At 46.9% G+C, this 144,179-nt stretch overlaps 2 protein-coding genes across 4 annotated transcripts in view; one reads left to right on the forward strand and one right to left on the reverse strand.

Moving 5' to 3' along the window:
- Positions 1-4,095: 4,095 nt before the first annotated feature.
- LOC144142309 (uncharacterized) lies at positions 4,096-95,781 on the reverse strand. The gene is given in 21 exon segments (XM_077673711.1): positions 4,096-4,395; positions 10,524-10,805; positions 21,023-21,172; positions 24,509-24,580; positions 24,641-24,697; positions 24,752-24,916; positions 35,969-36,187; positions 36,251-36,466; positions 36,536-36,666; positions 36,669-36,850; positions 38,563-38,679; positions 51,567-51,652; positions 60,917-61,084; positions 75,922-76,071; positions 76,134-76,205; positions 76,260-76,316; positions 84,382-84,546; positions 84,603-84,824; positions 85,944-86,153; positions 86,211-86,538; positions 95,564-95,781. Coding segments are annotated over 21 exon segments (3,363 nt in total). The 5' UTR covers positions 95,761-95,781; the 3' UTR covers positions 4,096-4,278.
- Positions 95,782-97,990: 2,209 nt separating this feature from the next.
- LOC144142310 (uncharacterized) overlaps positions 97,991-144,179 on the forward strand; it is a 58,505-nt gene continuing 12,316 nt past the window's right edge. The window contains exons 1-16 of one of the 3 annotated variants that reach the window (XM_077673712.1): positions 97,991-98,254; positions 113,801-114,131; positions 114,188-114,397; positions 114,465-114,686; positions 114,743-114,907; positions 119,324-119,380; positions 119,436-119,507; positions 120,083-120,232; positions 125,926-126,204; positions 135,927-136,009; positions 138,951-139,278; positions 139,342-139,554; positions 139,636-139,854; positions 141,482-141,646; positions 141,705-141,761; positions 141,823-141,894. In XM_077673712.1, the coding sequence (XP_077529838.1) occupies positions 98,199-98,254; positions 113,801-114,131; positions 114,188-114,397; positions 114,465-114,686; positions 114,743-114,907; positions 119,324-119,380; positions 119,436-119,507; positions 120,083-120,232; positions 125,926-126,204; positions 135,927-136,009; positions 138,951-139,278; positions 139,342-139,554; positions 139,636-139,854; positions 141,482-141,646; positions 141,705-141,761; positions 141,823-141,894 (2,679 nt within the window). In that variant the 5' untranslated portion in view covers positions 97,991-98,198. The remainder of the gene's footprint in view (positions 98,255-113,800; positions 114,132-114,187; positions 114,398-114,464; positions 114,687-114,742; positions 114,908-119,323; positions 119,381-119,435; positions 119,508-120,082; positions 120,233-125,925; positions 126,205-135,926; positions 136,010-138,950; positions 139,279-139,341; positions 139,555-139,635; positions 139,855-141,481; positions 141,647-141,704; positions 141,762-141,822; positions 141,895-144,179) is intronic. The other 2 variants (XM_077673714.1, XM_077673713.1) reach the window with 2 other exon arrangements.

The raw sequence follows: 144,179 nt of genomic DNA on the forward strand, positions 1-144,179 counted from the left end.
TATCCCAGAAAGTAGTTCCATGTAACAATGAACCTGCGTGATAATCTGTAATTTGTTAAAACACGTTTTTACCCTTTTCACTTTTACGTTTGATTACAACACATCCCACATTGTGTAGGACCTTCGCCAAGACAGGAATGTTCAACCAAAATTTCAAAAGGTCAGCAGTTTTGGAAAGGCGTTGAAGCGTCAGTCATTGCGTCAATCGGCCATTGGAGTATAGAAATATGGGTCCTTTAGCCGCGCTATTTACCAAACCTACAAAGCTCTGCTGACTGCTTACCACTTCGGACTTTTTTGCCACGGACATGCGTAATTTATGAGACCACTACGCGCACACAACTGGGCTATACCAAAGAGTCGTGTGGAGAAACCACGCCAGTCACGCCAATCCTTTCCCCTGTGAAACCCACTTGCCCACGCAGCCCCTTCCCCGTCTTCATCCTTCGTCTCAGCATTGTTGCGTATCCAATTTCATGCGCACGGTAACAAAAAACGCCGGGAAGTTGTATCCTGACGGCGCTTCTCAGTGTAAACCTTACTACAGAAATTAATACGTGCTGATGGAAGTAAATATGCATGGTTATGCGTTTTGTCGAAAAAGAATTTACAGTTCTTTTTTCCAGTGCATGCTTCAAGCGGATGGTATAAGAGCGGGCAAAAGACGCGGCACTGAAACACAATCAAATAATTCGGTACACCTCAAGGAAGAAATTCCCAAGCTGCTGAACTACAGCCATAACGAGAGAACTAGTCTTACCCTGCCATTCCACGCCCCGACGAGCTTTCGTTCATGTTCCCAGCTCTCCTCTGCGTACAAGAAGGAGAGCTCACAGCACTGCATTACGTTGACTGTGAAAAAGAGTGGCTGAGCTCAGGCGGTTTTGTGATATCAACCGAAGGGTGATATTAATAGCACCGTGGCTGTGGGGGTGAAGGGGGACACTACCGCCGGCTTTTGTAACACCGCGACTGGGGCGGTATCTAAACTTTGATAACAGCAATCAGGAAAGGTTGTCAGGTTGTGACAGGAACGCAAGCAAGGGAAAAAGGAGTTGTTGAGTTCGAGTGAAATGGAGGGAGGAAGAGGGTTCTGTATCATTACAATTCTGACTTCGCAGAACGGGTCTGCACGGCCCTTCCTATGTGTTCAGTTTCCCCAAATCGGTCTTCACACCGAGAAAATCTAGAACCGCCATCTAAACAGAGACGTCGCTTTTCTCTTCTCTATTCGGCGCACCATGAGGGACACCTCACCCGCTCTTGAGCGCTTTTCCGATCGGCTGCCTTATCGGCCCGTAGCTGGCGGATATCGACTTATCAATTTACGGTATCTTCAGCGCCGCGCGAAGATCAAAACGTAACGTAGGCTGCCGTGCTGCCATTGTGTCTGCACGCTGCCCTCGCGGTGCTTGTCGACGCTAATGAATTTCCGTTGCAAGGTTTTTATCCGGCGTGATACGGAGTGCAGAGACTCGGAGCCAGAGCACTCCTGCGTGGGCTGTTAAGCGGCGCCTTGACGACAGTTCGCGTGCCACTTTGTTTCGGAGCAAATGGGCAGAGAAAAAACGCAAAGAAAGAACATTTCGGATTGCCCACGATATGCGAAGGTTTGCGTATTAAGACCGGTGGTGTCACCTACAGAAACAACAATAAGCCATAGTTTCTGGCTGCGTCGCCGTGGAACATCTCATCAGTAATCTGATGTCACCGCACGAACAGTCGCGCAAAGCCAGAGCCAAATCCGAGTATTTTTTTCTTCTGCGTGGTTTTTTATTCTCTTTCTTTTTGTGCACTTGTATTTCGTTTTCGCTTATTTCACCACTTTTGGGTGGTGTGTTCTAAGACCTGTTCTTACTCATTAAAAATTACGGGGTTTAGTGCGCCGAAGCTGTGAGGCGCGCCGTAGTGGAGGGCTCCGGATTAACGTTAACCACATGGGGATCTTTAACGTGCGCCTACGCCTCCATGTGAAGAGAACCCACCACGGCCGAAATCGAACCCACGTCCTTGGGCTCAGCAACACAACGCCGACGCGCGGTTTAAGCGAGACTTTCTAGACGTAACGTTCGGACATGGATGTAGTGGGCGAACTTTCACTGAAGAGTCACGGTTTTACCGATGATTTCCCCTCAGGAGCTTCGCCCACTCATCATCATTCACCCCGTGGATATGCTGTGAATTTTTTTTGTTGTGCCTAATTTTGAGGGTTAAGTTATTGCTTTTTTTCGTTCTTTTATAATATACTTCCAACCTCCAAAACACACGTGTGCATTTTCCTTATCTAGCAATGAGGCTGCCTGGTTAGGCGAGATGAAATAGTTTTTGCACCCTATGGGCACCCAAATTAGTTTTCACTTTTATATTTCCACTACAAAAAAACCATTTGGCTCCAATACTCGTGCCAATTCTTATGAGGGCTTTCTTTTTGTAAATATTGCGGCCTGAACGCCAACACAGCCTTTTGTTCTTTCCAATGGCTGCACATGTTACTGCTCCCCATCGCTGCTATCCTGATACCTCTCGTGTCTTTGCGGTGGCCCGGTGATTAGGATACTAGTTTCAAGAAGTTAAGGTCGCGAGTTCAATTCAAAGGACCTTTCTAACCACATTTTTTCTTTTGAGCGTGACTGCCAAAGCCCGCTCGTTGGCTGCTTGACTCATCGCCACCTTACCTCACACTTTTTGGGCTAGCTTTTTCACCCTGTCCACTTCGCCGATGATGATGGTTTCCAAGGCGAAAATAAAAGCTTAAATTGCTCCGCTGTAAAAACTCATAATTGCAGCGAAAACTTGCAGCAAGTGGTGGGATCTTGAAAAACGAGTTCATTCACTCATGTGAAAAGAAAACCGGATCCCACAATGAAGAAAAAGAGGACGTAAGCATCAGATTGTAACTTACGCCTTTTACACAGACCTCGTTAAAGTCATTAGGTGTTATTTCGAGTGTTTATAGCTTGGAGAGGCAGCCACTTTACTACGGTATAGCTGGGGAATGCAGGTGACTTACGCGCGTGAAAAGAAAACTGGAGACTGGAGACTATACAATGTCGAACATAAGATAGTAACCTAATCATACCGTTCACAGGCGCCTTCTCTGAACATCATTTTGATTGCCTACAGCTTTGAGAAAATAGGTGGTTTACTCACTGGAAGAGTGATCACGAGCGCCGAGATGAAGTAATGATAGCAAAGCATCAGATCGTGACTTACCGTTCACAGGCTCCTCGCCTTAATCTGTATGCGTAATTTCACATGCTGACAGCTGGGAGCAGCGTAAACAAGCGTGATATTCCCAAAGTTAAACATGGCTGCCGTCATCCGGAAGAAAAAATTCAACGCTGCATGTGATCATGCCCACACCAAAAGAGGTGTGGTATCGCGGGGGTTTAGTTTGTTTGAACATAATTGCATGTTTCCCGGTATTTTTACAAGCGGGTTGACCCCCAAAAGCCAAATCAACAAGCTAGTAGGTACTTGCCGAAATTTGTAAGTGCAGAGCACTTTAGGAGCTCGTCTTGTAGTCGTAGCTCGTTCGCCTTCGCAATGTCTAGCGACTGCCTAAATCAGGCGGCGCAGCAAGATAAAGGACTGAAGTAGAGCCTCACGGCGTTACAGCGTATCGGACAACAGAGGCTTTAAAAAGCAAGCGGTTTATATAAACATAACCGCTCCATGCTACTGAACTGCTGGCGCTTGTGTAACATCCCGGCGTTGTTTAGCGCAAAGAAAACTACTAATACAATTGCGGCAAAATTTGTGTATATAACCGGCAGCACCCGTGTCGAATTAATTAGGAATGCCCGTTGGGTGGTTTTTGTGACAGTAAGGCAAAAAAAAGTGGCCGCCAGAAAAGACGTGTTCCAAACTACGCAGAAAGGCGCGAGCTCGTGCGGGATGAAAGCAAGCACCAAAAGAACAGAACTCCCGTTCGCGCTGTTCCAGGCAAGGGTGCGTCAGCACAGCGAAGGCAAGAGATTTGAATTGCATGGCACAAACCTCCGTTCAATTCACCCAGAGAGGAGTCAGACCGGGAGGCGAAGAGCATGATGGGTGGTAGCAGAGAAAGAATTACAGCCCGTCATAGCCAATCACTCCTCTGCACTTCCGACAACTTTCACGTTGAGCGGAACGTCTTTAATTTGTAAGGACAGCAAGGTAGCAAGGTAGCAAGGTAGCAAGGTCACGTCCTCTTTTATTCCTCTACAATAGTAAAACAAACAGAAATGGATACGCCTAGTACACGGTACTTCGGCAGTGTGTCTGGGCATTTCCCGATCAACTGGCGTTGGAGCGAAAGTTTGGTGGTGGCCTCCTGGCTTCATCTTCGTCCTCTGTCAGGTGTGGCAGCACAGCGGGATCCCGCATCGCTGACTCGTATAAATGCTCCTGCAGCTGCAAGAAAAACAACCCGCCGCCGCTTTAAATTTTATATGAGGAACTTGGTCAGCCACCAGCAGTGCACAGCATGCAGCTTCTAGCGCCACGTGCAAATGCGAAGACTTTTTAAGATTTAATTAACGGCAGCAAAAGTAAATGGCTGCTGCAAATTTTAACAAATGGTAATCGACTCGGAGAATTGTTCAATTCATTGCGAAGCTACCGGAGAATATTTTTATCTCCAGCAGTCACTGCAAACTACGGCTACCATTTCCTATCACCTATTTTACGCGGCCTCTTTCAATTGAGAGATCTCATTCTCCATTAACGGTAGGTTTGAATATAGAGCTACCCAATAGAATTAACCAGACATCCCGCTTGCATGCTTCAGGTCGTCGCCACACGCCTTTTAACCGCTAATTTCTCGCTGAGAACGCCCGATTCCTTGAATGCTGCTTGCGTAGTGATACCCTGAAAGCGGCTGTCAGAATTATCGCTGCTCGTACTTCTATCCTGACGGCTCGCAGATTAGTTTCGACCAAATATTACGAATAAGCTCTAATCAAACAAAAAAGTATTGTCACGTAGCCAAAGACAACGCACCTGCGTTGAAGGAAAAATATGTTTATAGCAGCAACTTGTACTCCCCTAACAACTCAAAGTATTTTCTTAGTTGTTAGGGAAGCGAAGGCAGCGAAGCAGCAGTCAACAAAATGACGTGCGCAGGTGAGTGCCACCGAATCCAATGGCGTGGTGTCTGCTTGGCGGGCATTTATCTTTCGGAGTGATTGTTACTCGAACCATCGAATTAAAACCAGAATAATGGAGATCAAAGAAGAGTATTCTAGCTGGTGACGTCAGAGTGAAACACCCTGCCAATGAAATAACATAACTAAGTAAAGCTGTAGACTGGGCTAGTTGGTAGTTCATAGTGATCAAATGTAGCGCAGCAGAAACACACGGGACGGGACAGGACGGCTCGTCCGTGTGTATTCTTTCTGTCCCTTGTGTTTCTGCTGCGCTACACTTGATCACTACGAAATAAGATAGCCCGTGCGGCATACAAAAGAAATGAACACGACAACCACTTCGGTTGAAGCAGAGATAACACAGCTTGGTGCTGCCGGACGCTAAAAACAAAACACTAAACAAACAGATTGCATAGTTTGTGGCAAGGCCTTAGTTATTCTAGCTGCAACAACTTGCAAACGAGGCTTGTCCCACTCGCGTTCGTTTATTAGAGTAAATCACCGGGGAATTCTACTGTGGGAGATATAATTTAAAACCCTGCGTTTTGGTTTTCCCACTCTAAAAAATGAGCAGGCCAGGAGTGGAGCCGCCATTTGTATATTATAGCGTGAAGCAGAGGGATATATGTTTTATATGTTCCTGTTTGTTTAGGACTTTTTGCTGTACTTCTTTATCCATTTTTATTAAGGTTTAACATTTTCCGTACTTTGCGTGGGCTCGAGGCTAGTGCAACACAAACATGAGTAAAAACCTCCTTAACTTCAGAAACCGATGTCCGAAGTACGTGGGCATAAGCAGAATTCCAACGCGCAGTTCGGATTCTCGCATTCAACAGAAAATATGTAGACTCAAAAATTTACCGTTCTTTATTTATGTCTTTGATCCGCCAAAAGACCTTCTATCGCACACCTCTTTCTGGCACAAATTTCCTGGAGCATGCCGCTGACGGGATCAGCACGTCAAAAGCCAAACTTTTTCACAACGCTTTTCATTCAATGCCAGTCACTCTCAGGAGACTGCGTTAGTAAGAACAGAAAGGTTGGCATTGCAGATTTACTGCCTAATTTGGGCCGAACCAGTAGCAATCACAAAAAATAATCCCCACCCATCCTGATATGAGCAAGATGCACAGGTGCAGAATGAATGTTTTCTGGTTTGAATTGTTACAAATAGTGGAATACAAGTCAACACTTAGAGGTTGAAAGGTATGATTGTATAATTTTATACTTCAAAAGTTCAGATAGGTGCTGCCCTAACTCTAAGAAGCGGGCTAGTGGAGTGGTGCAGAATCGTTTACATCAGCGGATATTGTATTCAATGCGAGGAAATCTTTCAGGCGTCAGCTTTTCTGGTTTTTCGCCTCCTGAAAAACAACAGCTAGTCGGCTCAAATGTGAGGTGGTCACCTTGTGGAGTCACTCAGCTATTACCCTTGCTGCCATTGCTAACCTCTTTCTTACAATTCCTACTCCCATGTTTTATTTCTATACAGCGGCGTTCTTTCTCAAGATGTGCCCATCGGAAGGTGTAAATAAAACTCTTCCGCTCCACAGCCCATATTTGTAGTTTACGTTGGTGTATTATGGATTGTCACCGCTACCATTTTGTAAATAACGGTGTTTTCACATTACATGCAATACAATTTTTTACCTTGCCTGTCACAACATGTTATTACAATTGAAAATCACTTTGTCTACCATCTTGACAGCGTGGATTTGAGGCAATTCTTTAATACCCGTGGTTGCGAAGCAGTAAACTGAGGCGCTGTTTTACAGCAGGAAACTCCGCTGACATCTGGCCGTTCGAAAAACGATTCAATGCTGTGCTGAAGTGTATGGCTACAAAACATGGATAGTTTGAAGCACAGCTGGCCAAAGAAGACCTCTGAAGGTGTATTAGAGTGCTTCCACGCCATCAGAACACTATTCTATGCTGTAAAACAGGTTACCCCAATAACCGTGGCCTTTTGGAAGGCCTGCACGAAAATTAGGTACCCCTGTGCTTGCTAAAGCCTGAAGTCCTTGGGACATGGCAGGTTTTCAGAAATTCTATTCCCGTATTTTTTACATAAAAGCCAGTTAGATATCCAGGTAGCCCTTGCTCGGTTGGTTACTGCAAGTGGATGTAGTACTTAGTTGTGCCCCCAGAGGATGTCCAAGTATTCAAATTGTAGCCGTGTTGCCTGTGTCACCTTGATCGCCTCCGTACACCCAGATCGGTATGATCACGGCAGTTTCGGCATAGCACTGAAGCTATTTAGAGTTCTTCCGCTTCGTTGGTCAGTGTCTGATGTTGCGGAAGGTCTTTAGCCTTTCAAACAATCCTTTTACCTTACCTAACGAATAGTGATCTTTGCGAATTAAATACTACTGCTCGGCTGGTTACGCTAGTGCCTACTACGGTTTGTTTACTTAGACTATCGACAAGCGCTGTAATATTTCAGCCTTTCTTTCTTTCTAAGTGCCTATCGGATGCAGCGGAAGGGTTAGCCTATTTCAACTGTTCAAAGCCACGTTGGGTGAATTACTTCCTGATTTTGCGATGTTGCGAAGGCCGCTGCAGCAAATAGGGCGGCTACGGTGAGTATTTTGTTTAGATTAGAGTTTTCGCCCGTAACTTTACTAAAAATGCGCCTAGAGAGTTGCTTTAACTTGAAAACCATCGGAACAGCCCCGCGATAACTCGAGAATGGCATTCGAGTGGCCACCCTGACGGCGAAGTTAGCTAGATTTGTTCAACTTGCCGTAACACCTACCTCTAAGCGGCCATCTTGCACGCCGAAAAAAACGTTGATATTTATAAAATTCTAGGGGAAAGTACGTTCAAATTTTGTATAGAGGTACTCTAGAACGTTATGATGGAGGAGTGCGAGAAGACTGGAACCTATATGGCAGATCTCCCGACGAAAAGTTTGAAACCTCGCACAGACACCTGGAAACAGGTCCGCCATGATAGCTTCGGGATGCTTCCCTAGCCATCAAGCTTTTTCAAACCGTTCCGTCGCTCTCTCCGCATATAGTCAAATCATATAGTCTGCGGGACACGCCTTGCAAATAATGAGTCGTTACCCGCGATGTCATTTGTCAAATGTCAAATGCGCTACCCGCGATGTCATTTCCTTGAATTATCGCCTACAGGAAATGACTAAGTCTATCTCCCTGTGATGTCATACATTTAACTTTGCTGAAATGAGTCTACCTACCACTACTGTGGCCTCGGCCACCACAAATGTCAGAGTCACCCGTATCTGAACACTCAAGATGCCGCCTTCTGGCGCAGTCTCCAAACTCAAACTTCATTTAGCACCGTTCTACGTACCACTTATCACATCCAATAATCCTACAACTCCAGTCTCATCAGATTCCCTGGATGACGTACCCACGCATGTGGGAATGCCCATACTACCGTATGTCTCTCCGTTACCGTTCACTCAAGTAGCGGGTGTGCAAGCTGACGAGCTGACGGCCTGAAGGTCAAGAACACGTGTCCTGAAGACCGAACAGCAGTGACAGCTTGAGACTTTTCTAATAGAGGAAGGGGCGCATGTCTTTCTTTTTATCTTGTTTTTTCAGCTTCAGCACACGTTTTTACCACTCACATTCCACATCAATTGCAATTGCATCAGTAGGTTATTACGAAAGTGCTGCACTTAAACTCGCTTAGTGGGCCGACTATTTGAACGCCAGTGGGGATTGTTCAGGTGCACAAAAAATTTAAAACAACATTACTTCCCTCTTTAAGCTCACGTTCGTGAGCGAAGGACAAAGGTAAAAATACCAACGAATAAAATATGACTACAATGCCTTCAATTGCACTTGAAAGCTAAACCATAGCTTAGATCTCTAGCTTAGGTGTCTAATAAGACGAACATAAATTATTTATATTTCCAGTAAAACATGTGCAGCAATTTCAAGATCAGCGAACTAAAAGTAAAAGTCTGCGCTTGCTTCTATACGCTCTTCGTGAAGACGGTCCTTCAAAACGGTTAAAAAAGACAACTTGCTGATATCATACACCTAAAATCTGAGTCACCTCTTTGCCGAGTTCTAAAAAGCTTCTATGTATATATATATATATATATATATATATATATATATATATATATATATATATATATATATATATATATATATATATATATATATATATATAGGGATAGCGTCATGGCGAAAGCACCGCACCGGTTATGCGGAGATGTTGGTTCGAGTCCCGCTCCCGGAAAAACGGCGGATTTTTTCTCGACCTATATTTTCGCTTACTTATCAATGTATCAAAGAAACGTGACAAACACCCGTTATTCGGCCCTAATAAATATTTCGGAAAAAAGCCGAATAGCACTGGCAATGACGACTGCAACCTTGATATGTATATTTACGGTGTCACTCGTCCCGTATCTTTCTGTTCTGCTACATGCATTACGAGGCACTGGCTCCAACAGTTCGGAAATGCCAATTGCTAACCCCGACCTCCGACCACGGCGGCCGCTGGGAAGGAAGACGTTCTACGTCTCCCGCGGTGGTCGAGGGGCGGCGCTAGTTGACCGGCCTCAGAGCACTTGTAGATATAAACCCCCCCGGTAAAGTCGAGAGAGAAGCCGCTGCGGGATAGCGTAATGGCGAACGCACCGCACCGGTTATGCGGAGATGTGGGCTCGAGTCCCGCTCCCGGAAAAACGGCGGATTTTTTCTCGACTTATATTTTCGCTTATTTATCAATGTATCAAAGAAACGTGACAAACACACGTCATTCGGCCCTATTAAATATTTCGGAAAAAAGCCGAATAGCACTGGCAATGACGACTGCAACCTTGATATGCATATTTACGGTGTCCCTCGTCCCGTATCTTTCTGTTCTGCTATATATATATATATATTAATGTATATATATATATATATATATATATATATATATATATATTAATTTCAATGGGACTTGCCTTCATTAGAATACAATTACTGATGTTGCTGCCATGGGCAGCACTATCATGTAACTGTACTCTGATTAAGTTAGTTCCATCGCTGCTAAGTGACTAAACATTCTTTGTTATTGTTCTTGCTTTGTATCCACCTCTTTACATATACTATAGATATACAATAATATAAGTGTGCGTGCTTGTAGCGTGTGTGTGTGCGTGTGCGTGTGTCTGTGTGTGTTGCGACAAAAACTTTTTAATGCAGTGTAGGACCACATGAGAAAACGTGTTTTGTGCACTGTATTTTACCTCCTTTTCTTCCAATATTTATCTTCCTGTGGGAGTAAAATGCGTCACAATTAGGATGAGAATGTAAATACCCATATCTTATTATTTACATGTGTCCAGCGGATGCTACTGCTGATTGAGCCCGGCATACGACACGCTGGAAGATAAGACAAAGTGAAAGGGCAAGCACTTACTCTGGCGAAAAAGATGCTCTTGATGGTGTCAATGTCGGCGCGCACGTTTTTAATGCGGCCACTATAGCGGGTGTAGTTCCAGAAGACGAGGCGAGCGAAGGACAGGCCGAAAAGCAGCTTGCCGAGGCTGGCGATGCTGTGCAGGCCAACCAAGGCAAACGCCCAGGAAACCATGTAAAAAGCCAGCACCAAAGCGCACAGCTTTGCCAGCGTGCGCGCCGCCGCCAAGACCTCCTTCCGTTTGTTGCAGGTTGCAAAGCTCTCGAATGCCCGGTCAATCTCCTGAAAAATTGCAGAACAGACGCAGAAAGACCGTCAGGCAAGGCTTTGACATGAGGACTTCCATGATCTGCCTCGCCCCGCTTTTCTCGCATTCACGTTTTTGCCTTTACGCTCAAATTACCTCCACCACCTGCTTTTCTGCTGCACCTAGCATGCGTCTCTCTCTCTCTTCACATTTGTTTTTCGTCCTACGGCCAAAGTTACGTCAGCATACAGACGAGATTTCTTAGAATCAGGGTTCTACGTGCTTCTGCGCGCCTGTTCTTCTCACGCGACATCATGTTCATGGGTAACGCGGCACGCCTTATCAATGAACTTTTCCGTTTCCAAATCATACTATCATTCATTTTGTGAAGTGGGCAGAATGCGCCTCAAAGCTCCGGATTCTTGGGCAATTCCCACAGTTTGTATGTACCACAGTGAAAAGAACAACCAAAAACATTTTGTGCTGCGCTGGCAGCGTGCGGAAACCAAAAACAACCTGAACAGCAAACAAAACGCTTAAAGCATCCGCCTAAGGAATAAAATGCTCTTTCCGACCGTAGACGTTCACCTAGAAATGAATGACGGGAGCCTTGTCCACAATGGAGATGAGTCCGCAAGGAACCCCGTTCAGTTTGTTCGTGCATGAGAGTTACTGTAGCAACATCCATAGCACTTTTTCTTCTGAATGGTTTACTTAGGGCTGTCCCTTTAGTAATTAGCAGTTTTTTCTGACAAAAAGACCGCAAAACTCCAGGGGTGTTACATTATATCCAGAGAGTTACGCACATACAAAATGAAGCCAACAGGCACGGAGGGCCGGTAGTGTTTTCTGCCCCTCTCAAATTGGCTAGCTTGTGCACCAAGATCCTCAAAGGATCAGACAAGACCACAGCATGTCTATAGAATTATGCTGCACAGATTATTCGATGAGTTGCTGTGGTTGTATGCTCCACACCGCTCAGACGCGGGAAGGTATATGCGGGCCAGACCGGCCGTGGTGTCATTGACCTCTTGAGGGAACAACAGCTTTCAATGCAAAACCAACCATGGTGGATGTTCCACCCCATTGCTTCGCCTGTAGAGACAAGCCATGTCAGCCAGCCGCTATTGAATGAAACAGATGTGCTAAGGAGAAGCCAGGAACGAGTCACCGGCGAGCTCATAGACGCCTTTTTATCTGTCAAAATCATGAAAATTGTGTGAGCGAGCCTTCTGTTACGTTTTATGAAATGAGTTTTTTTGTTCAACAGAATGGTGCATTGATTAAAAAATGAAAACAAAAAATACCTACTGATCCGTGTATACCTCGGCAAAGTTGGCGCGGTTCACTAAAACTCACTCACAATTTTTTTTTCGAATTCCACTCACTCAAACTCAGACTCAATGCTGAGCAGCACATCTGCGCTCACTCAAACTCAAACTCACATTGAGCGCAAAACTCAGAACTCATTCGGACTCAGAACTCAAAATGTACTCACAACTCAAAATGTACTCAAACTCAAAATGTAATCAAAACTCAAAATGTACTCAAACTCAAAATGTACTCAAACTCAAAATGTAATCAAAACTCAAAATGTACTCAAACTCAAAATGTACTCAAAATCAATATGGACTCAAAACTCAAAATTTACTCAAAACTCAAAATGTACTCAAACTCAAAGTGTACTCAAACTCAAAATGAACTCAAAACTCAAAATGTACTCAAACTCAAAATGGACTCAAAACTCAAAATGGACTCAAAACTCAAAATGTACTCAAACTCAAAGTGAACTCAAAACTCAAAATGTACTCAAAACTCAAAATGTACTCAAACTCAAAATGTACTCAAACTCAAAGTGAACTCAAAACTCAAAATGTACTCAAAACTCAAAATGTACTCAAACTCAAAATGTACTCAAAACTCAAAATAAACTCAAAACTCAAAATGTACTCAAAACTCAAAATGAACTCGGAACTCAAAATGGGCTGCGCCGTCAAAATGAATTCAGAACTCAAATGGCCTCACAGAGATTGAGACAGTGAGAGAGTGAGAGTGAGAGTGAAAGTGAGTGTGAGAGTGTGAGAGTGTGAGTGTGAGTGTGAGAGTGAGAGTGTGAGTGAGAGTGCGAGTGAGAGTGAGAGTGTGAGTGAGAGTGAGTGTGAGTGAGAGTGTGAGTGAGAGTGAGAGTGAGAGTGTGAGTGTGAGTGTGAACGAGAGTGTGAGTGTGTGACTGAGAGTGGGAGTGAGAGTGAGTGAGTGAGAGTGAGAGTGAGAGTGTGAGTGTGGGTGTGAGTGAGAGTGAGAGTGTGTGTGTGAGTGAGGTGTGAGTTGAGTGTGAGTGTGAGTGAGAGTGAGTGAGAGTGAGAGTGTGAGTGAGAGTGAGAGTGAGAGTGTGAGCTTAAGTAGAGTGAGAGTGAGAGTGTGAGTGAGAGTATGAGTGGGCCTGTGAGTGAGAGTGAGAGTGTGAGTGTGTGAGTGAGAGGAAGAGTAAGAGTGAGAGTGAGAGTGTGAGAGTGAGAGCGTGAGTGAGAGTGAGAGTGTGTGTGAGTGTGAGTGAGAGTGTGAGTAGAGTGAGAGTGAGAGTGAAAGTATGAGTGAGAGTGAGAGTATGAGTGTGCCTGTGAGTGAGAGTGAGAGTGTGAGTGTGACTGTGAGAGTGAGAGTGAGAGCGTGAGTGAGAGTGGAGTGAGAGTGAGAGTGAGAGTATGAGTGTGCCTGTGAATGAGAGTGAGAGTGTGAGTGTGAGAGTGAGAGTGAGAGTGAGAGAGTGAGTGTGAGTGGAGTGAGAGTGAGAGTGAGAGTATGAGTGAGAGTGAGAGTATGAGTATGCCTGTGAGTGAGAGTGAGAGCGAGAGTGTGAGTGTGAGAGTGAGAGTGAGAGCGTGAGTGAGAGTGGAGTGAGAGTGAGAGTGTGAGTGAGAGTGAGAGTATGAGTGTGCCTGTGAGTGAGAGTAAGAGTATGAGTGGGCCTGTGAGTGAGAGTGAGAGTGTGAGTGTGAGTGTGAGTGTGAGAGTGAGAGTGAGAGCGTGACTGGGAGTGGAGTGAGAGTGAGAGTGTGAGTGAGAGTGAGAGTATGAGTGTGCCTGTGAGTGAGAGTGAGAGTGTGAGTGTGAGTGTGAGTGAGAGTAAGAGTGAGAGTGTGAGTGTGAGAGTGAGAGTGAGAGTGAGAGCGTGAGTGAGAGTGAGAGTGAGAGTGTGAGTGTGAGTGAGAGTGTGAGTGTGAGTGTGACTGAGAGTGAGAGTGAGAGTGTGAGTGAGAGTGTGAGTGAGAGTGAGAGTGTGTACATTTTGCTATATCCTCATAATTATAACCAGAAAGCATTTTTATATTTGTCCCACGTGATCCCCCTCGACGAGACCTTTAATTTGATACCCCACACACCCAAGCAGGGTCATATGGAATTCATACCAGTCAAAATAACCATGGCTCTCATGGCTGTAACCAGGACGCATTATTTAGGTGTCCAACGTGATTCCCCTAACTGGAACCTTCAATTTGACGCCCCACATGCTTCAGCGGCCTCACCTTGAATTTAACCCAATCTATGACTCATAACGACTATCTCATGATTCGAACTACCATGCCTTTTTTTATTTCTACCACGTGATTCCCCTCGTCAAGACCGTAAATTTGGTACCCTACACGCCCTATTGGGGTTACTTCGAATTTTACCCCAATATAAGACTCGCCATGACAATCTAATGGTTATAACCAGGAAGCATTTTTGTATTTCTCCCACGTGATTCCGCTCATCAAGACCATTAATTTGATACTCATCACATCCTAGCGGAATCAATTTGAAATTAAACCAATCAATGACTAACCATGACTATCTCATGATATAGCCCTACCACATTTTTGTCCCACGTGATTTCCTTTATCGGAACCTTCAATTTGATGCCCCGGATACCCAGTGGCATCATTGTGAATTTTAACCTAATTTATGACCCATTTTGACTATGTCATGATAATATCAGGAAGCACGTGACTACCCTCATGCAGACCTTTAATTTGATACACCACACGCCCTAGCGTCATGAACTTGAATTTTAACCGAATCTATGACTTACCATAACTACGTCATGATATATCCATAACTCATTTTCTTCCCGAATGATTCCCCACATCGAGACCTTGAATTTGATTCCCCACATGCCCTCGCAGCGTCATTTTGAATTTTAACCCAATCTATGACTCATTATGACTGCCTGATGACTACAATCAGGAAGCATTTTTTTATTTACCCCGCTTGATTCCGTTAATCCGGACCTTTCATTTGATACCTTACACGCCTTAGCCTCATCAGTTTTACTTTTCACCTAATCTAAGTGGTCATTATTCTGTCTTAAGGGGCGCTCCCAGTCAATTCAGCTAATTCATTTGAAACAGCAGAAAGGACAGCCCCCGCCCCCATTTCCCCCCGGCTCTCACCTCTTCCTTTGTCACCCCTAGTATATCAAGCTGTTAACAGTAGCAGGCGAACAACCAGCACGCCAGCGCCGCCACCACCATTTCCCACGCTCTTAGTGGACCCGTCAGGAGGAAAAGTTAAGACAACTCTTTTTTATGACCTCACCAGTCAATTATCACTCACGCGCCCAGCCGCGAAAATTAGGTATACAGCAAGTGCTTATGGCCATGAAAATTCAACAAGAAACTAAAAAAAAATGAGACACCTCCTCCCTCCCAACCGATCATGCAGATCGCGATTGGTGCCGTACCCGCAGGTAACCTGAATTCCGAGCCCACAGTGACGCATGAAACTCAACAGCCAACCATAGCTGCCTACAAGGCTACTCATATGTACTCAAACTCAAAATGGACTCAAAACTCCTATGTACTCAGAACTCAAAATGCACTCAAAACTCAATATGTCATCAAACTCAAAATGTACTCAAACTCAAAATGTACTCAGAACTCAAAATGGACTCAAACTCAAAATGTACTCAGAACTCAAAATGGACTCAAACTCAAAATGGACTCAAACTCAAAATGTATTCAGAACTCAAAATGGACTCAAACTCAAATTGTACTCAGAACTCAAAATGTACTCAAACTCAAGATGGACTCAAACTCAAAATGTACTCAGAACTCAAAATGGATTCAAACTGAAGTGTACTCGAGCTCAAAATGGACTCAAACTCAAAATGCACTCAGAACTCAAAATGGACTCAAACTCAAAATGTACTCAGAACTCAAAATGGACTCAAACTCAAAATGTACTCAGAACTCAAAATGGACTCAGAATTCACTAGGTCTCAGGCGTACTCAAACTCAATCGGACTCAAACTCAGTCGGGATCACTCGGCTCAAACTCACTCAAGCTCAAACTCACCATGCCAGACTAGCCTCGCGCTCACTCAAACTCAAACTCACGCGTGAGTTTGAGTCCAAATGAGTCTGAGTGAGTGGACTCATGAGTGAGTTCGCCGACCTCTGGATTCGTGTGCAAGTGCAATAAATAATGTATATTCATGTTGATTTTTCCAATGAAGCTAGTTGTGAGCTTACGCCCGTCCTGTCCATTTGTACAAGTCGTGACTGTGACGTGCAGTTTTTGCACACCTAAAAAAGCAAACACACCCTTTAAATCCTGTATTGCACTATCCACATGGAAGCCAAAGAAATAGTTCCCGGAGGGTAGCAGTGCAGGAGGAGGGATGCGTCTAAAAAAGCAAAGGTATTTACCGAAAGTCGTGGCTGCAGCATGCTGTAGAAAGGTCAAATCTGTTAACACGCGTACGATATTTACAGCTCAATTTCCAGATAGCCACAGGTGTGACCAGCGACGTAAAGGGAATAACAAAGTATCGAGAGCACAGCAAAACATTACATTTACATAAATACCCCCGAAAGTGGAGGGAAAAATAGCCCCGCCGGTAGCGTTGTGGTTATCGCACCAGACCAGAATTCTGGAGGTTGTGGTTTCGGAGCCCACCTGGGGGCTCCGGGTGGGCTTTTCTTTCTTTCCTTCGCACCACGACCGCGAGGTTCGGGAATCTTATCTCATTTATAAGTTTGGGTCAGCTACACTTGGCATTAATGAAAGTTACGGAAAACTAACGTGCTTATCCCTCGATTAAAATTAGCTGCTTCATAATTTTTATAACTATGTTCATTATTCCTACTCTCGAGTTTGCCATCAGAATTCGCAAAAACTCTCCTAATACAGCAGCTTTATTAGCCTAATGCGGCTCAACAATGCCATTTGTCCTGGGGAAGGAGGCCTCGTTCCCACCACCACTTAAGAATGTTTAACTCTTTGTGATCTATTCATGTTTAACCTTTTGTGACCCTACCTATTTCCTATTCAATTGCTAGCTTCTGTGAAATGCTCTTTTGTGCCCCCTTTCTATTCTCTTCATCCGCGGGGGGCACACCCTTCTTCTCTTCCCCCTGAACCAGTCTCCCCAGCCACTGAATACCTTACTGTATACTCTTCCCTTTCTTTTCAAACCGCGGTTGTCCAGTTTCCCCCATTGTCTGAACTTGCAGCCCGCGCGGCATACGTTGACCCGTCATGGTGCAACCTTGAACGCTGCATTGTTAACACGACACCTTTTTCTCTCTCTCGCTCCCCCCCCCCCCTTTTTTTCTTTTTTTTGTTTGTTTGTTGATGTTGTGACGTAGGCGTAGCCTGACTGTATGCCCACTCTCCATTTCCGAAACATTTTCCGCTCCTTCTTACAGTTTTATGCAAACCTATATAAGAAATGTGTCGAAATGTTTGCGACAGCAAAATCATGTAACTTTACTCTGATGAAGGCAAGTCCCGTTGCCGCTACGTAAGTAAACATTGTTTGTTATTGTTCTTGCTGTGTATCCGACTCTTTACTTATACTATTTCTGCGCGCTTTGTGAGTTTATCTTTCTCTAGTTTTATATATATATATATATACCCCAGAAAGTGGAGGGGAAAAAAGCCCCGCCGTTAGCGTAGTGGTTATCGCACCAGACCCGTATTCTGGAGGTCGTGGGTGCGGATCCCACCTGGGGGGCATTTTTCTTCCACTTTCTTTCTGTCTTTCCAAATTCTTTATCTATTTCAATGACCTAACACATCCTCCCTTTGCTTTCCGAGGTTTCCTTGACTGCCAACCCTTATTCATACATATATACATACATACATACATACATACATATATATATATATATATATATATATATATATATATATATATATATATATATATATATATATATATATATATATATATATATATATATATATCACAAATTTGGCTCAGAATTGACACTTCTAAACCTAATTATTACGAGCAAAAGCAAAGAATGTACACAGTGTTTCGTGTATCTACTGGATGACAGAATTACTGTTTCGCTTGCACTGAACTGCACGCACAGAAGGCCCAGCTGGCATGCCATAGATGGCGAGGCTGAGAAACCGTTTAACTGTCAAAGCAGCCGGAAAAGCAACGCGTTTGTGTGTGTGCATCCCGTTTTCTCTGTCTTCCTTCCTCTAAACACAGTCAGTTCAGTGTTCTCATATACAATCTCGCCTGGTCACGTGGTTCGCTTGCATTGAAACCATCGCACCGATGTCCCATCCATCGCTGATAAGGCGCACGCGCAGCAGGCGTTTCATTCTCGCCTAGGCACGTGGTTCAACTGCCGCTAATCTCCGAGCAAGTGAAGCGATAAGGAAGGCAGCCCCGTTATATGCTCCCGGGGGTCCTGTGAATTTTCCCAAAGTTTTTTTTTGTGAATTTTCCGAAAGATTTTTCTGGGGCGATATTCTCGTGTTTGTCGGTTTTGAAGACGTCCGTTTTGCGTCCATGTTATTGTGACGTACTTCAAGATGTAGGCGGGCTTTGGGTTTACTTTTGCGCGATTGTTCTTGTAAACAACGAACAAACCTATTTTATACTATACTTTATGCGTTCATTGTTCTGCCAGCGAAACAACAAGGCGACGACAAATCGTCTGCTCCCAATCGTCTGCTCCGAGAGGCCGCGGCTCATAGCTCTGCCGCTTTGCTTGGCGTCACATCTGGGTGATCGCTTTTAGCCAATCAGGGATTGCTCAAAACGGACACTTTTGAAACAGACACAAAATGGACAAAACACGAGAATACCGCCCCTGATTTGCTTTCAGTTGTGGTTATGTGCTTCCGGTTGACAAACGGGTGTGTGCGGTGTCGTCATTTTGACGTCTCGTGATGTCTACTTGCCCCGGTTTTAAAGTTTGCCCTATTTCTCTCTACTGAAAGGGCATATTCCTTGCCCGGCGATGAAAAACAAGACGGAATGCAGCGGACATAACAACGTAGGTCTGTCATGTCTGTCATGTGGACCTGTGGAAGGTCTGTATTTCAACGGCTATACGGCTTGTATGACACACCATCCCTATGATTGGCTTAGAAGGCGTGACGTAATATAAACAGCTGGCGGGAACATTTAGGTCACACTTTGCTAACTTCAGCTTCCGTAAAAATGACGTGATAATACGTAGCAGTTTGCAAAGGGCGGCTGCCATTGCCGTGAAATAGGGCAAAAAGTTTCAATAACCTTCGGCGCCGTGAAATCGCCGTGAATTTGTAGCAGGCGCAGTTTCGCATGACGCGAGGGTTAAAACTGTTTTCTAGGGTAAGAAATACTACTTCTGACTCTTACCAAGTCGGCGATGACGAAACACACAAAAATAACGTCCCTTATTTAATTTTAATCTTTGGAATAAAATAAAAATAATTTGTTTAGCGCCACAGCAATATTAGAGGGCAGTACAAGAATCTCCATGTCAGATAACCTCACATATGGCTTTTTTCCCACACTCCTGCAAGTAAGCTGGTGATCACACGATCATGTCAAGAGAAAATTAACAGAGACAACTGACTGATTTATTCATTATTGTGCTGATTGAGTTCAAGCTTGACGAATGAGGAAATCGGCGGCATCAGTATGCTCTGCCGTCATCAGGCGAACAGTTTCAGTTTCCTTACAACGTCATAAAACCGATTGTCACGCCACCAACTTGTGACATATAGCAGTAGACGATAGTGTGGCGGTGGTGATGGTCGGGAAGGTGATAACGCAACAATGCTTGCAGTGAAGCAGAGATCTCAACTATGTTACTGAAATGTACTGAAAGAAATCAATACATACGCTAAAAAGATTGCGTGATGTTTTTCAACATCGTCTTTCGCTTGCTTTTGGATCAACGTTGTTGGATCGGCTTGTGGTGTTGACGCTGATTTAACCTGAATGAAAGGGTTTCTCTTGCCAGCCTCAGCTACCGTCCTAATTTGTATAACATATGCCAAGCGTTTTTATATTTTTGGGGGGCAACATGTCATAGCTTGGTTGTGTTCTTTATAAACTAAGTGTCCTGTTACACCGCATGTCGTCATAGCTATAAGTGCACACGTCATTGGTCGCTCAAGTTTTGCTCACGCGAAAAAAATGGAGAATTCGCCGTTAATTTGCGCAGCCGCGAATAGTTCCCTAGGTGGTCTGATTGGCCTGACGACGACGATCACATTCGGGGCTTCATGTGCGCCCTCATTTTTCCCCGCTGCGTCTGAGAGACGGTGGCGTTGGCCAAACTCCCGCCGCTGCTGAGGACGTCATTCCTCGTACTAAGGCACGATCCTCTGCGAGACACTTCTCTTTTATATGGTGCTTCGGCAACTGCGTCATGGACACGTGGTCATGGCGAATCCATGAGAGGTGGCGAGGTTCCTTTCCCTCTGTGGCCGTCGCCCCTCGAGGACCATTAATTAGCTCGTCCAAATGACATGCTTCGGAGGCTTTCGTGCTGGATCACGCTCGAATGGTCATCCTAAATTATAGGCAGTGCTGCTGTTATTCATAAATCCACTCATCTTTACGGCAAGAAAAAACGTTTCATTAAGTGTTGTCACCTATCCAGTCAATGCTTATGCTCTCGTGTTTCCTGAGATTCAGTGATTAAAATTGGCTGAGTAAGGCCTAGGTCCGCTTTTTGATATAAGACAACTATGCCGAATGCGAAATGAAAATTTCATCGGTTATAGGCAGAAGATGATTTTCAAAATAGGCTTTGGCCGCTGTCTGTGGACGGCAGATGTATAAACACGTCCACAAAAAACGGAAGCATCCGCATCAATTTCTTCACGCACAATTAACGCTGCACCTTGCCCTAATCTTAAAGACAGCGCTGGAGGCCATCTACAGGCTGCACAGCTTCTATCGGAAATCGAGCGTTCGTGGATCCCTAACAGTTTGGACCGGTGTACGCACTACTCCTAAACTTGCCTCTGTGAGTCTGTCGATGTACCGAAGCGAAATTTCCTCATCGTGGTCCATGCACGTGGCAGAAAAATGCTCCATCGCCGACTCTCGCAGCTCTAGGTGGTGATGCTCAAGCATCGAACCGCTAAGTGGGGGCTGGTCCTCTCCACACACCTGCAGCAAAAGAAGGGCTCACGTTAGCAACAACCTCAGACTCGCCCAAAGAGCTCTGGAGTATTAAACCACTAGGGTTACTAATTCAGCGTCTGCCATTGAACAACCTGCTGCCAGATTAGATAGGCACGACCCATCCGGCACCGCCATAAAATGTAACCGTGCCAAAAATTTGGGGCGCTGTATTTGCCAGTGCCATTCACTCAACCAGCCACCCAGCCATAATCAAGATGGGAAAATATTACGTCGCGGAATCCCAGCATCGTCTTGTAAGAAACTGAAATCCATCCGCGGACTCTTTTTTACTGCAAGCGGAGACGTTGCTTTACAAACACGATCCCGCACTCTGATCCGCCATGATTTCCTTCGAGCAGTTCGCGAGCTTCGCTCAATCATTTGTACACCCGTGCTCCCCCAGAGCTTGTTCCACCTTGCGGAGCGCAGTAACAACAAAATATAAGTTGAATGTGCGTTCCGCGGGTTCCTCTGCCACCGCACTAATCGGTCGCTAACAACACTTTGTCACTACTTTGAGTTTTGCTCACTTTTCCCAATTATATGGTGAGGACGACGATGTGAAGAAAAGGGCGATAAAAAGTATTGACTGGAACAGAATGAGTAGGCAGGAACGAGAATGGAGCGAGGTAAGTTCAGCTCGCCAACAAAAGTACGGAAATAAAATGTTAATTGAAATGCAGTTGCCTTCACAACAATCAACATTATGGCTCTAAGATCCCAGCGCATGGCGATACCGCCATGTTGCAAGTGCGTACGCAGATTAACGCTCATTGGGAAGCAGATAGTTCCTAGCTTCACAACCAGTTTTACAGCGCCGCAAATTTCAGCGGTCAAGTAGAAGCAGTGTATGTCGCCCCGCCCAATGCGGTGCTTACGGCAATTACCTAATACGCGAAATCGTGCTTATAAAGCTTACAGCTTACGCAACTAATTTCCCAAAGTTCGGTTCAGCTGGAATTTTATAGCGCAGCATCGATCAGTGTTTATACTGTACCGAAGGCAGGACAACTAAGAGTCCCTGTCGGGTTACCGTTGTCCTTAGTCATGACGCTCCTTGAGTGGAATTCCCGTTCTACACGGGCATATTCTACCGTCCCCTCGCGTGCACTCAGTACACTCTCATTGTAGAATTTGTCTTCCCACAGGCTGCGTGGTGTGGATAAACCTAGGGTTAATAATTTGACCACAAAGTTGATTGCCCTGCCTGATAGAGTTCCCAACCAAGGTGGAGTAGGTATATTTATTCAACATGATGCCACCGAGGCTTTCCAACGGGTTAATGCTGCTAAGTAGCTTCAACTTAATCACGTCATCCAAAAACGAATGCGGAACAGTTCACGCAAACCAAGATTCATACAAATTCCGCAATGACGGGGTGTTCTGGAGTGTGGTCTTCTTTCTGGTAATACGGGACACGGAGAAGGCTACACGGAATTACCGCTAGGCATGAACTGGATTTGTACTAAACACGCTGTACTGACAGTGGACAAGGCGGAAGCACACCCAAATAGGCAGAAAAATCTGATACCCATGGGTGTTCTTGAAATGGCTACTTCGGGAAATACGTTTGGTTGCTTGACGGCGATACTGATTAAATGCTGCCGTGGAAATTTCCTTCGTGGCAATACAAAGAGTCTTCCAATATTTCTCTCCTGAATTAAAAACTGAGTTTGCGTAGAATTGGTTGTTTACGAAAGATATACTGTTTTTAATAAACTGTTTTTGTGCATATTGGCGGATTTGATCACCACATTCCGACTGCCATTTAGTTTATGTGAAACGCGCAATATTTTCTGAGCGCCCTGCTGTTCCATCTTTTAGCACTAGAAAGACATCTTCATCATCCAGTAACCAAGAAGGCCACATTTTGCATGTTAGAGCAGCGTAGAAAGATCGGTTCAGACTGAATGAATGGCCCCACCCGCCAAATCCATCAACGCGGTAGCAGGCTGTCCATTTAAGAAACTTTTGAATAGCCCTCAGTTCTGTACGTGGTTAGACATCTCCCAAAGGGTCTCGTCTCCTCGGAATGTATAATATTGTCTTTTTAGTACCAATACAATGCTGCTTCGCACAAAATGCTTACTTCACTGAATTTCCGGGTGCCTACATTGATTTAGGAAATTTCGCTACCCAATCATTATTTCTCTACTTGTGACAATTTTGTTGCACTTGTCTGTCCTAAAGGTCAGTATGCCACAGACCCAGGCAGTGCTGGACGCTTCTGATATACCAAGAATTGGGGTCGTAGAGATGGAAGCGACGCGGGGTCATGACGTGAAGTGAGTTGGCAGTTGCAACGCTGACGCTAAGACTGTTGGCTGCAAGCGGAATCAAAGCGTGAATACACTGCACAGATTATCACGAATCGATCAGTTTTGTCTGCCGCCTTCTCCCCTTACACCACGCTCAAACACACGTTCATAGCAAAGGAAAGGCGGAGAGGTGAGAACACGGTCCGTGCAGAGCTTTTGGGCGTTCATTCCCCACGCAGCCAAATATATACACAACCCTTTGTATGTAGACTTGATTGTGAGAGCTCGCAATATGAAGAAACAAGGGACTTCCTTGAAACAAAAAAACATCCCCCTCGCGAGGGGCACGGTCAAATGCACAGCATTTTCGGGGGGCGCACATACCCGATTTTATCTGGTTCGAAAGAAATTGACAGCGAGAGCGAACGCCGAGAACCGCCCCATCACGGCACGACCACGCCACGACCACGTCACGACTACGTCACGATCACGCCACAACTATTGTTGCTCCCGCGCCAAACTACGACGCATGCCCGCCCAACCTGTTGCTGAACGCGATCCGAGCACGCAGAGAACACGCGAGGAGCAGCGGAGAGCAGGCGAGGAGGAGTGGGGGAGAGGGCGCCCCTGGAACGGCTGTTGCGGACGCCGAGGCACGCCGACAACGCCGGGTGACATCGTGAGTCAAAGAAATGCTCTGCATTTAAAAGTATTAGCGCCAGCACTGCAACCTCCAACTCGCTTCCTGGGATGAATCACGTCGCCCTCCCCTATACGGCCAGAAAGCCTTGGTATGCCGACGCAACACCCAACCAGTGTAAAACAATCAAGAAAATGAAGACTCGTCTCTGGGCTCACTGCATAGCTTTAGATAGCTTTAGATAGCATAGCTTTAGATAGCCGAAATCCTGATAAAGTGACAAGCGAAAAAGCAGCGCGAAACTCGCGGCATCAAACTTATTTTAGGGGACATCGAAATTCTTTGTAAACTATTGTTTTGATGCCGCAAAAAACAAACGTAGTTATTTCTGCTTGTTTTAATGAGCACACAATATCCGCCTACCTGCTCCATACCGCCTCTGTATAATTCCTTGGCGGAGGTCACCGCCTCCATGGCGCTTGCTTCTGCTGTGTCCTGGAACGTTTAAGTACTAATATAACCTTCCGAAGTTGAGAGAAAATGTACAATACAAACCTCAAGCACAGACCCCGGTTCCGGTAGCTTCTGTTCCTTCAGAGCCTTAACGTACACCTGAAAGAGAGGAGCTCGGTAAGCCATGATATGTGAGGATGAGGCGTATCTCACCAGAAAATCGGTCATCAAGTCTTGGCAAGATATCTCTTTGCCATTGATTTTCTTCACCAAAAGATTGTCTGGGGCCAGTAGACACGACACGAAGTCTTGCAGCTGCTTCTTGAAGTCATCTTTGATGTCTGCGACAGGGCCGTCGAACGACGTTGATGTGGCGACCTGCGACAGCATGAAATCACCAGGATGATACTTCCTCCCCTGAAGGTACAATTGCACCGTGTGCGACAGGCAAAGATGATCCTTTTCAGACCACATTGTTCTCGTAGCAATTGTTTCAACCTCAAGAAGTAAAGTACAAGCAAAGTATGTACATTATGTGCAATTCTCCTACCCCACCTTTTTCGCTCACCATCCGCCTCTGTGTAACCTAGCGAAATCACTTCAGGAATGTAATATTTGGCATAAAGCAAGAAGGGAACGTGGAGATGAAAAATGAAATAATTTTCCAGGATTCTGGATATTTTTGTGCAATTCGCTGTCCAATCTTACTCCGTATGCATTTGTATGGGATAGTGCCAATGGCTCTGGAGCTTACTTGCGCAACGTGATGGACTTGAAATTGTGCACAAAGAAAGTTTTAGCCCCCAAAACTATCTGCGCGACAAAAATTTCCATTTTGCTTACTAACTACAAAGTAATCACTGTTGAAATGACTGCCTTGAGCTGGAAAGGTGCACATGCTTTTGAGGCCTTCTTTCAAATAGAACTGGTGGGGAGGTGCAAATACCAATGAGTGCGGTAGTGCCCTTACCACGCACTCAGCGCGAGTCCACTTCTGTAATGGTTTAGTCAAGTTGGTATAGATGTGCAAAGCATACAACAAAACAGGAGAGACAAAGAAGGGCAGAGCACCTAACTTGTTGGTGCGATCAGTACATTTCCCGCTCCTCAAGTCAATACCCACGAAGCGCACCTCTGCGGCAATGTAATTATACTAAACAACTATATAGTTCATTCCATTCGCCCTATTGTACGCACCGCCACGACCCAGCCGGAGACGGCACAAGTCGCATCCACCTATAACTCATCAACAGCCGCATATAACCCGAAACATCACATAGCCAGCTGAAGTCTCCAAACACTGAAAACTCTAAGCTCTGATCCGGAAGACAGACTAAATAGACCTTGTAATCGGGCAAAGCAGCTCCTGCATTTCGGCCTTCATAACATAATGACCCAGATTCTCAAATACCAGCTAGCCCACGCTTTTCTGGCATCGCCCACTTCCGTTCACCGAACGTCTCTTCCAGCATCAAAATAACCCCCATTCTATGCCATAACCATCGCGTTTACATTAAAGGCCGCCGAACACAGCGTTTTCGATATCTTCGTAGACCCTACGTGACGAACTCCTCCAGCAGATACGCGGACGCAGCGGCATGACGTAAACCAGGGTTCACGACTTCGTAGCTCACAACAGCAAAAAAACCCTGCTGACGTTCGCCACTCGCCACTACCACCAAAAACGAAACTGTATTTAGCACTCGCCCCAAGCACAGCCGGAGCAAGTTTCACTGAGACCACCGTCATCATCGCCATTACCAACAACATCACCATAGTATTATTTGCTCACTTCTAGTGAAGATGTCGCCAATATAAGACATGATGGGGAGAGAGTGAGAAAAGTATTAATCGAAGCGCAACCGGAGATTTACTGGTTCGAGATTGCGCTTACACGGGTGCTCTGAAGTATTCAGGGTCACGTGCATGGTAGTTGTGCCGGAAGAGGCTATGCCAGAGGATCGGGCGAAGATCCAGTGGAGTAGAGGCCCGGATGTGGCAGGTTTACGGAAAGGGGGGGGGGTGAAATACGTGGTGAAGGAAATGGGGTTATGCCTGGTGCGAGGAAAAGTCCAGCAACTGTGTTGTACGTCGCGATGGACACCGCAAATTGCCAGTATGGTTCCCCAGTTTGGGTCATAATACAATGGAGAATAAGCTCGCAACGGAGGCAGAGAGTCTGCACCTGGTGCATGTGTCTTTGTGGCGTGTAACATCAGAAGTGGGACGAGGAAAGTTGCTACGGACGGGAACCGACCCTTTCGATGAGCAGCACGTTCTGCCTTAGGGCCAAAATCCAGGGGCCGTGTTTGAGGGTCGCTGCTGACCTCATGTGGGAACCTCTCAACGATGCATGCGGTGGCTACCAACAATCAATATCGCACGGATACTACGCCACTCTAACCTTCGACAGCTGCCCGGGCGTTCCAAACGATCGGAGAGTTACATTAAACATTTTTTTGAGCAAGCACTGAGGTTGGGGCGCTGCTTCGGTAAGAGACTTCCAAGTCGACGTAGCAGAAATAACATAAAATTCCTCACCTACCTCACAGTCAGAAGCAGGTATGCAAATATCTATATTCCTTCATAAACAAGGCCTCAGCTATGCCTTCTTCCCTGGTCCCGGTCCCAACAACAACGATGGACGCCTTTATCGCCGCCTACAAACCCAGACCTACTATGACACAATGCTGCCCTACGCTTACAAAAGCCCGTTCTGCAGAACACACACCCCAACACACGAGCTAGTATAGGCTTCCCCTACTACCAAAAACCGATTCCTTACTCTTTTCTTCAACACTAGTTCTGACACCGGACAGCATTATTTGCCACAACACTAAAAAGGAGATACGGTGGGAGGAGGTCCAGAAAACGCCGCGCCTTTCTGAGTAGGGAAGTAATGCTGAGCAAAGGCGGCATCTGGGTCTGGTTGGGAGGGCTTTTAAGGGAACCATTAGAGCTGAGCGGGCAGGTCTCTCGCTAGCACTGGTAAACATGTGATGCAAGGTTTTGTAAGATTACCACGGAGGGTGCAAAAAAACATGCAGGACTTCACGAGACAGAGGGATGCATGGTTCTAGCACCCTTCAAATGTGTCCTCCTAGCTGTCATAGTATATGCGACTTCTGGCTACAGGATCGAAGAAAGTTCTGTCAGCAGTTTTATTCAGATGGAAAGGAAAAAAAGTGTAGTCAGCGTAGCGGTAGTGATGGATCCTTTTACTGATACGAGAAAAGGACATTGTCAGTCCTTACAATGGAGGAGGTTGCGAGCAACACCACTGAAAGTGCCGGTAAACCGTTGAGATTGCAAGTCAACCGTGTGTCTCACGTAATAGAGGCTGTCGTGGCTCGCTGCTTTCCGCACTCGAAAAGGCCCCAACTTCACCAACTCTCACTCCAGTAGTCGTTTATCAACTACAATAACTATAATGACCAGTTGTAACAGCAGAGCCGTTTAAGCTTTCAGTTATGCCGTGGAAGGTTACCACAAAACTTAGTCATCGCCCAAGCGGAAATGTGGAATACGGTAGGCTAAGAAGTGTGATAGAAAGGGGCGAGGAGGCAACCAGCCCAGGAGTAGGTATTGGGACTGCGCGGTTCAAAAAAAGAAATTGGCGCAGCCTGCATTAGTAGGCCTAGGCTGGGGAAACAGCAGAGCCGGCGGCCCTCTCCCGTCGACGTACACCCGGCGAGCCCGAATGGTTTTGTCCGAACCTTTCACATTACTCCTATACTGGTTAGCACGCTCTAGAAACCGCAGAAACCGGTTTCGGGAACTCGGCGTCTGTAGCAGGGACACCGCAAATGTGCTGCCCACTTCAGACGCGAAAGCACGTGAACTGGCGAGGAGAGCAGCACGCGGGAGATCCCGCCATGAACCCTGGGCAGCGTTTTCCAAGGCCGAGCTGGCCGAAACCGAGCGACCCTCACGAAGCGCCCGCTCGCGTGCACTGGGTATCTTTTCTTGGTATCCCGTTTTCTTCCTCATTCATCCTCACGCGACGCGAGCCCGCGAGAAAACCTGGACCACTCGGGGCGCTCTTCACGTGGCGCAGGCTCGCATCTGCTCGGTAGGTTTTGGTATTAATTCTGCTAACCCTCGACGGCGGAACAAACAGCTTCAACTGCTCTCGTGTTAAAAAATGTGGTAAATGGACTCTAAAGGCTGAACGAAATTTCGTTTTAAAGGAGCCATGAAGACAGAATACAAGTTTCGTTTTATTCGAAGATTTCGCGTTTTATAGTGCCCCCAGCGCTTGTCCGGCAACAAATGATACCGTATTCACTGAGAAATTGATCAATTAAGGTTAAAATTTGATGCTCCCGCCAATTCGTGTGTTTTGTAATGTCAGCAATGACGTCAGAAGCGCGTGTATTCAAGCGAAATTCCACTGCGTCATTCAGGTTTCGGCCTTGCTGTCCGCCAGCCCTCCCAGATGGCGCTGGTATAGTAACCCACGAACCATTTCCGCCGTTGCTTTGTTTTTGAGCGTATTTGCACCTGGCTTGTTTTTGTTACTGTAAGAAGTGATCGCCTCGTCAACCTGGGGTATCCTCGACAAACAGGGTCACGTAAGACAACGCCGCTTACGCCAATTGGCCAGTGTCCTGTAAAACAACTTCAAAGTGGCGGAGTGCTGTGCAGCTAAGACATGCATAGTGCGCCTAGTACCAACAGCAGTGCGTATCGGCACTTCTATGCTTACGTGCGTTTACGTAACTTTCATTGTTTGCCGCACCATTCTTACTACTGTAAAAGGAATATCCATTACACTAAAGCGCAAATAGTTCATTCGGAAAGCCTATAAGCCGTGCCTAATTAGGGTTTACTTTTTCCGTGCTCGACCAATCGCACAGCTGGGCTCATATGACATCATAGGTTCTGTTGCGGGAAATGAGCTAGTGGGTCGCATGACCATTCCGTTTTTTCCTATTTATGTAGCTTATTTGAGCGAAGTGTGCGTTAACAGTGGTGTCAGTATGATTCTATTGAGGCAATCTTTCGAATGAACCGAACTTGTGTTTTGTCCTCATTGCTCCTTTAACTAAAATATCGCACATTTAGCAGCTCTCTGGGTGTTTCTCGACGAGCAACGGTGCGGTATTTGCTTAGAAATAATTACATAAAGCTGGCATTTCTCTCTCCCGTTTCCCTTTCATTTTTTCGTGACGTAGCCATTGCTTCAAAAAGTAAGAGCTAGGCAGCCGTGCGGACAAGACGCTCTCACGCTGCAACGGTAACTTTTACGTTTGCAAGCATATGGCCTTCGGCGGCAAAGTTCCTTTTCCCGAGGGGGCTGGCCAAGACTTTTCTGCTTTCTTTACGACGGAACGAGAAATTCTTTTTGACATATCAGTGATGCCCATGGCATAAACACTGCATCAACCGCTTCCCAAGGCCACACACCTTGGAGATGATACGTGAAACTGGTGCGACGGACGAGCTTTCTCCCACACCCTCTAACGAACTCTCGGGTACGCCTTCACGGTGCAGTAAAGAGTACGTAAGCGAACTGTGATAAATTGCGAGCGCGCTCTTCGCTTCGAGAAGTCCAACTAAATAGCCTGACAGTGAAGATGTCTTTTTGTACGTTCCTTGGATAAGCCGCCGGCCACATATTACGGCCTGCACACATTACAGTTGAGTAGTCCCGCCAGGGTCTCCCACGCTTACGCGTCGAGGTCTGCGACGCTTACGGATTGTCAACCCCGGCTTGCGGCGAACGGAGGACAACAAGATCATGAACCCTTTACTTTTCACGGATGATAAGGTTCGGACGGGGTGGGGGCACAATTTACTGATAGCAACATCTGGGCGCGTAGAATGGAAGTTCGACAGGGCACTTAAACATGTTCCTTTTCCCGCTTCCTGCTACGGTTGCGGAGAAAGGGACGAGCCGCCAAGACCCGTTCTGATACGTGCTTGAATGGCACATGATCTTGATAATGACTATGATGGGCACGAGGGAGGCGAGGCGCCATCTTTTTCCACATCCTCCCTCGCTCGAAGATGGCTAGAAATTGATCTGCGCGTTCAGAGTCCATGTCATTGAAGCCGTCCAGGTGGCGCGCAAACGTCATTCATGCCGGTAGAAGTAAGCTAAGTAGGGGACCTCGCCGCTTCTGCTTCCACCCATGATTACGAAGCTTGTTAGCGTGCTGGAGCGTAGACCTTTTGACTTGCCGAGAAGCTGTTGAACTGTGGAAAAAGTCCCATAACAGATTTTTTCATTCCACATTCTGGGTGGAAACTTCGTTCGCCAGCCGGCAGTCGTTTTGTACATCACCGAAGCTCGCATTGCTCGTATCACCTTGGAACGCCTTGCAGGCTTCTGAAAAATGATAGGCGCTATTTTCCTTCGTATTTTCTTTAGCTTTATTTTCCCTGTCTTCCGCAGCCTGTTCGCGGCTCGGTGTTTCCGCTTCAACTGGTGAGTCCGTATCCAATGTTCCTCTTTTCCACAACGTCACCTTCTTCCACAACGGTTACTGCTTGAGGAAGGACGGCCGTTCAGCGTCATAGATTATTGACCTCTCTTATTAAGGACCAATGCAGAGCAAGTATTTTCCAAAACGAAACTAAAAGCATTGTGGCCGACTTCGAAGCCTGAGGGAAGCAGCCTTTCCCGCAATGCATAAAAGCTGTAGTCTCGTGTTCTTCAAATAATATGAGCTCAAGTAAAGTTGTGATTTACATTTATTTCACGTACTCAACCTCCTAAGAACCGGTTAGGTCAGAGAAACATTTATAGATGCTTTTTCAACGAGCTCTCGCCGTTCACTGGTTTTGTGACATCACAAACAGTAGTACCCAGAAGTGGGCTAGGTGTCAGCATCCATTTTCATGCTTGTGGCATTTTCTGCCTCACTAAACAAGTGCAAGTAGCGAGAATGGTGTAGTGAGATTCCAGGCACCGTAAACTATCGATGCTGTCCAACTTGTATCCACCCTGTAGAGTCCCTTTTAATGGTCCCGGGAATCGAACCCAGGACCTTTACGCCTTGAAACCTGCAACCTAACCACTGGGCCAGCGCAAAGGCCCGAAGGGTACGGGATTGGCTGCAGCGGGGAACTATAACACGCGCAGCGAATGTAAAACAAAAAGCATCTGCAGAGATGCAGACAATTGTCTATTAATAGGTAGCATTCCAATGCCGCTTGTCTAGAGTGCGAGATCTTTAGAGCCAATTTTTTTGGTTTCTCTAAATTCTGCCCGACCAATTATCTCTATTTACGCTATTATAAAGATTAGAAGTAGAACTTCCACGAAATATGCATTGTTGTGGAACTGCAGAGCGTTACACCTTCGGACATTTTCGCTATTTTTTGTATTTATTTGTTTATTTTCGTTTTCGAGATTTTGCCAAACCAGCTGTCTTCTTTTACGCTATTATAACGAATAGAGGTGGAACTTCTGCGAAATCTGCAGTTTTTCATATTCAAGGCGTTACACTGATCGGCATTTTCACTATTGCTTGCCTATTTTCGTTTCTATTATGGTTTTTTGGAATTCTGGTCTACCAATTGTCTCAATTCACGCTAGTATAATAATAAAAACGACCTCTCGCAAAATCTCTATTTTGTGTCAACACAGAGCGTTACACGGTTAGCCAATTTCGTTATTTTTTGCTATTTTTCTTATTTTTTTGCTTTTTCAAAATTCTTTCCTACCAACTATCTTCAAGGTGGTACTTCCGCGAACTCTGGATTTTTGTGGAAATAAAGGGCGGTGCATGGTTTGCCAGCTTACTACATTTCTTTTTCCTATAGTTTGGTTTCTCAAACTTCATACGACAAATTATCCCCATTTGCACTATTATAACACACAGGTGGAACTTCCACGAAATTGCCATTTTTGTGTAAATGCAGGGCGTGCCACCGTCCTGTCTGGGGAGTACTCGGCAAACAATTCTATGCTTACAACGTTGTGCTGACACGCAGTGCGCAACACTTACATTAAAAAAAACTTACAAGAAAAAAGGTCAAATGGGAATTTTTACAAGTATTAGAGCCAAATGAGTTAATTGTAATCGGAAGATCTAAATGAACATAACGAATTTAGGCGCCCATAGCGTGCGATAACCATTCCATCTCGCCTTCTGAGGTGGGCTCATTACGAGACGGAAAGGCAAATGCAAGCATGGTTCGATAGGTTGCAAATAAACATTATAAGGGCGAAAAACGTGATAACCTAACCCCTCAACTTAAGTACAACTGACCGCCGCCGCATAAAACACAAATAGACGAACAAGGGCGAAGACGCCTCGCGTGAACGGAATCGAACCTCGGTCCTTCGCGTTATAGAACCGGATTCTATGGGAATGCGTTCGTGACGTGATCTCTCAGGTACTGTTCCCCTCTCCAGCTCACGTGCGGTCACTCCTGAACTCAGGAGTGCAGACGCCAAGTTCGCGATGGCGAGTACTGCGGGACCTTGCGCGTGCTAACGCTGACCACCTTGGGATGGATGTGAAACGTGGCGGACAAGACGATCCGGGCCTTCCTGTTGTGGAGAATTTTCAGCGGAATGTTAGGAAATTCGGAAAAGGTGCAACAGCCAGGTCTCCGACGAAGGGAGAGGGCAGCCTGCGGTGCTGTTTGCTTTGCACCACTACTGCAAGCTGCGCCAATTTTCTTCTAAAGACGATAGTCATTCTTGGGCTACTTAAACCCGTTAATTTTGGTCTCTCTGTCTGTCTGTCTGTCTGTCTGTCTGTCTGTCTGTCTGTCTGTCTGTCTGTCCGTGACTCAATTCAGCCACCCGGCCGAAGTGAAACGAAGTCTGCGCAATATTCTTATATACTTTATGCGAAATCGAAACGTCTAAGTGCGGTTTATGTGATCTAACTTGTCAACACTGTGGAACAAGAACAAGATATTACGCAAACATAAGACAGAAAATGAATACGCGAGGGATTTTTACAGTGTTCGTATATTAAAAAAAATCATAGATGCTTGATTTTTGCTAAATGAAATACTACATCCAGTGCAAAAAACAAAATCACACTGTACCTTATTGTCGCCCGCGCCACTAAAGCTTCTGGCGGCATTTTAAGAAATTAAGCGGCAACAGTTATGAAAGCTCCACTACATTGGTTCCACGTTCCGCTTGGAAAGCACGTAGGCTAGGGCGACGCTGTTCTATAAACATTGAAGTAGGGCGCCTCGATTCACACGTGTCTCAGCCTCATGGCAGCGCTGGTATCGAGGCACCCGGCCTGGAGCAGTGGAAGGCGGTAAATTTAAATTGACTTGATCAAACCTTTAACGTGTTTACCTTGGGAGGAGCACGACGCAAGAGGAACAACATGAGAGGTGAGCGGGAAAGCGAAGGAAGGCATGTACTTGGCAAATGTCGAAAAAGACTATCGTCTTTTGTCGACATTTGCCGCGAAAAGAGCAGATACGCTGCCACCACTTTTTAAATGCGAATGCATTTCTTAGTCGAGCCATGTCAGGCGCCGTGCGGCGTCCACGCGCCCGCAGGTGTTATCTCTCCGCTCTCACCCCCTCTCCCATAGCACCAGCTGCGAGCGCGCGCTCCTTCTCTCCCCTAGCAACCGGAGCAGGTGGTGCGGGCGGATCAGCGGCGAGTGAGTGGAGAGGAGGAGCGCGCTCGGGCGTGTGAGGGTGCTCGCATCGCGGGAGCTCGCTGGAGCTCCCGCGTGCGTGGGAGAGTGTTGGCGAGGGTAGGCGCGGTGCTTCGGTGCTTCTCCTCTCGACGCTCGCCCCACTCTCCCACGCCCGCATGCTTCTCAAAGACCCTTTGACTGATCACTTTACCGACCACAAGGCAGTGATCGTGGCCGTCAAGTACAACGACAACACAAACAGATGTTAAATAAATGGTTACGCTACAAATCACCGTCTCCTCATTAATTATAAATTCCGCGCTCTCTCGCGCAAAAGAAATGCAGTCGCATTTCCTCACGATTCCCTTCGGGGAGGTGGGGTGAATTTTTTTTCTCCAAACACGGCTAGAGTGCCTTTCTGCAATTGAATTGTTTTAAATTATAATTGACGAGGTGTACAAACTGTGTCTGAACGTGTCCTGGCAATGCGCGCCAGGCCAGTACGGAGAAGCCAAGGCAAGCTGCACTATGCTAGTAGCGGTCCGAACGCACCGTCACCGCAAACAGTGCACCGGCGACTAATCTGACGTTGCGCTTCCCCGCAAGCACTCGGTCGCTTTTGTCCACGTACGGATGCCGACATCAGCCATGTATTGCTCACGAATTATAACGACCTCTTTACATAGTGCCGTATGGTATTACACGGAAAAGATCTGTAGAGGAGAAGTGCTGAAAGGTTCAATGTGACGCATCTCGTAGAAGCGTCCACAGGCCGCGCTGTAACTTTGCTTCAATGATAAACAGCGGTGTTATCATGACTGGAAAAACACATTGGTGTCCTAGCAGGTGGCATTATTAATGAGATGGCACACTCGGTTTTCTCTACTTCTTCTCATATGTCATATGTCATATGTGTTCGTGGGCATTTTACTTCTGGCAAGTCGAATAAGGGAGAGCATCGCTAACTGCCGACCTGCAAGAAGACGTGCCGGCAATAAACACAAAAGGCCTAGTTGTCATCTGCGGCTAAGTTTTAAACTGACAGTTGTAAACAGCCGTTGATGTATTTTGACTTCAGCGCTGTTGCGTGATAAACGTCAGCCCGCCGCGGTGACCAGTGGCTAAGGTGTTGCGCTTCTGAACACGAGGTCGCTGGTTCTATTCCCGGCCGCGGCGGCCACTTTTTTGATTAATGCAAAAAGCAAAAAACGCCCGTCTGTGCGAGATATAAGCACACGTTAAAGACTCATGATGGTCAAAAGTGATTCGGAGCCCCCCACTACGGCGCACCTCATCGCCTACGTAGCGTCGCCGCTATAACCCTACAATCAATAAATCAATCTGACAAACGTCAAAACTAGCCAGTCCTTTCCCAGGACTGCATGTATGGGTCTTCTAATTTACACCGGTGTTACTATTCAGTGTGCTAGAAGTAAGAGGTGTTGGACTTGTCCAAACACCTGTTACTTACCTGCGCAATCCGCCATATCTAATAGAATGTCCGCAACAGCACTGCCCGGCAGTCACAGGCTTGTTATGAAAACATCGAGCAGTGAACGTGGCATAAAATAATAGGTGCGGTTCCTCTGAAGCAGAAATAATATTCTAGGAGCAAATCAGGACATCCAGGCAATGCGAAAGGCATGGAGATATGCTGCGCACTGTGCAAGTAGCCATTCCAAGCCCGAAATAATGCCCGTTGCGTAATATATTACGGAAGCGTCTCTAAACTCTGTCCCTAAATTTTTCACGCAGGCTATAAGAAAAAAATCGACAATACCCACTCAGGTCGCGTGCTTTTCTCTGTCATAAACATTCATCCTAAGAGGTCGCACGACAGCACAACAAAGCATACCTTCGGACCAGGGGATGGCATGAGGAAACAGCCAATCTCTGTGAAGTAGGAATGGATGCGGGTCCGCAGCTGCTGCAATTCTTCGAGCTGCCCCTCGGAGATCTGGAGCCGCCTGTCGAGAATGATTTGGCCTCCTTCCGCACCGTAAGGCGCATCGTACGGGTCGCACCAGTCGCTGACTAGGAATATAAGCTTCTGGAAGGGTTTATCGCTCTTGCCCTGGGCAAAAATAAGTAGAGCAGATTAGTGTCTGTCAAACATGCCTGTCGTACTCCACCGCACCTGCTTCACTAGCCTTTCATACTCATCGATGCAGAGCTGCAGGTTCTGGAAGTCATCTTCTGTGATGTTCTGCGAGACGCTATACACCTGCACCGAACTGGTCATAGTACTCAGGGTGAAGATTTTGGCGCAGTCCTCCATGCCGGACACGCCATCGAAAGCCCCTTGAGTGTACATGAAAATCACGGCCAGTTCCTGACCCTGGCTTGTGGTTACCTGCGGAATATCTGCATTTAGATAGTGCGCGTCATAGTCAACATAAAAGGAGAAATCGTTGCTTCTCACCGAGAAGACTTGGCTCCAGAGCATGACACCCGTTGCGTCGCCCTCGCCACCCTCACGATCAAACAAGCCTCCAAGAGCGACTTTAGTGTCGTCCATCCAGTCGTCTTGGCCGCCACAGTGCATATACTGCAGAAAAATTTCAACAGGAAGAACTTGCCTTCAGCTAAAGCACCGGCCACCGAAACCACCACGACAGGTTTGTCTTTCACATCGTCGGCCAGGAGAATTCGACTCAGTGCCGCAATGTCCAGCTCCAAGTTGTGGTCGTCATTGGTGCCTAGTATCTTCACTGGACGGCCAATCTCCACCCCCTTCCTGCAATGTAGTAATAGTAACGTTTTGCTAATAATACATTTATTCACATCTCATCTGTAATACATGATGTTGCCGGCCTCCATAAAGAGCTGTCGTAATTGCAGCCCTATTGGCGTCTTCAAGCGGTGGTCAGCAAAAACATAAAAGTTGACATAAAAACCGAAAAGCACTAAATGTTTGCATACAGAGGGAAAACAGATTAATTTGTCAACTAGGGTAAGTGCACACACAGCACTAATTCAAAAACAAAGCTTCGTTTACAGTTGTCTAGTAGGTTGAATACTATACTGAAAGCAAAGCTGAGAAACAGGCTCGCACCAGACACACTTATGCCCTGGTCAGTCTCATGGGCGAAAAGACATCAGCTTGGGGACGTATTACTCGAACAGATGCGTGCCTCCAGCAGTGCAACAATTTCTCCTGGTCGTGACCAAGCACCCCAACAATATACACCTCGATTTTGATGTTTCATATTCATGCTAGAGGTGTTATTATTTTCCTCATTTCTAAAATCAATTTAATTGGTCCACTCGGACTAAGTTCAATAAATTTAGCCAAAAATGTCGGTTTATTCAGCGTCTTCTTCCCACCATTTATTTCACAACCCTTTTTGGGACCAATGTTTTAGAAGAATGCAGTAACAACTTTAAACGTTAAAAAAAAAACTCCGGATACAAAATTTTGAGAAAATACTTCAGGCCGCTCGCGATTAATTTAATTGCTTGGTGGCTGCTCCGTATATTTATTCCTTTCCGTGTTTACACTGCTAAACACAGATATTGATCACCAGATTTTTTGGCGGTTATTACAAAATATTTGACGGATTGTAGAGGACTTTGGGCTTGTTGTGGCGGATTCTTCGAGATTTAGGTGACAACATCAGGCGAGACAAATTGGTTACGTTTGGAAGTCGGGATGCGACAACGGGTTCTGCCAGCGTGCGCACCACCATCGGTGACCCGTGCTTTGGAGGACTCCAACGTACTCCCAGGTATTGAGTCACCGTGATCATGTTCTGAAGGCCTGGCCTACGTCGAACCATTGCTTGACAGTTAGCTTAATCGCCTTTATCAACGATGCGTCATCCGGCCTGGTCGGTAAATATTGTGGACTTTGTATAAGCATACAACTGTTTTCCTTTAGTTAACTGCTCGACCTTGTTATATCCATTGTTAACGCTGCTTGATTCTATCATTTTGTCGAACTTTGAACTCTCTCGCACTTGAAATCGTTTCGAAGTTCCCTCTCGTTAGAGCTTCATGTCGTCATGCTTGTATCGTATGCTGCCTGTTCAAATATAAGACTTTCTGTTGCTGCTTCGTTCGAGGCTCTGTCTCATTCTTACGATTCTTTCCGGCGAAAGCCGTGAATCAGACGGCCACCCCCCTCGTCACACATACCCTGTAGATTCGCTGGGGTTGTTTGCTTGCCCCGGCTGACTCCGTATATCTTTTTAACAGCGCGCCCTCCTAAACAGAAGGAGACATGGAGCTATGCTGGTAATACCATTTATGGATAAACTAAAAATGTGCACACCAACCAGCAGAAGATCAACGAGCTTAGTAGCCGGCGTTACACAAACCGAAATTTTCATTTTAGAACTAACGTGGCGGCGCCGTGCACAGATATGGCGGGGTTCTGAAACGCTGAAAACCGAATGTAATTTGTGGGTCACGTGTAGAATCGGAAAATGAAGCGAAAATATAACATACTTTTTTTTACCGTACTTCTCCGACGGTGAAACTACTCCTTGGAACTCGTCCTCCCCTGTCCTCCCGTGCTTTTGGTGCTTATAACGTGTGATGTCGGCGAAGGCTTCTTCGGCGCTTCTGAAAGGGATCAGACAAAGCACTCATACTCCCCCAACAAACATCGAGTCCTTGATACTACTGAAGCATCGATCGACAAATAATAATAATAATAATACTTTATTGATGACATGAGTAAATACAAAACAAGGAACGGGCCTGCCAAAGCCGCAGTGGGCTTGAACGGCAGTGCCTGGCAGACAGCGACAGAGCCATCAATAACAGATAATTCGCTTAAAAACAGTAGTAAGAAGAAAAGAGAGTGAGAACGCACCATGAAAAACACAAAACACATGACAGGGTTCCGGTCACAGACTAATGCGTCTAAGACCTTTTTTCAGGCTACCTTTCGTTTTAACATCATTTGAGCACTGCGGAAGTGAATTGAATATTTCAGGGACATAATATTTACGGAGTCTTCGACCGTATCTCGTATTACAACGGGGTGTAACATAGGGATTCTTTGGTCTCAGACAACGAGCAGGCACATACGGAATTTTAAACTGGCTTAAATCTGACGGGAACACCCATGTAGCATCCTGCCAGCTTTCATTGAAACTACGCAGTCCTCTAAGACGGTGTTACGTTGCTCACTGATGGTCGGAAGACCTTCTGAGACATTTGCGTCTGCTAGCTTGGTCTGCCTTGAATTTGTACCCTAATTTTGTCGACGGCATCGTCAGAGATACGGGTTCTGTAATCCACAAGTCGCCTACACCGCTAAACACAATTGCGTATAGTAAAGTCAGCTTAGCAAAACAATGATATTTTTAGAGAGAGAGAAAACGTTTATTGAAACAGCAGGGAGGAGGAGAAGGAGGAGGAGGAATAAACTTTTATTAAACAGCAAGGTTCTGGTGTCAGGGTCACCCGCCCGGTGAGAGCAGTCCTCAGTCCAGGACCCCTTGGAGTCTACCGGCCTTCTTCGCTCTTTCGACCAACGTTTGCTGGTCGGAGAGGTCAGAACTGGTCAGCATCTCCACCCACTGCTGAAAGGAGGGATTGGGGTTTGGTGTGAGTTGCGGCGTGTGGGAGCACTCCCAAACAATGTGGTTTAGGGGGCCTTTCTGCGGGCAGTATTTGCAGTTGGCAGTGTATTGTGTCGGGTACATGGCGTGAAGTATGCTGTTGTGAGGATAAGTCTTTGTTTGGAGTCTTCGTAGCGTGGTGGCGTCTTCTTTGGCTAGTCGGTGGTCCGGCGCTGGATATTTGCGACGAGCCTGTCTGTAGTGCGACAATATTTCTGCGTATGTGTGAAGAGGCATAGATTTTGTATATGAATCTCTCTGGTGCTGTGGTTCCCTCTCGGAGACGGCCCGGTGTAAATGTTCTCGGTATGGAGGATCCAAGAGAGAAGCACGACCCAGCACCCGTTCTCGTAAGGCGATGGAACCAACTGTGAGCGAGGCAGTGGGCGCAGCTTCGTCTTCTTCTTATCCCCAGCTATCGCCCTCTGCCTGCGCCCATCTCATTTATTTACAACACACTCCCCTCCGGCCAGAAAGGCAAGGACTGGCCTTCAAGATGAGCCTTCGTATGGGGCGCCTGAATATTGTCCCAGTGATCAGGCGAAAATAAATGATGTCGGACTGCTCGCACGGGCGGTGCTTGGAGCGATGATTCGCATCTGATGCTGCGTCCCGCAGTTGCTGTGATGTTCCCTGTGCATCAGGATCACCCGCTTCGCACCGTAGGTCTTGGGGTAGCCGCCGGGGTCGTAAGGGACTCCGATGAGCCGCTGTAGCTCGATGTGCGTCTTGATGACGAGCACGTTTTTGAAGCTGCAGTGGTTGGTCGGTGTGCAAATGACAGCGGCTGCGACAAACCAAAGGCGTCTAGCATAAATATTGTTGGTGGGCTGGCCACAATCTCTGGTTCTCAATCTGTGGAGTCGAAGTGACGGTGATTCTGCACTGTGCCGTATTGGACACCATCGGGGGAGGTGCCAGATTCGGAAGCGGTATGCCAGCCGGAGCTTCAAAACTTGCGAAGGAATAGATCTGGGCAGGCATCTGCGGACGCGGTGAAATGTCTGGCGTCTAGCTGGGATGTGGTTGCGGTTATCCACGACGTGACGCAAGGCGTGGCTACTCATCTTCCTTCGGGTTGGTGGGCGTCGGTTAACCTCCTTCCGTCGCGATTTCAAATGGGCCATTTCCTGATCTTTAGGAGCATCGTCTATGTGCATTCTGAGGGTGGCGTCGCCAGGTGACAACAACTTGAGCACGCAAGGAAGCCCGCTGTGCTTGCTGTCCCCACGATCACTGAGTTCCTTGATCTGTTTCGTACGCGGATATGCCTCACGAGAAGGGGTGACGGCATGGTCATCAGTTGCAGAAGTGGACGGCAGGAACACGTCTGCCTTATCGTGACCCTGCGTATCATTCTTGTCGCTCAAAAGCAGCATGATCTCACTGTCGGGGAAGACGGCGAGGCTGGTATTTGGAGGGCAGATCGGAACAGTTATATGACGCTGCGTGACGTCCTCTGCTTCCATTGTACTCGGTTGCGTTACAGGAGACTCACCGTGAGTGGCGTTGACAGCAGAGTCAGCAGGCGCCATCCAAATGAACGAGCCGCTGTTGGCTGCGTGTTCGTCGTGCATGGTGTGCTCGGGCTGTTGTTGGCGCGTCTCTGGCTGAACCCTCGGAAGAGCGACAAAGTAGGTGTTTTGCGGTACGTTGGGAACACCCGTGCGCTCTCGATTGTCACTCCTCCAGGTGGTTCGGACGTAGCCATCGGCGGCTGAATTCACAGCGGCTTTGCCAACCGGGTGGAGCATCACGCGCATTTGACACGAGCGCATTTTGTCGTCAAAATGCTGGAATACGGCAACGTCTTCCTTTAGCTTGTCTCCGGTCAGGTTTCCTTGAATTGCAGCGTCGAGGGCCCGTATCTCGCTCGGCGTGTCGTGGAAGTGGTAAATGTTGGCGGTAAGGTCGGTCACGTGCGGAGCCGGGTCCTGGAGAAGGGCGTCGATTGACGTAATGAGCCCTGTGATTTTCTCTCGCAGGAGCCGGCGGCGCAGCTTCAGGCGTTCCAATGGAAGGGGTGGCGTAGAAAAACGAGGGTCGGCTTGGGCACGAGCCATCATTGGCAGCGGTCGAGGGCAAGGCCTCCTGGATCAAATAGCGCGAAGGTTCCAGGCCCCGCGAGCCTCGCAGCCGCTGCGCCGTCAAAGTCAGGTCCGCTCGTGCCTCGAATCCCGGGTTTCACGGCACCAGCGTATGGAGGATCCAAGAGAGAAGCACGACCCAGCACCCGTTCTCGTAAGGCGATGGAACCAACTGTGAGCGAGGCAGTGGGCGCAGCTTCGTCTTCTTCTTATCCCCAGCTATCGCCCTCTGCCTGCGCCCATCTCATTTATTTACAACACTCGGGCTGCGGCGTGAGCCACTTCGTTTCCTTCGAGGGCCGTGTGTCCTGGCGACCATACGATTTCTATGCTTGGCAATTGGGGGTGTCGCTGCAGTATGTGCAGAGCAGTTTTTGAAATTCTTCCATTTAAGTAGTTGCGGCACGCTGTCTGTGAGTCGGTGATGATGGTGATGTACTCTTTTCCAGTGGTGGCTGCGAGGGCAATTGCGGCTTCTTCTGCTATCTCCGTTTACTTTGTTAGGACGGTCGCTGCCGATAGCTCTTTACCCGCTGCGTCGATTACGCTGATTGCGTGAGCAGGATGGTCCTGGTAGGGCGATGTGTCTGTGTATCTGGTGGTCGGCACATGCTGAAACCGTTTGCGGATGTATCCGATTCGAGCCTCCCGTCTTGCTTTGTTGTATTCGGGGTGCATATTTCGGGGGATGGGTGCTATCCGTATGTTCTGTCGGATGATGGGTGGGATGCACGTTTTCTGGTCCTGCTGAGAAGGAACGGGGTAGCCAAGTTGAGATAAAGTGAAGCGACCGGCAGCGGTGAGGCGTAGTCCGCGGAATTGGGAAGACTGATGTGCCTCACATATTTCTTCCAAGGTGTTAGATATTCCTAGTTGCAGGAGCTTCTTCGTCGAGGTTTTCGGGGGAAGGCCGAGTGCTGTTTTGAATGCTTGTCTTATCATAACATTAAGCTTGGCAATTTCGGCGGGTTTAAGATTTAGATAGGGTGTTCCGTAAGCTATTCGACTGATGAGAATAGCCTGTATTATGCGGATAGTATCCTTTTATTTCAGCCCTGAGCGTCTTTGGGAAATTCTGTGTATAAGGTGCATTATTTGGGTAACAGTGCGTTGAAGTGGTAAGATGGTTTGCGATCCTGATCCGTCTCTGGGAATCGTCAAGCCCAGAGTACGTAGATGTGGTACGTTGGGGATGGTTTGTCCATCGATGGTAACTGTAGGGTCCGGTGTTGTGTCCACGTTCTTTTTGGATAGCCGTTTACGGAGTGTTAGTAAGGCTGATTTTCCAGGGGCACACTGGATGACTCGGGCGCGTAAGTACTCCTGCGTTGTATTTATTGCCTCTTGTAGGGCTTCTTGTTGTTCTCCAATGGAGCCTGTCGGTGTCCACAGTGTGAGGTCGTCGGCATAAATGGCGTGCCGTAAGTTGGGGATGTTTAGGAGAAGGGGAGGCAGGTCTTTCATGGTCAGATTAAAAAGAAACAAAGAAAATAGCACACATCGTTTGAGCAATTTGGCAGCATTTTGCTTCTTTCAGACTTTCAGAAGCGGGAAATTGTTGCCTGTATGAATCCTGGGGCCGAATTCTCTAAAAAACGGGCGTCGCTTTGAAGCGACGAGTTAGCGCCATTGAAATGCATGTGTTATGGTGTTGGGGCCGTCGCTTCGCGGTGCTCCTCGTGAGGAGTGACCCTGAGAAAAGCGCTGTGGCAAGGGTGCGAAGTGACAAACGAAACGGCGGGGGGCAGTGGGTGTCGCTTCGCGCCCTTGCCACACTGCTTTTCTCAGGGTCACTCCTCACGAGGAGCACCGCGAAGCGACGGCCCCAACACCACAACACATGCATTTCAATGGCGCTAACTCGTCGCTTCAAAGCGACGCGCCGCCGTTTTAGAGAATTCGGCCCCTGGTGATACTGAGCATAAGCTAACCATTGGAAGAGTCAGTTCACCCATTATTCAAGAACAGGAAGGCTATGCCGAACGTTTTTTCTTGAGATATCTTCTCATTATCCTGTTTTTCGAAAAAAAAGGTGCTGTGTCCCGCATAAATTCTGTATATAGGGCATGTTTTAGAAAAGCATGACCTTTGTTTCTAAAAACGAAAATAATTAAAGTCGACTTCACGGCCACAACCACATTCGGTGCTGGGAAAAGATTTTTCGAGGTGAGCATAGTGCGTTGTTCCAAATATTGTCATGAGACAGTAAATAAATGAGGCGAAGCATGAGTGAGGGTGAGGCGTTGTGTTTTCAGGATGTCGGCCATTAGACCACATACGCCGGCTGTGAGCCCCTCACATCGTCTTCCTTTTCGCAGGGGACTGTGAATGGGGCTGTGTGCTGCTGTCTAATTCTTCTTCTCGGGCCATGGGGGCCTCGTTCATGGCGACAGCGACAGATGGGCGAATGTGGTGAAAGCGCAAGGTAACATGAATACCCAGGGGGTCTTTCGGTCTCAGAACACCACCCAAAATTTCCTGAGCTCCGCATCCTTCCCCCCAAGTACCTTTCGCCCTTTGCATCGCACCCGCCGCGGTGGCTCAGTGGCTAAGGCGTTGCGCTGCTGAGCACGAGGTCGCGGGTTCGATTCCCGGCCGCGGCGGCCGCTTTTCTGATGGAGGCGAAAAGCAAAAAAGCCCGTGTGTACGAGATTTCGGCGCACGATAAAGATCCCCAGGTGGTCAAAATTAATCCGGAGCCCTCCACTACGGCGCGCCTCATCGCCTGCGTTGCGTCGGCGCGTTAAACCCCACAATCAATCAAATCAAATCTTTGCATCGCGCATGCCATTTACACATCGAATTGATATGGTATAATGAAAAAGTGGTAAAAAGAAGGGTGCTGGTTTATTAAAGCCAAAAAATGACAAAAATGTTGTTAGGGAGCAGGATCTTTTTCCTTTAGCGTTTCGTTTTACCGGTGGCGTATAACCCCCGAAAAATATTTCTGGCTATGCCACTCCAGTGAGGTCTTCGTCGCCATAGGTGATGATAAGTTTGGTCAATAGCGGCCCCGCCGCAGCGATGCCCATAAGGCAACGAATGTGCTCCCAAAGGCTTGCAGCCACGTACAACGGTAGGGTGGGGCACGGTGTTTTAAGGACCGTCGCTGGTGTTCGCCGTATTAAGAGAGAGACCCGGAGGCTCCGCGACACGGGTTTATTACGGCCGCGAGATGTGTTCTAAACAGCTCTTGCGTTGCCAGTAGCCGCGCATTTCCCGCAATGTTGCTGTGGATGCCACACGACAATGGCGGTTGTCCATACAACATACGGGATCTTCCAGTGGTCACGTGGCGTCTACATTACTTAGACTCAATCGGTTGCTCAAGAGCAGGGGATGCCAGATGGAGGAACGCAGTCCGATGCTGGTAGCGGCGGGGCTGCAGCTTCCCGACGCAGGTGCGTACTTTCTAAGATTACATCTCTGCGCAGATGGTTCGAAGTTTCAGCCTAAGAGGTGTGATGACGTCGCCATTGATGTTACTCGTCTAGAGGACGAATGAGACGAGCGATAGGCATGTATTTACACGATATCAGCACAGATTGTTGGTTGGTTGCTTGCCTCAAATACTTGTAGCTCGACTTAAACCATTTTTAAGTATAATTCATGATACATGAGGGGATTAACCTTTGAACACTGCTATACGTCTGACCAGGAAGTTGAATACCCTGAAGCTTGGGAAGCCTGATAGTTGTCCTTACTGAGCCTCAACATATAACGAAATGAGGAAGAAAAGACCACACAAGACATAGTGCCGACAAGATAAATGTGCGGTGACAGGGTAGTGAGTGAGTGAGTGAGTGAGTGAGTGAGTGAGTGAGTGAGTGAGTGAGTGAGTGAGTGAGTGAGTGAGTGAGTGAGTGAGTGAGTGAGTGAGTGAGTGAGTGAGTGAGTGAGTGAGTGAGTGAGTGAGTGAATAAACTTCATTAAGACGACCTTCAGGCGCTGATGGTTGGGCGCTCGCCTGGTGGGGGCCTCTACTAGTCCGGAAAGCCCTTGTCCGCGCTGGCTGCCTTAGCCCTCTCCACCAGGCTACGCTGGACTCAGAGGTCGGAGCTGGCCAGCTGGCCCACCCGCTGCTAGTACGTTGGGTGAAGATTTGGGTTAAGGGATGGGGTTTTCTGACACTGCTATATCATGTGGTACAGGGTGCCGGGTTGGGGACAGAAATTACACGTAGAGTAGTAGAGGATGGAAGGAGGATAGCGGGGTGACGATAGGAATTTGTCTGAAGTCGTCGAAAGGCAGTCGCCTCTGCTCTGGATAAATGGGGATTTGGTGGTGGGTAGCCTCGTCGTTTGTGGCGGTAATGGGCGAGGATGTCCGTGTATGAATTAAGAGTAGCGGTCTTGGGAGAGCGAAGGGGCTGCGTGATTTCGCATTCTTGAGAAACGGCCCGGTAGTATGAACGCGGGCAGCGGCATGTTGCTCCTGGTTCCCCTCGAAGGACTCGTGTCCGGGGGTTCAGACGATGTGCTTTTCCGGGAGCTGGCAAACACTTCGCGGAATTTTTTAAGGACATGGGTACTATGCGAACCAGCAGGAAGTTGCGGAAGGAGGCTTGTGAGTGTCATTATAGTGAGGTAGTCCTTTCCAGTTGTGGCGGCTAGAGCGATGGCAAGTTCTTCTGCTGCCTCAATAGATGTCGTGGGAATGGTAGCGGCCGTCAGTTCCGTACCGTTGGCGTCGGTGACACTCATGGCATGGGTGGGTTGTTGGTGGTATGGAGAGGCATCCGTGTAACGAGTCCAGGGAGAGTTGGGGAAGCGTTTTGTAAGGGCTCGTATCCGCGCTTCTCGGCGTGCCTTGTTATAGATGGGGTGCATATTTCTAGGAATGGGTGCGACTTTCATGTACTGCCGGTTTGTTAGGGGGACACGTTGCCTCTGTTCGCATTTTGGGGGAGGCCTGTAGCCGAGCCGGGTAAGCGTACCCTGCCGGTTGGCGTGAGCTAAAGTCGCTTGAATTGGGAAATACGATGAGCTTCTTCCAGTTCTTCCCATGTATTATGGACGCCGAGCTGTAGAAGTTTTCTTGTTGCTGTTTTTGGAGGCAGTCCAAGGGTGGCCTTGTAGGCTGGGCTTATGGCGATGTTTAGCTTTTCTTTCTCTGCGGGTTTCAGGGCCAAAATACGAATGCGGTGTCCAGTACGTAACGCAGCTAATGAGGAAGGCGTGAATGATGCGCAGGGTGTCAGCTTCTTGTAGCACAAATCGCTGATGGGCGATCCTGCGCATGAGGTGAATGAGCTGGTTAAGAGTCCATTGCAAGGGAAGGATAGTCTGGGCGCCTGAGCAATCTTTAGGTATGGTGAGGCCATATATGTGTAGCTGTGGGACATTGGGGACGGGTTGTTTATTAATGGTAGGTTCTGGATCGGATAACGGATCTGGACGTTTCTTAATGTTTTTTGCACAGGGTTAGAAGGGCTGATTTTTCGGGGGCACACTCGAGCCCTCGGGCTTTGATGTATTGATGGGTGACGTGAATGGCTGCTTGAAGTGCGTCGTGCTGGTCACCCGGAGATCCACTGGGGACCTGAAGCCTTAGGTCATACGCGTAATTGCGTGGCGAATATTCGGGATGGCTTTTATTAGGGGTGGAAAGTATTTCAGGATGAGGTTGAAGAGTGTTGGGGATGCTACTGACCCCTGCGGAGTGCCCTTTGGTAGGGTTTAAAATGTGTCGCATCGAAGGCGCCCGATGCCTACTGTTGCTTCGCGCTGGGTTAAAAAGGAGGCGAAGTGTTGGAATGTGCGCTCGCCGCAGTTTGTGGATGCGAGGCATGGACTGGTAAAAAACGTTGTCGAATCCCCTTTAATGTCGAGGGCCAAGATGTACCGCTTGCTTGCTGTGGCCATTTAGGTCGTCTAGCACCTTCTTAAGCTGCAGTAGCATGTCTTGGGTTGATAGATGTGGGCAGAAGCCGTACATCGTGTCACGGAAGTAGCCGTCATCTTCCATGTAAGGCGCCAGCCGGTTTTGAACCATGTGTTCAAACAATTTGCCAACAGTCAGAGAAATATGCCTTAGATTCTTGGGGTTCAAGGGTTTGCCGGGCTTGGGGATCAAAGTGACATCTGTGTGTTTCCACTGTGGGGGCAAGGAACCTGCAAGCCAGCACTCATTGATATAGTCTAGGAGATTTTCCAAGACGGCATGATCAAGGTTTCTCAATAATTTGTTGGTTATTTCGTCTTTACCACGAGTGGTGTTTCGGGTGGGGTTGTACGTGGCCGCCTCAATTTCAGCAATGGGGAACGGCTCGTCCATTTTTGGTTTCGGATCGCCTGTGTAGTCGGGTGCCTGGGTGGGTTGGACGTGAGGTGGGGCCGCCAAGGCTTGCTTAAATTCTTCCAACAAGTCGTCTTCAGGGGCTGGGTTTTTGTGGATTAATCGGCGAAGCTGGTCTTCTGCGACCGCCTTAGATTTGTCGGGGCCCATAAGGGAACGCAGCAGGTTCTATGGGCGGCGGGTTCCCAGAGTTCCTTGCAACTTGTTGCAGAGCTGCGTCCAGTTTTTCTGGCTGAGCTGACGCTTCGGCTTCTTTCGTAATTTTCGCAATGCGGATCTTCAGCTTGCGCTACGTCTTGTTCTTTTTCTACCGCCTGATTAGCCCTCTACGGGCTTCCAGAGGAGGAGGAGATGGACATCGATGGCTGAATTATACTGAGTGAGGGAAAGTTTCTGGGTGTGTTTTCTTGCCTCTTAAATGAGCTTGGTGGTCCATTCCACGAGACATGTGATCGGATGAGAGGGGGTGGTTTCTCGGTCGCTCTTTGATGGAGATTTGTGACTGTATTATGTAGTGGCCGCTACGAAGAGTTTCGTCCAGAAGCGACCATGTAGACCGTTTGATGTTGTACGCAAATGTCAGGTCGGGGCAGTGTCGCGCGAGTCACTGTTGCCAAGTCTGGTGTGAATGTGAAGAGATCTAGTTACAAAGCTGAAGTTGGTTTTGCAGAGTAGCTTCGTGTAAGTCTGCACCCTTTTTGTTGTTTCTGGGGTTACCCCAGGCCGTATCCTGTGCATTTAAGCCCCCGAGCACCACCAGTTTGTGTCCTCTAGTACGTTGACGGAGGGTTTGCAAAAGGCGGTTGATCCCTGAGATAGGCTGGGTTGGAGGACTGTAGATGTTCAGGACATACAGGCTGGCTTAACACTAGTGGCGGGGCAGGAGCTCAATGAATGTGTAATCAATTGTGGTAGGTAGGGCGTAGGTTTGAGCTGTTTGGGCGGCTTAACCGAGGACGGCTGTTCGAGATCTTGCGTCGGTGGCATCTGTCCTGTACCCCCGGAGTGACACGCTGTCTGTATCAGTTTCTTGCAGAGCGATCATGACTGGCGAGTGTTTGAGGGCGAGAGGAGTGAGAGACGGTCGTTTGTTACGAAATGAGCGGCAGTTCCATTGCCATATGGTTAACAAAGATTTGGAAGCGGATGATTTCCTGGGAGGTGAGGAATTATTCATTGCCAGATTATGTTATAAGCATTGCCGGCAGTGTGTGTGTGTGTGGGGGGGGGGGGGGTAGTAGTGTTTTGGGGCCGTTTTACGGGGCTGGCGATTTGCAATGTCTATGGCGTGAGGAGAGATGGGCTTTTTCGGCTTTTTATGTGTCTCATGACGTGCTTCCTCTATGGCATGGAGGCGCCGATCAAACGCGGTCAATCGGCTGTTGAGGCGTTCACCCATATCATGAATGAGGCGTTCAAGATGGCTTTTATCTGTCAGAACGGGAGTGGCGGCGAAAGAACTAACGGGTGTGGTATCAGGGTCCCTGACAAGAGTCGGGTGTTCGGGGCGCGGAACTTGGTCTTGAACTGACACCTCCATTTGCGTGGGGAGTGGTAAGACATCGGCGTCATGGGCGCGCTGAGCTTGTTGCTTGACTAACAGCTCCACTTGTGAGAGGAGGTGCTCAACGTGCTTTTCTAGGGTGACCGTGTGTTTAGTAGTAGCTTCTTAGTGCTGTTTGGAGTTGGTATTCTCGTTTTGAAGGCTTTGAATGTGGGAGTCAGGAGGTTGTGCTTGCAGGGTGGGCTGGGAGGGAAACTGGTCACGAGCAGTGGGCGGGGGTGCAATGACAGCTGACCAGCTCACCTGTTGTGGAGCAGCACGGGTGGGCCCGGCATGTAAGACAGTGGGTGGGTCTGCATGATGAGGCTGGTGACTCTAGAAGGATTGCAGCTAGCGTTAGGGATTCAGGTGTCGTTTCCCGACCCGCAGCGGTGGAGGCGGGAGATGCAGCTTGTGGAAGAACGCGTTGCACCAGTGAAAACATGACCACCACCCTTTTTATTGCTTGGGCTGCACCTGTTCCGTGTGCATGGTTAGAAATGTCGTTTTAATAGAAAATGAAGGAAGCTCACACTAACGCGTAAGTCTTCGAGGTAGCGAAGCTGTACGCCACATTCACAACGGTTTAAGTCCGCGATTACAGTCGATTTGTAAGCTCTTTGCTGCAGCGGCCTTTGCTTCATCTTTGTTGGGACAGGCGTTTGCTTTCTTAATTTTTGTAAGTTACAATGATTGGTCATTTACTTCTTTTGTCGACATTTGCGACGAAAGGAGCAGATACGCTGCCAATTTTCTTAACTGCGTTCACGAAAAATTAACATTTGCTAAAGAGCATCGCTCTTAAACTACAAATGGACGTGCCTCGTGAAGATTTTGGGCCTACGAAATAGATGGCCCATTGCGGAAAAAAATGTATGGTCGGATTCAGATGCTGGCTTCCTAATCCCCGTGTATGCAAGCGTTCTACAGCACGTGCGTCGGACATTCAATAAACGGGCCCGTTGCTAGGCAGTGGCTACGCATGATCTGAACCACATCAAGAGTAAGCTCACTGAAGCACGCGCTGCGCTGGTTTCACCCAGTGACGTCACAGGCCCCAACCACCGGGGTCGCCCTGAACCGCGGTGGAATTTTCGTCAATAGCTGTTCAAATGATTACTGTCTGGAGGCAATGGGATAACCTGGAAAGTGTAAAATATAACCCCATTCCATATTGCACATCAAAACTAGAAAACCTAGCCCTACGCAAAACTAAAACTCATGCCTCGCAGCGCTGAACCAGAAGGACAACTAAACATGGTTTATTTCGAAATCAATGGTTTCGCATTCAGAGCCCGTAAATACTTATAAATGCCCTCGATGTTTGGAACCTTTGGTTGTAGACATAAAATATGATGCTCGTGTTAGCAGAGTTTTTGTTGCGTTTAATTGAAGAGAATACCCCGATACCTAATTATCGTGTCAACTGATGTCGTAGTATTTGTCATTTCGCTGCAGTTTTCATAGATCAGCAATGTTTTCACATACGTATGCGCGCTTTGACTGCAGGCAATGCACTTGATAGTCAGCAGTGTGTTTTTCGTATTCTATAATAACGTCGTTAAAACTGTGTTGAAGTGGACTATTCAACGCAGAATTTCTGGCTAGAAAGGATTTAACTTCTACATGGTACAAAGCGCGAAAACAGTGAAAACAGCGCAAAAACCTCTACAGACTGGGTTCCGTGTATCCCCAATTGTTCATAGAACTTTTTACCATGTCGCAGTTCAAGTGGACATTACTAATGATTATACGCGGATCTTGTGCTTTCCCAACGCTTTTCGAAAAATTCAGCGAGGTGGGCTTTGAATCGCCGCACCCGTTGACTTACACGACGTTGGCCTATGGCCTAATTAGTAAAAGCTCCACGCACCATTCTACGAATTCTATTTTTACTTTTTTATGCCCTAGACGGCATTTTTAGAAAAAAAAGCACACTCGCTCTTTTCCTACCTGTTGTTCTGGCGTGAATATGAATTCCCTGAATTCTGCACTATGTCTGGGTGAAAATTGTCTGGATTTATCTTCACGCCGACAATCTGAAAAGAAACAGACACAGATGTTGGATACAAGAGAAATTAATTTCAGCAAATTACTTTGCGGAAGCACGTTCAGCACAAAAAAAAATACAAGAAGGAATGGAAAGGAAAATGCAATGAAAAACACCTTCTACATTGTAGTACTTTTGTATTACGACTATTGGTTACTCCCTCCCGCTTATTGCTATCTGACCCCTGTCGTACCAACTGACCCACTACCTACGCTGATTTACCGCATTGCCTATTTTACTTCCGGGAGGCTCAGCTATGCGGCTCGGATCCCTCCCCATACCTTTCCGTCATCACCTGGGGTGACTGGCTTAGCTCAGAAGGGGAAGAATAAGACTGGGCGCCCGGGAAGTCGACATGCTCGGCCTGTTGTTTTGGCCAAGAAAAAGACTTTAAGGCTGCTACTGTTACAACCATCAAAACTACCCACCACCTTTGGTGTTTTCATCCTACTCTGAACCATGTGGCAAATCACTACACAACTGCAACGGAATGTAAAAGTGACCTGAAGAAAAAACTTATTGGAAATATTTCGCTAGTGCAGCATCGCACTTATCAATTCGCCATCTCTTCTGCGACGGTTTTGCCGATTACGCAATTACCCATGCCATGCTTCTAGTACAGTTCAATCAACAAAAAAGGAAGAAAGGAAATCGAGAGTACATGTTTAGGTAAAGCTCTGGGCTAAAAGCAGCGAACACGTGCTGTTTACTCTTCTTTTGATGACAGCGATCAGTTTGTTGTCTAAGCATTTCCATTCTGCTTCTTTTGTCGTACCTTGTCAACGATACACTCTTGACATCATACGACGAAGTTCTGTAGATGCATTACGAGTTTGCAGGTTTTAAAATGATATAAAGACCATAACGGACACTCGAGCGAATTTTCAAGTAAAAGAGAATACCTCGCCATCCATGCTAAACTATCCGGGTATTTATCTCCTGTGAGGTACAAAGCTGCTTGCGCAGTGGAAACAGTAAAAAGGTGCTGTTTGGTAACCGTTATAATTTCATAAGCATCATTTCCCCGTCACCCAACCTGAGGAAAGATGACTAATGCTCACAACGCCCCGAAAGCGAGGTGCCGTCCTGTACACGTCCTGCACATGTCCACGCGTTCACTGCACAGGAGTGGCTCTCAGACAGTGGTTGGTCGACCCGGCGGCGGGAGGGCGGCGTCTCAACCTCACGCCCACACCGCGCAAAAATTTCAAGTGATCCTGCAGCACTGCCGATAAACGCGTTCACTATTTTCTTTACTTCCGGGAAGCAGCGCGACTGTTTAATTGTGCAGTTTAACACGCCTACGCCACACAGGCGATGAGGAGTGCCGTAGCGGAGGCCTAGGGATTAATTTTGACCACCCTGGGGATAATAACGTGCGTCTAAATGTCGAAAGATGGGCGTTCTTGCTTTTCACTTCGAGCTTTAATTATCGCCAGGATCGAACGGCATCGGGTAGTTTGGTTGCGAAGCATTTTGGCATTGGTCGAGGTCTTATGCCTTCATGTCTCTGCTTGGCTTTTGTAGAGTTTTAGGTGCGAAGCACCTTAAGACCTCGCAAGCTCCGTCCGCCATCCGACGGTGTCGCCCCAAGTTCCCCGTTGACCGTGCGCAGTGACTACAGCGAGCTACACGAGAGGGCGCTACGCGCAAAATAAGATAAAAGTGCATGTTTGGCGCGCCGTTCCAATGGGGCATGGAGCAACGGCCCATTTATACTTGTCGGAGACTTCAACGTTAGCATTCTGAACATCGACTTGTACAACAACTGGCTATTTCAACCATAATTTGCGAAAGCGGAGTTGAATTACAGCGGTAGCTATATTGACTACAGCAAACTACGCGATTGGCCGCTGCGGTGCAACGCGTGCGACGCGACTTGTCTTGCGGGTGGCTTTTGTCATTTACAGTGCACTTGCTGCACCCCAAATCATTCAATAAACGTTGAGTGCATCATCGCGCACGGACGATAACACTCATCCACACAATACACGCAACTTACGTCCAAGTGCTTCGCACCCTCGAGAGCGTTCACGGCCTGAGGATGGTGTGATTTTTTAAAGAGACTCTGCAACACCTATTGAACTTTTTCTAAATCGTAAATGTTTTTAACACGCAGTCAACAAACACATCCACAACTTGGAACAGGAGGTCACAAAGTGCGTCAGCCAAAAATCACTGCTGTATGCCCATCACGTAGCTTGGAAACTTGCTCTGGAAAAATTCATCTCTGTCCCCATATTGGAGTTTTTTAACACGAGAATTACGTCTTTAAAGCGATATAGCGGCTACTGGCCGGCTTTCTCTCAGTTGAAGCAATAAACGCATTGGAGAGTCAGTGTAACAAATTACTGCCCTTCCACTCTGTGGAATAGGTTGCCCTGCGAGGCCGGACGCATTCCACGAGATGCACAAAACTAAACACGTTTGTTTGTAACTTGCGATTGAGCAGTTAGCACTTACCCCGATGAAACTTGGATGGACTCTTCGAGTATTATTCTATCGGACGAACATGGAGCTGTTTCCTTCCCGCGTCCTAAGCATATTCCTGTCTTCGTAACATACCAATCCAATCCTCTCGTCCACTGGGACACCGGACAGTTCGCATTGGGGCGGTGGGCCTACACGTTTAAATCTCCCGCCAGCACAACGAACGTGAAGTCAGTGAAAGCATGGAACGTATAGCTGAGCTTCCACGCTCCCATCCCGCTCCCTCCACTCCCAACGCATGGCTGCGTAAATGGGCTGCCGGTTATGTGCGCGTCCTTAGCAGTGAGAAGCGCTGCCAAAATTGTCGCCGTAAAACCCCTTCAAGCTGAACAAGAAATAGTGGCTTATGTCAACGTTGCTGTTCAGCCGTGACAAGTTCCAAGCTACTCGGCGATCGGGAACTTGCGGCGGCAACGGCGATGCCAACGGCTTGCTGTTGTTTTTACACCCATTCGCGCTTCTGTTCCGGCAGACACTCCTTCGATTCCCGCTGTTCTTCCTCGGAGCGAGCGACACGCGTCTGTACCATAAGGAGTTAAACCCTGGAAGGACTCGAGCTTTATTCCAGTAGACGGACGTGCAGCTGTCCGTTTCCGTCCCGCGTCATAGGCCTCCCTCTGTCTGTATAACACACCAACCCAAACCCAAATCCCTCAACGATTGAGGACAGCTGAGACATCGCATTGAGCCGCTAGACTTCGTGTTTAAATTTCCCGCCAGCACAGCGCGCATGTGATCGGTAGCGGCATGAAGAATAGCTGTGCATGTACGCCCCCTGCTTCCACGCCCAACTAGCGCACGCATAAACCAGCAAGTGGCGATGAGCGCGTGTTTAGGCGCGAAATACACGGGCGAAAATATTGCGCGGAAATCCTTTCATGCTGAAAAATTGGCCGCGTATCTGCCCCTTTTGTTGCAAGTGTCGACAAAAGACCATAGTCTTTATCGACATTTGCCAAGTAAATGCCTTTCTTCGCTCTCCCGCCCCCCTCTCATGTTGTTCCTCTTGCGCCGCACTGCTCTTCAGTTAAACACACTCGAGTTCTGCTCAAGTCAATTTAAATTTACCGCGTTCTACTCCTCCAACAATAAAGTTCATTGTCTCAATAAAGTTCATTGTCTGTCTGTCTGTCTACTCCTCCATGTCGGGTACCTCTATGCCAGCGCTGCCTTACGGCGGAGACACGCGTGAATCCAGGGGCCCTGCTTCAACGTTTATAGAACCGTGTTGCCCTAGTCTACGTGCGTCCCAAGCAGAACGTGGAACCATCTAGTGGAACCGTTCGTAACTTTTGCCGCTTGATTTCTTAAAATGCCGCCAGAAGCTACAGTGGCGCGGGCGACAGCAGGCGAGAGTGTTAATATTTTCTGCAGTATATGTAGTATTTCATTTCCCAAAAATCAAGAATCTACGAACTTTTATAAAGGAGCACTGCAAATATCCTTTGTGTCTTAATTTACTGTCTTATATTTGCGTAATGTCTTGTTCTTGTTCAACAATGTTGACAAGTACGAACGTATAAACCAGACTTAGATGTTTAGATTTGGTTGTGAGCATAAAAGTCTATAGCGGAGACTTCGTTTCCCTTTGCCCGCGAGGCTGAGTCGAGTCACAGGCAGACAGAGAGGCAGGCAGACATACCGACAGAGCAAAAGTTCTGGGTTATAGTAGCCCAAGAAAGACTATCGTCTTTAAAATGCAAGAAAGTTGGCCCGCGCCCGCTTCTGAGCACCGAGTGGTTTATATAGTCATAAGCCTTCGCAACTCGTGAACCGCTGGCGCTTGTCACACATCTCCCCGTTGTTTAGCGCAAAGAAACCTATAGGTACATCTGAGGCAAAATATACGTAATTAACCTGCAGTGCCCGCGTCGATTTAGTTGGGATTGCTCGTTGGGTTGTTCTTTTACGACAGTAAGCGAAGAACGCGACAGCGTAAGAAACCAATGGCGCGTTCGAAATGGCGCAAGAAGGTTCAACCGCGCACGAAAAAAATGGCGCGTTCGAAATCACGTAGAACGGCTCCAGCCGTGCAAGAAAAAAAAATTACGCGTCCGAAATGTCGGAAAACCGTTCCAGCACACGAAATAAAACAAGCACCAGAAGAACAGAACTACTGATGGCGCAGTTTCAGGCAGGGGGCGCGCTAGCACTGCGAGGCAGGAAATTTGAAATGCATAACGGCGGTACAGCCCGCTATTCCGAATCACTGCTCTGCACTTCCGACAGCTTTCACATTAAGTAGAATGGCTTTCATTTTTTTTCCTGCAACGGTGAACTTAGGGCTTGTAGAACAGCCCCGCTGTTAAAAAACACAATAAACGAATTTTGTAACCGTCACTTTTCAGGCTGAGGTTTGAGCGCAGTGCTGGTCTGTGCAGTTGATTCCGGAATCTAATTCACAGGTGTTGCTTAAAGTGCAAATTCATGTAATGTATTTGCCTTCCGCGCATTTATTTCCAGAATAAGTGAATTCACGTGCAATTCATTCGTTCTTTGTGTTAAAAATCTAAGCTTTAGATATTGAATATTTGAGCCCTTGAGGAGGGACAACTTGTCTCGCTACTAATTTGCAGGAAGCACATACGTTTCCGCTTTCAAACGATAACAATTGAAATATTGCGAACAGCCACCAGCTCCACCAGCCGCTCTCCCGCTGGTGGCTGTTAGACTGCATGCCTTTATTGTGCACGCTTGTAAATGGCTTGTTCGTACGTTTGTGAACATAAGAACTGGTATTCACACGTGCTTCTCTAAAAATTGGCTGGCGATTACGATATTCCCTAATGCGATATTTAGGAGCAGCAGCAGTGCGCGGAGGCAACTCTCACTCGTGGGTTCTCTCGACGGCAGCGATGATAAGCCTCTGTGCCGGCGGCGCGAAGTGCGTCTCAGAGAGAGGCCGCGAAGTGCGTCTTAAGCAAACGCACATCATAGACACACGCACGACCCCTCACTTGTTGTTGGTCCTCTTCTAGTGGCACATACCCACGTGGGGGATTGGCCAAGAAACGGGGTGCCCTTTTGAGGGCTAATACGCCCACCTCATAGCCCATATAATTAGCCTGTAGGAATCGGGGAAACGGTTAGCGAATTATATAATAGATCTAGAGAAGAATCAGTGAATTATTCCAGTTTTGGGAGAAAAGGCTAAAAAATTTTGACCGGCTTAACAAGACATACGTCTGGTCTCTGATGTGTACGCGTGAATGGCCGCAATAATTCCTCTATGACAAAACCCCAGGGATGTGGCCCCAAACGAAAGAAGCACATGCATCGACAGAGGAACGCCAATGCGTTGAATTGGTGCGGCTAGATACCGTTTCCGAATTAAAGAAAAACCGCAGCAGTACATGAAATAGTGTTCAATTGTTTCAATTTCACCGCAAGCAGTACAAAGACCAGAGGAGGCGAGACGGACGCGATGCAAATGAAAATTAGGCTGCGCGGTATTCTGCATATGACGCTGATTAAAGTCAACTCACACTGGCGGGACTCGCAAAATCTTGCATTCCAAGTGTGAGCAAGATAGGCATAGTCATCCAAGCATGTGATAGTACCTTCCTGTGTCATCCCTAGCCGTAGATATCTGCGGAACTTTGCTCGCGCCAGGAGAAATCGGGTAGGGCTAAGGTCCACCGTAGGGCCATCTAAAGCTGAACCGGCCAAAGAGTCAGCTGTTTCATTGAGCCATAGGCCCCTGTGCCCCGGGACCCAGATGAGCCGGATGTCGCGTAAATGGGGAGGCACTGGGCGACTGAAGGTTCGGATAAGTAATAATTTTTTTGAGATGTTAGCGCGGTACAAACCGACAGGGAATCAGAGATAATAGCAACATTTAAATATTGAGGAGTAATTTTTTAAGGCCATAACTATTGCAAAAAAACTCAACTTCGAATATAGGAGTAAAATCAGGTAAACGATAAGAAAATGACCTATTAAGCTGTGGGCTAAAAATTCTCACGCCCGCCCTTTCCGCACGTTGCGATTCATTCGTTGCCACTACCACATGTGAGCGCAAGTTCCCCAGAAGTTTTTCCAACTTGGCGTTATGGGTGAATACGTTATCGAGGTACATAGGAGCATGTACGACTTCAGGTAACATCGGAAGAAAATTGATGTTGAGCGGTGAAAGCAAGCTTTGGGCATACACGGTAAGGACGATTGTATCGAGGGCATGGATCGTTAAAAACCAATGCTGGCTGAGCCACCATCAATGACAAAGATTTGCTCAGAGTAGACTCGAAGGTTCTCATCAGTCTGCACTGTTAAAGGTATACATGGAGACTCTAGACAGGGTGAGCGGGCCTCTAAATACAGAATGTTATTTGCCACATATCGCAGAAAGCCGAGGCACAATCTCAGTGCTCGTCGCTCCAAAAGAATAAGAGGACGGCGTTTGTACGCTGCTGCACCCGAAAAGGGGGCGCACCCAAATTCCAAAATGGGTCTTACATAACCACCAGATATAAAGAGTAGGGTGTCCCTCCGCATGCCAATTTTTCTACTGCTAACTCTATGCAACAATGCTAGAGTTCTTTCCCCTTTGTCTAAATGTGGTTTATGTGCTGGCGCCAATCAAGCGTGCTGTCATAGATAATACCAAGTACTTCAAAGCAGTCACCTGAGGAATGTTCTTCTCGCGATAACTCAAACAAAGATTAACAGTAGCGGATACCGGAAACACCAGGACCACGCATTTAGCGGCGTTGATGGACAAATTCAAGTCTGTAATCCACGTCTCTATAGAACCCAGATATGCCTGTAAGTGTTCATATAGATCGTGAATATTCCGCTCAGCAGAAAAGAAGGCCAAGTCATCAGCATATACATAAGAGCAAACTGTCTGATTGATTGGAATAGAACTCAGCAATATATTAAAAAGGATAGGAGAAAGAACCGATCCTTGCGGAACACCCCTTGTTTGCTGTCGAGTCGATTAATCAAAACCATTCTGGGAACAAAAGAATTGACGACCGAATAAAAATTGTTGTAACCAGGAGATTATGTATTTGGGAAGACCACAATCCTTGAGTTTGGCAATCAGGATGCTATACTCTACGCTGTCATATGCTTTGGCCACGTCCAGTGTGACCAGCGCGCAAACCTGCTTACTTCTGCGGGAAAATTGTATTCTGTTCTCCTAGTCAACGTGAGCTTACCAAATAGAACAGCCTGGGCGAAAGCCAATTTTATGAGGACATAGAATATTTTCTTTAGAGAGGAAGCGGAGTAAACCGCCATGTAAAATTCTCTCCACCAACTTGACCAAGTTGCTCGTCAGAACGATTGGACAAATGTTGTCCGGGATAGTTCCTAGACTGGGATTTTTTAGCAGAGTAACAATTTTCGCAATTTTCTAATCTGCAGGCATCCATGATTTTTTAAGGAAGTATTGACGATATTTAACAGATCCTCAGGTGATTCCTGAAGGAGAAGCTTTATGCAGGTGGTAGAGATACCATCGCGCCCTGGACAGGAGTCCGGGAGAAGCATGATAACATCAGCATCTCTTCCATCGTTACCGCGGAAAAGTCTGAACCTGGGTCTATTTCAAGTATAATGGAAGGAAGGGTTGCAGTAGACCTTTTTTTGTAATTCCCTAGAGATCTGTTCGAGGTAATCTAAAATTTCCTTCGGCTTCTCTACAACTTAAACAAATGTACTGGGATGATCAGTACTTTTACGGTTGCGCAGGAATGGAAACAACGCACGCCGGTCTTTCTTTTCAGAAAACGCGGAAAAGCGACTTTTATGAAACTCCTCCTCCGCCACCGATATAGTTCGGCGGAAAATGGCGGAGTAATATTTGAAATTCATTCAGTTATCATGGCTTTGATTGTGTATAAATTTCTTCCATGCCGCCTTCCTACGACGATAATCCCTGGTGCAGTCCTGATTCCACCAAGAACTGACTCCGTCTTTTTTGTTTGAAGAAACAATGAACTGTGAGTTCTTTAGTGAGCTTATTAGTACGGTTGTTACCTCCAGAGCCCTCGTTTCCGCAGTGTCCTCAGGTATAGAGGAGAGGGATGAGCGTAGTTTTTGTTGCATTACCTGATAGTTTATTAAAGTACGCACTACACGATTTGGTGCACTCGGGGTGACTGCTACATTTAAAACAATGAGTACATGGTCGCTACTCAAGGGGCAGTCAATGGTACTCCACGAAGAAATGAATCCTCCCTTTGCAAACGTTAAATCCAAAACTGAATGCGTTTGACCCCTAAAGAATGTCGCATTGCCCGAGTTGAAGCAGACCAAGTTATTTTTCGCTGTGCAATCCAATAAACGCCGGCCACTCATGTCTGTTCTGAAATCCCAACTAACATGACGGGAAATAAAGTCTCCAGCAACTATGACGTTTTGCGGACAGGACGAAATGGCCAAATCGAGAGGATTCGTGGTGAGCACACCGTTAGGGAAATAAGCATTAACTTACTTTTTCGCCGAGCGTCGCGCCTTAGAGCGCCTCGTGCGGGCACAGCATACTGGCCCTGCCCGCCCCCCTCCCCCTAAAACTTCGGAGAGCGCTGGCTCGAGGCCGCCGCGGCGAACTACCCTCCACCTCCTAATTTCGCGACAATCCCCTCCTTTGCTTTCTTTCATAATTCACTTTTTCTTTCATTCGTCGGTCCACGCCATCGTTCCCCCGGTAACGCCGACAACGGGCTCAGCCAGAGATGGCCGCCGGAGGAGTACGCCCTAAAAAAGAAACTGCTGCATCAGTGAAGCCCCAGAAAACAGAAAGATGCGGTCTTACCTGGCTAACAAGGCGCACAGACCTATAAAAGGCTTCTTCCCATGCTCGATCAAACATCCCACGAGCCGAGGTGCGCTGTTTCCTATAAGACGTCGACGGAGTGAATGTGGGTCTCGGTTTCTTCTTGTGGTTGATTTCCATGAGCCTCGAGTACGACTGCTGCACTTCCTATGAGGACAGCAAGAGTTGCGTTCACTTATGCAATGAATGGAAACGTCATAAAAATTGGCAGCTTGACAAGTTTGCTAGGCGACTAACCAATTAAAGGAATGCGTGGCTTAACAGCCCCACACGGAAAAACCGCTACTCCTGAGTAATGAATTGCTGATCTTTGTGAACCAAAATTCCGGTAGAAAATGCGGGACAAGGATATCGATTCACATATGGATCTTGCAGTTGAATGCTTCCTTTTGGATGTTAAGCGCTAAAATGAGTTGATGCATTTAGGGATCTTTTTTGCGTACGCCTACTGCTCGTTACCGTAGGGAACACCACCTCCAGGATGACGTGGTAAGGACTACACCCTAGACAACCTTGTGTTATCGAATCTCTAGTATTGCTTACTGGTTAATGGTGCTGCGGTTCTTTCAGAACAGCGTGGTTCGACGATATTCCATGACCAAACCGTGATGTCAGAGTTCTCGACAGGGCTCAGGTAGTGCTTCTGAGAACTCTGGGTCAATGCTAGCGCGAGGGGAGAAGGCATTTTGTGGTTCAAAATGGAGAACCGGTGTATTATGGAACTCTGGAGCACCGCCTACAGTTTCTTTCTTCTACATGATTTGTTTGCATCCGCATTTGATTACTGCGTAAAACAGTCATTTGGGCAAGCAAACCAATACTTGCCTGCAAGAAGTGTCGACACTGTTCGAATGTATGTTGTTGAAAGGGTTCTACGTAGGCTAGCAGTTTTCTTTTAGAGATATTACTACGAGCATGGGTACTGAACAATACTGGTGGTAGTGGCACTCGCGGATTGATCAAGACAGAGAATTCTTTTATTGAGGTAAGGAGGCCAGATGCCCTACGGGGAGAGAAGTAGAAAGGTAGGTGAAAGAGCAGTTCATCCGACTCTCAGTGTTCACACAGTTCGCTGGATATTCATGAAAGGGCTCGCTGTTCGTATGGGGTTCACAGTTAGCTCGTTTTTTCTCCCTCAATTTTCGCACATAAACCGGGCAGACGCAGCGGGTGTGGTGCACTCTAGGGGAGTCGGACAAGCTGCTACACCATTTTGAAGAGACCATTCTCAAGAGCGCATTCGGTAATCATTTCAAGGGTTGGTGGATCTTCCTGCACACGTGTATGTGTTCGGATTCGGATGTAGGTACCGGGCCAAGGGCTAAAATCTTCGCAGGGCCTTTGTTGAAGTCGGGACAGAGCCAGATTAAATGGAATAATTTTGGTGTGTCATCGGAACAGCAACGTGGGCAGTGGAGAAGCTGGGACCCTGCAGGGGCTGTCAATTTGTAAATGACGTGAGGGGTGTATGCCGCATTAGCGTAGGCTTTGTTCGCGGATGGATCAAGATATTGTTGAGAGCGCTTTATTGACATCTGTTGTGAAGGGCTATACTTTTCAGCTGTGTCAATCACCTACCCCTAGATTTTCTAAAATAACTTGTTGGTGGGACTATTGGTTATTGTTCGAATGTAGTAGTGAGGGCCACTAAGACATGATCTAACTTCCGAATATAAAGTAATAATGGTCCATTCGTTTTATGAGTTCTAGTTGCTCTAGGAACCATGTTTTAAACATTGGGTCCCTATTTTGACACTGTTTCCATGGCGTTTATTGCCGCAAGCAGCGACTCATTGCGATAACGCAGTGTCTAGGGTGCGTAAGACGGAACTCTAGCTTAGCGCGGCCGGCATGGCTAGAGCACGACCGGCTTTATAGATAGCGACCTTTCCATCGCAGCCGGCGACAAGGTGAGCCGCAGTGCCAAAATATGGCCGTGTAGGGACGGCGCGCTCCGTTAGGCGGGGCTAAGTTTTATACCCAAACACGACCGCTTCGCGTCGCTTCCCGTTAGAATCTGCGAATGCTTGCAGAAAGAGTAGCCGTCACACCAAAAAATTCCGGTTGTACCAATCAACCTATAATACCGGCCAGCAACGAGAATTGATGGTTAAGTCTGGAACCGTTGCTTCGTTGTGCAAACGTCAATGTGCACAACAAAACAACATTGAAAGAGCATGCCTGCCAGGCTGGTACTGTTTACTTTCGAGCATTTTCGTTCATTTAAACATGCGGAAACTTGGTGGAATTTCGCTTTACATCGAGGAGCTTTCTTATAACGTGAAGCTCGGCTATGTACATGTAAATTTCACTAGGAAAGCTCGAATTTGCGCAAACACCCAAACAAGGCCATTCTTTTCGTGGAAGCGCCGTCATTCTGCGGGAAAGCAATTTTTCTTCAGCGAAGGGAGCACTAATCAACGGCAAACTTTTCAGCGACCGCGGCAATTTCACCATAACTGGAGCACGACGTTTGCAGAATCTTCGTCGGGGTGGCTTATAAGCGCAAACAATGGCCAACATGGGTATGGCACCCGTTCCGGTCAATGCTTGCGATGCGAACCACCATTAGCTTGGGGATATTTTTTTGAGTCACTGCCCCCGTACCGAAGCTCTGCCAACCGGGTGAAAGCAAATTGCCTTCACGGGCACACTGCGTGCTTGCTCAGCTGAATGCAACAAATAAAACCGCATACGATATGTTCGGGGAAACGACAATACAAACGTTCAGCAGAATGTTTCGGCATGTTCTTTCGGCAAGCGTCCTTTTTTTATCTGGCTAGCTTTGTTGCCGAGACTCCTCCCTAAGTCGATTATAGCATACAACCTCGGGATCAGGCTTACTGCAGCTACTTTTAAGTGCAGAGCACTCTAGGGCCACGCCTTGTCGTAGCCTGCTCGCTGAGCCGAAGTAGAGCCACGTGCAAGGCGTTCCGTCGTAGCCGCTGTCGGAGCGGCGTAACCAAGAGGATAAGAAAACCAAGTCGTTTATACAGTCATACGCGTACTAAGATTGTGAACTGCTGCTTCTTCTCATACATGTCCCCGTTAATTAGCGCAAAAAAAAATTGGCAAATTTCAGCGCCGGCAGCGCCCACGTACATTTAGTTAGGAACGCTCGTTGGGTTGGTTTTTACGATCGTAAGCGAAAAAACGTGGCGGTGCAACACCGGCATGTGCGGGAGGAAAAGCAAGCACAAAAAGAATAGAATTTCAGCTGGCGCAGTTTCAGGCACGGGCCTTGCGAACACTGCGAAGGCGGGAAATTCGGATTGCATTGGATGGTAGCAGTGAGCGGATAACGGCACTACAGCCCATTATGGCGAATCACTGCTCTGCACTTCCGATAGCTTTCACGTTGAATAGTTTTAATGTTTTTCAAGTGTGACTACTCATGCTGCTGCTATACTGTCTCCGCATAAGCTCAAGACCAACCTGAGACTGCGCGGGAAGCTCCTGACGCAAGCTCGTTTTTTTTTTTTTTTTTTTTTTGTTATATTCGTGCCAATGTCGTAAGCCGATGGAAATTGGCTGCGCACCGAGTTTCTTCCTGTTTTTGCTTCCTCTTTTGATGCGCTGTATTAAACGGTGAGCGCAAAGTTTTCTCCGTGTTCATTTTGTCTGCTCCGTGCTATAGATGAAAACGAGCTGAACATTTTTGTTTTTTATTGTCTGGGATGCACACGCGCTATCAAACTCGCGGAACGCCATAAAATGTATTAGCAAAGAGTTAGCCGCTTAGAGAGAGGTAAAAACGTTTATTTATCTTAAAGAGAAAGGAGTAAGAGCGAAAGCGGTCGGCCTACCAAGCCCAGGAGGCCGCGAGCCCGCGCTGATTCCAGTGCCCCGTTGAGCAGAGCTTGTTGCTGCTCCGGAGCAGAGCTGGTCAGCGCCGACTCCCACTGCTCAGGTGATGGGTTGAGAAGGGGTTTAGGGCTGTCTGGGAACGAGTGCACCAACTTGTAGGTAGTTAGAGGGAAGTTGCAAGTGCGGCAGTCATGTTGGAAGAGTGATGGGAAGAGTTTTTTTGTGGAGGATATCCAGGTGGGTGAGCATGAGGTGGACGCCTGCCGGGCGCGTGCTTCACCACAATTTCGCGGTACAAAACGCTTAATTAAGCATACCGTCGAGCGCACAGAAGTAGTGGACTTACCCCTTTGTGAACCGGCAAACACTGACTACAACGCACCGAGATAAAACCAAAAAAATTAAAGCCATTCCACTCAATGTGAAAGCTGTCCGAAGTGCAGAGCCGTGATTCGCCATAATGGGCTGCAGCGCCGTTATCCGTTTACTGCTGCCCTCCCCCCCCCCCCCCATGCAATTCAAATTTCCCGACTTCGCAGTGCTCGCGCGCCCCCTGCCTGAAACTGCGCCAGCGGGAGTTCAAGTTCTGTTCTCTTTGTCCTTTTGTCCCCGAACTTGCCGGCGTTGCACTGCCACATTTTGCGTTTACTATAGTACAAACCAACCCAACGGGTGTCCTTAACTAAAGTAACGCCACCGCTGCCGGTTAATTACGTATATTTTCCCTCAAATGTACCTATAGTTTTCTGTGCGCTAAACAACAAGACGATGTATGACAAGCGCCAGCGTTTCACGATCTTCGAACGCTTATGACTATATAAACCGCTTGGCGTTCGAAGCCTTTGGGTTGCTCCGCGTACAACAGCGTTACTTGGATTGGATTAGATTGGATTGACACACTGTCCAAGCTTGACCAGGTTGGTGGGATCCGAAGCTGGAGGTCATGGGTTCGGATCCCACCCGCTTTCTGTCTTTCCAAATTCTTTATCTGTTTTATATAAATATATATTATATATATATATATATATATATATATATATAAATATATATATATATATATATATATATATATATATATATATATATATATATATATATATATATATATATATATATATATATATATATATATATATATATATATTTTATATAAAAGTCCTTAAAAATGGCCACAAGCTTAAAGATTCTGATTTCCGCATTTCAGAAGACTTTTCCAAACGCATACGTTCAATCCGGAAAAAAATATTGGAGGAAGCTAAGCCCTTCCGTGATAATGGCTCGATGGTTCACTTGAGCTTCGACCACGCGTTTATTGTTAAAGTTCGGTACAACTGGGACGACAATACTGACACCCTCGTCAGGGTTCCTTCTTGCCATCTAAAAGCCGCATCCAACGCTGCTACTGTAACCCCCTGACGCTTAAGTAACATACAAGAGCCATTGCGCGTCCATAATGTTAATTCCCGGAGCTTAGTTAATAAATTTCCAAATTTTCTTTCACTTGTCGCCACACATTCACCTGATATTGTTGGCGTGACTGAGTCATGGTTACATGAAAACGTTTACGACAGCGAGGTAACACCACCAGGTTTCACTTTTCTTAGAAATGATCGGCGACATGGGAGAGGGGGCGGTGTTGCGTTATTTTTACGGTCTGACCTTCGATTTTCAGTACTCCCCAGCCCGCCTGACACAGAATCCGTTTGGTGCAAGGTCTTTTTCGGGAACTTTTCTATTACCTTTGGTGTTATCTATCGTCCACCGTCATCGAACGTTGCTCAGATGCTCGCCTTAACTACGTTCATGCACGAGCGTATCTCGTCTTCAAACTTGATCTGTCTCGGTGATTTCAACGCTCCCGGTATTCTGTGGCCTTCTTTATCTCTCACTGGTTATCACGTGGAAATAAGCAAAGTTCATTTAGATTTTTCTGTATCTTTTGGTTTGAAACAAATAGTCGAAGCCAACACAAGAGGTGCCGCAGTTTTGGATTTAGTATTTGTTAGTCCCCATTTATTAGATAATGGCTATGAATGCGACGTTACTGATAGCATTCAGATCACATGGCTGTTCTCGTTTCCATACCCGTTTCGGTTCGCAACAATTGCTTTGTTTATTCTGCATTTCCTGATTTTTCGCGCGCCGACGATTCCTCCGTTAACGATTATTTAAGCGATTCTTTTGACGATTTCGAAGAACTCATTTTATCGAATGATGTCAATTCTTTGGTGGCTTCTTTCGAAAATATTGTTGCAGCCTGTCTGCAGCGCTTTGTCCCGCGTAAAACAAAAAAGAAAAATCCTCGCCTCCCTTGGATCTCGCGTGATATACTTCACCTGTCGCGTCGTGTTGCGAAGTTAAGGCGAGCAAAACGAAAAGGTGATCCCCTTAAAAACGCCGAATTTATCGAAGCTAAAGAAAAGCTCCGCCTCAAAATGAATTCATCCAAAGATTTTTACTTTAAGGTTACATTACAAGGTTTACTGAAAACTAACCCTAGGAAATTTTGGAGCTCAATTATACCCTCTTCAGCCACTACTAATACTATCCTAGTTAACAATGTCCCGTCTAGTGACCCAATAACTATTGCCACTGCCTTCAATGAGTACTTCCAGTCAGTATTCATAACAGACAACTTCGAAATACTTGATTTCCCACACGAGTCGTATTACTCAATTGGCGATATAACCGTGTTTGTCGAGGGAGTTCTAAATTTAATTTTGCACCTAGACAATAAGAAATCCTGCGGTCCTGATGGAATTAACAATGCTTTTCTGGTTAGATATTGTGTTTGGACGAGCCGGTACTTGACTGTAATTTTTAATAAATCTTTATCTACTGCAACTGTACCGTTAGTATGGAAATTGGCAAAACTATTTCCCATGTTTAAATCCGCCAACAAGCAGTCACCTTTGAACTATCGTCCGATTTCATTAACGTCTCAATCATGTAAACTTCTCGAACATATAATTTTCAGTCATACTATGGAGTTTCTTGAAGGTAATACCATTTTGTGTAACGTCCAGCATGGTTTTCGTCGCGGCTTTAGTACAATAACTCAGCTTGTTGAATTTACCCATGACATTGCCCACGCTCTAGACAAAGAAAATCAATTTGACGCAATTTTTATAGACTTATCTAAGGCTTTCGACACCGTTACCCACTCAAAACTTCTTCATAAACTTCGCGTTATACCTAACAACCCGGCCTCAGTTGATTGGATTGCTAGCTTTTTACATGATCGCTCCCAGTATGTTTCGTTTAACTCCACAAACTCGTCGATAGTACATGTGTCATCCAGAGTTCCCCAGGGTTCGGTCCTGGGGCCACGTTTGTTCTTATTGTATGTAAATGATCTGCCTAATTATATATCCCCAAACATCCGCCTCTATGCTGACGATTGCGTGTTATACAATGTAATTAACAAGAATGATGATCATATTTTACTAAATGATTCTTTTGCTCAATTTTGCAGGTGGTGCCAGACATGGCAAATGAATTTTAACTTTACGAAAACAGTCACTTTACCTTTCAGTACACGCAATTCCGTTTCTTTGTTTAATTATTCTTCCAACGGCTCTTCCCTACAGCGGGTGAACGAATATAAGTACCTGGACGTCATCTTCACGCCTACCTTGTCTTGGTCAAGGCACATTGATTATACATGCAACAAAGCTCTAAAAAAGTTAGGCTACCTAAATCGTACATTGCGGGAAGCTCCACTCGAAACGAAATTAATAAGATATAAAACGCTCATCCGACCCATCTTAGAATATGCCTGTACCATCTGGAATCCTTATAAAGTATCTGAAATTAGCACACTCGAATCTGTTCAGAAAAAATCCATTCGTTTTATTTTTCGCCGCTTCGATTGGAGCTTTTCGACATCATCCCACCTTACTACACTAGAATTGCAACCGCTGTCGGAGCGCCGTGAACGGGAATGTCTTAAACTTTTACATATTCTTACGAATACTCCGCGCTACTCATTGCAGAACAGCTATTTGTCGCCCGATAAACTTAAATCTACTAGAAATAGCCACAAACTCAACCTTGCAACTTTTCAGCTACGAACTAATCTATTTAAGTACAGCTTCTTCCCGCGAACAATTGAAAAATGGAATCTACTACCAGGTGAAATTAGGTCATTGCCTTTAGAAAAAATTCTGCAGAATTTAAATTGATTGCGTTATGTCAGTTTTGCATAATTTCAATGCCTTGCTGTACTTATTATCTATTATGTCGATACTTTATGAATAAGTGAATTTCAATGTGTTGTGTTTTTATCTGTGTTATTCTGTGCAGAAAATTGTTTTGCATTCTATGTACCAACCCACTCCTGCGATAGCCCAATTGGACTGCAGTATGTATAAATAAAAAAAAAATAAATATAGAAAATAAGGGTTGGCAGTCAACAAAACCTCGGAAAGCATAGGGGAGGTTAATGTTGGGTGAGATGAAGAATTTTTTGATTCGTAAAGAAAGTGGTGAAAAAATGCCCGCCGGGTGGGATGCGAACCCACGACCTCCAGAATACCGGTCTGGTGCGATTTCCCATTTTCTGATTCGCTATATATATATATATATATATATATATATATATATATATATATATATAATCAGACTAGGAAATGAGCTGCTCGTTGAAAATAAGACAGAAATAACGGTTGGCAGTCAAGAAAACCTCGGAAACCATAGGGGAGGATGTGATAGGTTATTGCAACAGATAAAGAATTTGGAAAGAAAGAAAGTGGAGAAAAAATGCCCGCCAGGTGGGATCCTAACCCATGACCTCCAGAATACCGGTCTGGTGCGATAACCACTACGCTACCGGCGGGACGATTTTCCCCTCCACTTTCTGGGGTATTTATGTTAAGCTATTTTGTTTTTTGGAAAATCGCCCCGCCGGTAGCGTAACGGTTATCGCACCAGACCGGTATTCTGGAGGTCGTGGGTTTGGATCCCACCTGGCGGGCATTTCTTCTCCACTTTCTTTCTTTCCAAATTCTTTATCTGTTTCAATTACGTATCACATCCTCCCCTATGCTTTCCTAGGTTTTCTTGACTGCCGACCCTTATTTCTGTCTTATATATATATATATTGTAAGGCGAGGGAAGACCCCACACAAGTCGGCAGCAGTACCAGCATTCTGGGTTTTAATCCACCCGTCGGTGACTCGACAGAACAAGCCACTCGTGACGATGATTATCTACAGATGATGATTATAATGGGTATGCACAGATGAGAGATTCACCCTACCAACTCACGGCGATTGGCCACAGCATATATAAGGGTCCTACATCGAAGCAAGTGCTCATTAACGTTGAATGCACTCACATATATATATATATATATATATATATATATATATATATATATATATATATATATATATATATATATATATATATATATATATATATATATATATATATATATACAGTAATCCCTCCAGCTGGACCCGCTTAGAGCGAAGTGGTGAGCGGAGACACCACCGCGCGGCGGCGATACAGCGGCGAGTCAGGCGGTCAACATGGCGGGTTGACAAGCTGGTGTTTCCCCTGCGATTTTCATCGAGCTGGTCATGCTCGGTTCACGCCAACCGACTTTAAACAAACGGTCCAAATGCGTTGTAGGGTCATTGAATTTTGTTCCTAGACAATGGTCAATAGCGTAGACATGACCTTGCGAGAACACTGACACCCGAACCGTAGAATTAACAGTGTCGTCGACAGGGGGGCGCCGAAAAACTCTTGTTTTGCCAACTTCACGGCTGCACACTTCGCGGGGTAAAAATTGCCAAGTGATCATGCAAAACCCTACTGCGAAACCAGTGACTTTTCATGATTGTGCTGTGTACCCAGAATGAGCGGTGAATCATTGTTTTTTGAGCTCAACAAAAACCACCTCGGACTCGAACCACGGAATTTGCGATGCTTCCCAGCGCGAAACTCTTGTAGCTTTCCGTGACGCCCGCACCAACCCCGCTCCCTATTTCTATAAAAGTGGCCGCTGCTTTCTCCTCCTCATTCGCTGTGCCCTCTGAGAGGCGATAGGACGCCAGTCCCTATTTGGTCAAATTGGAGAAGGCGTTGCTCGCGCCCTGCAAGGACATGAGCCAGCCAAGCTCGCTGCTTTTTTTTAACCTGAATAACGTTCTTCTCCACAGAATACATTGGGCTTTCATTCCTCGTAGTTGGGGAGCAATTAAAGTTTAAAAACTGTAGCTTCTCTCTCGTTGTCGCTTATATCGAAATACCGCTTATAACAAAATTTTTCGCCATCCCGCTTGCTTCGTTATAACGAGTGACGAAAGGGCGAGGGACGAGATCTCGGAGACGATGTTTATTATCCTGCTCAGGCCGAATTATTATCCTGCTCAGTTGGTGGGCGCGCTTCCAACGATGATGATGATGTATATTAACAGGTGGTAATGGCGACGGGCCTGAGTACAAGAGGTTGGGAAGCGTACCCCTCAGTGCTCACGCTGGCGGTGATAGGAATATCGCTAGTACTGCGTATCATATTCAAGGAACGCCGAGAATGCTCACAATATATATGTATATATGTAGCCCTAACAAGGACGATCGGCCAAGCATCTCAGCCATAGCAACTGAAGGAGGGAAAAATGTCGCACATACAAAATGATGGTGATAATAAGCAGACACATGCTTACCCCTGGATTATGCGTCTGTAGGCACCCCATTACTACTGTGCAGATATTAGAGATTAACACATTGGCTTCTACATACTAATTCTTTAAAAAGTTTCTAATTTGGCATGTTCGTTTTACATGAGTGGCCGAAAGACAGCTTAGCAAATCTGGGGACAAAGTATAAAAGCACCCCATACTGTAGTAAACACTACACCGTACCAAAAACAGTAGCTCTGAAACGTGGTGGCACATTGAATTCGCGCATACCATTTCCGCAATTTAAAACTAATTGTTTTGCGTTTCGTACGCCTGGACGAGTGCTTAGGTGTCCAAGACGTTTTGTACAAAACATGGTTACTGGGAAAGAAAAAAGAGGACCATGTTTCGTAAAGAAAACCTGTCGGCCGGCAATTTCTTGTTTAGGATCTACACTAACTTTCTACATTGTTTATACTTTTGTTTACTGTCTCTACTTGCCTTCGATGCTTGTTTTTACAGCAATGGATTGCTTGCTTGGTAGTAAGATTGCTTAGCGTTTCATGTGCGATGTTTGGGTGTTGGAGTTTCTTGTTCAACTCCGAGCATTTCCTGCCGGTTTTCCTAAGTTATGTGGTATGTGTCAGTATTTATAAAAGAGGTTTTGATAAAAGGAAAACAGGGTTTATCTGTGCCAAGCAGCACCCATCCATGCCCATTCGTCTTGTCTCTTCTACATGCGGTAAAAACCCTGCCTTCGTTTTCCTGTATTAAGGCCGCTTGAATACAGGTTTTGCAGCCCTTAGTGATTTCAGGTGGAGTTTTCTAGCAAGCTTCATCCACAGGCGGGCTGACAGGCAATATTCGTGATATTAAAAAACTGAGCACTTTTTCTCTTGCTTTTACACAGCTTTGACACCATTTTCGTCAGCGTGAGGGACGTATTGGCGTAAATTTTGGCATCGAGGTTTTGAAGCCTCCGAAGACCAATAACTACCTAGACTTTTGTCGTACACCGCACTCACAGCACAGGTTTTTATTGAGCGCCACGGCCCCTTACGTATTGCTTAGTAGCGTTTTCCTAAAAGTACAAGGCCTAACTTCCTAATGCCAACAAATACAGCCGTTCCCATATAGCTATGTGTTTTGGTTTGATACTGGTGATCGTCAAACAAAGAAAAGTAAACTTTGTTGCTGCAAAACAATTGCTACTGTGCACAGAGACGATGTGAAAATAAAGCATTAAAACAAATAATATAAACACTGTTCTTCAGGAGTGCAGAAGGGGGAAAAGTGGCCGCGCAGTGGGTAATTTCTATTTAACTATTCCACCCAAATGGCTTTTGTGCTTTGTTAACTATTCGCTTTGAAAGGACCGGAATCGTAATGTTCCCCTCCTGAAACGTTCCGTATACAGTCGATCCCGGATATAACGAACCCGGATATATCGAATTATTGTATATATCGAACAGTCTAAACATCCCCTTGGAAATCCCATGCAAAAGTATAGCGCTGTTGTACGCGTGTATCGAACTCCCGGTCACCGCCACATGCGTATTTCGAACACTCCCGCGCGTCAAGCGCCCCTGCAAGTGCGCTTCGCCGCTCCTCCTGGGAAGGTTCCGGCGACGAGTTCTCTCTCTCACCGCGCTCGGTGAGAGAGAGGCTCCGTCGCGTCGCTAGAGTGACCTTGGACGCCTCAGCCGCGTGGTAAAGAACGCGGGCGAGAGATTGCGGGCGAGAGACAGTTGAGGAGGAAGGAAAATCCAGTTTCTGCGCGCTTGAGCCTGTTTGCTTGAGCGGCGGAGTGGTCCGCTCTCGCCGCTTGGCCAGTGGCAGTGGTTGCTCCGTCGGGGAACTCGTGAAGTGTGGTGCGTGTTTGTTTTGTTTTTGCGGCGCCGGGTCACGCGTTTCGGAGCCATGGACGCAAAAAAACGTAAGAAGTTGGATTTCTCAACGAAGGCAGATATCATTCGACGGGTGGAGGCCGGCGAAAAGAAGTCGTCGGTTGCCAAGGAATTCGGAATTCCTCGGAGCACCTTAAGCACAATACTGCGCCACAAAGCTGATGTGAAGGCGAAGGCAGCGCAGTGCGGCCGTTCTGGAGCGTGTCGCGTGCGTGCACCGGAATACGATAAGGTTGAGAAAGCCCTGTACGCCTGGTTCTTGGAGACTCGGGCAAAAAACATTCCTGTTGACGGCCCAATGCTCATGGAAAAGGCAAAGTGGTTTGCAACCGCGCTAGGTGAAGACAACTTCACTGGTGGCACAGGATGGCAGCAACGCTTTAAAAATCGCTACGACATCGTCGGGAAGACCCTCTCGGGTGAAAGCGGGGCAACTAGCAGCAACAACAGCATTGAGAAGTGGCTGTCCGACGAATGGCCAGACATTTGCAACAGCTTTTCGCCGTCGCAAATATTTAATGCCGACGAAACTGCCCTGTTTTGGCAGATGCTGCCAAGCAAGACGTTGGACTTCAAGGGCAGCAAATGCCATGGCGGAAAAATGAGCAAGGTGCGCATCTCCATTTTGCTCGCTGCAAATATGGACGGCTCGTGCAAACTTCAGCCGTTCGTTATCGGCAAGAGCAGATCGCCACGCTGCTTCAAGAACGCAAGAGGTCTCTCGGTGCGCTACGCATCCAACAAAAAAGCGTGGATGACACGCGATCTGTTCACGGAGTGGCTCCGGGCATGGGATACCGAGCTGGAGAAGTCCGGCCGCCAAGTCTGTCTCCTTCTCGACAATTGTTCGGCCCACCACGTCGCCATCCCACTGAAAAACATCACCGTGAAATTTTTGCCGGCCAACACTACGGCGAAGCTGCAGCCTCTCGACCAAGGCATTATCAAAGCCTTCAAGGTTGGGTACAGGCGACGACTGGTGCAGAGGCACCTGACGAACCTTCGTTTGGGAATCGAACTCAAAGTTGACCTTCTTGGAGCTACACAGATGCTGACAGGCGCTTGGAACGACGTGAAACAAACCACAGTCGTAAACTGCTTCCGCAAAGCGGGCTGTGTGGTGACTCCTGACGAGGCGTGTTCGGACACCGAAGACGACGGCGTTGAGTGCTTCGACTGTGAATTTCAGGCGCTGGCGGCATTCCCAGGTACCATCCAAGATGGCGCAACAGCGCGCGATTTTTTAAGTGCTGACGATGACGCGCAGGCTGTGGCGGATCTCACCGATGCGGAGATCGTGGCGGACATCGCAATTGCCGCTGCCGAAGAAGCGGCAACAAGCGACTCCGATGAAGATATCCACCCGCCTACTGCAGCTGAGCTTGCGTCGGCGTTCAGCGTGATTCGCCGCTGTTGCGGCGCAATGGAAGGCGCCGGACTTTCGCATTTGGACAGCGTCAGCAAACTTGAAGACAGTTTAATGAACTTCATGGCGCAACAGAAGAAGCAGTCCAAGCTCACGGACTTTTTTCATGCCAAATAAATGGCCGTGGTCGTTGCGCTGTGTTTCGTATTTTCCGTGCTTTGGAGAACAAGTCGGTTACAAACCGCTTGTCACAATCTCCGAAAGCTCTCAGTGATGTGCGGAGTATTCAGGTAAGCTTCAGGTAGGCATATTTTATATTTCGAATTATCGATATATCGAACTATGTTACGATCCCCTTGGAGTTCGTTATATCCGGGATCGACTGTATACAAGTCATGGGAATGCAGAGTACATTCCTAGCATCACACAAAGCCGCCACAAAAAAAAGAAACATTTTCGAGAAGCACATGATAATGAAACAGTGCATGCCTGTTGAAAAATTTGACACCTGTTTTAGGTCTGAATGATCACTAGCACCACAAAATCATTGTCCGTATGAATTACGTATATACGGAGTATACGGAAATCATGCCGAGCGCGATTTTGCTTATTATTAAAGGTAAAAACACGAAAACTGTGGGAAACGTTCATGTTATTCAAACTCATATAATTCCCCTGTTTGTGAAACTAATATCTACATTCGTTACGCTTGGGGGCGTAACACTCCGTATGAACTCCGTATTCCCGTAATTCCGTATATACGGAACTTTTCAGTAGGGTCGGCACTAAAAGAGCAGGTATGTATGCTCTAATTATCGTAGGGCGGTATCATTCAAATATGCGTCATGTTTGGTTAGTGCAAACCCTGTAAAACGTGTTTACGCTAAGGTATTTGTTTGTTACTATGGTCGTTTTATTATTAAGTTTTGAGCTCTCACCGGAGAAACGAAGGGATTTTGACTTTTTTGTGATTTGCGGCAAGACTGAGCCAATCACATTTTACCACCTTTCTCTCTGTGCCCTATTAAATTAACTTCTTATTTTAAGTCTTATTTGAAGCGTTGAACGTAAAATAAAAGCTTTCACGGAAATAGTTAAAGAGCTACAGATGAAAAGATTGTTGTTCAGTGGGCACTGTACTTATTTTGCTTACCACTGAATGTGCAACTAGAAACACTTTTGCTGACCTAAACGAAATTCGAATAAGAAAAAACTACATGCTTGTAATATGCACTAAAGGGCCTTATTCAGCCAACAACGGCAAAACCATACCTTTAAGAGTCTCTCCACGTATGGCAAGGAGTAGACATCGCCTCCCATCTTCGGTAAGCTCTCGAAAAACGTAATTGCAGCATTTTTGTGAAGAATGTGCTGCTTGGTGAATTCGGGAATGTCTAGATATGGCTGGTCTGGTCCACATGCCTGTGTACAAGAATAATAATTGTTGACAATTTTTATTTTGGCCACCATCATTTGTGACCTACTTTTTCCATGCCGTCCAAGTATGTTTCCTTGGCTTTCTCTAGAGCCATCATGTTGTCTACGTCAGCCGTCACCTGAAAGAACACCTTGTTTTCACGGCATACTTCAAAGAAGGAACCTATACCCACCTCTAGAACGGTCTTGAGTTTAGGAAGCTCGTTTCCGCTGAAGATTTTGGCGTACTTCTGCAAGACAGAAGGATAAAAGGCTTCAATAAAATGGTGCCATCGCCCGTTAGTAATGCATGGGCAATCTTAAGTTAGTAATGCATGGGCAATCTTAAGAAGTAACGCGTGAGAAGTCACATGCTAAGTTTCAATACAGGCCACGGATTTATCACTATGAACGAATCCTGCCAGAAAGAATATAACAAAAATTTTCCCGCATTCAGTTACCCTTGCCTTACAGGTCGTGTTGAGCACAAGAATTTGCTGTTTTGTCTACACAAAGTGAGCTTTTTCCGATTTTCTAGACATGTTCATTTAGGAGAAAAAACTCAGCATGAACATTACAACTGAAGCCTACATGACAAATGTGCGCATTTGTACTCCGAAGACGAAATATTGTTCTAAAGAAAGAAGGCTACAGGCAGCTCTAGGTGAGAGGGTAACGTTAAACAACGATGCAGCAGCTAGGGGTGGACGTGAAGGATATGGTTGGTTTCGCACGCTTTCTCTTGTATGGCGACCGCTCCCCGTCTCTGGCCGTTTGCTATATAAGTCTACCTAAGAATCTCCTTTTGATCCATTGGCAGCTCTGCAATGTTTCAAACATTTAATTGAGGTTCGATAAGGTAGTAAAATTGTTGTAACATTTGTTAGCGCGCCCCATCGTACTGCTGACATTGTAGCCCTGTTACAGCCTATGGTACTGTTCCATAAATCGAAAGCACCATAATTAGCTAGGCCAAGAGTTAGTAATTGCGTTGTCGTACACATGTTTCGAGCACTCTGTCGTATCATCTCGATCCCCTGTCGAAGGAACACACGTACCTTTACACAATTACCCATCTTGCAAATCATCTTGCAATCACAATTACCCATCTTGCAAGTCATGAATATCAGCCACTTTTGTTGTCTAGTGGTAGCGAAGCTTTCTTGGCAATTGTATAATAAACCTTTCTTATATGATATACAGTTATTTTCAGAAATGAAATAAAAAAAGTTTCGCCAGCGGCGTTAGCTCGTTTCAACTCCTAAAAACTCCATACTTTAAAGTGCATGTGCAATGTGAACAGGCGTAACAGCTATACCATGACCCAAACAGATGGTATTCCTGAGCCTACTGCATCATACTTCAAGCCGCATTATGCAACGTAACTTGTTGAAGTCTGCTTTTTTAAAACATGGCAAGGGCATAGTACCATTTCGAATGCGTAATATTCTGCAATAACAGGAGAAGCATGCGATTGCATTAGCTTCGTAAATCCCGTGAAGAAAAAAAATTAATTTCGCCTGGAACCATTGCCGCCGCTTGCACCAGTGGGGAAAGGCAGGAGAAACAGCTGAGCTGGAGTTCCCTCTTCGTTCGTCGAAGAACCGGCTGTTGAAAGCTTACCACCAACGGCAGAAGGCCAGTAGGTTCGCTGCAGGGCGAAGGCATCTACCCTAGACCTCCAACCACTCCTGCCCCGCGCTCCTGAAGTCCAATATTTGCCTACATATTTTCCAATTTCATCCCTCAGTCAAGCACTGGACCTTCCTCATTTCCTAGACCCGTCTCTTGGTGTCCGCTCTGTCGCCCTGGTAGTCCAACCATTGCCATTGCGCCTAATTACGTGCCCAGCCTAAGTACAGTTCTTCTTTTTATTCGAACTTTTATGTACTCTATTTGTTCTCTGTTCCACGAAGCTTATTTTCTGTCTCTAAACGTTACTCCTAGCATTACTCTTTCCATGGCCACTTGAGCCGACCTAAGTTTGACCCTCGTGAAACATGGCAACAATCGGAAAAAACAAATAAATGTCCTGACAGCCGTAGTTGATGCGGAATCATTCGACAGGGCTGTTGAATGTGCGCATCGTTTGGGAACCTAAGTGTCAAATAAGAGTCGTCCAATACTAGTTAAATTCTCCTCCTATAAAATAAAAGACAAAATACTTTCTGTGCATACGAAGCTAAAAGAAAAAGATATTTTGCTTAGTGAAGATTTTTCTCCCGCCACACTTCATGCTCTCAAACAGCTTTTCTACTTTGCGAAAAGCCACCCAAATGCTCCTCAGTTCAAACTACAGTATAATAACCTTGTCCTGGATAAAAAAAACGGCGCATGTATCATCCACAAACCGACAGCGTAAAAGAGCACACTCAAGAGGTTTTGGATCATAATCAGTAAAAGTGTGGATCAACTGTCACTAGGTAGGGTTTCATGAGGGGCACTAGATAAAGCTTATAGTATGTGTTGGTCCCTTTTACTACCATCCGAAGTATTTCGGTGGCAATTGTAGGTGCGCCGAGTTCGATATATCCGAATGGAACTTCGTTATAAGGAATATGCTTCGCATGCATTTTCGTAACAGAATTGCTTTTGTTCCATATATAGCGCAGTTAGTTCTATCCGAGTTTGTTATAATCGGGTTTACTGTATTCAGTTCCGTTGTCCTGTGGGAAAACCTATGTAGGCTAAACAGGACAATGACTTAATAAAAGAATAAAATAACATCACTTTAATTCACGTAAGGCCATTAATGACAATTTCGGTGTACACAGTCGGTATTGCCGTGGCTGCGCCTCACTTTTTAACAAAACCCACGTCGTTTGAAAACATACATAAAATAACTAGACGAATTATCGAATTAAACTGTGAAACAGCGCTTTAAACGAGGACAGCGAGAGAAGAAGACACAGGCACGAGCGCCGACTATCAACTGAGCAATATTTTATTGCTTGCGGACATATAAAGGAAAAATACAATGACGCCACACCCGTGCGTGAAGAACAAAAAGATACACAAACTACAGGCGCATCTGCTATGCAAAGATAACTCTAAATTACATGTTCAAGTACACAAGTTCTTTCTGATGCAGAGCTACGGAAGCTCACGCAATCTTCGCCAAGCTGGGCGATCTCCCATGCCTCGTAGATTTCGCCTGCGCGTGTGTCACGAAACCTCTGGAGTACATTAGTGTCTTCCAAACGCGGGGAGCACTTACAGGCCTTGCAGGCCTTGCAGTGCGTTACCAAGTTGCTTCCTCTGCCGGTTTTAAGAGAGTATGCATGCTCGCTTAGGCGCTCGATCAGGCAACGCCCGGTCTGCCCCACATACACACGACCACATGCGAGGGGCACCTCATACACGACGCCGTCGCGGCAAGCCACAAAGCGCTTGCCGTGCTTTGTCATGCATCACACATTTGTGCGCCCAGGCGAGTTCACCTTTGCACACAAACTTCCACGTTTTTTCGGGGCCGAGAACACGGTCCGCACACCTGCTTTTTCAGCGACAATTTTGATCCGATGGGATACCTTGTGGATGTACGGTATTACGCTTAGGGGCTTTTTTCGCTTGTCTTCTTGGGTCCCGTGGGTCGAGCTCACTTTCTTCAGGACCGCTTCAGCAATTCCAAGGACCAAGGCCTGTGGGTAGCCTGCCGACCGCAGCCGCTCCACTTTCGTGTCCAGGCTGCACTCCATTCCGTGAGGACAGGACCGAACCGAAGCGTTCAACAGTGCGGAGTGGGCGATTCCACGCTTCGTAAGCTTGGAATGGGCTGAGCAATATGGCAGCACCCCTTTTTTTGCTTCTAGGGGTGTACCTCCAGCATATGTGATGAAATTGGCACGACAGCCGTAGATCAAGAAAACGCATAGACCCTTCTTCGGTAACCTCCTTGGTGAGCTCCAGGGGTTTCAGGTCCTTGGAATTCCTGAAGCGCTCCCCATGAAAGTCCGCTCGGCCCACGAGACCCAAGAAGACAAGCGAAAAAAGCCCCTAAGCGTCATACCGTACATCCACAAGGTATCCCATCGGATCAAAATTGTCGCTGAAAAAGCAGGTGTGCGGACCGTGTTCTCGGCCCCGAAAAAACGTGGAAGTTTGTGTGCAAAGGTGAACTCACCTGGGCGCACAAATGTGCGATGCATGAAAAAGCACGCGAAGCGCTTCGTGGCTTGGCGCGATAGCGTCGTGTATGAGGTGCCCCTCGTATGTGGTCGTGTGTATGTGGAGCAGACCGGGCGTTGCCTGATCGAGCGCGTAAGCGAGCATGCATACTCTCCTAAAACCGGCACAGGAAGCAACTTGGCAACGCACTGCAAGGCCTGCAAGGCCTGTAAGTGATCCCCGCGTTTGGAAGACACTAATGTACTCCAGAGGTTTCGCGACACACGCGCACGCGAAATCTACGAGGCATGGGAGATCCCCCAGCGTGGCGAAGATTGCGTGAGCACCCTTTCCGTAGCTCTGTATCAGAAAGAACTTGTGTACTTGAACATGTAATTTAGAGTTATCTTTGCATAGCAGATGCGCCTGTAGTTTGTTTGTGTTTATTTTTCTTCTTCACGCACGGGTGTTACGTCGTTGTATTTTTCCTTTATATTTCCGCAAGCAATAAAATATTGCTCAGTTGATAGTCGGTGCTCCTGTCTGTGTCTTCTTCTCTCGCTGTACTCGTTTAAAGCGCTGTTTCACAGTTTAATTATGAACCAACTAGTCCAAACCCAAAATTTAGTTATAATTTTCGAAGGCGCAGCAATATGGCGCCGTAAAGAAAAATATCTGAGTGTACCCTCGTTGTCGCTCTCCCAAAAAGAGAGTAATTTTCTGCTCCACAGAAAGTTCAGCACGTGTTTGGGGCACATGGCGTGGATGTAGTGTGTCGACCACTTGGGTTATCTCCAGCATTCATGTTATTTCTCATTTTCTTGTGTTTTTTACTGTCCGCGTAAGAAGTGACAAGCCGAAAAATAGAGCTTCAGTTAAAAGTGCGCACTTGTGGTTGTCACTCTCTCCTTGTGTTTCGTCTGTGTTGCGCTGTTCCCCTCTTTGAAATTATGCATCAACTCGCGCAAATCTCACCATTGCAAGCTCCTCTGGAAGCACTGCACCGACAAAGCCATTAAGATATCCCTAAGAGTTCCCGAGGCGGCGGCAAACAGAAAAGTCCCTGATTAGTCCCATTTTTCAAAGTTTCACTTTATGGCGTCTCAGCGTCTGACTGACAGTCTGATGCCGAAAAGGCATTGCTCAGGCATCGCCGCTTAAGGGTGGAATCTCGCATACACGCGGCACTTAAACTCGGTGCATTCTTTACCCATAGTGGTGGAAGAATTAACATCACTTAGAGCATTCGTGGTATTTGGAGAGTTTCGAGTGTCAGATCGCCTTTTCGGGCATTCGCTGAAAGAGTTCTACACCATTGGTTCAAGCGACAATGTGGCTCAAGGGAGAACACAATCTCTGTAACGGTCCTACGGAGATTGTGTTCCCGTGTTTACGGATGGCTCTGCTGACAGAGAATTAAACACCAGCGCGGCGGCCATGCTTGTTCCCAGCATGAACGTTTCCTACGCGGCTGACATTAACCATTTGACAACATCAACAACGGCGGGGTGTATAGCGTGCGAGGCTGAAAAAAAAAATCGTTTCGCGTGCGGAGAACGGTTATTCTAACAGATTCCAAGTCAGTCCTACAACTTTTGTAGCATGGATTGCCTGTAGATAAAACTTCTCAACGCCCCCTACCTCTCCTTCAGCAGCTAAATGAAAAGAATTTAGCTTTCTCTACCAGTGGGTTCCTTCCCATGTAGCAGTGCTTGGAAACGAGCCGGTGGACAAGTGGGCCCGTGAAGCGACATCCTGTACTCGTTTTCTGAAACTTGCTCCAGAAGAACGCCGCATTTTAAATGCAATAATTAAAGAACCTTTCCGATCTCTCTGGCGACCAGCACATTAACTTTGAATTATCAAAGCAAGGAAGAGGACAGAGACATCCTTCCTGTTCCACATCCGGACCAACTCAGCGCGGACAACGGCGTGGCGTCCTAAGCTGAACCTCATCTCCTCTCATCTGTGCGCAACGTGTTGCGTAATAGGCGACATTTGACACTTTCATATGAACTGCCGGGAGCTGGCGACTGAGCGGTTAGCTTTGTTTAAACAACTAAGAAGGTAATTAGCTCCGCATGCCTCTTTTGACGATGCCATGTTTCCTAATGGGGATTGGATCACAAGTATAGACATTTTGTGCCTGATCCTCCGGTTTTAAGAGACACAAGCCTCGGCAACTCCCGATGATTTCCCGTGGATAGCGACAAAAAGGTGCTGTTCCGCGGAGCAATTGCCGGGATACCACGCAAGGATAGGTCCATCCCGTAATAAACATAGCCACCACCCCTACCACTGAACGCATAAAGTTCACTGCACTGAACACCATATCCATGACTCCCTTCATTTGCTGAGACTTCCTGCACAGCGCTTCTTGGTGCACAATGCAGTGTACCTCGGCGAATCGATTGATTACGCGGAGTACCGCGAGTTTTGTCCGCCACCCACCAGCAAGCCCGCTTTTGCATCCCAGCAAAGATGGAGCGCTGTTTCGAGCAGTCTTTGACCATTTGCGCCCTTGGGTATTCGAACAAAGCGTACAACCACGCAGTTGCTCTAAAAACGGATAAAAAATGAACGAAGACACTCTTGAGCCGGCCGGGCCGGAATTGATTGGTCCCCTGTCGCATGCAGCCAGCGTCCCGCGTGTTTGAGATCCTTGGAATAGCCGATACCAATTCTTGCTGGGGATTATATACTGTCTCTTTATTGAAATTCTGAAATTTCTAAATTACAGTTTTGTGTAGAGGGCGCACCACCTTGCCAATTCCCCGCCTGGGTACGTAGCTCGGCGTTTCCTTGGAATTTTTTCTGCGTATGGGTGGCGCAACCAAGATCCCAAAGAGCTGTGTCGTTACAATTTTATACCAAGCTGTACTACCGAATGTTTTACGAATTCTTGCTTGTGATTATATTCCCTTTCTTCACTCAAATTCTGCAGTTTGTAAATTCATGTTTTTGGTGTACCGGGTGCATCACTGGGCCAATCTCCCACGTTGGTCCGTGCACTCGACATTTTCTTCGTGCAAGCTCATTCTTTCGCTTAACCTCTACTTCGAATTTATTTAATAACTCTTGATTCTGCTTACATGTTTCTTCTTTATGCAATTGCTAAAGTTTCTAATTTACATTTTCATGTGGCGGGCTTATTAGATTCCTGGCCGATGCCCCACGGGGGTGCGTACACTCGGTATTTTCTTGGTGCAGATCATTCTTTCGTTTCAACCTCTACTTTGAATTTATTCAATAACTCTTGATTGTGCTTATATGCTTGTTCTTAATGCAAATGCTCAAGTTTCTAATTTACTATTTTGGGTAGCGGGCTCATTGGATTCCTGTCATCTCCTCCACACCACCCCCACCCTCGAGGGTACGGTCGCTCAGCATTTTTTGGTATTTTTTGTGTGTATGAAAAGCGCAAGCAAGAGCTGCAACAGCTCTGCTTTTAAAAGCTCATTCCAAACTCCACTATCGATTTTTTTACCAATGCTTGACTTTGATTATATGCTCTTTCTCCACTCAAATGTAGAAGTTCCAAAGTTACAGCTTTTTGTAGCGAGCGCATTAAAATCCTGGCCAATCCCCCATGTGGGTACATCGCTCGGCATTTTCTTCCTCGTTTTTTGTGTATCGACGGTGCAACGAAGAGCTTAAACAGCTCTGCTTTTAAAAACCACTAAACCACTGAAACAGCCTTGGGGCTGTCTTTATGAAGTAGATTAAGAATACGGCTCGGAAACTAATTTCTTCCTGCATAGATCCTTGCTTTGTTCAATATCCATCAATACACGTAAACGTTGCCATTCTACTCATCCGATCATAGGAGACAACCTTTTCCTGCTGCTCCGGTACCTATCTAAACTGTATTTACGAATCATCTGATAGAAGTGTAATGAGTTCTGATCCAGTGTTCTTGTTCGTAGCATCGCCTTTGGACTTGAAAAAAAGACTCCAACTTACTGTCCTCACTACAGGTGCATTGAAAGAAGACGCTGATACTACGTTACATGAAGTGTGTTGCAACGTTGCAATATTAAAGACAACTAATGAAAACTTGTCTTCTCCTAACAAGGTTCAGGGTACTTCTACGAAAATATTTCTCATGACTCATTTCTCTCCTACTTGAAAAGATGCTAGAGTTTAGTAACTATTTTCAGAGCACTGCGTTTTGTGATTTGATTAGTGCTGGATAGAAATTTGGCGCACCGAGAAGTATGTCACCCATTCTTTGCAGGAAACCTCCGTGCCATTGATCCTCTTGGTTACAAGCTTGTCGTTACCCAACAACGATTCCACGAACTCCCGAAGGTGGTGCTTGAAATCATCTTCCATATCAGGAAGGCAGCCCTCGGCTGGTTGCCCGGTCGCCACCTGCGTTATTTTTCTTTTGCCAAAGGTGCACGCAATATGAACGAACCATTGAGTACCTGACGCCCAGGATACGGCATGAGAAAGCAGCAGAGTTCAGAAAAAGAGGACTTGATGAGGCGTCGCAGTATCTCCAGCTCGTTGTCCCGCCCAGAAGTGTCCAGGCGCTTGTTCAAGATATTTTGACCCCCTTGTGCCCCGTGCTGAGCGTCCGACACGTGCGCCCAATCACGCACGAGAAACACGAGCTTCTGGAACGGCGCGTGCGAGCCACCATGCTGCTGCAAGGACAATAATGCAATTGATACCGCTATTTTTCCTCCGATATCGGTGAAGGAAGATGTTGATGAAAGCTGGGATGAAGAGCACCTTGACATGAGTCTGCAGCTAACTCGGCAAGGCAGACAGGAAAAACTATCGATGAGTAACGCATTGCCAACATGAAAAAGCTTTGTAGACGCATTACGATGGCTGGCCCAACTCCGTCTTTGTCAGAAAGTAGCACGTAGTATAAAACATTACGCCATTTAAAATTTTCAACGTTCGTAGAAATATTAAATGTGTAATATAGCCTTCAATATATGTGCGAAATATTTACTCTTGCTATATCTGAATTTCAATTTCAATAATTAAATCTGAAATGAATTCACACTTGCAGATTAGTGATACATAAAACATATTGAGTACGGTATTTAAAATAATGTGTCAAAACCACAAATTTAAAAACGCTATAAGAAACAACAGCATGGGGAAGTCCCCTTCAACATGCTATGGTCAAAACGCACTGAGCCTGTGCAAACTAAAAACGGGAAATGGTAAATTATTTCATTAACTTTTAAGGTGCCTGTGCCTTCCTCAATTTTTTAGTGTATAACTACAATGGTACGCACAATTAAGTGGTATCCCTGCAAAACATTTACGTGAATAAAATCTGCAATCAATTGTAACACTTCAAAGTGTGTTTTTTTTCCGCGAGCAAAGCAAATTATTTGATGTTACTTATTAAGGGTACCGAAGCTGGCGTAGTGATAGAGCTCCTTGTAAGTGTTTAGAACGTATAGGTGTATAAAAACTGGCCGATTGTTTATCACCCTTAATAAATTGCCTTCTAAACACAAGAGAAAATCTAATAAACTGCTCTTTTTGGGATCATTGCACTTGTGAGCCGTAGGGGAAAAATGAGACTGACGGATATTTCTTACCAAAAACTATACACCCCGGCCGTGGCCTTGACTGCACTTTAGTTTCTGGGAAAGCTTCAAGAAATATAAAAATTCAGTTGCTAAGGACGGCAGCCTCAGAAAAATAATTCGAGCAACGTCCGCTAAAGTTTCAGAGTTGTGCAGACCGTATATGCAGAATACCGCAGAGCGGTATCCTTCAGCTAAGCCAGTCCGCACCTGAGCCATCCGGCCATACTCCGTGAAGAACTGAAGGTGCTGGAGGTCGTCTTCTTGAATGTTCTGGGAAAGGTTGTAGACCTGCACAGAGCTGGTCATTGTGCTAAGGGCGAAGATGGTGGCAACATCATTGACGGTGGTATAAGTGTCAAACGCTCCCTGAGTGTCCATGAGTAACACTGCCACCTGGCTGCCATCTGTCCTGGTAACCTGCAAAAGTGGCAATAATCACGAAGGGTGCATGCCAACCACACATGATGTACAAACCAGGAACACTTCATCCCAGAGTAGAATGCCGGTAGTGTGGCGGTCGATTCCACCGCACCAGGAAAAGCCTTCAAGGGGAGTACTTGTGCAGCCCAGCCAATCGCCTTTTCCTTCGCTGCGCATGTAGCGGAGGAAAAAGTTCAACAGAAAGGACTTGCCCTTTCGGAATGCTCCAGCGACTGATACCACCACGACTGGCTTATTTGCGACATCTTTCCCCAGTAGAATGCGTCGGAGAGCGCCCTCGTCCAGCTCGAAGCCACCGTCATCGTTAGGGTAGACGATCGGCACTGCCCGACCATTTCTCACCCTGTTCAGAGGATTGTTCCTGCGGACGTCAAACACCGCTACATTAGATGGGAAAAATTTTAAAGCTTGATTACAATTGCATATATTTGAAAAATTTTCAACTCCGCGAGAAGTCATTTTTGGCTGCTCTGATCAGGCACAGGTTCTGCTGCCTTTTCTAAGCTACCTTTACAAACACGGCAAGGCTACTTTAAACATAAAACTTTCAGGGGGTATGCTCTCTACGGGCTCGGGTTGTCGGTGTCGTCTCCTGTCGTCACGGTAAATTAAATTGGCTAACGATGGTCAAAAAACAAGTGAATGATAGATAAAACCTGTTCAAAATAAACTAGCATGATTTAAACTAATTTACCAGACAAGAGGAATCAGGATCTAATTGCTTTATTGACAGAAATTTGTAAAATTCCGTCTCGAAAGTAGTTTCAAACACCAGGTTTTCTTCTCTCAAGCATATTTCTTAGCCTGCTGCGGCATGTTATACGAAGGCAACTTACGGCCAGTCTATCTCTCACTTGATTCCTTAAATCTGGTTCAACGCAAGAGAGGGCGCCATCGCCTTAGCAAGCGCGAGATTGCTCCTGCCCAGCGGCGCTTCTCGGGTGCTCATCCAGCGCACGGCGTGGGACAAGAGAGAATAAGAATCTTTAAATACACTTATAGGCTAGGTTAGCAATCAAACAAGTTTCGGTTTCGGTTTCGGTTCTGTAAAACAACCTGTTTGACATCCGATGGCGTCGTTGGATGGGCATTCTCAATATCCCAGTAATCGTAGCACCGCGCTTCTGCCATGTTGTCGGCTGTAAAAGGCATAAGATAAGCCTCCCAGGACGGCTTGGAATTGTAGCATTCACTAGCTGAGGCCTACGCAGTGCATGAACGCCCTCCGCGTCCCCGCAGACGCTCAAATACATGCGCTTTTCCCCCATATTTGGAGCTTTCCTCACTCATGCCTGTATCGTAAAAAGCGTGTTCAAACCACGCCAAAGGTCTATTGATTCTGGCCTGTGCCCGCTGCCCGCAAGCAGTCGGTGCTTATGGCAACAGCACGCCAACGAGAACTCGCTAGCGCGCCAGTGCCAGCCTGCGCGAACTCTGTGGACTAGTTCGTAGGGCAATGTACGTTTCGGCCCAAAAAAAGATTAACTCAGTATAGAAAACATCGGCGAAAACGAGAAACTTAACTTATAAATAAAAACTGTACCCGCGAGGATTCGAACTTGCGACTGGCAAAACACTTGTGTTAACATACCCAGCACTCCAAACTACTAGGCCACGCTCGAGCTGCCAGACGGCCGAAATATAAGGTATATAATGTATAACCAGTTTACACTTTTATTTAGTTTTAGTATTTCAAGCAGCTTAGATGACTATTTGTTGTATTGCGCTCGTGCAGTAAGCGTCCCCCGAGTTTCCACAATAGGTCACGTCTAGAAATTGCATTTCTTAGACGGAAAAGCGTTCGCAGACGCGTAGTCGTGCTGCTGACCGCTGTGCTTGTTCGACCAGCGCAAAAAAGTGCTTCCCGCACCCTAGGTTTACGCTGTACGGTAAAAATATCAGTTGGTCTTATTTCCTTAGTATCTCTATTGACTTCGCTGACTCTTCTCCCCCTTCAAGTGGCCTTATATTTTCCTACTGACGTACCAGTCAGCGAAGCGTCGCATGTGTGCTTGTGCAGCGCTTGTGTGAAGCGACCTTGACTTGGAGCTAGATACAGTGTACAAACTAACGAAGTAAAGAAAGGCACATTCTTCCATTCCCAAACGTGTTGTGGCTTAGTTTCAACTGATCGAGCGAATTGCGATGACCCGTCGGTGGCCAGCGGACTAAACGTTGGGCCGACTGACTCGGCCGCGGAAGGTCGGCGAGCCGTGCAGTAGCGCAACCAATTGCCAGCTCCTCTCCTGCTGACGTGACACGAAAACGCCACAGAAAATAGGAGAGAGTGCAGAGAGGAGGACAGCATTTCCGAATTGACTTTTCTGCTAAATAAATTCGCGTAAACGTGCTCAGATCGGTCGAAACAGGGCCTAGGGACTCCGGACTACAATTTGCGCTCGTAATCCCGCATTGTTTACAAATCACTTCCGTGTCCCTTTAAGATTCGTAATAAATGTGTCAATTCTTATCATTGATGGAATTCGTGTCGGTTTCTTTGTTTGATAACTGAAGCATTTGCAATCCGATGCAGTACTTTGTTTTTGTTTCTCTCAGACGAAAATACAACTTGATGATTCAGCTCTACAACGTATTACGTTCAATTTGTTTTCAGCAATCCAAGATAATTTCAGCACGAAATGTAAATAATTTTAAAACACCGACATTTTGACACGTTAACACATGCAGTATTTCATCGTACTTGAGTAAATTTAGTACGTTCAAAACACAGGAGGACGTTAGGAGGACGTTCGTCTTGATGAGGCTCGGTAAATTGCAAATCGGCTTCGTTTTTTTCCGTACCGTGGAATTCACTTCGTCGGACCTAAACATGACAGCTTCGCTTCCCTCAGCGATTGTGTTCTTGTAGCTCGTTGCGTGCTTGGTGCACGTAGCAGCGTAGGCGACCGTTTTGTCGGTTCCAAGCCGCGGTTCGCAGGAATGGCATCGTTCAGCGCGTTGAGGACGTTGCTTCGATCGAGGTGTGCATTGCGTGTGGTGTGGGAGCCGTTTGTCTTTTATTCAGCGTTTGATGGCGTTCCGTTGTCGTAGGCTGGCCTGGCTGATCGGTCAAAATGTTGCGGCTGCGTGCTCACTGTTGCCGTGGTTGACTCGGAAGTGAAGCCGTTGAGGTGGCGAAGCGGGCGTTGCACGTCTTGTCTGTTCGGTCTCACATTACTTGGCTTCGTAAGCGTGACTTCATCGGTAGGGCATTTGATGGTTTCGTCTGGATCGGTTGCATTCGCTTTCGTTCTTGCCGTGTCCGTGTCGTCGCTCAACTTTTCGCCTTTGCCCGTTGCTTCGAGAATCCTGAGGTTGGTATTTCTCCCGTACAGGCAGGTTCGAAAGCGTTCCTTTCGTTCAGTGTCCGCTTGCTCGTGGTTGCGTCCTCCAGGGCGAAATCATTTTGGAGCGTGAGTCTCAACCGGAGTAGCGGGTGCGGGGATCTTGTTCCTTCCAGATCAGACTTGCCACATGCGCTGGTCGTGTCGTTGCTCGTTGATGTACCTACCTGCACGAGTGTGATGCCGTTCGTTGGCTGGAGTCGCGTTGTAGCAGCGGGTGCCGGAGAGGTCGTACGTTCCGGTAGGGTTTAACCGCGTGCGCTGGGTCTTTTGTTGCTTGTGGCAAGGTTGATTTTTGCAGTTGCGACATTCACTGGCTAAGTCCGGATAGCAGCAGCCGGAGCGGAAGATGTCGCGAATAGCGTTTCCTCCGTGTGTGCTGGCTTCATCGCCTTCCGTGAGCTGTGGAATTTGTTCGCCGTGGTCAGCTCCACCGGTCCGGGTTCGATGTCGATCGTCACCTCGGGTGCGTTTTGTGTGCTGTGTGTCTCGTTTGTCGTTGGAAACTCCCCTAACCTTGGCACTCTGTCGTTCTCCACGGATGGTTCGTTTCGTGCGCCATGCTTCTCGCTCGACGTGGCCATGCCCACAAATCCGGATGCAATGTCGTTGTATGCGTGGACTGGACCCCGGACAGCACGTGCGGAAAATATCGTACACACTCGCTCCGCGCTTTGAGTGTTTGTTTCGTGTGGGTCTGTACCGGAAGAGCGGGTGCCAGGCATGTGCTGCGCTCTTGGTCATTTGCGCTGCGTACGTTGCGCGTCACGTTGCTTATCGGTGGAGAGACCTGCGCGGGGTTTATGTACCTTGTTCATTGGCTCGGTGCCGATGCAGCACGTTCTTCAGTACTTCACTAAAGCGGTACTTCAACAAAATGAAAGTTTCTTAGTAGCAACACGCAGGCAATTGATCAGCACAAGAACTGTCGTAGAATCTACTCAAAGAAATGACATCGAAAGACGATAGTCTTCTGTAGCCCCTGCCGCGCAGCGCACCTCACGAGGCGAGCGTGATCATGCCCCCGTAAACAGCGCCTGACATCATCCAGGCTTACACGTGGGGTGGCGCCCCGTGAGGAGCTTGTAAAAGTACAAAGAAAAATAACGACCACACTTGAGCTTGCGCCTCGTGAGGAGCGCCCGACGTTGGCCAGATCGACCTTTGGGAACACTATGTCCAGCGTTCGCGGAGACTTCTCTCACGTGCTAGCTGTTCTACATGCCAGTTCACGTGCATTCGTGCCTGAAGTGGGGAGCACAGACGCCACGTTCGCGCTAGAGATGCGGAGTTCGTGAAGCCAGTTGCCGTGGGTGAAAGCTCATGCGAACGCGCTCCACTTCGGGAAAGATATGAAAGACTGCGGACAAAATGGTCTGGGTCTGTCAGTAATGGAGAGTTTCCGGCAACAAGTTCTAAAAACCACGCGAGGGGCAACAGCCGTGTCTCCGACAAACGGAGAGCGGACGTTTCTCTGTTTCTCCAACCTTGCACCACTAGTGCAAGCTGCGCCAATTTTTCGTGCTTGTGATTGAAATATTGGTTTTAACGCGTTTTTTTGCGATTGCAAAAATTACACCCACGTCTATTCTTTATTACAGGAACAGTGCGAGTATCACTATGGTATTCATGTTTTGGTTCAAATATTCCTAACGTCTTATTTTTGCGTAGTAGTGCTCAAACAATTACGTTTCCATATTTAGTAGCTAAGGGTTGCTTTGCCGATGTAAAGTTTCCGTTAAAAAAATTTTTAACTTTTCGCCCAGTGGCTGAATCGCGGAACAGAGAGTTGTGCAGTTGAAGAGAGAGGACATTATATACATCAAGCTACTTGCCGGCGACCCTTGTAGTTCTCATGTATACAGAGGCACCTGATAATAAGTTTCAATATAAATCCTCTTTATCACAGACACAGACCCACAGACGGACCGACAGGCCAAAATTTTCTCTCTATAGAACCCGAAGAAAGACTATTTAAAAATGGCCCCTACACGAGGCCTTCCACAGTGCAAGCTCAAACTAGGCAGTAGTTGCAAGCGAGGGATATTCGCCCCAAGAGTAAACAGCATCTGAAGGTAGGGGAAGAGCAACCACCGAACTTTACCGTCGTCGTCAGCTTCCTCATAAAACTGCGTCATGAACGAGAAGCGGCGTATCGTGTAGGAGGCAAATAAAAGCCATTCGAAGGCAAAAAGCTCCTCCAGCGGCAAGATGCCAGAACGCATCGACAAACAACGCGTTGCGCGCATTCAGCCGGCAATATGTTCCCCGATACACAACCAGCAGATGGCTTTAGGTGTACTTGGATATTTTATTTCCGTTGCAGGGAAAAATCCCACTGTCGTCCCTGCGCAGTGTTGCTATAAGTTCACTTGTAAATGGCGCTGCAAGAGACCTCAGTTCTAGCGAACCTAATCAAACCGCTTCAAAACGGGAGCCTAATAAAACCAGATTGGAGCACGTACTTCATCAAAATTATCGCTTGAATGCGCATAGCAATATAGTGCGGGCAATTTCGGTGTCAGAAGCAATGCACTCGATTTGACGCGAATCACGTTAATTTATCGTGAATGTTTTAATCAGTGGCTAGGCTCACAAAACGACTACACAGCGCGGCGTTCGTATTGTAAAACTCCTCAAGACAAAGAAACAACGACTTCTGAACGCCTAATGCATGCATTGTTAGCAGCCTCCAGCACCTCTTCCCTCAAGCAACTGGAACGGAGCAAGCGCAAGGAAGACGCCACGTGTTCCCAGGCCACTTAAACAAAAATAATTGCGGCAATCAACACGTCCCGTAGGAGCAGAGCAACTGCGGCTTCGTTGGCCACCCTGCCGTCACCCCCTCTTTTTTCCTTTTGTATCATGACCCCTTAGACAGCGACCGCCGAGAAACGTAAACAGCGCCCAACAGGGAACTGCAAACGAGAGATGTCCAGTTTTTGTTGTCTAATATGACTATTCTTGAGAGTTAATTGGCACAGCGGCACGCCTAAATGTATGGGGCTTGTACAAACGCTTCCGGAGACGAGTTCGTGAGAAAACGTGTTCGCACTACTGTACTCCCGAGTGCAAGCCCTCGCAAATACAGTACTCATGAGTATTGTACTCATGAGTACTATGTACTCTTCAGTACTATACTCATCAGGACTATGTACTCACAAGTACTGTGTACTCATGTGCAATATGTACTTACGAGTACTGTACTCACGAGTACTGTGTATGCATGAGTACTGTACTCAAGACTTCTGCTCTTACGTCTTCACTCACACTTCATCGTACTCACTTTTTATATCTGGTTGTGTACTCACTCGTGAGTTTGAGTACGAATGAGTGTACTCACGAGTGAGTGAGTGCGCCGACCTATAGAGAGGTGCAGCTTTCTTCTTCTGAGAAAAAGGTTCCCGAACTTCCGACAGTGCAAAACATTGAGTGACCTATTTCTTCCATAAAGCCACGACGCCTGTGCAGCGTGTTATACTTAGGTAATATTATCAATATCACGTACGCAAGCAATCGGAACAAGCAGCCGAGGCTCGTCCTTTCGCGGGAGGCTGGGACCTGCTTTTGTTCAAAGAAAATCAGTTTTTCCTTCTTATGTGACCCTTCCTGACCCAACAATTCCCTCACTGCACAGAGCAAAGGGCCTCGTTGACACTGTTTTATATTTTGTTGCCGTATTCTAAGTATTTTTGTTGCCCCGCATGTCTCCTTTGCCTTTTTGAGAACATGTCTAACATTAAGTGCAGGTCGCCGAATTATACAACAATGCTCGGGAAACCGCAAATAATTTCTCCTAGAATTCTGAAACGGAACATCTCCGCCCTAAACTCATACGGCATCAAGATAGAGACATAAAGTTAAAACTTCTGCGACATAATACATCAAAGTGCAGACTCTGCATTTAGTAGCTAAACATTGTTACTTCAGCACTGAAAACAGCCCCAGTCAGGAAATGGCGATGTCCAAAGTCTATGCGTACGGCGTCATCTAATGATTTGGCAGCAAATTTTTGAAATGCTACGACAGTCAACAGGCACAACCGAAATAGGCCGTCATGAATTTCATATGTGGTCTGTTCCGGTAAGTATCTAGTAAAGCGGAGAACTCTTTAGGCGGCGGGATACGGAGGATGCCTGAATGTTAGTTTTTGCTTTGTGTGAATCACCTCGAATCGGACCTTTTATCTGCTGTTTAAACACTGCCATACCATTCCAAAACAAAACAACAACAAAAGAGCCGGTGTAAGTGGGGTCATGTGTTGCGTGCCGCTTCTCTCCTACTTTTCCTTAGGCTTTCATCGCAATTTTGAGTGGTCACAACCACAAATCAGAACGAACCTTGAGTATTCTTATCGGGCTTCGCGTAGATACTGGACTCCGAGAGTGCGCGCTAGAGAGGAGTGGTGCTGTACTATCAAAGGGCGCTATGGGGCTGGCGAGGCATAACCAAGATTGGAGGCACTACACATTTTCCTATGGTTAGAGCATTGCTATTTTAATTTCTTTATGTGCAGCGAAAAGTATTTTAAAATAGAAAAACTATTGTGAAATTCAAAATTACATTACAGAGCTTCACTACAAATTGTTTAGTATTTATTTTGGCAGAAATTAACACACCTAAGTATTTCTTACGAGATGGGATTGGAAAGCTTTTTTGTCCAATTGAAGGCTGCTTGAAACTTTTCATAGTAGCCATTGTGAGACCCACATTTAATGCGGTGTGGATCAGATTTGGTGAACGTGCCACGGAAAGCATCACAGCCAGTGCTATACCCCCGGCTAATCACCCCTAAAGGTAGCGTTGTCACGCCCAAGCACCATCCAATAATTTCGTTTACGTTGAGCCTAAGAAAGCTCCTAATGACGGGAAGGTTATAGTAGACGCAGGTTCGTGCACGATTTGTCGACATTGTTTAAGGGGAATGCCACAACGTATTTACTAGGTGCACTTTAGGCCAGCTGGCCAACATGTGGCAAAGGGACGTCGAGGATGCGTCCTGTACTCCCCCATACAATATTTTAGGACCCAGTCAGCAGCCAACACGGGACGGGAGCCATTTTGCATAACGGCACATTTATTGGTTCCGCGCTATTCGAACGTGCTTAAGACGCAACTTAATCAGTTAAAAACACAATTTTACCACACTAAATAATCCCCGCTTCAGGGGTAGCGAAGCCTAAACAGACCATTTTCTTGTAGTACTTTCTGTGGATTACTAGAATTTTTGAAAGATATTTTGGCTTTGTGCTGGTCAAATAACGTAAATAAATATTCGCCGCAACACATGAGGGCAATTTTCCAAGAAAAGAAGGGTATAAAAACCCACGTTGTCTAGCACCCATGCCACTTGAGGAAAACACTCACAAAACCTCGAATTCCTTGGTATGCCTTCATGTGCTCGGTGCTCAAAGAATAAGTCATTTGTTACGAACGTCATTTCATCATCCATTCAGTAACTCCTTTGTTCAAGTTTGTTCAAAAATATCAATTTATCAGTGCCCATATTCGTCCCTGTAAATTTCCCTCTATTCTTGGTTTTTTCCTCGGACAGTGCAAATGATCACGAGGTGACACCCTTCACAAGAATCAGCCATATCTCCGCATAATAATCAGAAAACACGGAAGCGAACCTCATAATTGCCTTAATAAACAACAATTCGAACCTCATAATTACCTTAATAAACAACAATTCTGAGACTGGATTTTCGAAGCTTCTACTGGCAGCATTAGTATCGCTTAGTATGCCATTAGATGCTCAGGCTGTCAAATAGCCTTGACAGTTTTGTTAGCTTGGTGCGTTTTCACCAAGACCGTCTTGGTACACGAGTGAAAAAGCCAATGTAGACATGCACAAAACAATTATTTGTATGAGTATGCACTTAATACTGAAATCTCTGTCATTATTTTTGTGAATGCACATTTAAATTATAATTAGCCGATACCGAAATTGTCAACAAGAGAATACAATATTTTTGAGGAAGCAACAACAAAACAATCGTGCTGGCCTTGAACTTTCTATAATGAAGGCACATGTCTTACTGTTCCGATGAACCTCCAATCGAGCTTTCACCCATGTTCTGAGATGTCCTCTTCATGCGTTTGGGCGCAAGAAAAGGGCGTTTCCGCCACCACTTTTCGCTCATAAGAAGGAGTGTAGCAGATCTCGAACGATTGTATGACCTCAGCCGGTGGGTTTTTACAACAGCCCCGTGGTAGCGATTGTGAAGGGCCGGCATACCGACAGATTTCGTGACACCGCGGTGGAGCCCATATCTTATGGTTGCTATGAGCATACATGAAGCAACCGTCCGGGAGAGGGAATAACGGCGGAGGAAGCGGCGAGGGTGCGATAAATGAAGTGGGAAAGAAAGACCCCCTGAAGTGAACGTTTCTGGCTTCTGGAAAGACGTCCGAATGGCATCTCCTAAGCTTTTCTCCCTTCAAGCGATGACTTCACGTCTAAAAAAACTAGAAGCAACATCTTAAGTTGGCCACCTTTCCCCCATTTCTCCCACCCTGAGCCACCACCCATACATCTGCTTTCCGCCCTTGAGGCCCTTCTCGGGTCGTTGGTCCTTATCAGACCGCGCACAGGTGGGTGTCGCGCATTCGCTGAAAATATGATTCGCACTACAAAATCAGTGCAGCTGAGGCCGCTGTGGTACCATGGTGACTAAGGGTTGTTCTCGGGACGCTTTTTAATGATGATCGGACACGCCAGAATGCACAACTCTGGCTTTGCAGCAGCGTGACCGATGCTCCATAGCCTCTTGTCACGAGCACTCAAGTGATAGATATGGGATCACTGGACGCCGTTCAGATAGGGATGCATTTCGCTGTAAGCGCAAAGAAAGAACATTGCCGGTGCTTCCCAGGAAAATATTTTTTGGAACCACACTTACTCATGAGCGAGTCATTCCAGTTCCTGGGTGAGCTAGAAAAGAAGTGCTATCTTTTCAACTATTCGCTTAACGTACCTTCCTCTGTGGGTTCGAAGAAGTTGCCGCTAAACCTAAGCGACATCACTGACAGGTTTTTGCAACTGTTACTCGGAAGCCCAATATGTCATCAAGTCAACCAAAAATCGCCACAGACAACGTAACGTACAAAGAAGATGAACAGGGTGAGAATTTTCTTAGAAGTAAAAACCTTTCTGCCGTAGAGAAACGACAAACTTCCAAGGCAGAGTGTACCATAAGCTATTCCTTGCGATCCTATTGCCTGCAGTTTCACGTTCGTAAATAAAGGACTGCTTAAAATTTTCCTTCGCCCGCTAAACATTCATAATTTAAGTACGCGCTGTGGTGATTAGACTGTGAAGCCACGCTGAACTCAGCAAGGGATACCACTGGAATAATATCGCAGCGTCCCTACTGACATCCGCGCTAGGGTACCGATCCAGCCATATCGCTTATGCTTATTGGCGTGCTCCGTTCAGTTTCATTCATGCTTTATCTGCCTGCTAACTGGTTTTTCTTAGAGTACGAAGCATATTTCGGCAGCTTAGGGCCTTTTGAACCCTGGGCCCATGGCGCCCAGTGCAGTGACGGCATTGCGAGTCTTTGTACACATGTACCATTTCGCACACATGTTGTGAGCGCAAATGCAACATCGGCGCGGCCAAGCATGCATCTTTGCGTGTTCTTTGGGATGCGGGTTGTGGGAATTTTGTCTAACGCATCCTGTGTATAGTCTATCGTGTCTCGCCCATGCAGAGCCAGTGTTTTTACAGCTGCGCCGTCCTCGATTCCTTTAGTGCACGTCACGAACGTGCCAGTTTAATCCGTTTGCACAACATCCAAACCACCCTTCGGGCATACAATACTTCTATCATAGGACCTCTGATGGGAACAGAACTCGCAGTATTAATCCAATGAATATAAGGACAGTTACGTACACTGCAGAAAAACGCTCGTAGGCCATAGAAAGGAATTTGAAAGGCAGCACACCGAAAAACGCCACCACGTATTCTTAGTTTCGCCACCCTCCTCCTCTTCCTCCATGCGGAACACTTAAACCAATGCAGTGATATCAACCGTCCAGTGAACTGATAGCAGCCGGATAAGCGCCCAAAGGCAGAGGAAATGTTCAAGCTATTCCACATTGTTTGCCAGATATAAAAAGCTCAGGGAGCCCTCTTGACTGCACCTGAAGGCATCGCACGTAAGAATAACCATCAACGGGTCGAACGCAGCGCATCGGCGCATCTACGTGAAACCACAAACTTTCATCCCAAGGCTGCCTCCTTTTTATTTAGTTTCGCACTCGGGAGCAACAAACCCTCGACACACCTGCCCTGCCTCTATTTGCTTAGCCTGTCTGTTCCGATGTGCTCTTATCTACCGCTGGATATCGGCTGAGGCGCGGCGGGGCAAAAGGCCTTGGTGGGCGTTTTTTTTGCTGCTGTTTTGCAACGCGACAGCTAGCGACCTCCTCCGGCCGCCATAAAATTGCCTGACTCCCGCCAACTCTGTACAAGGAACCCGCTGCCTCTGTGCTTCTCCGAAGCTTTTTCTTGCTTTATCTTTGGAGCGCTGAAAATGCCAGAGGGAGTAACGTTCGCCATATTGTCGAATCCTTCCATGAGATGCTTCTACACCGTGCACTGTGACTACGATAAGCGCTTCGACGGCGGCCGTGTTTTCGAGTACTAAGCGCTCAACAGTAATGAGGAATGATGAAAGAATCTAGAAACATGGACAAAGACCAGCGGGGACATGCATCAGAAAAGTAAGAAATGTTATCCATTTAAAAATGCATGAAAAACATATTACTTTCTCGTGGTACCTGAATTTTTTGTAAGCTTCGAAATGTTCTTGAGCGCGCTCATGAAAACGGCATTTTTGTGGTGAACCGGCGCACCGACCGACCATCAGCTAGAGTTTAACAAAAATTGTGGCTCATAGAGTTGGTTATTATATGAAAAAACAAAAAGAAAACGTGGCGTTAAACAGTCGTGGACGAAGACAAGATAGGACGGATACAGGCACCCATATATGTGGTATCTTGTCTCAGCGGAAGTACCTTTGGTTACTTTTTTTTTTTCGTCGGCTGCAACTTTCGCGGTGGCATATTACCCGCTCATTCATACGTCCCTTCGACTTAGGCATGACCAACGTCAGATACGATCACGCACTGCCTGATCTTTCACCGAACATGAAGTCACCACAGCTCCGAGCTACAACCACTACAACGGTAGCGCCTAGGCATCTTAATGCATGGTGAAGAAAGCAAACCCCCAAAACCGCTTAAGAATATAATTTTCATGCCACGCCCAATCTAGAAGCAGGGTCTTCCCATAACCCCCGACGACGAAACGAATTCGCAGGGCAGTTTCCTCTCTAGTACATTTACTAAGAAACTCTGTGGCATGTGGGAGATAAGGCACCCCTCGGTCACGATTTCTTCTTTCTTTATTTTCTTTATTTCCTTCTGGCTCACTCAAACGCAGCCTGTTCGTGAGCAACGCTTTATGATGCACGTGGGAGCGCCGTCACGTGGTATTGTTTTCATATTCCGTGGGGTTTCTTTATCAGTCAAAATAAATGAGTACGCAATTTGTTCGTCCCTGAAAATACCGTAGTTATATTCCGCTCGTGGGTACCTGCATGCGTCTCAGTGACACAAAAATATTTAGACCAGTAATTCACAAGTTAGATAATTATTTGAAATTATTTCAATCTCATTAACGAAAAAATTACCAGTCGCTACTACACTGTACTGGAGACGTTATGCGCTAGGTTTTTTTGGAGTATTTCCATTGCTCTTTTTTGAAATCCTAGTGAATGTTAGCTGGGACACCCTGTATATTTTGTATACTAATCAGTTCATCTTCACGAAGCTGTTGTTCGGAAATAGCGTTCCTGACCACCTGAAAAGGCTAATGCCGCGAGTACAATTAAATTTAAACTGTCGTGTATTAAGACGAAGTTATATATTCGCACCTAAAACGCAGACGTTCTCGCTATTATTTTGCTGAATTGGGTAGTTAAGGTGATTGTAGAGTGCTTCGGACGTTCATATAATACGGAAGATCACGTATATACACCGAGTTGAATGATCCACAGAGACGGAACATCCAATCGAGTTAAATATTCACTGACACGAAAGACATACCGAGAGAGAAGGTCCAATCGAGCTTGAATATCCCCCAAGACGAAAGATTCACGGAGACAGTGTCTAATCGAGCCTCAATGCCCAACGAGAAGACGGATCCACCAAGATGAAAGATCCACTGTTGGACCTGTCGTCACATTGAATCTTTCGTCTCGTTGGACCTTTATACGCTGAATCGGAACAAAATACCTTCCCCTGCGTCAACTGTTCCTTGGGCACATGGAACAAAACGCGTACGGGGAGAGGTAAGCGGCCCGTTGGTGGTGCCACCACTACTGAAGGTATACCTATCTCTGTTTCAGCCCCTGGTAAACTCTTCCTTTTATTAGCATTGTATACACACCAATAATACATTCGGCCAATGCCGTATGGAGAACATTTTATGAGAGAGAATGTAGTCAGCTGCCTTTCCATTTTCTAGGAGTGGCGCCGAAACGCTTTGGACCATTTATATGTAAAATTATTGACTATCTTGAGCATATCCTGCGTTCACCGAGTTAAATACCGCTACGTTTTCATCCTGGCGTCAGAAGATCAGTGGTAAACGGGCAAGCATAACGCCTTCCTTTCAGTTTAGAGTAGGAAATAGTAGTGGATCATCTGCATAAGTAAAATTATCATGAACAAGTGTACAGGACAAACAAAAGCACCAGACAAATATTTTCTGGTGATTACCATAATCCCTAATGCAGTATTTGGGCGCAGCAGCCATGCCCTGAGGCAGCACTCACTCGTCGGTTCTCTCGATGGCAGCGATAATGAGCCTCTGCGTTGTTGGCGCGAAGTGCGTCTCAAGAAGAGACCGCGAAGTTGGTCTTAAGCGAACGCACGTCGTAAGAACGCGCACGCCCGCCTCACTTTTTCGCCAAGCGTCGCGCCCTCGAGCGCCTCGTGCAGGCACAGCGTACTGATTGATTGATTGATTGATTAATTGATTGATTGATTGTAGGGTTTAACGCGCCGACGCAACGCAGGCGACGAGGCGCGCCGTAGTGGAGGGCTCGGGATTAATTTTGACCACCTGGGGATCTTTAACGTGCACCGAAATCTCGTACACACGGGCGGTTTTGCTTTTCGCATCCATCAGAAAAGCGGCCGCCACGGCCGGGAATCGAACCCGCGTCCTCGTGCTCAACAGGCACAGCGAAATGTCTCCTCCCCACCCCCACCGCACACTTCCGAGAGCGCTGGCTTGTGCCGCCATGGCGAACCGCCCTTCCCTCACAATTTCGCTACACCATCCTCCTTTGCTTTCTTTCATCGTTCACTTTTCCTTTCACTGGTCGGTCCAGGCCATCGTTCCGTCGGTTACGCCGACACCCGGCTCAGCCCAGAGAAGAGAATTAGGCGCGGAGTACCTTAGGACCGCACAATGTCCGTCCGCGTCCGTGCGCATAGTAAAGCCGTATCTCCACTCCGTAGATGATGGCGAGGGTGCTGAGTACGGAGACTCGAAATGACATCCAAGTTGCGCCCCGAGTGACATCCGATGTGCGCCCCGACCGTCATTCAATTTGAGCCGTTAGTTGTACCTTGATTATTCCCTAAATGAAACTACAACTCACGGCTCAAATCAAATTTCGCTTGATTTTCGCTTGATGGTGGTGTGCGCACGGATGGATGCGGACGGACATTGGGTGGTCGTAAGGTACTCCCTGCCTGAGGTACTCCGCGCGTGAGTACTAACTCATGGTCGTAGCCCAATGGGAATGACGACTGACACTAACTCTGTCTGGTCGACCAGGGACAGGCTCGAGCTTTGCCGCTACCTGTGTGATTTTTTGCGATTGTTTATGCTATGCGCATGGACGCGGACGGACATTGTGCGGTCCTAAGGTACTCCGCACCTAAAATCAAACAAGCACCGGCAGGATTCGTGCCTGTGTCTGGTAGACCAGACAGAGTTATTATCAGTTGTCTTACCCATTGGGCTACGACCATGAGTTAGTACCCGAGAGTCAAACGGCTTACCCCCTCGCCTGTAACAGTGCGGAGTACCTTAGGACCCCCAATGTCCGCCCTCGTCCATCCGTGCGCACACCACCATCAAGCGAAAATCAAGCGAAATTGGATTTGAGCCGTGAGTTGTGGTTCCATTTAGAGAATAGTCGAAGTGCAACTCACGGCTTAAAGGGACACTGAAGTGATATGTAAACATTGCGGGATTACTAGCGCAAATTGTAGTCCGGAGTCCCCAGGCCATGTTTCGACCACTCTAGGCGCGTTTACGCGATTTTATTTAGTAGAAAAACGAATTCGAAAATGCTGTCCTCCTCTCTTTACGCTCGCCCATTTTCTGTGGCGTTTTCGTGTGACGTCAGGAGGGGATGAGCTGGCAATTGGTGCGCCACGGCTGCGCTACTGCACGGCTCCCCGGCCGACAGAGTCAGTCGGCCCAGCGTTTCGTCCGCCGGCCGCCGGCGGGTCGTCGCAATCAAGGAGGTTAAAAAAAAATTGCTTGGTCGCAATTCGTTCGCTTAGTTGAAACGAAGCCAGGACACGTTTGTGAATGGAAGAATGTGCCTTTCTTTACTTGGTTTGTTCGTACACTGTATCTAGCTCCAAGTCAAGGTCGCTTCACACAAGCGCACATGCGACGCTTCGCTGACTAGTACGCCAGTAGGAAAATATAAGGCCTCTTGAAGGCGGGAGAAGAGTCAGCGAAGTCAATATAGGTACTAAGGAAATAAAATCAACTGATATTTTTACCGTACAGCGTAAAACTAGGGCGCGGGAAGCACTTTTTTGCGCTGGGCGAACAAGCACAGCGGTCAGCAGCACGACTACGCATCTGCGAACGCTTTTCCGTCTACGAAATGCAATTGCTAGACGTGAGCTACTGTGGAAACTCGGGCGACGCTTACTGCACGATCGCAGTACAACAAATAGTCACCTAAGCTGCTTGAAATGCCAAAACTAAATAAAAGTGTAAACAGGTTGTACAATATATACCCTATATTAGCAAGGCCTTCGCGTCCCGCTCCGTGGCTCAGTGGTCTGGGGCGCTAGGTATGTCACCGCAAATGTTTTGCAACTCACGAGTTCGAATCCCCGCGGGTAAGTGCTTTTTTTTTTTGTAAGTTAACTTTTTTGTTCTCCGCCGGTGTTTTCTATATTGAGTTCACCTTTTCTTGGGCCGCAACGTTCATGGCTACACGAACTAGTTCACAAAACGCGCGCAGGCTGGCACTGGCGCGCTAGCGAGTTCTCGTTGGCGTGCTGTTGCCATAAGCACCGACTGCTTGCAGGCAGTGGGCACAGGCCAGAATGAACAGACCCTTGGCCTGGTGCGAACACGCTTTTTACGATACAGGCATGAGGGAGGCAAGCTCCAAATATGGGAGAAAAGCGCATGACATTTGGGCGTCTGCGGGTACGCGGAGGGCGTTCATGCACTGCGTAATTCTCGGCTAGTGAATGCTACGGCTACAAGCCGTCCTGGGAGGCTTATCTTGTACATTTTACAGCCGACAACATGGCAGAAGCGCGGTACGATGATTACTGAGATATTGAGAATGCCCATTCAACAACGCCATTTGTTATGTTTTACAGAACCGAAACCGAAACCGAAACTTGTGTGATTGCTAACCTTGGGCATCGTCCAATCACGGCGCCCCTCCTCCCAACGTCACAGCCTTAGTTGGTGCGGCCGCCGCAAACCGCGCATGGTAGTTTTTCTTCTTTCGCGCTTTGTAAAATAATTACCGATTTGTCAACCGGATAAACAATGAAAAGTGTGCTAATTTGAGCCAGTCTACGCAGTGCAAGCAAAAACGGGAGCTTGAAAAATTCACTTCAGTGTCCCTTTAAATGAAATGACGGTCAGGGCGCAAATCGGATGTCAGTCGGTGCGCAACTTCGATGTCATTACGAGTCCCGGTACCTTGCACCCTCGCCATCATCCACGGAGGGGAGATGTTGCCATTTTTTATAAGCATTCCGAAGCAATATGCAAGCAATAGAGAGTTTTAGCTGACCGGTTTCCACTGTCATTTCCAGTATCGGCGGTTCGCACAGCGTAACCGGAGCCAATGATGTTGGCGGCCAAGCGCACCACGGATACGCAAAGGCGCTCCTGCCTGCTATCGGAGCGGAGCGCACGGTGACAAACGATCAGCTAAAACTCGATAATGTCAGGTATTTGACACTCGTGTACCTATGTCACTAAATCAAAAGTAACCCACCCAGGCGGAATTGCGATATGGTGACGTACTCCAAATGATGACTCATGTGGCATAAATTTGGAAACACGAAATACCTAAAAACACTTCAGTGAACCCAGCCATTGGAGTAGCGCCTTGCAGTATGAAACGACTATCTCTGCTTGGAGAGGAAAGACGAGAGGGACGTCATCTTATGCAGAATTTAAAGAAAGTGCGCGGCAGGTATGGGCACGTATAGCGGAGAACTGACGACCACTCGACCACTAGCAAAACGTGTTGGCTGTCCAGAGACAAAGCTAGAAACGGCGCATGGGAGATACCTGTTTGAAGGAATAAATAATAAAACAACCAAACGCCGTTTCTTAAAAGAAATACGGATAAAATAAGGAGCTTCCTCCCATGCAACATGAGCCGATGTCGAATTCGCAAATTTAAACTGCTTCGACCATGCCGAAACGCCGCAGTCGGATAGACGTCTGCTTCATTGCGCGAGGGAACCAGGTTCGGTTCCGGCAACGGGAGGCAGTTTTTTTTTTCTTTTGAGTAGCTTCGTGTGCTTTAGCGAAAACCCATCAACATCACATGCCCTCCCGTAGTGTAAAGTTGGCTTTACTGCGGTGCGTTTTTTTCGTACGGTTGTCGTCGGTAAGGAAACGAAAGCTTCGCCTTAAAACATGGTAAAGCGAAGGCATACATTATGCAGTGCATCATAGGACTGGTTGAAATTTTGTTTGCAATGGGCTTCAACAAAAGGTAGGCATGCATCGACGGATTATAAAGAGCCCGTTGTGCTCATCGTTTCTTTAGTTATCTCGGTTTGCAAGGTTTTTGCACCGCTTTGGGTCGCTTCGGGCTATGCCAACGCCTACTGATGGTCGTAAGGGTATTTCAATAGAATTGTAGCCGCCCACTGATGTTGCAATGTAAGCCGAATTTTCTTGTTAGCGCAATCGCAATTTCCCGTCGGTTCATGTGATCACCGTACCTGGAAAACCGAAGACACTGGGCCTCTTCGATTTACAGTCTCGGGCTCACCGCGGACTCCCCGAGAAGCAGTCCAACATTCGATTTTCCCGTGTATCCCTATGGCTTCGGGGAATCCTCGGACTACCCGCGGGCAGCCCGCGGGGAGCCAGAAGTGGAAAATCGAAGAGGCCCACTATCTCATCTGGTCTGATATCTAGGAATCAATGGATAGGAAACATTAGGAACATGTCGAGTCGCAGATAGGTTGTTTACGGTAATTTGTTGAGCCTAATACCTGGCCAACGGTATGTTTAAAATTTGACAGCCAAAATCAAGGCGACTATCAAGACGCCGTACTTTGGCTTGGAATCTGTGAACAAATTATAGGTACCCCTAATCTGGATACTTCTCGTTATGCTTGGTACAGGTACAATTTTAATTTCCTACTTTATGCATTTGCAAGGACTATTATTGCGCGAAAAATCCAGTCTATTGTATCAATCGCCCTGTGAGATCACCAGGGGTGCATATATACACAGGGCATCTTCACCTCCTTCCGCGTGTAAAACAAAATTCCGCTTTATCGAACACCTACACAATGAATGTATTCCAGACAGTGATTAGTGGTCTAGTTCTTATAAGGTCTCCACGTGTTTAAAGCACGGTGTAAGATATATTATCTTACACCGTGGTTTAAAGTATACATTTGTTGTATACCCGAGCACGGACTGCCAGCCGAAGTCAAGGCATCCACGACTCCCGGATGATGTGTGGGGCGATGCCCCCACATCTGCCTCTGCTCGATAAATAAAAATATTTATTCCTTCTCTCTCTTATCCAGAAGTCGCGGCTCGGCGTTCAGGGACGAATTATTCAGACCATTGAAAGTAGACTTGTCTTGATAGACAGTCTGGGAAATAGTGCGCCGCTCTTGTGCCTCCGTTTTATCTCTTTGGTAATATTCTTTTCTTTATTATTTGAGTCGGTTTATTGCATTTTGATACTTTATTGTGTTGATACTTCCCGTATTCGAATTGTCCTAGTACGTCTTTATTGATGATACCAGTGTAAACTTACCTGTGGTGGATGTGTCCGTTTCACTGATTGTCGGAAGACTCTTTTATCATATATTTCAGTCGTTTTGCTTAAAGCACACGAAATAAAATCAAAGCCGGTTTCTTCAGGTAAGGATGGGGAAAATGAGAAGCTTTCTCTCATGCGACATTTGTATACGTCGAAGTACAAAACCCAAACTGCTTCTACCCTGTTGAAATGAAACTTTGACATCGGCTTCATAACGCCGGGTCCCAGACTCCATTCTGGTGATGGTTTTTTTTCAAGCGCCTAAAAAATGGCGAGCAGTTTTTTAGGCGCTCGATGTGCCTTTTATATAGCCCATGTTCATCATGTGCCTCCCACTGCGCAATTGTGACTTTCCTGCAGTGCGTGCTTGCGTACGGACGTCATCAGCTAGGCAAAGAAGGGGCTCTAATGGAGAAAATTACGTCATGACCTATTTACTATAGTCGTCATCGTCGGCATCGACAAGGAACGACCCTGGCGCGTCCACATAAAAGGCCACGCCTCTGCTGAACTAACGCCAACGAGTGGCCCTTAAATTTTCGCAAATTACTCAACTCCTGCGGCGCACAATTATAAGTCATCGTATATAACGTACTTGCATCCGGGCTTGCAACAGTGCGCGCAAAGACACTCATCTGGAAATCCTCGAAACTGACACCTCTTTGTTAAACATACTTCTGAAGTGACCTGTAAGCTTCTATCGTCATAGTCTCCACGCTCCACTCCTCCCAAACAATCGTCGCTGCTGATATTACTAAGACGCTGAATGACACAAAATTCCCGTTTTGGTATTCAGAATACAGAGCAGTCTATTAATGAACGTCACTGTACTGTCATTCTCCGGGAGTAATAGTGGGGTCACCCCACCCTAAGAGGTACAACGCGTGTCGTTCAATCCTCGCGTTAGAAAGGAGGAAACTGGGGAACAATACGTCACAGTTACCCAAGACGGCTAAATAACATAAAAACTCCCCCTGAGATGCATAATCCCTTGGCAAGCAGTCATTATCTTTTTTGTGGTTTAACGCGCCGATGAGACACAGGCGATCAGGCGCGCCGCATTGGAGGGCTCCCGATTAAATTTTACCACCTGGGGATCTTTAACGTGCGCCTAAACGCCCAAACATGGGCGTTTTCGCTTTTCGCCTCCATTAAAAAAGCAGCCAGTAACATTTCCGAGGAGAAAAACACCACAGATACGTCTTTTGTATTCTACGCTATTCCTTTTGAAGGGAAAGCCGGATGTCTGTACCTACAGCTTATAATAATTCTCGTTTTCTTGCTGAAGCTCTTTCAACACAAAAAAAAAGAGTCCTGTTTAGCACATAATAGGCACGGTTTTTAATCTGATGGCGAGAGTTTACACAATTGAAAATATATCTCGCGTGTCGAAAACTGTTAAGGTCAGGGACTATTATGTATGCCTGTGTACAGAGCAAGAAATTGTTTCAATAAAAAGCGTACTCAGTGACATGTTTTGCATGCAGCATCTAATTCTTTGAAAGGTCGTTTTTGATTTTATGCTTCAGCCTTCGCTCGTACTCCACGATGTCAGCTGGAGTGCGAAAATGTAGGACGAAAAGTTTAGGGGTAGATGTGTCAGAAATTTCAGAGGTGTCATTCAGTTCGTACAAAAGTAGCCCCCAATCTGTTACAACTGTTACAACTCCCTGTTACAACTCCGTCGCCATCGGCGCAGCCAACCCGCAGTAGCGGCCGCCAAAGTGCTTGCGCACTAAAACTAATCACCATTGCTTGCAATTTGAGTGCTGCTTAGGTCAACGCCACCTGTGTAAACGTGGCCTAACGCGTCGCGCGCTTTTCAATGGGAAGGGTAGGGACTTAGTTCCTGCATTCATCCGCTATGTGGCGTGCGCCGGCGAACATCTCGCCTTACGTCAGTGCTCGCGAGTCGCGAACGCTGCAGCCACTTCTACGACGTGTGTATGTCAACTTGCCTGTTGGATTTCATAGCCGTTTCGCTTACATCTCAGCCGCGACGGGGCGGTAGTTCAGGGGCGCACAGGGGATCTCGCCCAACGTGTCGCTCGCTTCATACTTGCTGCATTTTTCCAAAGATAACTGACGGATGCGGAACTAAAATAGTGTAAGAAAATAGTACTTGTCGGGAGACAAATAGCGAAGAGAAAAACGATATCTTCGGATGGTGCAGCCATTATTTTACTGATATTTTTCTCTCCGGAGGATTTCGGGAAGAGAAAATTGCATTCACATTTTTTGTTCCTGTGCTCACTTCTACCATTATTTACCAAAAATATCACGTGCTTGTAAACTTCAGATCACAGAAAAAAAAAGGATAAGCAGCTGAGGGTCCCGCCACGCTGTCCGAGCGCTTCTACAGTACAGTCCTCACTTTTAAAAGTGCGTACCGAAGCGGGGGGGGGGTGCAGCGGTGGCGTAGAGGTAGAGCATCCGCCTCGTGTGCAGAAGGACCGTGGCTCGAATCCTGATGCCGGACAATTCCCACCGGACTAAAAAAATCCGCGCATTGATGGAATTGCAGAAAGGGGCTTGGGGTGCGGCCTGAACCCGGCGACCATTGCCGGCAACGCACTCCCTCACCAGAGCATAATTGGCCACCCTGGTGCAGTAATGGCCCCAACCTCCCATGAATACGCCAATTAACCCACGGCCCTCAGTCTCCACTGGCTGCACAGCAGCTGACCGCGGCGGCGGTCGGACCTGTGACGCAGCAGAGGGTGCTAAGGATACCTGGACCCGGACAGGCCGCCATTGGAATCTGAACCTGGCAACGTTTAACACGACAACCCCATCTAGTGAAGCGAGTCCAGAGGTGTTGTTTGAGGAATTAAAGGGCATTAAATGGAATTTCATAAGGTTTAGTGAGGCTAGGAGGACAGGTGAAGTCTTTACGGTGCTGAAAAATGGACACGTCCTATGTTACCGTAGTCTAGTGTACAGAAGAGAACTGGGAGTGGGATCTCTAGTCAATAAAAGCATAGCTGGAAACATCGAAGTACTCTATAGCAATAATGAAAGGGCAGCAGGCCTTGCAATTAGGCTCAATAAGAGCTACAAACTCAATGTGGTACAGGACTATGCGCCCACATCCATCCGCGACGACCAGGTAGTGGAACGCTTCTATAAAGATGTGAAATCGGCAATGGCTTATTAAATAAAAACACAGTATACCATTGTTATGGCGACTTCAATGCTAAACTAGGCAAGAATCAGGCTGGAGACAAGGCAGTTGGGAACTATGGTCTCGGCTGTAGAAATAGCAGAGGGGACCTACCAGTCGAATTCGCACAACGTAATAACCTACGCATAACGAATACCTTCTTCTGCAAACGGGAGAGGCAGAAGTGGACCTGGAGGAGCCCTAATGGGGAGCATAAAAATGAAATAGACCTCATATTATGCGATAACCCTGGAGTCGTGAAGGATGTGGAAGTGCTCGAAACGGTAAGGTGTAGTGACCGCCGTATGGTAAGATCTTGAATTAAGCTAGACTTGAGGAAGGAGCGCAACAAGCTAGTACGAAGGAAGCCGATTAATGAGCTAAAAGCAAGACGTAAAGTAGAAGAATTCAGGATCGCGCTGCAGAACCGATATTCTGCCCTTAACGAGGAAGCCGAGCTTACGACACAGGAAGCCAGCGACAACCTTACACGCATTATCACGGAGTGTGCAGTAGAAGTCGGGGGCACGATGGCTAGACACGATACTTGTAAACCTTCCCAGGAGACGAAAGATCTAATTAGGAAACAGCAAACCATGACAATCTCCACCGAAGCTGACGGAATAGAACTAGCGGAGCCCTCGAAGTTAATCAATAAGCGTAAGACAGCTGACATACGGAAGTATAATATGGAGAGGATCGAATACGCTGTAAAGAACGGAGGTAGCCTGAAAGCAGTGAAGAGGCGTCTTGACGTGGGGAAAGATCAGATGTATGCATTTACAGACAACCAAGGCAATGTCATCACAAATAGGGATAAAATAGTCACAGTAACCGAGGAGTTCTATACGGATCTGCACAGTAGCCGGGACATGCAGGATAATGCCGAACGAGAAAGTAGTTCAGAGCAGATAGACATCCCACCAGTAACGGCCGAAGAAGTAAGGAAGGCTTTATTATTTTTTTGAAAAAAATGAAAGGGGGCAAAGCACCCGGTGAGGATCAGATAACAGCAGACCTCTTGAAGGATGGCGGAGAAGTTGTACTTTAAAAGCTGGCAAACCTGTATACGCAATGCCTAATGAACGCAAGCGTACCGGAATCTTGGAAGAACGCGAACATCATCCTAATCCATAAGAAAGGTGACATGAAGGATTTGAAAAAGTACAGGCCGATCAGCTTACTGTCAGTCGTCTACAAGGTACTTACCATGGTAATCGCTAACAGAATTTCTGCAACCTTAGATTTCAGTACACCTAAAGAACAAGGAGGTTTCCGTAAAGGCTATTCAACAATGGACCATATTCACACGATCAATCAGGTGATAGAGAAGTGTGCTGAGTATACTGAATCCCTATGTATAGCCTTTATAGATTATGAGAAAGCATTTGACTCGGTCGAAACCTCAGCAGTCATTCAGGCATTACAGAACCAGGGGGTAGATGAGCATCATGTAAGAATACTAGAGGATATCTACAATGGGTCCACAGCTACCACCATCCTCCATAAGGAGAGCAGTAAAATACCGATAAGGAAGGGCGTCAGACAAGGAGACACAATCTCTCGAAAGTAATTCAGAGCATGTTTACAGGAAGTATTCAGAACGTTGGATTGGGAACAGGTGGGAGTAAGGGTTAATGGAGAATACTTCAGTGACCTCAGATTTGCTGATGACGTTGCCTTGCTAAGTAACTCGGGGGACGAATTGCAAAGCATGCTTACCGCACTCGACAAGCTGAGTAGAACCGTGGGCCTGAAAATTAATATGCAAAAAACCAAAGTAATGATCAATAACCTCGGAACATCACAGCGGTTTGAGATAAATGGCGAGGCAAAGGAAGTGGTAAGCGAATATATCTACTTAGGCCAAATTGTGACCCCGGATCCCAACCATGAGGCAGAGATAATTAGAAGGATAAGAATGGGGTGGAGTGCATACGGGAGACATTTTAAGATAATGAATGGCAGTCTAACATTGTCCCTGAAAAAGAAAGTGTATGACAGCTGTATCTTACCGGTAGTTACCTAGGGGGCAGAAACTTGGAGGCTCACTAAGAGGTTTCAACTTAAATTGAGAACGACTCAGCGGGAAATGGAGCGGACGATGATAGGCGTAATATTAAAGGACAAGAAGAGAGCGGATTGGGTCAGGGAACAAACGCGTGTTAAGGACATCTTAGAAAAAATTCAAAAGAACGAATGGACGTGGGCAGGGCATGTAATGCGACGGCAAGATAACCGTTGGTCATTAAGGGTAACAGAGTGGATCCCTAGAGAGGGCAAGCGTTGCAGGGGGCGCAGAAAGTTAGTTGGGTAGATGAGATTAAGAAGTTTGCGGGGATAAATTGGTCGCAGTTAGCACAGGACGTGGGTAATTTGAGATTAATGGGAGAGGCCTTTGCCCTGAAGGGGGCGTAGATAGGCTGGTGATGATGATGATGGTGATGATGGTGACCGAAGCGGAGTGCGAAAAGCGAGGACAAAACAAGACCGAAATGTGGAGTGGAGAGAGGGGGATACCCCCCTCAGAAAATTTTGGGGCCCGTGATCTAAGTAGATAAGCACGCAAAGCCGGCATCAGCCTGTGGCAGCACAAGTGATTTTGCTCCGTGGCAATGGCGGTTTATCAGTGACAGACGAAGACAGACGGGCATGGTGAAAAACAAGAATGTGTAGGAGCACCGCCTGGGGAACGCTAAAGAAGTTTTCAACTATTTTGCATAGTTTCCGAAAAGCGGTGCTGGCCGGCGAATATGAAAGCAGGCAGGAAGGCTACGGAGCGGGAAAGGGTGGGAGAGAGTAACAGGAGAGTGGCTGTTTTGCCAGTTTTCGCTAACGCGTTAGGCAATGATTATACAGGTGGCGTTGCTTAGGTCATGAGCGTAGTGAAAATTTCTTGGACTAGGGCTTTATTCTTGAAGATAAACACAGGTGTGTCCATTTCACGGTGGCCTTGGGACGCTGCAGCAATAGATAAAGAGCAGCTGCTTCGTGTTAGCATGACTGGCAGTTGGTGATGCCAGCCACTGAGATAGAACTCTCCTCGGCATGCAGTCTTTAAGATGCTAACTTGAGTGCAGTCCTTAGAAAATTGTTATTTTAGATATTTTTCCCCAAGGGTTTGATAAAAGCCAGAGGTTTGCAGCCCGTTTTTGTAAGGTTGCTACCCCGGCAGAAGACCAGATACTTCCGACAGCACAAACACCTAGTTGTTTACAACTCCACCATGGCCAAACTGTTATTGACAAATAAATCACACCTAAGACACGATCTAATATTTATTTAAATACAAATCGCCAACTCAGGCTTAGATAAAAATTTTGAAAAGTTTCACCCGAGATATCTACAAGGAATTGAGAGCTGCATTGCGTTATCGATGGAGTTGTCTACGCGGCAAGTCGTATTTTGTCTACAGACATATTTGGCCTACATTTAGTCAAATTTAAAATTTTGGTGCTCTTCGATACATGCGGGAAATTTTGCACGCGCAGGCCATGGATACAGGTGGAACACACCTGCACTTTTAAATTTCACTGCTCGTAATTTAGCACTGAGTCAACCATTCAAGAGTCCAAGTTCGTAGCATATTCTAGGATCCATACCGATTAAGAAGCATTTTTAACACTTTTCCCACGTATTGGCCGAATTGAAAGATAGAGTAATAATAGAGTACTATAGTAGAGTACTATAGGGCTCGATTTTACTCGCAACATGCGATGCGAGTGGCAGCCGGAGCTTCTTTTCGAACGCTCGTAGCATCGCGCATCGAAGCATTCAAGAACTAAAGTGAGAGGATGCCAGCTGATCTTATGCCATTTCGGAGTACTTTTCCCGCGTTACGGCCAAACTACGTGAGGGGTACTGTGCTTGGAGCCCGTAAACGTATTACTACTAGTGAGAAAATTCTCGGGAGGAATGAAGCAACGGCTATTAGAAATTATTGTTTTCAGCAGTAGGTGCACAGCAGCTCCGATCTCAGGAACTTTGCGTTAACAACTGACAAGCTTTGGTCTTTCGGAAAGAGGGATGTTCGCACTTCAACACGCAGTCTTATGGAAGTCGCAGTTTCAGCTTCGTTTTGCTTAGATGTCATGCATGTTCGTCTTCCCCGAGGACAAAAGGCACCTGCAAAGGACATTCGAATCATAATAACTGAAGTAATCTAGTTTATTCTTGGTAAAGTGCTTGCTAAAATGATTGCTTAAGAATTTAGTAGGCTCTTAACCACTATTTTTTCTGGTAGTTATGCCGTCTATGTCATTTGCGCTAGAAATTTTCTGTATCTGCCCTAAAATTCTGGAAAGCTTTTGCTACAAGTTGCTCAACCATGCCACTATAAAACGCCACTGAATTTCCAGAACTAAATTTCTTCGGCGTACATATTTATTATAAGTGGAATGTGCAAGAGTGGTTCCAGAATACCTTCACAATAGAACGACACACTACACGACGTTAATTAAGATAGGAGGCATTGGTCGAGATGAGCATCAGGGCAGACTAGCCGCTAAATGTAAGTTTTTTTGCTAACACAAATCATCGCCAACCACCATAAAAAATACCACACAAAACAAGCACGCCAAAAATTTCCGGCGCTCAGTGGTTGGGGAAAATGATTTGACCTGCCAAAAAAGCCAAGGTCACTAATTAGGGACACCTGCAAAAGACAAGCAAAACTGCACTATTGGCTTGAATGGCCTGGAGCGAAAAGCTATTGAGCCTGGAATGTAATTCATGTTCAAGCTAAAAACCATAGACCCTAAACAAGAACTGTTTCGTCACATGCAGGTACACGGCTGGAAGGTCACTAACCAGCGGTCGGGCGGTGCCGATTGTCTTTCTGAAACGAGACGGAACCTTTGAGCTGGATAAGAATGCGCTGGAACGTATTTTGCGGAAAAACAAGGATGCCCGCGATAAGCCTGTGGTGGTCGTCTCAGTGGCTGGTGCATTCCGCAAAGGCAAGTCCTTTCTGCTGAATTTATTCCTTCGGTACATGCGAAGCAAAGGACAAGGCTACTGGCTGGGTGGGACACACACACCTCTGGAAGGCTTCCCGTGGCGCCACGGCAGTGAGCGCGACACTACCGGCATTGTGGTCTGGGACGAGTTGTTCCTGGTTAGTACGCCATCTTGGATGCCCTTACATATTTTATAATTTCTGTACTTCTCCAGGCTTCCAGGCACAAAGGCGATCAGGTTGCTGTTCTATTCATGGACACGCAGGGAGCCTTTGATTCTGACACAACTTTCCAGGGGTGCGCGACTATCTTCGCACTCAGCACCCTGACGAGCTCCATACAGGTGTACAACCTGTCGCAAAACATTCAAGAGAATGACCTCCAATACCTTCAAGTGTTCACTGAGTACGGCCGGATGGCCCAGGTACGGAAATATATAGGTGCACGTCAGAGAAATGCCATATGTTGTTAATATTGCAATTCTTTTTCAGCAACACGGAGGTCGGGAAAAGCCCTTCCAGAAGCTTGTCTTTCTTGTGCGTGACTGGGCGCATCTTTCAGATGCTCCGTACGGAGAAAAAGGCGGACGTAAACTTATAGCAAGGCGCCTCAGCACCTCTTGGCAGAAAGAGGAGCAGAAAAAATTGAGGCACCTAATCCAATCTAGCTATAATGAAATTGACTGCTTTCTCCTGCCATACCCGGGCCGCCAGGTACTTAAAACATTTTTAACATTCCATACATTGTCGGATAACTAGATATGTTTCAGGTGGCGACCGGGCAGTCAAAGAAGGGCTACCTTCCAGACATGGAAGAGGAGTTTAAGGACCACGTCCAGAGGTTTGTCCTTTCGGTCCTGGCTGAAGAGCAGCTTGTGACCAAGAAAATCAACTGCCAGGAGATATCCTTCGAAGATTGGGTGACATTATTTTCGGTGAGCCATCTTAAATTTGAGTGCCAAATGGGGTAGACACAGCAAGTAGTGCCTTCTAGGCATAAAACTTTCTTATGTCACTAAGTGTAATGCGTAAAAGTGATGGTGCATCGATACTTGTTTTTACGCTTTCAACATTGGCTTTGTTAATAAGCAACTGCGAGTGGTATATTTGTATTCACAGCACTCTAATCTATTGATATAGGGAAACTTTCTTTTACACTTTAATGTCCCTTGAAGTGGAGTTTCCAAAAAACTTTTTCTGAAGATTATATATAGGAAGAAATTTCAAAAGATGCCAGTTAAAGCATTGAAACCCCGGTATTTTTTGTGCAACTGAGTGTTCTACTACTCCACTACACTCTTCATTCTTTGGTCGCCACGCCATACAAGTTTGTACCCGCGTTTCGCTTCGCTTTTGATGTATTGGAAGTGTAGGCGGTTCGCTACTCTGCGTTGTATGGAAATATAGTAGGGACACCTTTAGGGACTTGTAATAGTCGTCTCACCGGAAAGGTTTCGGTATCCACCTACTTCATGCCCAAACGGCCTCGCTGAACGCCCTGTCCCGAGTCATCCCTGTTCATAGATGCATTGCATCACTGAGCCACCAAAACCGGAGAAGGCTGTTCCAACAGCCGGCTGCAACAGAGAGGGAAAGTAGCAAAGGCTATATCAGGGAACGGGTTTAGCCAACTCCCGTCCCAAAGCCTTGGGGAAGAATTTCAATAGAGATTACCATGAACGAACCAGACACGTGGGGAAATTAGCACAGCCTTCCACCTCAGAAGATATTGGCTGCCTCATGAAAGGAGAGAAAGAAAGAGGAGGAGGAGAGGAGATAGCCTTTATTACATTAGGAAGACGCTAGGTCAAGTGGGGGAAGTGGGAGTAGAGGGTGGGATATTCGAGGCTTGGGACATCTTGAAAATAAACCGTTCAAGTTGAAGGTGGTTGGCTCCTTAAGGCGGAAGAGGCCACGTCGGGTGAGGAGAGCAGGCTCACGGCTCTAAACTGCTCGCGCTAGACCGCTTTCTAGAGAGTAGTGCGCAATTAAAGTCAGCGTGGAGGGTTCCAGTATTCGAGGGTCGATGTATGAGGAGGAGGCATCTGGAGGAGGCTTGAAGTTTCTGTAACGCGTAAATTTTGGACAGTGCCAAATTAGGTGCTGGAGATTGGCGGGTGTGAGGGAGGCGCAGAAGGGACATCGAGGCGGCAGGGATGGGGTGTACCATTTACAGAATGTCTCTGGGGTTAAGCTAGCATTTGCAAAATATTTGTTCATAAAAATTTCGGCTGATCTTGGGAGCGGGGCTAGAGCAGATAAAAAGCCGGTTGGAGTGAGGGTCTTGAGGCGGTCTTTTTTGTCTTTTTTGTACCGTAGAATCTGTATGGCTAGCGGTAATGACTCAGGAGGCGGAGGAGCCAAGTCGGGTAGCAGCGGAGGACTGGAGGTTATGCACTCCCGTGCAGCCGAGTGAGCTGCCTGGTTCCCCGGTGAAGACTCCTCGTGTCCAGGCGACCAGTCGATGCGAAGATGGATGCCGCTAGATTTTAGGATGGAGATCTGATGCAGGATTTTGTTGGCAATGGGATTGGTGGATGTGGGACTTTGTAGTGTCTTTAGGGCTTCGAATGAGTCCGCCAGGATGCGTATTTGTGAAGGGACGGAGGAGTGAAAGTCGAACATGAGGAAGTCGATGGCTTGAATGATGGCATGGAGTTCCGCTTCCAGAATGGTAGCACATGGAATATTAAGGGTTCGTTTGCCTTGGATGGAGGGGAGATCAGGTGATGTCCATGCGATGCCAACTAGTGGATTACCTATGCTTGCGTCGGTGTAAATGTCAATTTCTTGGGGGCGTTTACTGTTCCGGAGGGCGTTGATGCGGGCTGCACGGACGGGGTGGGCGTTACGCGGGACGGGATGGGTGGCAGTAGAGTCCGTGACAGAAGGGCGGTTCCAGGGAGCCAAAGGCGGGGGATGTCGTTGGGTTGTAACGGCTTCAGATTGTCCCAGGCGATGATGGAGACACCTTGATGAGTTAATGAGCGTTTATGTAGGGATTGATGTACTTGCTCCTGAATGATATTTTCCAAAGGGGGAAGAGCAACTGCAGCTTGCAGGTTCTCAAGACGAGTATGTTTGGGTAGTCCACTGATGGTGCGAAGGGTGGCTCTGTGCAGATTTTGAAGTATTCTCATGTGCGTTTTGTTAAGGTCGTAGGATTGGGCTGCGTAAGTTATAGTACCAATGGCGACAGCTTGTGCTAATGTTTGGGAGCAAGCTTTAAAGCGGCCCATGTCCGGGCTGCCGAAAATTAGGTTCTGGTGGGGCTGGAATGCGTTCAGGCGGGTATTCTGCAGGTGTCAGGGCCCCGCACGTGGGCAATGTGCAGGGCAGCGTCTTTCCAAACACTTCGCTGCACAGAGCACCCACGTGACATGCGTGATGTCACTGCGCGCGCCATTCTATTGAGCGCCTGTTAAAACGAGCCTACCGTTCCGGCTTTGTGGCCTCGATTTAGCGTACTGAGTACTGGTGCTGATGGTTTGGGTTCGAGCCCAAGCAGGTCTATCTGTTAGTTTTTTTTTTTCATTGCCTAATTTTTTTTTTCAAATTAATTTTTTTCTCAACTAAAATCTACGCGCTGTTAGTGTTAATAATGGTGTTTGGTATGTTTTAGGTCGGCTTAGGTTGGTGGCGCAGCCAATGACCACGTTTAATTACCGGTCTACATCGCGCGAACAGACATGTCACGTGTGCGCTCTGTACAGCGAAGCGTTTGGAAATACGCTGCCGGGCAAGGTGAGACCAAAGGATGGGGCGAAGATCAGGCGGAGGTTGGGATCAAAAGGGCCAGCTTGAGCAGGACTGAAGTCAGGGTGCAGAGGGTACAGAGGGTACAATACTTAGGTATAGATGGATAAAAGGTGACGGACCTGAACGCAATAAGTTTAAAGCTTAAATGCTCGGACTTGAGGAGTTCTTTACTCTGCTTCCAGATGAAAAGCATATTCTCACTTGCCAGTGGTTTACAATCACGAGCGTATGAGCCCATCCGTTAGGCTGCGTACTGTTTGAAAGTTTGGTCATTAAGGGTATCAGAGTGGATCCCTGAGGAGGCAAGCGTGGCAGGGGGCGGCAGAAAGTTAGATGGGCAGATGAGATCAAGAAGTTTGCGGGGATAAATTGGTCGCAGTTAGCACAGGACCGGGGTAATTGGAGATTAATGGGAGAGGCCTTTGTCCTGGAATGGGCGTAGATAGGCTGGTGATGACGTTTCAAAGTACTCGTACTGCTGTGGCCGCTTCATTTAAAGCGTCAAGTTTCAGTAGTAACTGATCTGGAGGGGGCGTCAAGTAGATACTTGTTGAATCAAGTTCTGCTGGATCAAACTCACAAAAGCGATACCGTCTATCTATGACAGAAAGGCTGTGTTCATTTGCATCAGGCAGTGACGCTAAGGGATAGCACGTAGCCCCATGGGCAAGAAGTGGTTCACCATGGCGGCGAACCTTGAAGGAGCCAAAGACAACATGCGATTACAGTGGGAGAACAAGGCCAAATGGCAAGGTCATTGAGTGTTGTAGTCCACAGGCGCTCCACATAAAAATAAAATGCAGCGGTCACGCCACTCGGTTATGGAATCGTTCGAGGGGCCTCACTTCTTCGGGCTGTTTGCCAAGCTCCATAATAAGGTAGAGTTAAGCATGTTGCGGCGAGATCGCCGAGTAAACACGTTTAGAATTGGCTAGGATAGTAGGAATGACCCGACTGTTTTTCGGTTCAGCTTTCGCTTACTGAAGCACTTTCGTACTGTGAAACTACCAATGCCTGACACTCTGTTACGGTGTCAAAGGCCCAAAGGGGCACACGACCACATGCTAGATCGATAGCGGAATGCTATGCCAACCGAACGCAAAGATTTAAACATTCTGAATTTCACTTGTGACTGCAGGGCTATATTTCGATTTCACCAATAGGAAATAACACAGTTATATCTACGCTTTACCTGTACTTTCTATGCTGAGGGAAGTCAGCAAAGAACTCCTGTTTCAGCGGCTCTTGTGGGTTTACGCGGCAGTTTGCCAATGGCACGTCCATGCTTAACGTTATCTCTCCATAAGGCATAACTGAGCGCTGGAAAATGTTTACGTTTTCGAGCGAGATATCAGTTTGTACACTAAACTAACGTGCGAAAGCAGTCTAATTAGTGCATTGTTTATAAAACTAAAACAGCGTATATAACAGGACCAAGCACACGACAAATACACGGTACCCTAGGTCCGTACAGTTACACTAGATTTCTGTTCCGGAACATAAAATGTTCCGGTTTTTGCATCATACGTGACCCACTACAATGCGAAGTAACTGACGATCTCAATCTCGATAATATTTGTTCTTTCTTGCAGAAGTACGCCGGAATCTTCAAGGAGAAAAAGCTTCCTGAACTGAAATTCTATCTAGAGGTGGGCTATGGTTTGTTTGACAAGAATAGCCTGCAGATAACTTGTATCGTTTCAGGTGACTGCTGATGTGAACAACATCGGAGCTCTTGTCAAAGCCAAGAAAATATACGAGGACGGCATGAAAGCGGTGGGTCGTTTTTATGGTTTCAGATCTATACTTCACTTGAACTGGCCCTGAGGGGATGGTTCGAAATGGAAAAAAGACGAAGAAATTAAGGGAATGGAAAATGGGGAAACGAGGTCCTGGCCGGCTGCGGAGAGCAGGGCTCACGGCGCCAATGTGTACTGCGCAAGTCTTCCGGTGTGCTCCTAAGCTGGTATGCCCGAGGTCGAGGAGCTTGGTGCCACTGGGCGGAGCAGCTGGATCCAGAACAAAGTCGTCCAGCGCCCGCCAAAGCTCGACAAGGGTCGCTGTTGTTGTAAATGAGTCCGGGCCGATCGAAGCTCGCAGCAAGGTTGGGAGTACCTCGCTCCTCATAGGGCAGGGCCCGAGTCCGGGGCACTGAGTAGAGCGGACAGACTTAAAACAGATGTTCCAGGTTGGCTCGAACTATGAACATGCCCTAGGGATAAAAATGCGTTTGGGTGTCTACGGAAACGTTTGGAAATTAACGGAAAGGGAGTTGAGAGGGTGCCAGGTGGGTCGCCAGTAATGGCTAATAGCGGCTAATCCGTGACAAAACTTTTCGTTCTCGCATTCAGGTGTGTGGTGAGGACAAGCCTTTCAAAAACATTTGGGGCTTGCGCAACCACCACAAGGCTCAGCTGAAGGCTGCACTGAACTTCTTCGCCAGCGCCCCGAAGATGGGGGGCGAAACCTACTCTGAGCCGTACGAGAAAAGACTCAAGAAGGTACCTATCTTCGATCTGTGTTGAACGAAGTTCGTACGTTCAGGCATATTGCAGTGTAGCTGCAACGTGTTGCGTCGAATCGTTTAATGCCCGCCGTAAGGGCTTTCACAACCTCTCATTTGCGAACAAGATATCGGTGCAGCATAATGAACAACCAAACATTCAGTTTGGGCATTTTATCTATTTGGGCCAAAAGTTTTCCCTTTTCAACCAGCCATTTATTAAAAGAGTTAGTCCAAGAAGGTGGCAATTGGCAATGAGATGTTTGAGTGGCGCCCCCTGGCTCTGACGTCGGCTTAGGGACTCGCGCCGCTGTCGTCTGCTACACTCCGCTTGTGGGGGGCAGCAGTGCCTGTGCTAGAGATCGCCCGCTTTGATGCTGTATTGCCTTAAAAAGCGAATTTCCAGTAACTCACCAATTCTGCCATCTTCTGACACCTCTGGAAAATTTCAAGCTGTATCGCGCACACGACTGCTACACACTAGAGAGGGAGAACAATTTTCTTCACAGAATCGGTGAGGGGATCGTGTGCAACTCGTCCTTTCGAGCTTATTTGCGAGGTTCAGTGCTCAGAGCTCCTGCATAAGTATTCAAAATGCGTAGGCTGCCCTAAAGTATTTCTGAGATGCTCTGATAAAGACCCCCAGTCTAATGCTACGCACCAAGCAGCGGGCCCCTACACGCGTATCGCAGAGAAGGAAATAAAGCGGCTGTCTTCTATTTCGTTCGTTGTTGTTGACTTGTATCAGATGAATTTTTTTTCGGTTCCCAACGCATTAATTTTTCTGCACCGTCACAAACGCCTTATTAGTAGGCTTGGGGTTGTTAGGGAGGCTCACAAGGATCCTGTGGGTATTTTCTTCAGGCTGTATGGCATACATTCCCTTCTTCACAAATTGGCTTTCGTTATGGCTGCGTGCAAGAAGGTGCACATCCGCAGCGTGCTTTGTTTATTTACATGCAAATACAATGAGAAGGTTTGTGCTACTCCACCGCGATCGCGCCCCAGACAACGTTGTCCAGAGTACTTGAACGCGGCTTTTCTGCTCCGAATATCTATTGTAACCATCGTTATCATGACGAACTGGCGCTCAACCCGAACAATTATGACATGATTACGGTGTTGTAGGCTTGATATACCCGCGAGCGAACGCAATAAATGGTATACGTGCATATATTAGAAGAATCGAAACGGATGAGTATTTCCAAGCAGCTCTTTGATGTTTTCAACCCTTCCAGGCGTAAAGAACAAATCCTGGCCTACTCGGGATGATGTTCTATGAATTGAAGATCACTCGTATACTGTCTTGTTTTGGACTGAGGACCCGGCTGCAACCGTGGCGATACACCTTCCGCTGTGTGCCCGGAGAGGTCTGCAAAAAGAGCGGATTATTAGTTCCTCAATCAAATTATTTATTACGAAGGCTGGTCCCAACGATGGGACAATTTGAATCTTAATTAGAACGTGATAACAGAGCCAGCCAAGCTTTTCGTTTCTAGTACTTTACATTTTGCCTATTTAAAGTTGGAGCCATTTAAGCGCAGTTTTTCCTATAAAGCACATCTGAATATTGCGAAGATATTCCTGTTGTAAATGTACTGAAATATCCCTCCAGGCCTGAAAAAACATAAATCTCCATACTGGTTATAAGTCAGGACTAAACCAGCACGCGCCTATACCCACAGTGGGTATTTGGAATTCAACGTACAGTTTTTGCAGACCATAGTGCATGTCGGCATACTTTCATGCCTTGACAACGTAAAGTGATGTGATACAATACTTATCGCGTCCGGCAAGGTTGCAAAAACTGTTTTACCTTACACATATGATTACCGGGAATCGTAATGCCTCCTACAAAAACCGACGGCCGCGAACCCTTAAAATCTGTTTTGGTCTTGTATTTTTGCTGTCGTCGGTTACGAACAGCTGACTGTTCCTTTTATTCGAAAGATTGATTAATACAAACGCTGACGGCTAGCTCCGACTCTGGGCGCTTCGTTTAGGTCCGGCTTCCCAAGGAATGGAGCGACTCCGGCAATGGAATGGGTCGACGCCGGCAATGCGGCATCCAAAACTATATTTTAACTCACGCCTTGAGCTAGTGTATGCGATTTTAAGCCTATTATTGTGATAACAAGCTAAGCAGACGCAAAATATGGTGCGGACAAGCTTCGCACGTCAACCGAGCGCAAAGAAACAGCAGGGAAACGGTGAAGCAGACGACAAATGCGAGAAACCCTAAGCCGACGTCACGGAGGCGCGCCTCGCAGCGCCGCCCGTGCTCCCGCTCACTGCCAATAGGACACAAAGCCACCCGAACGTCCCTAAATTCGCTCGGTGCAAATAACAAGCAAATAGAAAGTCAAAGATTGACATACCTTTCGATTTAATAAAACAAAAAATAAAACCCTACTGCAAGACGGTGGCCAAATTGATTGATTGATTGATTGATTGATTGATTGATTGATTGATTGATTGATTGATTGATTGATTGATTGATTGATTGATTGATTGATTGATTGATTGATTGATTGATTGTAGGGTTTAACGCACCCACTCAACGCAGGCGATGAGGCGCACCGCAGTGGAGGGCTGCGTAATAATTTTTGCCACCTGGAGATCTTTAACGTGCGCCGAAATCTCACACACACAGAAGTTTTTGCTTTTCGCCTTCATCATAAAAGCGGCTGCCGCGGCCGGCATACGAACCCGCGACCTTCTGCTCAGCAGCGCAACGCCTTAGCCACTGAGCCACCGCGGCGGGTAAGACGATGGCCAGGGTAACAAATTGTTTTGTTTTTCCAAGGAATACAGCCTTTGTGATGATACTGCCATTATACTCATTTATTGCTTGAGATATTCTAAAAATAATCAAGGCGTAGACGACTTCTCTCCCACTGCTAAAGACGACTGGTATATTCTTTGAAGTCATTACTTTTATACCCGAAAAATCACCACAACGCGGCACATGCCCAAAACTATTTTTTTGCTTAAGATCGTGAAAACCTTTTTATGATCTAAAAGAACTTCCGACATCACAAATACGAAGTCAGAAAAAAATTGGGTTCATTAGGAGCGACTCAATCACCCAATGGGTACTGGAAAACACTGGGCACTGGCTGCCCATTCAATAGTTGAACAAGAAAGCTACCTTGATCGGCATGAGTTATGGTTCAAGTGAAGGCAGTAACGTAAAGTTTCTATTGCTATCGTTTGTATGACAAAGAAATTGCACCATTTCACTTGCCTATCACTAGCCCATTGAGCCCCCGGGCTCGATGCGAGTTTACACGCATAAACAATACTTTTTAGATGCGACGCATCTCTTGCTCTGAGGCATGTCCCTCTTGCGTCGGCGTCGGGGGCGTCCGCACGCCACCTGCGCATGCGCGACTCTCCTCCGCTCTCCTCTCCGACAGCTGTGCGCAACACTCTCACTCCGCCTCATTATCATAAACAACAGCTGCGTGCGCGCGCTTCGCTCGCTTCGCTCCGCTCCCGTCGCGCAAGTGCGCGCATGCGTGGCTCTCCTCCGCTGTCTCCTCTCCTTCAGGCGCTGTGAATATGAAGCGGGTAGCGCGCTGCGGCGGTTCAGTCAGCGCTCGCTCTCGTTCGACTCCGCGTGACTATCTTGACGACTTCCTGCTTGGCTTAATTCTTCCGATGAAGACGTGATGGAAGCGACCGTCCCTTCAGCGAGTGGGCTGACACAATCCAATACCAGCGTCAGCGCAAGAGAATCAACCCAATGGAAACGCCAATTGAACCCCCCGATGCGTCGCATCGCACCAGGGTTCCCTCGCGGGAAGATGGGCGTAATTTGTTTAGCACATGGAAGTACGTGCTGCTGTCCTATTTTTAGTTTTTGAAGGTCCGGAATCTTCTTTGTCTGTCAACAGGTGGTGTTAAATGTCGAAAAAACACAAAGTGCGACAGAAACAAAAATTACACCATCTTCCCGGGAGGGAACCCTGAGTTGATGCGAAGCATCTCGGAGTTCCGCCATTTTCCGTTATTTGAATACCCAACCTCGTGAACGTTTCCGAACCTCCGAGATGCTTCGCATCAACTCAGGGTTCCCTCGCGGGAAGGTGGTGACATTTATTATATAGAGCAGATGGAGGGGAGAGGAGGAGATGAGAGACGAGACGCGCGTGCGCACTTATCGCGCAGCTGCGGTGATGAGTAGCGCGCGCGCTATCGCACAGCTGGTGGGGAGAGGGGAGAGGTGCGGACGTACGACGCACGGACGACGGACCACAGAGGCGAGAGCAAGAGATGCTTTGCATGTAAAAATAATTGTTTCAGTTGTTGCTCTTGAGGAGCATTGCGTAACAAACCCGCCGCGGGGGCTCAGTGGCTAAGGCGTTGCGCTGCTGAGCACGAGGTCGCGGGTTCGATTCCCGGCCGCGGCCGCCTATTTTCTGATGGAGGCGAAAAGCAAAAACGCCCGTGTGTACGAGATTTCGGCGCACGATAAAGATCCCCAGGTGGTCAAAATTAATCCGGAGCCCTCCACTATGGCGCGCCTCATCGCCTGCGTTGCGTCGGCGCGTTAAACCCCCAATCATCAATCATCATTGCGTAACAAAGGGTTAAAAATACCAGTCCCTTCGCTTGCCTCTTTTTTACTGTACCATCACTCAGGCTACTACGACCTCGCGATGCCCTTCAGAAAAAAATTCACCGGAATATGGCCGCCGGGGTGCTACAAGATAGCGTTCATGTGTTGAAGTAATTGAAATATTTGCTCAAGTGGCAAGTTCCACCTTGACGTCACAGGCACCGCGGTATCCGATGATATTAAGATGGCATGTAGTAAATTAGAGCTATTTTGCGGCACATTGTCACAACGTTGGTACCTCACTAAACACTTCGGCGTTTTGAGCCTCTAAACATTGATTTCGACGAACTCACGATCTATCAATCAACGCTGTCAAAGCCGTTACAGCAGCTCTCTTCGGAACTGAAGCAAAGACATGAAAACACCCTTCGTTTCGGAAGCAGACTGGTGCAACTTTCAAAGACAAAGAACTTCTCTGCATTTCAATATTAGCATGATTGAACAATAATTAAAACACCCCGACACTCGTTTTGTTACATGGCAAAAGGAAAGGCGATGCTAAGCGTTTCCCCGTGGGTGCCGATCAAGCTCGCTTGGCGATGGTGTGTCCAAGCAATGCGTTTACAGAAATAATTATGACCGCTACTCCGAGAAATGGGACATGGCTTGATGTAGTCCCAACGTCGCTCTCTAACCGGCATTGCTTGCGCTCTGAGAACAAGTAGTTAGAAAGATGAAGAGGACTCCGTCGTCGGGGTCGGTCTCCTAAGCAAATCGATCGTCCTGGTTGTGTTTATTGCGTAGTGGCGAGTCGTTCGCTAACCGAACACCAGAGCAGTGAGTAAATAATCGCTGTGTAGCGTGCCACATTTAACGCTGGACATTCGGCTCCGAACCATTCAGAGTGAGGCCATGGCAGCGTCGAGAACTCGCCACGGCACTTTTGGTTAGATAGTGTTGCATTTAATTATATTAATACTTATTTATTTATTTAGTATCGTCTTTTTTAGTGTTTTCGTGTCGCAATGGTGCTATATATGCCGAGCACAAGAGGGGTTTGAGGCCCGCTGCCCATTAAAGCGTTCCACTCATCGCCGATGGGCAAACAATTGTTTGCGTCTTTGCAGGAAATCGAGGAGATGAGGAAGCGGTTCTTCGAAAGCAACAAGAACAAGAAGTACAATGTAACTCCGTTCGCGCTTGCTGTACCGTTGGTCTTATCGATTGGAGTGTCTGCTATGACTTTTGTGGGTGGACCTGTAGGAGCGGTCGCGGGCGCCGCAGGCTTCCTAATAGGAGGGTCGTCCGTCGGTACTATGGTAACGTGGTTCGTCAGTCGGACGACCGGGAAAATAACCAAGTTCCGAGAGGGACTGGACAGCACCGTGGACTACACTTGGGAAAAGGTAAGTCCCTAATACTTCCGTGGTGCCTGCGGCACTTACTGCCGGTCTGCGCGTTATCACGCCCACTTACAGCGGTACCCCTTGATAGGTTAGGACAGAACTTGTAAAGGTTTGCGCGGATTTTGGTCGGTGGAGTGATGCTACAAAGAATTTGTTTGGAAACACATTAGGGAACCGCAATGGTGCCCCATGTAATAAATGGCCTAAGGTCACGTGTAATTCCAAGGGAACTCACTGGCACAATGTGGTCAATAGACCATTTACCTCTACTACCAAACCACAATGGGTTATTGGTGTCTCGTCCTTGCTTTCTAGACATCGCACTTCATTGGCCGTTAAGATGCGTCTTCTACGGATTGAAGTGTAGACATTTTAAAGAAGCAGTGACTGCACCAACATCAATGTCTACATTTAGTGGAGTGGCTTTTTCATAAAAGAATTCTTTGGAAAGGAGATTCTGCATCTCTTTGAACGCATGTGCATGGCCACGTGTGCGCCATATACGTGCATGAACATATCTTCTTTCGAACACTCTCTTGCCCCCTGTTGCATCGGGACACAAACTAGCAATAACATTTTTAAAGGGGCCCTGAAAGGCCTTTTGAGCACACTAAATGAACTAGCGCAATCGTTAGATTGGGTCGTCAACGTCACCTGTGCCAAGTATTACTCTTTTACGTGCAGCGGAAAGCTCACACTTTTGTTGCAAAGTTTGTCGCTTTTTACTCACCCTTCCCTTCGTGTTTTTGGACGCCGCCATCTTCACATTTCTACGTCATCGATTCCCAGATGTTCGTCATGAGCTAGACATCCTGCTATTGGGCGGCTTTTTCCCGCACTTCCGGCAAAGAGCTGAGTCGTCTGCTCAGCGTCGGCTCGCCGGCTGATCTGCCAGTGTAGTGCCGGAGTGCTTGGACATTTTACGACAAACGAAACAAGTGTAAACAAACGCTTAACCGTTTGTATTGAATGCATCACGGCCATAACACGACATGAATATTCTCTTACCTGAGTACATTCCATACAAAAAGCGTTGAAGCCTCGTGGCACTTCTTTCGTGCAATCGCAACGAACTCCCTGAGCCGAATGCCCCGGTTTGACGCACACATTTTATTCAACTTCAAAACAATCCAGAGATGCGTTTCGAACGAACACAACGTCACAACATGCGTTGTAAGTCTGAACCGCGATTGACAGACGATGGGTTGCCTCCTGCCCGTCGTAAATTCGGCACTCACCTCGCTCGCGGTTTGCGGGGACGAACAGCAAGTCACCTAAATCTGGCACACAAGCCGAGATGGCTTTTAGCCATGCACACTGCACATACCACATGCGAGGTTGAGTCGTATGTCGCTCGAGAAAGATAATGCAGAACATGGGAAGCACTATTCACCCGCAGAAGCACAACTTCTCATTTCATCGCAAAACAAAGGCGTCCACAACACACACACCATCGCCTCCTGTAATGCCAAACGCATCTCGCACTTCCCAATGGGAGTGAGTGGTACGCCTGCAGTGCCCACATGTCCCGAGGTGGGGCCCCGAGGTGAACCGGGATCACGGAACAGTAACGGACTTCTAGAGTGGTTTGTGCCTTGTTGCCAAGGCAACCGATGTTTGAGATTGTCAAAGAAATGGCGCTCGCTCCAGCGCTAGAAAGCTCAGAGCCGCTGCTGAGCATGTTTTGCCAACGTTGCCGCTCTCCACCACGCGTCGCCCCAAGCTGAACTGGGCACATAATTAAAGCGTTTTGTGCACGGGTTCTGTATCGGTTTAAAATGTCATTTCTACATGGCGCCGGCAGCAATTACCACCGCCGCAAAATAAGACCTGGCACCAGCGGGGCCACATCTGATACGGCGCTTTTTGGGTAAACAGTGCGCGGTGCAACAAAGAGAACGAGCGCATGATCCTCCCAGTGCGGCTGCGAGTTCACCGCCGATAAAAAGTCACGTGCCGCCGATAGCAACTGCACCAACGTACACCGCGAAAGGGCAAGGCCAGGCCGCCGCACACATGCGGCCAGATTTTTCGTTCGCTTTTCCAGCCTTGAGCGCAGTGCGGTATTCATGGTGTCAACAAAGCTTGCCCGTAGCAGACGACAGTGTGAGCAGCGCAATAGCGGAAGTACGTCGCCGCTGAGGAGCGCACCATCATGGGAGGCAAGGCTCGCGCGCCTTCAGCAGCGGAGAGTAAGCCGAAAGGAGGAGGTAACGCGGAGCGACGATAATGCGCGGTTTTTTTATTTACGATTTCTCAGCTAATACTCATCGCTTTAACAAAATTCTTGCGGGAGGAGATTGCTAATACATTGCTTTATTTGGTTCCATGTACATCCATGCATCGGCGGAAGGTATTTCAGGACTCCTTTAAGTTCGCGGCTCCTGCGGAGCCGCGAACTCCAAAAAAGCAAACAAACTCGCGGCTCCGCAGGAACTTTTTTTTAGTTCCCCGCACGGGGCACCTTGAGTAGTGTTCTTGACGGTATTGGCGACACCCCGTACCCCGAGCCCCCCAACATAAGCTGTATTCAACCGTGGCGATGTGTTTATGGGTGGGGGGTGAGAAACCACAAACGGTGACCGTCGGAGCCCAGGTCAAGCTCCGGGGGATGGGCTCTCTGTCTGTTTACCAGGCAGGGAGCTCCGGGACCTTTTCAGCAATCAGTGTGAGGCTGACGAAGAAAGTACCCCCGTCCCCTGCTTTTTCCTATGACATATGGATAATGCGAAAACCCCCTCGGAACGTTATCGGTCCCTGAAATAGGGCCGCACCGAAGTTTCCTTCCTATCCCTTCCAAAAACCAACATTCCGAAACCTGGCAACTATCCTGGATTATTGGTTATCGAGACAGTTGCCAAACAAACCCTGTTTCGTCCAAGTTCGTATTTCTGATCACTAAATTCTTGGAAGGCATCCTCGGAAAATCGTTTGATGCTAAGAAACTCCGTACCGGTGAAGTGTTAGTCACTGTCAAGACACAGCAACAAGGCACTAACCTCTTGACCCAAACCTGCATGGCAGATCTGGCTATGAGAGTCACACCCCACCGTAGCCTCAACAGCTCTCAGGGTGTGATTTCTGAGACAAATTTATTGAATGAGACCGAAGCTGATCTTTTAGAAGGCCTGAAAGATCCGCGTCGCTGCTACAAGTTCCAGCTGTTCGGGCACGGTGCTAACTCGTGTCGGGGCCAACAAACCTGCGCCAAGTGCACCCAACACTACGTCACTGATGACTGTAAATCTAGCCAATTCCTCTGTGTCAATTGCCCAGGACCTCACGCTGCATATTCGCGAAGCTGCGAGTGGTTGAAACTTGAGAAAAAATAACAAACATCAAGGTTTAGGAAGTCATCACCTTCCCAGAGGGGCGAAAGAGGTTCGCCTCTTTCCCTCTGGAGAAGTACGCCGACGCAGCTCACCTGGGGGTGGAGAGTTGTCTGGTTTCAGTGGGGACCGAGTACCACGACTCGGACCTGACCCCACCCCAGCACTCCTAGGGTTGCCTCTGGCAGCCCGTCCCGCCACCGCACCGCTCGCTGAGCCAGCAGCGGCTGTGGTGGCAACCACGTCTGTTGGGGATGCCGCTGCATCCAATGCTTCCTCTCCACCGGCCCAAAGCACAAGTGAGGGCACGGAGGAGATAGAGACGGAGGCACCCGCGGCAGTTCCCACCCCCGCCGCACCGCCTCTACCACCGGGGGAGCTCCTCACGCCCTCGGCGGTCGCGGCTCCAACGAAGGGTACCGGGAAGAGTGTCAAGTCCAAGGGGTCCAGTCCGCAGGATACTCCCAACAAATCTGATGACGGTATGTATGTGGGACTTTTCCTGTCTGCTTTGCAGCAGAAGGAGCGGGTCCCTTCATCAAAACCTCTCAAAAAGGTAAACAAACCCCTTTCAAGAGCTCAAGCCCCGAAAGACCTTACATAAAAGGTCAAATCCCAGTGGCTTTGAATGCCTAATAATTGGGCGAGAAAATATTGTTCAATGGAACTGCAGAGGACTTTTGAATAATCTTGACGACGTGTACGATATTCTGCATGCTAATCACCCAAGTGCAATATGTGTCCAAGAAACACTTTTAAATTCTAATCATACAAATTTCTTAAATAGCCATATGGTATCCTGAAAGGACAGGGATGGCTGGACACACTCTTCGGGCGGTGTGGCCATAATCACCCGGAAATCCTTAGCATGCCACTCTATCACCTTCAACGCTGTGCTTGAGGCTGTAGCAATTTGCAACACAATATTTAATAGGTTGATAACGGTATGGTCCATTTACATTAGTCCTGATTTTGAACTTTCGAGCTCTGACTTCGAGGCGCTGGTTGACCAGCTGCCCGAACCATATAATCTCACAGGAGAACTTAACGCGCTCAATTCTCTTTGGGGCTCGCACAGATGCCCGAGGTCGCCTAATAGAAAAATTCCTAACATCTTCAGGAGCATGCCTCTTCAAGGAAAATAAGCCCACATACGTTAATACGCGACACAACATACACTCATATCTTGACTTGGCTATTGGCTCCGCAGTTCTCTCTCCTCTCCTCGAGTGGGGTATGGGAAATGACCCATATGGCAGTAACCACTTCCCCACCTCACAGACATATATAGGTAAAGGCCGACGCAGTCCATCTTCGCAGAACAGGTTCAATGAAGCAAGAGCTAACTGGAATACATTTACAGAGACATCCAAACTACACTACACAACCATAAGGCACCTACAAATTGAAGAAGCTTCCCAACTACTCACGGCGCATATCCTCGATGCCGCCGAAAAGTCCCTTCCCCACGCCTCTGGTGCCCCGAGCAACCAGAGGAGGCCGTAGTGGAATGAGGACTGCAGGCGGGCGCGAGAGGCCCAGAACAAGGCGTGGGGATCCTTCGTCGGTACCCTACGTCGGATAACCTCCTGTTGTTCAAACGGGCCAAGGCGTTTGGAAAACGTGTGCGCCGAGAGGCAAAACGAGAGATTTGGCACACCTTCTTGACATCCATTAATTCATACAAGGACACACACACAATCTCGAAAATATACGTAAGCTCAAAGGACAACAGAGACACAGCCTGCCCCTGGTTAGCACAACAGGGGACACACTGGAAGACCAGGCTAACACACTTGCACAACACTTCGAACACGTGTCCAGTTAAGCACACTACACAAACACTTTCATGCAGCACAAAACAACTGCAGAAAAGAAGTCCCTGCATGATAGCAACACGTCGCACACTTCCTACGATTCTCCTTTTTCAACCACATGTAAGCCTTCAGCTCCAGGTGCAGACAAAATTACACACACCACGATACAACACCTACACTCAGACACCCTTTAAACACTTATACATCTATAGAATAAAATATGGCCTTCGGGGCACATTCCACGATCTCGGAGGGAGGCCATAGTAGTGGCCTTTCTGAAGGACTGGAAGGACCCTTCCGCTCCTTCTAGCTATCGGCCCATCGCCCTTACAAGCTGCCTGTGTAAGCTCCTCGAGAAGATGATAAACACGAGACTCGTGCCAACTCGTGGTACTTTAATCATATATAAAGGATGCCGTAGTTCACAAACAGTTCTGTGTTACGGTGTTTTTCGACATCCAGAAGGCCTATGACGCCACTGGGCGTTACGGCATACTTAGTGACCTCAAGTCATTCGGTGTTTCTGGTAACATGCTAAACACCCTTATTAGTTACTTGTCGAAGAGAACATTTCTAGTGAGATTCGGTAGTGCACTCTCAATAGTTTACGTACAAGAAAATGGCGTGCCGCCAGGTGGCGTGTTGGGCTGCACCCTTTTCATAATTAAGATGAAAGCTCTTGGGAAGGCATTGCCACCTACAATCTCTTATTCTATGTATGTAGATGACGTCGAGATTTCCTTTAAATAATGTAATATATCAATGTGCGAACGTCAAGTCAAGCTGGGCGTCAAGAAACTTGCCGTCTGGGCAGACAAGAATTGTTTTAGACTTAACCCTGGAAAAAGCTCTTGGGTTGTGTTCTCCAGAAAGCGCGGGGTCCATGCCGACGCAGACATTAGTCTTAATGGTGCGTCCGTTCCTGTGAACAAGGAACACAAGTTTATAGGTGCGGTGTTTGACCACAAACTCACATTCATTCCCCACATCAAGGAACTTAAGCATAAATGTCTCAAAACAATGAATATCCTTAAGGTGCCCTCACACCAATCATATGGTTCCGACAAACAACTCCTGCTACGCCTGTATACTGCTTTGGTTGGTCCTCGTTTAAATTATGGCAGTGCAGTGTATGGGTCAGCGACTAAAACAGCGTTGCGAATGCTTCACCCAGTGCTACACTTGGGGCTTCGTCTTGCATCGGGTGCTTTCCGCACTAGCCCGGTCCAAAGTTTGTATGTCGAGTGTAACAAGTGGTCCCTTGAGAACCAACGGACATACATGGACATGCTTTATGCTTTTAAAATTTCATCGCTGAATAACCGTCTTTTTTATGCTGTATTTAACAATACATCCACATCCCTGCTGTTTGTAAATCGCCCATCCGTTCCTCTGCCCTTTTCTCTTAGAGTGAGAGAGCGAGCCTCGGATTTTAGCGCTTAGGTTTTTAGATGTGTACAGATCATCCTTTTCAGACATTTTACAGAATTGGCAAGTTCGCCTTCTGGGGCTGTGACCTTTATTTTATGGAACGTGACAGAAACCTGGTACCACGAGCTCCAATACTGCAGCACTTTCTGTCTCTGCAGTTTAAATACCCATGTGCAGAATTTTACAGTGACGCTTCTAAAACCTCAACTAAGGTGTCCTTCGCTGGTCATGGTCCGAATTTTAATGCAGCCAGAACCATGAGTATGCACACAACCATTTTTTCAGCAGACGGGTATGGAATGTTACTCATTGTACGACACATTCTTGAAAATCACATTCCCAGTTCCATCATCTATACATACTCCTTGAGTGTTGTTCGTGCACTATCATCGCACCAGCCCCCCAAAAACCACATAGATAATCTTGTGTTCAACACTATTATGTAGGTCTATGCGCAAAAGCATGAGCTGCTCGACTGTTGGCTCCCAGGACACTCTGGGATTGCTGGCAAATAAATGGCCATCGAGAGGGCCACTGCTTCTGCACTCGGGAACACTGTATACATAACAACGGTACCCTATACAGACCTCAAGCCACACATAAGACAACACTTGCGCCGAACATAGCACACACACTGGAATGAACAGACAGACAACAAACTGCATGTAATAACGCCACACTTGGGACGGTACACAGCTGACTCACGCAACAGACATGCGGAAATCGCCTTGGCTAGGCTACGGATAGGGCACACCCATGCAACGCAGTCGTATCTGCTCATGCGATCTTCAAGACCCCAGAGCAGCAGGTGCGGAGAGGCTCTATCCGTAGTTCACATACTCATTGAATGCAAAGCGCTCGACACCACACGATGCAAACATTTTCCTGAACTGTACAGACAACATATCCCACTACACCCATCACACTTCTTGGCCGACAACCCAATGTTTACTAACAAGCGTGTTTTTCAGACGTCACATTTTTACAGCTCCTTTCATATCATGCATAATCATCTGGCCCTATAGACCATCCATCTTCATGGATTCGATTCACTTTTGTTTTTACTGAGACAATTTAGGATTTAACTGTGCATTTGTGTCACCAAATAACTGTCTTTCGCGCCCTTTGGCCTTGTTGGACATGCGCATTAAAATCAAATCATCATCATAACATTTTTGAGTTGATTGTTTTTCACCTGTCTTATGCTCGAACCACGTGATTTTGAATTTTAGTTTTCTTTTTTCCTTCCCTCTTGCACTTCTCTACTTATTTTCGCTGCCTTCCAACCATGACCAATTATTGAACCTTTCCCTTCGTGTTCCCTCCCCTCTCCCTTGGTACATTTTATATGTATTACACGGAAATCAGCTTACTATGTACTCTGAAGAAAGGAAGTCCACTTCGTGAAACGTCGGTAAACGTTTATTTGTTAATGTTTTTCTCGTGTCTCTCTGCCTGTATGTGTGTATATATATATATATATATATATATATATATATACATACAGGTCCTGACGAAAGCAAGTCTCTTTGCTGAAACGTTGGCAACAATCGGGCTTTTACCTTGTTCAAAGTTTTCTTTTCTTATATATATATATATATATATATATATATATATATATATATATATGTGTGTGTGTGTGTGTGTCTGCGTGTGTGTGTGTGTGTAGCGAATCAGAATAGAAAATGAGCCTCCTTGAAATAAGGCAGAAATAATGGTTGGAAGTCAAGAAAACCTCGGAAAGCGAGGGGGAGAATGTGGTAGGTCATTGAAACAGATAAAGAATTTGGAAAGACAGAGAAAGGGGAGGAAAAAATGCATGCCGGGTGGGATTCGAGCCCACGACCTCCTGAATGCCGATCTGGTACGATGACCACTACTCTACCGGCGGGGCTATTTTCCCGGCCACTTTCTGGGGTATTTATGTTAAGGTATTTTGTTTCCTACGCTTAGGGGTGGTAGCCAGTGCCACTCGGACTACTCGGGGTGAAGGGGACCTTCTTTCCAACCCCTGGGCCGTGACTCGACTGCCTAGGACATGTCGAGAGTGGCCGACCAGCGTTGAACCTTCTTAAGCGTCCTATGGCACCAAGACTGCCAGAACAGAGGCTCTCGCTATGCGTGTAGCTAATCAGAATGGAAAATGAGGGGCTCGTTGAGGGAGGACACAAATAAGGGCTGGAAGTCAAGTATGCCTCGGAAAGCAAAGGGGAGAATGCGGTAGGTCCTTGAAATAGATGAAGAATTTTGAAGGCACTCGAGTCACTGCCCGGGGGTTAAAAAGAAGGTCCCCTTCACCCCGAGTAACCCGAGTGGCGCTGGCTACCACCCCCAAGAGCAGGAAACAAAAAATATCTTAACATAAATACCCAACAAAATGGTGGGGAAAGCAGCCCTGCCTTTAGCGTAGTGGTCATAACACCAGACCGGTATTCTGGAGGTCGTGGGTTTACATCCCACCCGGCGGGCATTTTTCGCCACTTTCTTTGACTCGAAAAATTCTTCATCTCTTTCTATGACCTACCGCATTCCGCCCTTTGCTTTCTCAGGTTTTCTTGACTGCCAACCCTTATTCTGTCTTAATTCAGCGAGCCCCTCATTTCCATTTTATGATTCGCTACATGCAAAGCGAGGGCCTCTGTTCTGGCAGTCTTGGTGCCAAAGGTAGCTTAAGAGGGTTCAACGCTGGTCGACCACTCTCGACATGTCGTAGACACTCGAGTCACGGCCCGGGGATTACAAAGAAGGTCCCCTTCACCCCGAGTAGTCCGAGTGGCGCTTGCTACGACCCCCAAGTGCAGGAAACAAAAAATACCTTAACAATATTACCCAAGTAAGTCGTGGGGAAAACAGCCCTGCCGTAGTGGTCATCGCACCAGATCGGTATTCTGGAGGTCGTGGGTTCAGATCCCACCCGATTCAAGAATATGCTCAGGCATAAAAAAGTTCATTTTTTCGTAATCGGGACACATTAGCAGTCTTGAAAAACTTCATATGTATTGAACGGCACGCAATTGGGTTTCCCAGAAAAACTAGAGTTTATTTCAGAGCAGTGTGGCATTTTTGGAACTTTTTTGACCAAGATATCATTCTCGATGGTGTTTTTGTCTTCTTTTTTATTTGCTCCTTGCCTTATCACTTGCAGATGCAAAGATTGTTTCGCAGAAGACCAGCAGCGTGCGCCGGTTCCGATGGTCAGCACGATTTAGATCCACCCAAGGAAAATGAGTAAGAAGGAATTCACGGTAACCGATAAAGCCGTCGAGTGCTCAAACCGGAAAAATTGTTCGATTGAATTAGCAAATATGCTAATGGGAAAGCCGGCTCGAAAGCCGACGTCTATTGAATAGTGATGTGGTAGGGAAACGCAGTTATCTCTCTAAAGACAAGCCTTTGTTGGGCTACTTTAACGGGTGCTCGGTCCATACATGGAAAGAGTCAACCCAACTTGAGCTGGTAAGGTGGCTTACAAGAGGGATACTGACAGAGCAAAAATTGGTAGGGAAGTCAGTGCTTGAGGAGATGAGAAAGGAAAATTTCATACCTAGTGTTCGGTTATAGACAAAAGAGACAGAAAAAGGATAGGAACAAAGTAACGAGGCGTCGACAGGCAGGGAAGGACTTGGAAAAGAATTGCAAATATTTGCAAACTGGCGATACAGGATTGCGATTGGAGTAAGGAATGTCCCGAGTAGGTGTGGAAGAAGGCGAAGGATAATATCAGATAGAATGAGAATAAAGCCATGATTATGTAATAGTGTAGACGGAAGGGTGGTACCGGAGAGAGGCAGAAGGATGGTAAAAACAGTCCTCTCAAAAAAGGCTGTGTTTATTTGCCCCTAAATATTGCATGGTAAGCCATTTGACCTTAAAGTATTACTAGGCGACAGCAACTCTTTTTTTTCGAAAGCTTGCTTTTTTAACCACATGAATACCACCGTGAACACACGCTTGGCTTCAAATAGCTATACAATGAGGAAAACATAAAACTGTCAGCCGACTCACCAGGTATTTTCCGGCGCTATAATTTGGCTATAATTCTGGCGCTATAATCCGGCGCTATAATTCGGCGCTATAATTCTGCTGCGCCCAATCGCGTGCGAGGGCAGACGAAGAGTGGTGAGCGCGAGCGCGAGTGAGTGCGATGGGTGACGCCGAATGGTGAGCGTGAGTGAGTGCGAGTGGTGAGTGCGAGCGCGAGTGAGTGCGAGTGGTGAGCGTTAGCACGAGTTGGTACGGGTGGTGGTGATCGCGTGGTGAGCGTTCGTGCGAGTTAGTGCGAGTGGTGAGGGCAACTGGTTAGCGTGAGTGGGAGTGAGTGCGGGAAGAGAAATATATTTTTCTGGGTTAGTGTGAGTGAGTGGCGCCCCGTTTTGCCGAAGTATGCACTGCGTACACAACTACCGACAGCCGACGGCCCGAAACACCGCCCTCATTGGAGTGCTTGGCGTGTTTTATACGACCGCGGGTAGTGGATATGGGTGACACTAAAACTTACGTGACGTTTGGCTAAGACATGCCCGGCACTTGATGATACGATAGCTATGAACCTTTAAAAAATACGGCATTTACCGGTCTAAGCTGTAAATGGTACCTGGGCAGGTAACAGTTCGAACTGGGCATGGGAGCAGACATATAAATAAGGCGATAAACGAACGGTGACGAAAGTAGCCACAAAATACATATACAGACGGCAAGTGCCAACTCAACTACTGCAGCAATGAACCAACTACCTCAACAAGTTTTGATATGAGCATCGGAAAGTAGTCCAATGGAGCCAAAGCACTTCGAATTGCTGTTAGCGAAAATAATTACACATATTCCCCCCCCCCCCCCGTATTAGTGTGAACAAGTGTTCACTGCTAGGATAAACCGCACCCTAGGTTATCACTGAAAAGCACCTTGTGGGTAGCGCTCAGAAAGAATGGCAGCGTGGTTGACTGAGTTTCACTTTTACAGCAGATCAGAATATAAGCTGGAAACGGGTTCTTGATGTCACCAGACTGATGCTTGAATACACCACGGGCGGTGAATGGCACATGAATGGCACATATAGGCTGAAAAACACCAGTAACATAGCAGTTTAATACCGACACATTTCAAAGCTACTTCCCTGGGAAAATCATGGGTCCGTCCGTGAACTAAGGCGTTAAAATCTGCGCGGACATTTCGGGTTTCTAAGATAATATTGACAACGCCATATGAATACGCGTGACTACTAAGAGGTGCACATATTAGTTTTGACTGCATAAAGACTAGCTAAAAGTCATTACGTCTGTAGGACTGAGCAGGGGAAACAGGCCGTCTATTGCTACTGAATACCACCAGCCGGCATGACAACAACCTACCGATATAACTACTGAATTCCAATTGACTATTTTTAAGCTGTTGTAGTACCTATAAAAAATAATGAAGTCTAACTGAAGTCAAGTGAGAACAAGATCTATCGGCAATTACTGGATATAATTAGAACTGTTTAGGTCAATAGTAGTCATGGTACTCTAGGACTAATTATAACCTTATTTGCCCATTTTGAATGCACGGAACCTGTTATAACTACCCAGTTGAGATAAGCTTCAACTAATTAGGCATTATATCTCCAATTACGTCGTTACAATGCCCTGTTCTTGTTTTATCAATGAGCAGACATTTATTCAACGAAATATTTAAACTAAAAATGGCTGGTTTAACATATATGATTATTCAGAACGGTAAGCAACACAGCTAGTTTTCGGGAGTGTGACTCATCGCTCAGTGAATTATTGCTTACAAAAGTCACAACCGTGTCCTGAATTCTTAAGAACCATCGGAAAACTGAACACATGATTTTTCTAAGAGCTCTCAATCAGTTACGGGCAGTACTTGCAATGGGGTTCATGACCGAGAGAAGTATAAATGTCTTGTCCGTTTAGTTAGCATGACTCCAAGACACTATTTCGGTCGGGCCCAGATCACATTGCAGCGAGGGCACACGGTGCCAGGTGTTGAGGCCCTAGGCCAATAATATCTGGAGAGGAATAAGCTCCACCTGTGGAGCCAGTCCTACAGGAGTTTCCCGCGTGGCACGCGGCTAGCTAGCCCAATGTGTAAGCTCGTACTAGCCACCCTTTGGTTCCAACAACGGCCGCTTGTCTCATTTGCAACCACGGTTTTGTTGTGCACGACACAGGGACGCAACAACTCAGCAGGCAGAGACAGCCCAGCCGGTGGAGATCTTGCGCATCACGGATAACCACACTGTGGAACTGGACGTGGAAGTGCTGCGCCGCATTCTCTTAGCCGACAATGTGAAGAACAAGCCCGTCGTGGTGATTTCGGTTGCGGGCGGCTTCCGCAAGGGCAAATCCTTCCTGCTGGACTTCTTCTTGCGGTACATGCGCAGCGGGGGTACTTCTGACTGGCTAGATGACAGCAGCCTTCGCTTGGGACGATTCTCCTGGCGTGAGGTCTGCCAGCGTGAAACTGCCGGTATTCTCATCTGGGATGACGTGTTCTTGGTGAGGATTGCACCATTTTTCATTGATTGCGTTGGATACCATCTTAATAGGACACTTTCTCAGGTGACAACTTCTCGTGGTCGAGAACTGGCAGTCGTGTTCATGTACACTCAAGGGGATTTCAACAAGGAGCCCACCTCACAAGACAGTGCTATCGTCTTCGCCCTCAGCACCATGATCAGCTCAGTGCAGGTCTACAACCTCTCCCGGAACATCCAAGACAGCGACCTTCAGCACTTGCAGCCACTAAACGAGTACGCTAGGCTGGTACAGCAGGTGGGGGAAGAAATCAGTGACGGCGGAAAGGTTGTTTGAAATACTAGTATGCGTTACTTGTTCGACACAATACTTCCGCAGGATACGGGTAAAGAGCCCTTCCAGAAGCTTCTCCTCCTGGTGAGAGACTGGACTTCCCGACAAGAAGCCGGATATGGAGAAGAAAGTGGCCGGGCTGTCTTCGATAGATGTTTGCAGAGTATAGAGAGGCAGCACAAGGAATTGCAGCATCCCCGGATGCCCATTCAGTCGTGCTTCAGAAATATTACCTGTTTCCTGCTGCCACACCCAGGACCAAAGGTATGGCTGGACGATCTGTTGCGTGGACACAAGAAATGAGTGCCCATTACAGTAAAAATGAATTCCAAATTCAGGAAAGTGACCACACACCAATAGCTATCAATATCGTTTGTGAGTGAAACTAATTAGGAAGTAAACTTCATATTTCCTATAGCTTCCATTGAGCATAGTTCGAAACCTAACAAGAATGTTTCAGTTATTGAAAGATACTCTGCAGGATTCTTACCTTACGATGACGTTGTCCATGGCACCAAGTACATTTTCGTCCCTGTGCATGGCTGACAGCCTCCTGCGCCTTAATATCACCCATGGGATTCATATGAACCATACCCGATTTCATGAGTGCCATTTAGTTAGATCCTTTTTTTTCTGCACGTCTGTTCATACTACACTACTGCTCCTAAACTCTCTGTCGAACCTGCACCCCTCACTGCGTGTTTGTACAAGTGATTAACCGCGTACTTGCAGCACAGTCGCATTTGCAGCATACATATGGTCCATATATGAAAAAAAAATGGACAGGGCTACCTGCCATTGTCATGTTTTCTACAGTATTTAGGGTAATGGCAGTCAAAGTGTCGTTCCTAAATTCCACACATGTAATAAAAACTGTGTAAAGTAGTCTTCAGCTGCAAACTAGGACTATTTCACTACAGCTTAGCTATGTTAGTTAAGCCATGGCAGCCGTTTGCCCCTTTATGCAACTTGCCTAAAGAAGTTCAAGTCAATAATTGTGAAATGACACGATTCAAAAATGAAACAGTAACAACGTAAACCAGATGGATTATGCGCATCTATTTTTGATTGCCCTTTAAACAAACCAGAATGTACCCGCAATGCAATCTTTACTTGCCGAATACATTGAAGTTATGGGTAACTCGTCCATTCTTAGCAGATAAGCTGCTTGAAACACTTCAGAAGCTTCCGTAAACGGACCATTTTAATACAAATTCTATGCTTGGTTAGTTGCTTTCGTGTCTTCTCAGTGTCGCAAGCCTGATAATTCCTGGCACAGCACTAACTGCCTGAGAAGCGAACATGTTAGTTTTATACATTTGATTACTTTGCCGGTCAGGTTCGCAAATTGCGTAAAGAGGACGAGTCCTCGATTCGACCACTTTGCAATTATGCACTTGCTCACATATTTACCGATTGGAGTACCGCCCTGTCGAGTAGACAGCAAGCCCCTCTATTTTCTTGAGGCTCGCCCGCCGTGGCCATAATAATTGTCGGCAGGAGAGGTGGTACGAATTAAGGACGATGATGATAATAAAAAGGTGGCTCGCACCGGAACGGGGGTACACGCTATAGCTCTGGCTTCACGCTCGTGGCAGGTACTGGTCGGTCGACCGTCTCTGTGGCTCCCTTTCTTCGTCGCTTCAACGATATTCTAACCTTTCCTATGGTCACAAATTTGTTCCAGTTGTTTAGAATTCGCGTCCTGAACACCAACGCCCATCACTTCGAGAATGGCTTCGTGATTCTCTCCTTGTGATTAATTTTGACGCCGAAATGATTCCATTGAAGATGCTGTTATCTTATAATATTTAGCGTTGTAGGTCACAGACACCGTACGTGTGCTGTGCGTCCACTTAAGTATCACCGCAATGATTCCATGTTCACGCAGGTAGCTACCACCCTGTCATTTGACGGCCCCCTTTCGGACGTCGCAAGTGACTTTACTGCGCACCTGCAGGACCTGGTTCCTTCTCTTCTGGCACCAGACAATCTTTTGGTTAAAAAAATCAACGGCCACGAAATTTCTTGCCAAGAACTGATTACTCACTTTCAAGTAGGAAGAACGTTGTCAATGCTTACGAATAGGCCTAACTCCGCTCCTTCTTCTCCAGGTTTATGTGAATATGTTCATGAACGGCAATCCCCCGGAACCCAAGTCCATGCTTGAGGTTCGTAATAACGCGTGTTTCGGAAGTGACGCCAAAGTAACTCGGCCTTGAAACGTTTCAGGCGACGGCAGAAGCAAGCAGCCTGGCGGCTGTGGCCACGGCCAGAGACAAGTATACGAGCGGTATGGAGCAGGTTCGTAACAATTGTATTCGTTTTACTACAATCCTCGATAAATAAGTAAAGCAATGTCTAGATAATTTGCGCATGTTCGTGGTACTCAAGAATTGGAAGAGGGAAGACCACCGTTCTTTCCTGTACCTAACTTTGAAGCGGTTAGGACGTGCTAATAAGCCACGCCTTCTACATGTGATTAGTGTTCTGCCTCAAGGTTATCCCTGTAGCATACCATGTAGTGGGTTTTGCATTAGCGTGAATCTGATTGCTGTGTACGTAAAATTTGTCAGCGCAAACTTTAATTAAGCATCACGTAGTGCGAATCATTCTTTACTTGTTGTTAGACTGAAAGTGCAAATAGTAGATCAGGTAACCGTCCAAATAAATCCAGAAGGTCACCGGATCCAGAAGGGAACCAAGATAACATCCTAGAGAGGTCATCATTAAAGTGCCTTCGGAATAGACCACCCAGTGTTGCAAAGATGCAGGTGGCCTTCGGTCCCCGCGCTGATATGCTGAGATGGGGTTACGTCCTCGCAAAATTTTTGTGGGTTTTGTTTCCCATTCCAACGAACAGAGGGACGGCGCTCACCTCGAATGGCCACAGGTCTGGGACCTTGTGTGTGTGTGTGGTTGCAAGACCGGGACACTGCCACAAGCATTTGTATATCTCGGCTCAAAGTTCTGAGGGGTGCCTCGTGTTCAGGAAAAAATTTGTTCAGACCCACAAATGTGGTCCGAACATTTATTCCTAAGCGAGGTAGCTCAACGAATCACTTTATTTGGGAATTCACGCCTCGGGGCTTGCCGCAAAAATTAACGGTTGCCCTTTTATCTCCCTCGCCGGTTGCTACTAGTGCTTACAAATATTCGTCAAAATGGTTATTCGGTTGAACCGGATCGGAGCGTTTCAGGCCTTCAATGCTGCTTATCTGAATACCGCAATTTTCAACACTGCTAATCAGTATATCCTATTCCAATATTTCAAACGCTGTAATCGGAGGTGGCAATACCCCACTCGATTGTTCGGTTCAGTTGTTTGTATGGTATCATCAGAGCAACGCAATTATTTGTTCTCTGTAAAATACGCTGTTTAATGTACAGTCCGGCCACTTTTGACGACCTCTTACTGCTAAAACAATTTCGCCGTTATGCACTTCCAATCTTCGGAATATAAAAAAGAGATTCGAATATCACAATATCCGGAACAAAACAGGTTAACAAGGAACGCTAACTGATCACTCCGGCTATCCGGTCATCTGGCTTTCAAATTCGAACAATCGGTGGATCGAATAGCTGAATAACCGGTTATGCCGTAAACCAGTTCGCTATTGCCCAACCAGCTGCCACGCCGGCGCACCGCCATCACTTGCCTTGTCTGCGACCGCTCGAGTGGCTCGCCGCCGTTCTCTCTTTGGCAGTAGTAATAACTGTTCTGTTTAACTATGGTATTGTTTACTTGTGTCTGTGGCCTGTTAGAGCTCTTTTTTTTCTGGAACGCCTGCTCACTGCCGTCGACTGTTTGGTGGCCAACGTGTGGACCGGCAATTTATCAGCTATGATTCAACGTAAAAGAGCTCTGCGTTCGTTTCACCAATTCTTCTCTCACGGCTTGCTACTGCGTGGCACAGAGGGCCGTATTTTCAACATAAACCAGATTGGACCCCCCACAGTATCGCGTATTAGTAGAATTTCCTGGACTCGTTAAAATCCAAGTTTAAATGTTCCAAGTAGCGAAGCTTGCGTACCTCTCCCATGTTCTAGCGTGGGAAAATACCTACAGTTCTGAACAGCTGGGTGTGCTTCCGAATGGTTGGTATCGGTCAGTCAATACCCATACCCGTCCTGGTATTTGCTCCGCCGATTATAAGCCGATGGTAACAACGCAGGATGCCTCTGTGCCACAAGACGCTACTGATGGATGGTCACTTGAGCCAGTACTTTTTTTTTTCAAATGTTCTTGTACTGGCTTTTCGTTCACTACCATACTCCCGACTTTCCCTGCTTATTACCCTTGCAAACCAAGCTTTTAATATCATAACCTAACCTGTGAAGAAACACTGAGAATAAACTTTTCATTGCGTAGACAGACCATGTTTCGTTTTTTTTTTAATTTGATTTTCGCGGCCATTCTTATCGAGAAAAGCAAGAAGCCGCTTCCCTCGCATCATCCTGCACATAGGCATGCTAACACCAGGTATTCCTTCACGAACTAAATTTTTGCGCTAAATAAACTCGGGCGGGTAAAAGCGCCGGTAAGGAAGCATTTGGCATTAACCATTCCATTTCTGGAAATAAGTACT

The sequence above is a fragment of the Haemaphysalis longicornis genome, unplaced genomic scaffold, assembly GCF_048455015.1.
Source record: "Haemaphysalis longicornis isolate Haplotype H1 unplaced genomic scaffold, Haemaphysalis longicornis Haplotype H1 scaffold_6, whole genome shotgun sequence".
Classification (NCBI taxonomy): Eukaryota; Metazoa; Arthropoda; class Arachnida; order Ixodida; family Ixodidae; genus Haemaphysalis; species Haemaphysalis longicornis.